At 42.8% G+C, this 139,099-nt stretch overlaps 1 protein-coding gene across 1 annotated transcript; it reads right to left on the minus strand.

The window, feature by feature from the left end:
- Positions 1-52,004: 52,004 nt before the first annotated feature.
- Positions 52,005-100,377, minus strand: SAMD5 (sterile alpha motif domain containing 5). Its single transcript, XM_066373040.1, has 3 exons — positions 99,580-100,377; positions 53,615-54,980; positions 52,005-53,188 (listed from the first exon to the last, which is right to left on the minus strand). Exons 1-2 carry the CDS (start codon positions 100,042-100,044, stop codon positions 54,918-54,920), a joined length of 528 nt encoding a protein of 175 aa, XP_066229137.1. The 5' UTR covers positions 100,045-100,377; the 3' UTR covers positions 52,005-53,188; positions 53,615-54,917.
- Positions 100,378-139,099: the final 38,722 nt, after the last annotated feature.

A 139,099-nucleotide genomic window follows, 5' to 3' on the forward strand; every position in this document is an offset into this window, starting at 1 on the left:
CTGAGGTCATCAGCCTGCTGGCCAGGCCTCCATTTTTAGATTCACTGTAAGCTTACCTTGGTTTCTAGAGACTTTTTTTCCCCTTTGAGTTCAGAATTTTAAAAGGTTGGAATGTAAAATAAATGTACTCAGGAAATAAATACAATAAAAAACAAATGTATATGACCTCAGTTAAATTTCAGCCTAATTGAAACATATTAACTGGCATCTACCATTGACCAATTCTTCATTTCTCTAATGTGTTCAATCTTAAATTTAATGGTCCTTTGAGAGCTTAGGTTTTCATACACATTGGCATAATGCGGTCTGAGTTATGAGCAAAAGCTTATTTTTCCACAATATACTGTGTTTTTAGGAAGATTTGTTGCAAGTATCGTCTGAGTTATACTATTTTCTTCAATGAAAATGTTCGAACGGGAAAATAAATCGTGGAAATAGCAAAGGAATATCAGATTACTACATGTACATTAGTCCTTCCTCCACTGGGGAAGGAAGCAGGGCCAGCATCTCTTACACTGCGAGTGTGGGATTTACGACAGTTCAAAAGCACAGCCTATGTCCTAAACATGGATATATCATTTTTGTGTCAAGATCCTTTGGTATTAGAATAGCGATTGTAACATGAAGGTACTTGGCCATATGTGGCTAATTATTTATTAAGAATACTTGGTATGTGTGAGGAGTTACGGGAATAGCCAAGTTAGCAATACAAGTGGGAGGCATGTTCTGGGCAGTCTGGGTTGCTCACAATCACCCTGTTGCTGGCCCTGTCCCCTCCCCTCACTGCCACACAGTTGCTGAGCTTGTAACTGTATCTCATAGTCTGGCTGATTAAACCAGGCTAGCCTGCCCAAAAATGTGAGACTGGGACCAAGTGACTATTTATTTTGGCCTCCTGAACTAAAGGTACTGTTGGGTGGTCATCTCCCTGCTACAGTGGCCTGACAAGCAGAGACAGCCCGTCTGAACCAGGGGCCAGAGACAGGAAAGTATTCCTGGTGCCCTTAACAGTCCTGGACTCCACCCCTTCCTGAGTCCCGGAGACAGAACACATGTCGGAAGAAGACCTAACCTTATACAAAACTCCTCCTCTTCTCTCACCGCCTACCTTGAATTCTTACTCATCATTGTAGCAGTTAAGATATGTTTGGCTGCAAGCAACAAAGTACTAACAATTCAGACAAGAATGACCTCATTTAGAAAAAAGTCAGAAAATGCATGCTTCCATGCCTGGTCCCAAGTGCGACGGTATCAGAACTCTAGATTGGTTTTCTCCTAGATTCCGCATGGTCCAAAGATGCTTCCACTGCTCCAGGCACCGTGTTTGTAGGGAATGGCATTCAAAGAAGGGAGGAAAAAGGGTCGAGGGACCTGCTCCTCAGCTGCTGTGTTTTATCAGAGAGGCCCCAGCCCACTTCTCCTTTCATTTAGCTCACTGCCCTGACCTGGGTCATATATACTCTGAGATCATGCACTACAAGGAAGTCCATGTCCTTGACTGGCCCAGGCCGATCGAAGGTTATTCGTTGGGTATAGGAATAACTTTGTGTCTGCAAGAAAGAAGGGAACGAGAAGTAGGAAGTGGCTGTTGTGTGGCAATATGAGGTGTCTGCAACCATAAACATCACCCAATGAGCAAGTGCAAGGCCCTGGCATTACCCAGACATCTCCCTTCACTTGCCCCCACCTCCACCCTTGATTGACACACTGCCTTTTATCCAATTGGAAGTCAAGTTCCATTGACTGTTCAAAATACCTCCTGCATCTATCCAACCTCATGATCTCAGTCACTATTTTGTTTCATGTTTTCTTACATAGAAAAAAGTTTCAAAACCTTCAAAACTTCCCTCAAGGACTTCTCATTTGTAGCCACTCTACCCCTTTTAACTTAAGAAGTAAATATAAGTAGCTATATATGAAACTTCATTCGAATTATATCACTCCACTATGCATAAAGCTTCACCTACTACCTGCACTTCAAAATAAAGTTCAAGCTCATTAGCCTGGAGTGTAAGGCCCTGTGTGATGACTCTTCAACCCATCTTTTATTTGCCTTATGGCTTATTGCTCTCTTTCTCTCTCTACACACACACACACACACACACACACACACACACACACACACACACACACGCATGCACACATACACACGCATACGCACTCAATCATATCCACAAACACAGGAGTATTGATGGCTCTTCTATCTAACATTGTCTTCCTTGGAATGCTCCTAAAAACAATCCCAAAGCCCAAATCTAATGCCTTCTTAAGAAAATGTTCTTACCGTCCTCAGGGCAGGACATACATGGGAAATGACACGTGCGGCCCGGAGGAAAGCTCAGCAGGCTGCTAACCTGCGAGCCAGCCAGTCCTCCTGCGGGTTGAGTGCTGGCGGAGGGGGAGATTGTGCGTGTTGGGGGGAGATTGTGCGTGTTGGGGGGAGATGGCGGTTTAGCTCACCTGAAGCCTATTTCTAGCACACCTAGGGATGGGCTCACCTGCTTTAGGAAACACAGCCTCCTTCAGGAAGGCTCTCGGGTCCTGCTGCAAGTGTTCTCTTGCTCTGTAATTTACCCAAGGGCTCTTAGAGTATCAAATACTTCTGCCTCCAAGCAGACTTAGTTGCACCTGTGTCTTCCCTCCCCCGCCACTATGAAATCCTTGCTGGTGGACAGTAAATACTTTACCTTTAATTGGTTCACAGAAAAGAAAAGGAGTAAATGTGCAAATCAAATACCGTGAACTGCAGTCTTTGTTCTGAGAGCAGCGCTCGGGACAGAAGTGATCCAGGTCAGCTGGCCAAGGGCCCCACGGGGGTAAGGCTGAGGCTGGATCTCGCGAGACCGTCGCCGAGGACGGCGGGCGAATGGGAAGAGGCACAGAAGAGAGGAGCGGGTTCTCTCTGCAGCACGGAGCTCCCTGCTGGTTCAGGGTGGAGGGACGCCAGCGAAAAGGAGGTGAGATCTACAGGGTGGCCTGCAGCGGAGGGAGAGCAGAGTCGTCCAGCAAGGGTTCCAAGTCCAAACCACCAACATTCAACTGATTTCGATGAGTTACACTATACTTCAGATAGAATCCATAACAACTCAGATGTTAATAAGGAGTCACTAGGCCAGCAACCAGGAAAGCACTTGGAAGCTCCCACCGTCTTCTAGGACGCCTCCAGCTTCAAAGCACGCTTGCAGGTCCGTCCTGTTTCCAAGCCAGCAGCCCAGTGTCTGTTCCACGTTTGCACTGGTCCCACCTCCCTGCAAGGCTCAGAATCAGCCCCTAGGTCCCCATCATTTGGTCTAAAGTGCCACCAGATGTCCCTCCACTGGACTCGCCCAGCACCAAGCCATTTCTCCAACTTCAGCCTTAAAATAGAGGTCAGTCGTTTTCTCTGGCCTTGTCCTCCCTCCCAGTAGGACCCCGTGCTCCATGCTCTACCTTATTGATCTGTGTGTTCTGATCACCCAGCCTAGTCAGTGCACTCAGCAAATGTTAAGGAACTCATCTAACCTCTGCCTCAGTTTTATCAGTTTCCTCACCTATAAAACAGAGATGATAGGGCTACTGTGAGGGTTAAAAAAGTTAAAACATAAGAAGTAGAATGTTCTGGCCTATTCTAAGCATTCCATAAAATTTAACCATTATTATTAGGCACTCAATGAATATTTATTGAATAAAGAATTGAATGAATGTGGATATAATGACAAAATCAATATGAAAAAGAATCAAATGACTCACTGGCCCCAGTCAGTTTTGTTTTTTAAACACTTTCACATTCAACCGATGTCAAGAGACTTGTGCAGTAGTCGTGGGGTATAGGTATTACCATTGCACAAGGCAAATACCTGTCACAGAGCTAGAAGGCCACCAAAGTGGGTACTGTATGCAAGGCACCGGCCAAAGTCCCTTTCTCTTAGCCCTGTGCTCTTTCCTAGAATCCAGGCCAGTGTGACAAGTTGTCGGTGCGACACAATGGAGAGAGTGACCCCCATATGCTAATGTGACCCGGCACTTGTTCACAGTGTCTGCCAGAGCAATTTCAATTAGCTCCCAGGACAGACACCGCTGTGGAGCTGAGGCAGCAAAGCCATTTAAAGCACGATGGAGCAATTTAATTTCATAAAGCCATCCCTGCCGCTCAGACTCAGGAGTACTTGCGAAGATGGAAATGACATCATTATGTTCTACGTTGAGTTTATAAATTACAAACCAATTCCAAAGGCCAATGAATCAGAAAAGTTGCTTTGGCAGTCACTGGGGGCCGGGTGGCAGGGGGGCCCCGGGGGCAGCTCACGACCTGCACGAGAGAGCCTGCTCTTACTGGAGTCACTCAGTGTTTCTCACGTGCTCGCCAAGGCGTGCCATCAGCTTCTGTCAGTGTTCTTCTGAGTTCATAACCCGGAGCAAATTTCCTACTCAAGAGGAGAGCATCTTCTCATACCAGATGTAAGGTGTAAGACTCATCAAGAGGGAGACTATCTCCAAAACCCCTCATAGGACACACGGACATCCATACAAAGAGAAGAACCTCAACATGGTAGATAGAGCCCAATGATTCAAAATCACAGATGAGAAGCTCTTATGCCATCATCTCAACCTGCTCTGTCCAACTAGAATGTATTAACATTGAAAAGAGGGGACATTTTATCTAAACCAAACATCACTGCCTCTCTTTTTACTAATTTATATTCTGAAATTACCATATAGGCAAGCAAATAGAACTATAAAAGCTGCAATATGAGTGTAGGCACTGCGGTCTCCCAATGGAGGGATCATAGCGGCACAGAATCCCCGTGAACAGAGGGAGGGAGGGAGGGAAGCATTTATTGAGCAGGTATTATGTGCCAGACCCTATGCCTTCAGTTTGTCGTAGCATCCATTCCTCACAAGGCTACACGTCAGGGCACACACTAGTAGCTCAGCTTTTACAGATGAAGACATTGAGTCTCAGAAAGGTTAAGGCAAAGGTCCAGGGTCACACAGCCTTCCAGCTTGTACATTCTGACCTTAACCCCCACCTGCGACCAACTCTCATTCCTGGGCTCCACTGAAGGGTTTTCTCTTAGCAACATAACAGCCAAGCTGAAACTCACGACTTCTCACCCAGAGCAGCAGTTATGGTGAAGAAACTGTTTTTGGTGCATTGCAAATGGTGGTTAACATAATTTAGTTATTAAAAAGAGACTCATACACACAATTTTGGTTCACAAAATATATGAATCATTTCAGCCAACATTCTCATATCACTCTGTTAGGGAGAGATGTTTATACTGATACACACAACAGGCATTTTTCAAAGAGCTAAACATTGATTAACATTTGAATTTCACTGGTATAGTATGCATGCCAAATTCTGCAGCTATCTCTGGAGGGCTTTTATAAACAAATCCATAGTCATGAGTGAAGTAATGGGCACTTTTTCCCTCAAAGAAATAAAATCGTCATTTTTCTCAATTTTATTAATTTTCAGTGTAAATAAAAATGAGTGATTTCCCCAAGATACAGAAAATAGGTGCCCAAAAGGCACAGGGGAAACATTATTGGTGATCTATTTTTCAGTTTATAAGTATTTACAAGTACACATTTATTGAATCTAATCTTAAAATAAGAACTATAATGTGTTCATATGATGTTAATATAGACTTATTTTACATTTCAACAAGCTTTTAAAAATCAGAAATATAAACTGTACAATCAAGGTTCTTGTCTAATAGGCTTTCTTTGGCTATGTTGATATTTTAAATGTACTATTCTACAGAATTACTTTCTTCTGCTTAGCTTTTTTTAAAAAAATTACAGTATATTTCATTTATGGTAAAATCCAAAAATCTTAAGTGTGTATCCTGATGAATTTTTCCACGGTATACTCCTAGTTACTCACTATACAAATCAACAGGTAGGAAACTTACAACACCCCAGAAAGTTCTTGTGTGTCCTTTCCCAGGCAAGCATATCCTGTCACCCCAAGACCTCACTTTTCAGTTTTTAAAACCATCAGTTAGTGTTGCCTCTGCTTCATCTTCATAGCAATGGGGTCACAGGAACATTTCTTTTGTGTCTGGCTTTTCTACTCAGCATAGCATTTCTGAGATTCTTCCACGTGGTTGTCTATGTCAGTAGTTCACTCGTTTTTATCAGCTGATCTTCTTACTACTGGTTGTCTAAGTCCCAATGCCACTTTCTTTGCCTAACAAATGCTGCTGCTCTCGCTGAGCTCACCCAGTGCCATCTCCTCCAACAAGCTTTTCTTACCTCCCCAAATAAAATTAGCACCTCCTTTTCTATTCATTCATTCTTTTCTTTTTTTAAAAAATGTGTTTCATCTGCTTCATGTGTTATGACGCCGCTGTTCTACAGAGCGATCATCAGGAGAAGGACAGAAGGCAAGCCCAAGAGTCACTTCGTGTTGAAAGTATGAATGTCAGAGGTGGCAGTGGAGGACAGATAAACGTGTAACTTCAGCAAAGCTCTAATCCCAGCATGGCCCTTCCCCCCTTCCTCCTCTGCCACTTCCTTTTCCTTTGGTATCTCCATCTTTCCCTTCTCTTCTGCTTCTGCCTCCTCTTCTGCCACATTCCCTCCATCTCCCCCTTACTTTTTCTTAATCTCATTCTTTTTCTTCCCCCTTTCTGTTCATATTTTATTTTCTCATGATAATTAATTCATGTTCCCAGAAGGCTCATTATCCCTCTGCTCAGACAACAGGTGAAGTGTGCAGTGGCCCCTGTACATGGTATCAGGAGGTGACAATGAGTGTGCTGATAGAAAAGAAGTGTGAGAGGCTAGGTAAATGCCCAAAGGCTACAAAAGCCAGAGAGGTGTTGATAAGTTTGACAGTGGGTAACTCTCATCCCCCCAGCATATGGGGCTCTAAGAAGGCATCTCAGAGGTCCAGGAGGCTCAGTAAGGAAGGAAAGCCAGAGATTCACAGGACAAGGACCCACTGACCAGACACCTCTCTCCTGCACTGCACAGCCACTTAGGACATGCAAGAAAGTGGAGAGCTGGTCAGGGGACAAGTGCCTCTCTAAGGTATAATCATAATGAATCTGCAATAAAAGTTCAGACTTCAAATGCAATGACTTCTGAAAAAAGACAACAGAGTTAGAGTTAGAGGACTGAGTCCTACCCCTGGCTCAGCCATAGAGCAGGCATAAAAGGAAGAAAGGAATTAAGATTATGAGATAACTTAGTATATATTGTAATGAGACAATGGCCCAGAGAAGAAGGAGGACTCATCCACAATCACACAGCCTTCTCCGCTCCTCAGCACTTTACTGAGGCCAAGTCTAGCATTGTTCCTCCTCCATTTCTCATTAAAAGAGGTTCAGAATTTAAGAGGCAAAGAAATTCAGAGAAAGCATACCAGATAATAAGGGTTGGAATAGAAAACTAATTAAAGAGTTTAGAAAAGTACTTTGAGGCCAGATTACTTAGGATTTCCATGCCAACTAATAAAGTGTAAACTTGATTCTTGAGAAGCAGTCATGAAATTAAGGATGCTCTTAATCAGAGAAAATACATGGCCATTATAACCTAATTATAACTAACCATCAAGCAGTGGTACATATTGTGGCTGATTGGATGCTGTGTTTGGGCCAGCTAGGTCTCAGAATGGTACTGAACCCACAGCCCCGTTGTAAGTGACCACACAGATACCATGTGACCTCCACATAGTGATCAGATTCATGTCTGAGTGAGATTCCTTCCATGGATCTTTATAATCAGACTGTATTGCTCCAGGTGACTTCAGGGAGTCTCTGATCCTCCTAACTACAGAATTTAACCAGCAGAAAAGCCAGGGACTATCTGGCTCAATTCCAAATCTTTATAGGAGTCCAAGGCACCTTTCCTGTCTCACACTACGGAAACTGCTTTAGAGGTCCCGGAGCTGTCCCTCACTCCCCCTTGCTTATTTCTGACCAGGTTCCCAGTCTTCCATCAATTTCCAGTCTCTTCTCTCAGATCCTTCTCTTGCACTTTCTAGCTGAGAGTGGGTGTCTAGAAACTCCAGGGCCCGGCTTCTTAACTTCTTATAAAGAACTCTGGTTCTTATTGACCCCCATGGGTTCTTTCTGCATCAAACTCTCCACGGCCACCCCTCTGGGCCCAACCCCAAATCCTGATCCAAACCTCTGCGACAGTGAAGAACACACAGGCCAAACCCTCCCCAGAATGACTAATTCTAGAACTAGGGTCAACCTCATAAGACTGGTTGCTCGGGACTTTCTCTCAGAGGGCGAGAGGGTCTGACTAAACAGACAAGGAGGTGATCTGAATTTCAAAGATAGGTCCAACAGGTGTCTTACCCACAGCAAACTATGGAAATGATACAAATTTCAATTCCACGCTTGAACACAATTTTGTAGGAACTATATTGCATAACAGATGGCGGTGGGGAGGGATAGTTAGAGAACCACATCCCCGGGGCACTGCTCACACAAGACATCGCCCGACACGACAATCACTCTCAGGAGCGCCATTATTGCATCAAAGCCTGTCATGTCTTGAATAAAGTCCCTGTTTAAAGGGAACATGTTTTTTCCCTGCCTATTTGTACTTCACTGGGGTCAACCAGCTGGAAATACTAAAAGTGGTAACAGACTAAATACTTCCGATAAATTACCCATTTCCTTGCCTTCACTGTGCGTGTTGTCAGCCAGCCCAAATATCCTTCGTTTATAAATGTGCATTAAAACCTGACCACACGCAAGGTAAGATGTCTATCTAACCGGAGGCGTGTGCCCCGCATGGAAAGTAGCTCATAAGTGAGAGAATGACGCCCCTCGTTCCCGGAGCACAGCACACAGATCAGGAGGGATCGGCCCGCTTTGCTGGAGGCTGTTTATCCGGCTGCCAAAACAAAAGCCACAGAAGCCACAATGCATTGTATTAACTCTAACTGGACAGTTAAGAAATTAAATCCAGGTGCGTCGAAGGAAAAGAAATGCTTTATATGATGCAACTTTTTTCTCTCGTCTCCTACGTTTTCCTCCCTTTAGCTATCCAGTAGGAATGGGAAGTGACACAGTGTAGGGAGAACAGTAGTTTGCTAGGGCTGCCAAACAAAGTAGCACAAACAGAGGCTTAAACACCGTCAACCTATTGTCTCCGAGTTCTGGAGGCTGAAAGAGCAAGATCAGGGTGTTGGCAGGGTTGGTTCCCCTGCAGGCTGTGAGGAAAGAAGTCTATCCCAGGCTTCCCTCCTCGGCTTATATATATTAATAGACGGCTGTCTTCACGTCCGCACGGTGGCGTTCTCCCTGCATGCGTATCTGTCTTCAAATTTCTCCTTTTTATCAGGACACCGGACATCTTGGATTAGGGCCCACACTAATGACCTCACTTTAAAAGGACACCTCTGTGAAGAGCCTATTTTCAAACGAGGCCACACTCACAGGTGCTGCGGGTTAGGACTTCAGCCTGTGAATTTTTAGGAGGAGGTACAGTTAAACCCATAGCAGGGCGGTTACAAAAGAATTGCTTCTGAAGGTAATGCTGACCCATCTGATAGAGGAAAACACTCATCTTCTAAAAAGGAATAGCTTTCTGTTTTCAAAAAGAAACTTCAAAATTCCATCAGAGTTAACACAAACATTCTAAAAACTAAAATGCAGTAGAAACATGCATTCTTCACGCACACGCACACGCACATGCACACGCACACGCACACACGGAGTGTTGTGAGCGGAAGACTCAGTGTGGGCCGCCAGGCTTGCCTTATCTCACGGCTACATGTTACTTTGTTTAGGAAGTCCAAGGCACTATTAAAACTTCAACATTTGCCAAAACAGAGAAATTGAGTAGAAATACAAGAAAAACAAAGAGACGATCATGTTACAGCATGTCAAAATCACAAAGGGCCACCAAAGTCACCTGGCCCCATGTTCTGGGCATTTCTTACATCCTCTCCACAGCACTCAACTCCAAAGGGTCATCCAGTCCGTGCTGGTCAGCAAACTCACCTCAGCCCTTTCCATGGCTGAAAGGTAGAAAGTTCTTTTCATTGAACAGAATGGATGTTAATTCTCTCTATGGGAACAAGCAGAACCTGTCTAATGCATTCTCATCAAATATTTACTGTAGACACACCATGTGACAGCAGAACCCTAGACCTACTAAGCTATTCTCTACGATAAACATTCTTCTGCAAAAAGCCCTCAAAGGAAACAGTTTTCTTTCCTTTGCCATTTTGGTTTCTCTGCTCAAAAGAGCAGGTTTCCTCCTTTTAAAGAAGTCTGCCCAGAACCAGATACAATCCTCATGGTTAATTTTTTCTTTTATCTTTTGGATTCAACTTGTCACTTCATCTTGGATTATTGTATGATGAACTTATAACACTCTGCAATTTAATTACTGTAAATTCTGTTGAACTTCAGGAAACATAAAGAGGTAACAGGTAGATCTGTGAGGAATTTCCAGTAGGTTATTTAATGGGTGAACATATCTGAAAGCATCACTCTTTCCATCCTATTTTTTTATACGTTGCTTTATTTTATTTATTTATTTTTTTATTATTATTTGTATTTTTCTGAAGTGCGAAGCAGGGTGGCAGAGAGACAGACACCCACATGCGCCTGACCAGGATCCACCCATAATACCCACGAGGGGGCGATGCTCTGCCCATGTGGGGCATTGTTCCATTGTGGCCAGAGCCATTCTAGCGCCTGAGGTGGAGGCCATGAAGCCAACCTCAATGTCCAAACCAACTTTGCTCCAATGGAGCCTTGGCTGTGGGAGGGGAAGAGAGAGACAGAGAAGAAGGGGAGGGGGAAGGGTGGAGAAGCAGATGGGCGCTTCTGCTGTGTGCCCTGGCCGGGAATCAAACCCGGGACTTCTATACACTGGGCTGACACTCTACCGCTGAGCCAACTGGCCAGAGCCTGCTTTCTTTTTCAAACACTGGAAAATATTTATATTTATTTTAAGTATCTTCCATGATTCTTTGGCTTACAGAATAAGATTCAAACCACAAAGATTACTTACAGATTCTTCACCATCCATTCCTGCCAATAGAGTTTATAAAATAAAAATGCTACTAAACACAGCCACATGAGCATGATATTAACCTAGTATTGCAAGTGACACACAGAGACTGTCAGAGAAATGGTAGATGTGGAAATACCACCAGATCATGTTTTAGTGGTCAAGACTCTGATTAGCCCACACAAGATAAGAATCTATGGATTCTTTAGAAGTTCTGAAAAATATTCCAAGTCTCCTACAATCTTTTTTTTTCTATTTAAAAAAATAATTCTCTATGCTCCTGTTAGCCAATAAGGTATATCTCAGAGTTTCCTAACATCAGCATACGTGGACAGGAGGCGTCTAGTAGACCCACATGGAAGCTATCCTTAAGGCAATTACTAACTAGGGCAATGGTAGTCAACCTGGTCCCTACCACCCACTAGTGGGCATTCCAGCTTTCATGGTGGGCGGTAGCGAGGCAACCAAAGTATAAATAAAAGAATAGATTTAACTATAGTCAGTTGTTTTATAAAGATTTATTCTGCCAAACTTAGAGCGAAAATCTGACATAAAGTACTTGGTAAGTAGTTATTATTATGTGCTTTAACTTGCTGTAACTCTGCTTTATAAACTTTATAAAGTAAAGTTACTTCCCTACTTTATAAATCACCATTACTGTGGAACTGGTGGACGCTTAGAAAATGTTACTACTAACAGAGATACACAGAAGTGGGCGGTACGTAGAAAAAGGTGGACTACCCCTGAACTAGGGGAATTCATTCGATGAATTTGCCAGCCTTGGTTCACAAATGCCGTGCTGCTGAAGCTTAGTTAAGCTGACGTGTCAGAGGATCAAAAGAATTCTTCCAAAGAAGTTGAACAAAGGATCCTGGGTACTTCAAGGCAAGAGGAGCCGAAACTAGTCCCCTTCTTGAAAACCAGGATTGAAATAGGATCCCCATCTAATATTGCTGGCGCATGTTTGTGTGTTTCAAAACTCCCCAAGTCTGCCAACTGTTTCCCTTCCTTTTGAGATGATTTTGTAATTACATAGCACTTAACCTAACAGGGAAACTGTCTCCTGGCTCAGGGGTCTGTGGTAGGGGACAAGGGCATACTTTCCTCACAATATCACACCAACTACCCAATGCACTGACTCTCTTTTTATACGCTATCCATTCGGAACTGCCAGGCCTTTGCAGTAGGGAAAATTAAGGATAGTGTTACAAATGAGATTTTTCACTGATCAAAGCACTAACTCAAGCCATAAATGCGAGACGCTGATATTTAAGCATCATTTAATAAAAAGCCAGTTAGTACACATTAAGTCAAAAGCAATCCTGTCAGTCTGGCATACTCACTTTGGTGGTTTGGTTAAATCTAAAATTGTTCCAGTCATCCGTCTTCATGTTAGAAACAAAACACTGTTTTCTCATAATATTAAGCCTCTATACCAGACTAAAAACCAAAGTTACTAAATTCAAAGCTGTGTATTTTTAATCCAACCACTATGGACCATTAAAGTCTAAAAATATATGTGTGTGGCCTCATATGCTAACATAGAATGTCTTTTAGAAAAATTATTAGAGAATAGTATCAGCTAGAGCTAGAGACTAAATCCCTCCTGTGTAGCCTTCACTTCTTAAATAAAGATGAGAAAATCTAAACCTCCATCACCCAGCAAGGTAGTTTCCTTATCAAATGGGTTTGCCACATTCAGAAATATGCTAAATGTCAATATATCCAAAATCTTTGTACAAGAGCTTAGTGGACAGATATCGGTCAGTACATGGGGAAACCTGAATGCCAGACCTGGCTTTACACATCACTAGTTGTGCGACACAGGAAGTCCCGTGCCTTCACTGGGCACCGAAAGGGCCGAGGACCAGACAGCAGTGAAGACACCAGACCCAGGGAGGGGAGGAGGTATGAGGAGCAACTGCTAAGAGAAAGGGTTCCACCTGGTCACTCCCCCAACTCATTCTCAGTTGAGTAGAGAAAGTTTGAAATAGGTTTCTGTAGGTCTTTTTTCTTTTTTAAAACTGTAATAAGAGCATTTAACATGAGAGCTACCCTTTTAGAAAATTGTTACGTGTGCAAAACTTTGTTAACTAGGGTCCAACGCCGTAGAGCAGACGTCTGGGGCTTCCTTCTCCTGCCGTTTCCGCCGCCCTCCACCTCCGGCAAACGCCATTCTATTCTCTGCTCTATGAGTTTGACTTCAGAGTTGGGGTAGATAAGTGAAAGCATGCAGTCCTTGTCCCCCTCTGACTGGCTTATTTTACTTAGCGTAATGTCCTCCAAGTTCATCCATATAGTCACTTACTGTAGGGTTTCCTTCTTAAAGGCTGAATGCCACCCCATTGTGTACACAAACCGTGTTCTGTTTATCTATTCAACCACAATGGACATATAAGTCGCTTTAGGCAACTATAAAGAATGCTGCAATGAATAGAGGAGTGGAAAGATGACTTGGAGATATTGATTTTCGATTCCTGTAGTTTAAAGTAAGAACTGCCTTCTGAGAATGCCTGACTCACATTAAAAAAAAAAAAAAAAAAAAAGACAGAGGAAAAAATTAGAAATCTAATGAACAGTATCTCTGTTAGTCAATATAAAACAAGATTAATATATATGTGTGTGCATGTGTATATATATCATATATATGTCTATACACACAAAAATTATTGTATAGAGCACTAAAAATATTATACTTACCTGGGTAATATATCATTATACCTAAATTATGCTGGCAAGAGACTCTGTTTTATTAATATATGAGATTTTCTCCTCCCTAAAACTCAATTTCATGTCTGTTTCAATATCTAGAAATAACTTCAGTTAACATATCTGATGTAATCCCCCAGGAAGAACTATAAGATCAATTTTTTTTTTTTTTTAAGGAATGAGAACCTTGAACTTGAAAGCTTATCTTTTCAATTTCATCTTACCTTTACATGGATTTGAAGTCATAGCATGGAAATGTGTTTCATACTAAGAAACTGTACTTCCACTACATCCATTCTCATTGATGATTATCAGCTTCAAATCACGTCGCTCCTCTTCCATGAACTCCGTGACGTGTGTGCTCTGAGTCTCCCATCGACCCCCACACTGTGTGGTTTCCCTATCCTGAGACTGAAGATTTCTTGCCAAGTTTAATTACCAAATAATTCTCCTTATTGCGGAACTTGTCTTCTCTTACTAGCTGAGAATGCTTTGTGGCTATGTTTGTTTCGGCAAGGACACTTTCCAACATAGTAAGGGCCTGCTTCGGAAATATGACCTAACATACCACAGTTATACTTTGCTTTTCAAAAGTTTACTTTCGGACACTTTACTTTTACAAAAGATCGACATGAGCACCTGTCTTTGGTAACCAAAAGGAATCCTAAGAGGATTTTCGCTTTTACAGAACAAAGCAAAAAGTGACAATAGCAGCCAACATGTTTTGCAGTAGTAGCCGTTATAAGAGGCACCCCCAGCAGTGAGACTGGCGGCTCCATGCTCCTACCCTCGACTCGCACGCAGGACGTCAGCATCAAGCCCCGGAGCTTTAAACTTGTCTGCAAGCCTCTATGTTTATCTTGATTCATTTTGTGTGCCCATTAGCCAGATGTATCCTAAGATAAATGTTTCTTCACTTTGTGCCATTTCAGCTTACAAAGGGCTTCATAGGAACACTCTACTTGACAGTCAGGGAAGCCTGTATATACATATGCAATTAAAAAATATATTGGTTTGGCCCTGGCTGGTGGCTCAGTGGATAGAGCATTGGCCCAGCATATGAACGTCCAGGGTTGGAGTCCCAGTCAGGGCACATAGGAAAAGTGACCATCTGCTTCTCCCTTGTTCCGTCTTCCTTTTCTCTCTCTCTTTCCCTCCAAAGCCAGTAGCTCAATTGGTTCGAGTGTGGCTCCAGGTGCTGAGAATAGCTTTGTTGGAGCACATCAGCTTCGGGCACTAAAAATACCTTGGTACTCAAGCGTCATCCCCAGACAGGATTGCCAGGTATAGATCCTGGTCAAAGTGCATGCAGAAGTCTACCTCACTATCTCCCCTCCTCTCACCTAAAAATTATGTGTGTGTGTGTTATTATTATATGAAAACTGCAGAATTAATGGCAGTGACTTTGCACTGTCATCCTTCCGGTCCAGAAGTTCTGTTCTAAAGTAAGATGTTAAGTCAAATATGATGCACTTTTACAGCAGGGAAAAAATAAATGATGTCGTTTGTAGCCTGTTCAATCTCAAACAGGAATAAAAGGTATTTTATAAGTGAGAGATTTTACCAGTTTCTAGGCTGCTATGTTGCTCTCAATCTATGCTAAGACATTTAAAAAATGAAAAATACATCCATGTCCTTTTAAAGGAAGTCAGCACAAATGAAATAAAATGAGTTGCTGCAATTTGGCGTGAGCAAATTCAGGCAGCTGCTGCCGTGCTAACGAGATTGGACGTTATCTCCAGCTCTGCTGAGTCTGAAGCCCCTTCCTTTAGGATAATTGAGTGCTAATTCAAGTGAAGGAGCCAATGGACCAAGATAGTGTTCATAAAATATGAAGACTTCCTCCTGGCAGCTGCTTCTTTATGAAAATTCTGAAATGCATAATTGCGTTCACAGTGAAGTTAGCTGTGTCTAATCTATCGGTCGACCAACAACATACCACGATTAATCCTTTCGTGCCATAGGAGACAAGAATAACAGTAATATCATTCAAAAAGAAGGCTTTAATTAAATTATCTTTTTTTCCCGTATTTTATGTCCCCCAGCAAGTTTTCAGATTCATGGACAGAATTGAGGACAATTATCTAAGGCAGTGGTTCTCAACCTTTCTAATGCCGTGACCCCGCAATACAGTTCCTCATGTTGTGGTGACCCCAAACCAAAAAATAATTTTGGTGGCTACTTTATAACTAATTTTGCTACAGTTATGATTCGGAATGTATTCTCATTGCTTTAGGCGACCCCTGTGTTTTGGTCGTTCGACCCCCGCCGGGGTCGCGACCCACAGGTTGAGAACCGCTGATCTAAGGGTATGCTTGTGTTCATAAAATGTGAACAGGTGTCTATTTGTAATGTACTGGAAAGGGTGTGTCTACTGAAGTTCTAAGTCTCTGAAACAATATTCATGAGCATGTCTACAGTGCTTTTGTTAAAAAAATAATAAATCACAAGTCACAGTTAAATACGTTCTTACATGAGTTAGAGAAGTTCTGGATAGAAAAGTAACCTGATTTTCCAAACATCTCAATAAAATTGTTGTAGGCAGACTGGCTGAAAAATTCCAACCTGTGGTGTTCAGTGCCTGTACTATGGTCTGTAAATTTATATGGCAGAAACCTGACGTATTTTGTGATTTATTTTTGGATGTTCCTTTCCTAATGAAGTGCTGTCAACTTGCAAGCTAGACCACATTGGTCCAAATAAGAGATGGACCACTCAAGGAGTCCTGTGGGAAGGAGCCCGTCAACTCGGGCTCCTGTCTGGGTCAGCTTGGGCTTTCCACATAAAACCTATGGAAAGTTCATCAATCTGCTGGTCTTTCACATTATGTTTGTTACACAGTTAAAACAATCTTTGTGGTCCAGTCTCAATCACAGCAAGGAAAGCTCACATCTATTTTTTAAAATTCTACTCTCATGGATAGCTTATTCTGAGTCTTAGCAATCAATTCCTACTGCTTGGTGTGCTAGTCAAACACACGGTCACGAACAGACTGCTATGATGGTGTTTGATGTCCTCAAGGAATTCTGATCTGAAGTAGCCTCACCCCACCTCTGCCCTCATCCACTAGAATTCATCATTTGTTCTCACACTTCCTGCTTCCTCCCAGTCTCTCAAAGGTGTCCTATTACCATCCGACAGAACACAGAGACCCTGTGATCAAGTCTTGACAAGCTTCATCTCATTAGTGCCTTTTTTAATCATCAAGAATGACAAGCCATGATAAATTATGTCAAAACATGTGATTCTAAATGAGGAGAGAGAAAGTGGAGGAAATTCGTGTACTCCAACAGATATGTTTATTCATCTAGTTTTGAAATTAAAGAGAAAGAAAGACAAACCTAGGGGTAGAGAGCACTTTTGAGTTGGGGGGAGGGGAGTAGAGACGGCAGAGGAGAAAATCAAAATGAAACTCCCCCAAAAGAAGGAAACAGGAAGCTAGTCATTTCTCAATTTTGTTTAATTACCTCTTCTATCTATCAAGGAATAATTTGTCTACAACCAAGATGACAGGAAGAAGGAGGGGGTAGAGTTTAGAGAGGGGAAGGGGAAAGAAAAGGAAGAGAGGAGAGGGAGGAGGGGGGAGGGGAGGGGAGGGAAGGGGAGGAGAGGAGGGAGGGGAGGAGAGGGAAGAAAAGGGGCAGGGGAGAGGAGAAGGAGAAAGAAAAGGGGGAGGGAGGGGAGGGGCGGGGGAGGAGGAAAGGAGAAGAGAAGGGAGAGAAGGGGAGGGGAGGGGGGATGGGAAGAGATGAGAGCGGAGGGGAAGGGGAGAGGGGGGTAGGGAAGGGGGAGGGGAGGGGACAGGAGGAGAGGAGGAGGAGAGAGGAGGGAGGGGGTGAAAGGGGAGGGGAGGAGAGAGGAGGGGAGGGGATGAAAGGGGAGAGGAGGAGAGAGGAGGGGAGGGGATGAAAGGGGAGGGGGAGAGGAGGGGGTAGGGAAGGAGGGAGAGGGGAGGGGACAGGAGGGGAGGAGGAGGAGAGAGGAGGGGAGGGGATGAAAGGGGAGAGGAGGAGAGAGGAGGGGAGGGGATGAAAGGGGAGGGGGAGAGGAGGGGGTAGGGAGAGGGGAGCCGACAGGAGGGGAGGAGGAGGAGAAAGGAGGGGAGGGGATGAAAGGGGAGGGGAAGAGAGAGGAGGGGAGAGAAGGGAAGGAGGAGGAGGGGAGGGGAGAGGAGGGGAGGGGAGTTGGCATCTCGGCATCTCACATTATAGGCTCTTGGCTAGTTCCTGTGCAGGAACACGCTGGCTCCCAGTTCAACCTCCTGAGGCAGGGCTGGAGTGAAAGCAGAGACAGCTGAAAGATCAGGGATCAGGGAGGTCCACTTCAAACTCATTACCATCCCCTGCTAAAGGGAGCGTCCAAGAGCAGCCACGCCCAGCAGGCTGTTTCATTGTAAGGGGGCCTCTCGGAGACCCAGAGCCTGAAATGTGCAGCACTGGTTCTGACCACACCGTGAAGCGCGGGGAAGACCCTCGTCCCGCTGCCTGCACTCTGGGCTCTAAGCGGCACTCCCTCCTGAACAAGAGGGCGCCAGTGGAACACAAGTAGAGTGGGATGGACAAACGGGGCACTCTTTTGGCTCCTGGTCTGAGGATTCCCTGAGCCCCAGCCACACTTGGAGTTCAGTGTCTGCTGATGCCTGGCAGGTCAGGCCAGTCCAGTAAAAGACATATCAACTAGGCCTTTAGATGAAAGAGATGGCCCAGGACCAATTTGATGTATGTAATAGGATCTGCAGTTTTACCGAGAGCCAGGCAAAGATGAACTCATTTTTACAAAGCTCTTGCAACAGGAAACTAACTGAAATATGAACTGACAACAGGTCTGGTTCTCATTGGTTTTCATTCTAGCCCAAAAAAGGAACTAGCAGAGTTGAACACTGAGCCATCAGAGATGTCCGTGGAAAAGTGTTTGGACTGGTTCTGCCCCCACCCAAAGTATCTCACTAGTCAAAAAATCAGGTGTAACCTGGAAAAAGAGAAAAATAAAATAAAATAGTGCATTTCCCCTCTAATTGACAAATTCTATAGCTATGTTAGATTAGAATTCATGCTTTACCTAAACAATTGAAACTGAGGTGACAGATTAATTGCCATTTTTATAATTTCAGAAACCTCATTTCATTTCAAATTTCAAACTTTTTGGCAGGCAAACCTATCTGGAACATAGGCCAGCGTGGTCAGTTTCCTCCGTCTTAGGAAACAACCCTGTCTTGCTCCTCATTGCTCCTCACTCACTGTCTTCTTCCCTTCAGAGCCTCAGTTCTCTCAAGAAATCTATTCTCTTCGCAGCGTACAGCAACTTGGCATTCAACCATGCCATGAAAGCTGCCAATCTTAGCCCTGCCCAACCCAAGGGCTACTTTGAACCATTTGTCACATGGCCCACCTGCTCCTTGTGACTCCTCCCCTGTGTTCTGTGACAGGGCTCACTGTGGCCAAAGTCCCTCGCCTGCTTCTCCTCTTTCTCCACTAAGCACACCTCCTCCTGATTGACAGGCCTCCCTCTGCTCTCTCTTTAAACGTCTGCCCCCCCCCACCCCACAGGCCCATCCCCAGCCCTGTGTTTGCAGTTTGCACACAAGCATGCTGGTGAGCTCAAATGGATCCAACAGCCTCAGCCATGGCCCAGGGCTCTTTCTTCCCTCTGGCTCCCTTCCTCACCTTTATGCAACTGGGACACACTTTCAAGACATACGGTATTAGTTTTCACAGAAGAAATGCACAGTAACAGCCCACAGATGGATGGATGGATGGAGGCCTGCGTATGTCTGCTGTACAGAAGGGGATTCTTCACTCTGTTGGGGAATCAAAGGGCTGAGTTCTGGAAGAGAAGCCTGGGTTACGTTCAATCTTTCAAGGTGTTGCTAGGTCATAAGGTCACTCTATTCTTAGATTTTTGGGAAACCTCCATACTGTTTTCTGTGATGGCTGTACCAGTTCACAGTCCCACCAGCAGCGAATGAGGGTTCTTTTTTGTCCACAAACTCTCCAACACTGGTTATTCCTCGTCTTTTTGACAATAGCCATTCTAACAGCTGTGAAGTAGTATCATAGAATTGTATGCTTGAAACTTGTATAATTTTATTAACCAACATCACTCCGATAAATTTAATAAAAATAAAAACATAAAAAACAAAAGTAAGTATCAAAAATAAAAAAAAATGCAAGAAAGGACATTTTTATCTTAAAAAATAAGAAAGAATGATTTTTCACAATTGACTGAATAAAAAATGTGGCAAAGATAGGGACAGAAAGATAAATAGGGTTTTATCCTATACATATTAAATGTATGAATAGTTATAAGTATATAAGTAATTAAAAATGTAAACCTAGATATATATTTAACAAAATATTATAACAACAAAGAAAACTATGTTGTTTTCTACTATATTATATTGCTCCACAAAAAATGGAGGTAACCATTCCTTCCCACTTTTAAGAGGAATATCCTGCAGGGTTTGCCACCTCAAGGGCTGTGCTGCAGGGAGGGGAGGGGCACCGGACTCCTGGCACCCTCCAGCAAGGGCACTGTGGCGGCAGGACGGAGGCAGCGAGTGGCAGAAGCCACAGCTAAGTATAAGATAGAACTTGGTTCTGTCTCAAGAGTATCTAGGTGATGTGAGAACAGAGCAGGTCAGCCATGCCTGGACAGAGAAGTCACATCTTAACCCACCAGACAAGACTTCCTGGGGATTCCCCGATACCATCATGAAGGGACTGTTTGGGACTCCTGGGCTCCCACGAGTTTGAAGTGAGACTCGCGGGAAAACAGTCTGCCACACAAAGTTTTGCCTTGGAAGACAGTGGCTCTTGGAAGAGGTCTTGAAATTTATATGACTAGAAATAGTGGTATAATTTTCTTGCTTTACTGAAATAAATAAATCATGTTTTAGAACGTGATGACTCTTCTCTTTTTGGCTGCAGTGTTTAATTCGGTAAATACACTTTCCAGGATGGTCAGAGGAAATACGTCTGAAAAGCTATTAAGATTTTATCTGATGTTATCAATTCATGACACAGAAGTATGTCACATACGTGAGTGAGAAGGATAACCTGAAATAATTACAAATAGATTTTTGCTCACCGCAAACTCAAGCTCTCTTAATAAACAGCCTCCTTTGACTGTAAAGTTGAATAAGTGAACAGGATTAATTCATGGTCTGAACATACATCCCAGCGGTGCTCAAGGGATGGTATCGCAACAGACATCTAGAGAAGCCACTGATTAATTAATAGATTAATTAATCAGACAGCTATACTCTTAGGAGAGAATTTAATTGTTTGGATTAATAACCCTACTAATTAATCCTAAAAATCAACAACTTTACAGTTGAGGAAATGCTGATTTTTCTAAAGACCCATCTGTATGATAAATATCCTTCCCAAATATTCCCTGGCTCACTAGACAATGGCATTCCAGGATGCTCTGTGCCATCAAGAATCCAGGTGAGTCTTCAGCTGGGTCCCCACTCATACCCCCTCACCGCCATCAATGTGACCCATCCCCATGAGTCCTTACAGAATGAAGGGGAAAGTCCTCAGATGGTGTTTATATGAAGTTAGAAGAACACAACACCAAAATGTAATAAGCCATTTCCTTGAAATAAGGCTCTGAATCAATGTAAAGAAAGACCACTACCAGCTGGTATGATTGGTCCACAAGACATTTTTCAAAAGAAAGTAAAAGCAGACCCTTCTTCCATATGATCAATCCAATAGGTACAGCAGAAACGTATAAATATCAGTAAATGGTCATGTGTGTATTATAAAATAAATAAGAAAAATGATAACTTTTAAAAATGTTATTTTAGCCCTGGCCGGTTGGCTCAGTGGTAGAGCGTCGGCCTAGCGTGCGGAGGACCCGGGTTCGATTCCCAGCCAGGGCACACAGGAGAAGCGCCCATTTGCTTCTCCACCCCTCCGCTGCGCTTTCCTCTCTGTCTCTCTCTTCCCCTCCCGCAGCCAAGGCTCCATTGGAGCAAAGATGGCCCGGGCGCTGGGCATGGCTCTGTGGCCTCTGCCTCAGGCGCTAGAGTGGCTCTGGTCGCAATATGGCGACACCCAGGATGGGCAGAGCATCGCCCCCCTGGTGGGCAGAGCGCCGCCCCATGGTGGGCGTGCCGGGTGGATCCCGGTCGGGCGCATGCGGGAGTCTGTCTGACTGTCTCTCCCTGTTTCCAGCTTCAGAAAAAAAAAAAAAAAAATGTTATTTTATAAAATGCAAGTGGTTATAGTTCATCTAAAAATGTTATAAATCATTCTTATAACATTAAGGAGTTTTAGGTAATAGCTCATTAATAATTGGGGAAAGCATGTTTGGTAACTGATTATTATTATTTTTTTATTAAGTAACTGATTATTCACATAGGATTTTTAAATGACATTCTTAGAGCAAATGATAATACCTCCCGTCTGGAAAATGTATGTGAAAATGGACATTGGTTTCCAAGAGTCTATTGTACATACAAACAAAGTAAAGCTTTGCCAGAGTAGTAGCTATGGCCATGCCAAATAAAAGTAAGTTTAATAAATATGCAACCATCAATATACTTATCAAATTTTAAAAATTACATTAAGTTAAAAACTTGATAATATTTTATATGAAAGTTTACAATACTGGATGTACTGAGATAAAGATAAGAGTAATGGGCCCGTAAACCCTAACAAAGAGAAAAGGTTCATGAGGATAAAAGCAGTTTTAAAATAATCTGATTTTCTACATAATTTCTAGTCACTTTTATACAGCCATGAGTATCTCACTTCTCTGGGCACCTGGAAAACATAGAAGGAATTGCAGCTAAACACACAATGGAAACAGGATATATCCCAAATACATATATTACTTCAGTATCCCTGGCCAGCAAAATCTACACTGCTGTAGGTCTATACCACGTTCCTCTGTGTCTTAATAAAATAAGAAGAAGAATACTGAGCTGTTCATACAGAAGTTATTATCATCACATTTCCAGATAAGAAAACTAAGGCATGAGGCATCAATGTCTTGCTTACAAACTAAAATTTAGTAGTGCACCCACTACTAAAGATGGGATGGGAAGTGGGAACATTTTTATCCTCAGAGACAGAATAGCAAGGGGATAGAGGCTGCACTGGTGACCTGAATTAGACTCTAGACCAGGGACAGTCAACCTTTTTATACCTACCACCCACTTTTGTATCTCTGTTAGTAGTAAAATTTTCTAACCACCCACCAGTTCCACAGTAATGGTGATTTATAAAGTAGGGAAGTAACTTTACTTTATAAAATTTATAAAGCAGAGTTACAGCAAGTTAAAGCATATAATAATAATTACAACTTACCAAGTACTTTATGTCGGATTTTCGCTAAGTTTGGCAGAATAAATCTTTATAAAACAACTTACTATAGTTAAATCTTATCTTTTTATTTATACTTTGGTTGCTCTGCTACCGCCCACCATGAAAGCTGGAACGCCCACAAGTGGGCGGTAGGGACCAGGTTGACTATCACTTCTATAGACTGCTGGCTCACTCTTGGGAGAGTCATTCTAAGCCGCAAACTATTAAGTAGCAGGAGGTGAAATACTACCTAACTGAGCGTTGATGTGAGGGTTAAGTTCCATATTGAATATAAAGCTTTTTGCACTGTGTTAACAATATGCTTATAGCTGTCATTATTATGAAAAATAGATCTCACAGTCTCTGTTAATATGCCAAATACATTGGGAATTTTATGGTGGGCTGTTTGAAGGAGAGTGAATCTCCAAGCTAGATTAACTCTAAAGATGACATACTAGACTGTGGTCTTAACAGGCATAACAAGTTCTAAGGCAGTTTATGAAAAGTATTCCACTGTGCAAAACTAATAGCTTCACCAAGCTTTTCTTCTGTGGTTTTAGGCAAGTACAATTCATTCTGTTTCGCAGTTGGGGTTGGAGAAGGGATATGCTAAGTGAGTAAGGGTTCTGGTAAACAGAACTGTCACACTTTGAGATTCACACACATCACCAAATTCTAAGAAAAGCATTGACAAATACTTCACAAAAATGACCCTGAAGTTACTACAGTTTTCCTAGGAGGCTCCAGAAGGTACTTCAACCTCTTGAATCACCTGAACACCATCAGGCTGGATCCCAATTTTCCTCATGTGGCTGAAGATCAGAGACAAGCCATTTAGTGACAATTTCTGATGAACTGATTGCTAGTGAGGAGCGATTACAGTTTCGTCCAGAGATACAGCTGTAGTTTGGATGGCCTCTGAATTCCCCCCTGCTCCACCCTCCTGCCTACTACCTTCCTCCTTTCACTATTGGAAAGCATCGGCCATTACCATAACTCCATGAAGTCTGCTTAATTATATACCTTAAGGTAGAAACAGCTGATCACCAATACCTGTCTTTGTAACAAAGTGGATTAGATGAAACTTTACCATAACTCTATGAAGTCTGTTTAATTATATACCTTAAAGTAGAAGCAGCTGATACCAATACCTGTCTTTGTAACAAAATGGGTTAGACGAAACATTATTATAACACTATGAAATCTGTTTAATTATATACCTTAAAGTAGAAACAGCTGATACCAATACCTGTCTTTGTAACAAAATGGATTAGATGAAATATTATTATAACACTATGAAATCTGTTTAATTATATACCTTAAAGTAGAAACAGCTGATTACCAATACCTGTCTTTGTAACAAAATGGATTAGATGAAAATTTGTAAAATAAACTCAGTCTCAATGATCTCTTGCTGCTCAGAACAGGATATCATTAATTAAAATCAATGGCATTACCCATAACAATCTTTATAATCTCATTGCACCTTCAATCTGCTCTGCCACCAAACCCTTTTTTACAAGAGTTGTTAACGAAAAGGGAAAGAAGACTATTACATTTCCCTCTTCCTTCTCCTACCTAACCTCTGACCTGGTCTTAACAAGCAAAGAAATGAGCGAAAGATGAGCAAGGGAGGGGGAGATCAAAGTGCTCAGAGATAATGCACAAAAGAACTAGTTAAGGCTAGGAAACCACGCACTGGGGGTTGCCCTGTACTCTTTGGCTTCTCTTGCTGTTTGCTTTACTTTCCTCGGGAGGCGTCTGCAAAAAGTCTGCATGGGCCTCTTACAGTGAATATGTCCTCTAAGTCTTTGGACCTGGAGCAGGAAAGGAGGTGCACGAGATGGTTATGGAGAGCACAGTGGAGTCAAGCATTGATGCCCGATTTTGCCATTTTAATTCTTTTGAAATCGGTGTTCAAGTCATGTCAGTGTCTGTGGAAAACCTTCAGTGACAGGCAGTCTGAACAGTGCTACATTTGGCCAACTGCAGATGCCTGGCACCCAACGCCTCTATACAAAGCTGGGGTGTTAGCTACAAACATATAAACCATAAAGAACTCACCAGGTTTACTGACTAAACATTTTAAGGAACTAATATAGGCTCCATTAAATTGATAACTGTGTGTATAGGAGGCCTGTCTTGGTCCCGCAATCTTAAGTAGGTTCACCGCCTTCCTCCTTAGTCACCCTGTCCTTTTGGTTCAATACGTTGATCGTACATTTATTTCCATATTTACTTGTATGTTGCCTGCCTCTCCACTAAGCTGTAGGCTCTGTTAGGACATGGAGCCCGGTCTGTTCTGTTTCCTTCTCTAGATCCAGGTAGTGTCCTAGTGCATGATAGTAGGCTCTCAATGTTCAATAAAATGAATGAATGAATGAATGGGAAAATGCATGGGTTCTGGGTTCTGGTCTCAGACACCAGCTTCTGATGTCACTTGCCAATGTCACTCTCATCTACCACAAGTTCTTTGCCTGTCACATGAACACAAACACAAAACACCACATGCCCTTAATTACCTGTGTAATGTCCCAGGACTCTGTTACATATTTCTTAAAAAACCAACCCTCTAGACTAAATGATGCTGAAAGCCTCATCTGGCTTCAGGAATCTATGATTCCAATTCTGCTTGAAGGATGTTCAAGACTTCAACCTTTGACAGATGTTACAGATCTTGAATGCAGCAGGAGAAAAACAAAATAACAGCTGTTACAGCCACCTATGAATGCCTCCTGGATGCCAGGTGCCAGACTGGGCACCTTACATATGTTCTCTCAGTCCTCAAAAAGCTCTCACTATGGAGATCATTATCCCTGTTTTACAAATGAGCCCTCTGGTATACGGACAAGTTAAGCATGAGTGAGAGAAGAGGAAAGACAGACATCAACGAGACCCAAAGTGTTTGGGGACCAGGGGGAGTGGTGATGGCCTTGGTAGGTTGAGCAGGGAAAGAGTGAGAAAGAAGTCTAAATGTGGATGGGAAATGATCAGAGCTTTAAATATCTAGACTTCCTTTTTAAATCATCAGGGACCAATCTTCTGTCTTGGGATGCTGATCTTAACTTGCCTCCTCTTTGGGGAGCCTTCCCTGAATACCTGTGACCACATCAGGTGCCCCCTCATTCCCAGGGCAGCCTGGCACCGACCCTACCCTATTATAATGGCTTCTTCGTTTGCATGGTGGGAGGAAAGCACTGTCCCTTTAAATAGGAACAAAATGAAGCCACCTGAGGAAGAGAACACTCCATTTCATCCAAGGTAAGTCTTTGTTTAGGACACAGCTAATATCTTGAAAATAAAAAGTGAGGCACTCCAGAGCCTAAAGAGAGAGCAGGACTCCACTACTCTCCAGCACTAACTCTGAGTTGCCTTCCTCAGGGTCCCTACGCTGCCTCCCCCCAGGCTGGGAGAAACTGGTGAGACATCTGGAGGCAGAGGAGCCGCTTGCTGGGGCCACATGCCCAGAGCCCTTCACAGAGAGGGTGCCGGGATTCTGAGCTTCAAGTTCCTGGAGCATGTGCTGTCCTGGGGGGGCCTATAAATGGGGGCGTTGCATTCTTGTCACAGCTTGTCGTTTTCCAAAAACATCACAGTGATCCTTATGTCCTTGTTCTAAGCAAAGTAAGTCAAATTAGTGAAAATCTCTAATCTACTTAGTAGAAATCCCTGTTTCAGTGGAAAACTGAGCAACACATTCCCCAGATATATGACTGAATTGAATTTGTGCTAGAATGCTGATTGCTATACTGCAAGCTGTAAAACGGAAGCTGGTCACAGAGATTGTGTCTAAAACTTTGCATTGAAGTGTCACTCTGTGAGGTCAAGTCCACTTCTTATCACTGAAGTTTGTTCTCAGTAAAGAAGAACTGGAAAGAAAAAAAGAAGACTGTGAAATTAAATGGGAACTGAGCCCTCCGATGCGGTGTGACCCCCTTCAATTCAGCAAACGCTGATCTTTGATGAGGGCGGGGCCCACGGCAGGCACGTGACAAACACAAAAACGGCAGGGTCTTTATTCCGGTAGGAGCTGATATTCCACTGGAGTCACACCGTCCTTGAGGAATGTTAAAGAAATAAAATGTCCCCAGTTCATATGTGGAAATAGCTATGGGCCATTTAAGAGATAAATGCAATCTCTCTCTCTCTCCTGGAAAAACCTAACAGAATATTTAGGGCCATTAAACCATCACGATTCTGGCTCTGACTTCAAATAGACAGGATAAATAAACCCTCCCTTCTCTGCATTTTTAATTTAGCGAAGCCTTTCCATACACCCTCTAAGAGCGAGTGAATCTCATTCACATTTGCATCTTATTTGAAATGTGCTGGCATTTTGCTTGATTTTTTAACTGCAGTTTGGCAACCCCTGAACTGTCTGTTCGCAGATATAGAGCAAGCTCTGCGCTGAGTCTCTAATTCTGGGCCCATACGCACATACATATGTATGCACACATTAAAAATATCTGTAATAAATATATTCTAGGCAGGGATGGAGTCAGAGACATGCCCGGTCAGTATCCAGGAGCATTACTCGCTATCTCATTGACTGAGTGCTACGTTTTAGGCACTGCATGTATATCACATTTAATTCTCAGGGCACTGATAATTGCTAACATCCGTTGAGCACTTTTCATGTGCCTCACATTATTTTGAGAGTTTTTATACTATATGTCAATTTGTTTAATGCTTATATAGCCTTAGGTTGTGACAGACAGGAATTCATACCCAGGAAGCTGGGCACCAAAGTCTAGACTTGTAACTGCTGCACTACACTGCCTTTCTAAGAAGTGCTGTTGCTACCACAGGCACAGATGAGGACCCTGGGGCTTGAAGAGACAGCTAGCTGGCCCAAGGACACACAGTCCTCAACTGGCCAAGCTGGGCTCACACCCAGGTCACCTGGCGCCAGCTCCCAGTCTTTTGTGTCTCATGGTAGAAGGGCCACACTAGATTTGTCTCCATGGCATATAGGAGAAAGAAAAGCTTGGTCTTTGAGAAGCAGAGGTGGAGAAAAGTGGGAAATGTTCAAAGTATAAGAATCATATTATCAAAGTCCTTATAGATTGACCATATAAGTGAAATGGGCACTGTTCATACTAATGCCAGGACAACAGGAACAAAACAGGAGGTCTGATCACCCAATAGGGCTCTGACAGAATCATGCCTGGGTTTCCATGAAATGAGTAAAAAGATATACAGTGGTACCTTGGCACCCGAGTTTAATTCGTTTCATGGCCGAGCTTGTGACTCAATTTGCTCGTGTGTCAAATTGAATTTCCCCACTTAAATTAATGAGAATGCAATTAATCTGTTCCAGTCCCCAAAAACCACATGAGTTTTTGTTTTATATGCTTTTAAATAAGAAAATGTGCTTTATAAACAACAAATATGTATATATATAAATATTATATATATATATACATAATAGAGAATGTAGAAAAATAAGCTGGTTTAGGAAATGTTATTTACCTTCAAAGTCAGGGAAGATGCTGGCGGAGGGGGAGGAGACTGGCGGAGGAGGTCTTCATTTCCTGCACTATCGCTTAACATAACTTACTCTCTACACACTTAACGCTACATTTAACTGCAAAATTGACCTTACACACTACGTATGATACTGTATGTACATTTTATCAATTTACTTACTACACACAATACTACATTTATTACAAAATTTAACTTACACACTACATATGATATGTAACTTTATCGCTAAACTTAATTGCTATTTTTTTTTTTTGTATTTTTCTGAAGCTGGAAATGGGGAGAGACAGTCAGATAGACTCCCGCATGCGCCCGACCGGGATCCACCCGGCACGCCCACCAGGGGGTGACGCTCTGCCCACCAGGGGGCGATGCTTTGCCCCTCCGGGGCGTCGCTCTGTTGCGACCAGAGCCACTCTAGTGCCTGGGGCAGAGGCCAAGGAGCCATCCCCAGCGCCCGGGCCATCTTTGCTCCAATGGAGCCTCGCTGCAGGAGGGGAAGAGAAAGACAGAGAGGAAGGAGAGGGGGAGGGGTGGAGAAGCAGATGGGTGCTTCTCCTGTGTGCCCTGGCCAGGAATCGAACCCAGGACTTCTGCATGCCAGGCCGACGCTCTACCACTGAGCCAACCGGCCAGGGCCAATTGCTATTTTTTTACTTTGCTTAATCATCATCATTTTCTTCACTGACTGCTGGCTTTTTCGCCACACTCTCCACGCTTTCACTAAGAGGCCGTTTCAACAATAACCTTTTCATGGAAGTTTGTTTCTTCCTTCCTTTCAGAACATTTCGATAATGTATAAAGCAAGTGTCATTACACAGCTCCAATGCACGACCTGTTGCAACTTCTTCTGGGTGGCTCTCTAGTGGAGGGTGGTGGAAGCTCATGATTCAGATATCTGCTCATGACTTAAAGCAAACAATCCTGCGAGTGACTGCTCGTCTCTCAAATTGCTCGTGATTTACAGTGCTCGTGTGTCAAGGTACCACTATATAAGGGGAAAAATCCCACATGCCACATTCTGTAAATTGTGATTAACCAATACAAGTAACAGGAATATATTATCTTGATAAGCAAACTAGAGACCTTCCAAAATTTATTTCAAAATCATATCACAGAATAAGACAACACAACACTTTATTCAGGGAACGAAATGATTGCCTGAAACCAGTCAATGTTATCAATATTGTATAGTCACCTAAAATATTTGAAAACAAATTAGATACATATCTATTTTTCAAGCTCCTACCAAGAATTATTAATTAGTATATGATTTCTCATAATAGATGAGGGAGAGTTAAAGCAACTTGATTCTGGTCTTTGCTCTTCATCTTCCATTTCCTCATATTACTGCTTGTTTCAGCCTAACTTCTTTGCTTCTGTGTATAAACCCTAAATGGGCAAGCATCTCCCATTGTAAGAAGTCTATAGAAATAGGTTTAAACTTAAAGCATGGAAACACCAGATGCACAGTTCATTTTAAAAAATGCAAAGCTTCAAACGTTGAAAGTTTCCAGGGTACAGAACATCCTTCAGGGAAATCAATCCTCAGAGTTCAGCCCTATATGTTACTATAAAGTTAGAGGTCAAACAGAGGAGGAGGGCTGAGTTCTAGGAAATAAGTAATTACGCTGGCAGATGGGGAAGGCAATCTATGTCTGACAGTGGAAGGAAGAACCCAGAAGAGGAAACATCCTCCTAAGTTTTGAATGTTACAGTAGAAATAGCAGATTCTGTATGGTGAATTCAGTGACCTTCAGGAGTATCCCTGCTGGTCTGTTAATATATTCATTACCACGTGAGTGTCGACCACCTCCTACGTGAATTTATTCTATAAAAGTTTAGATGCATTATACTGCATGATATTTTCTCAGAACAACATGTCTTCAAAAGTCATTACAAAATATTTTTAGCAAGGATTAGAGTTGTTGCAGGAGCTGAGAACACAGCGGTGGAAGAGACATGGGCCTTACCTTCCTGAAGCTCACAGTCTAGCAGGGAAGACAAGCATTAAACAAGAAAATGCACAAATAGCTACATCCTCTAAAACTCCACAACCAACTCTACTACGAGAATAACATTCATTTTATTAGCTTAACGTTCCAGTCAACTTTGCAGGAAAGTAGTTATTCTTCGAAGTTTAAAATAACATATAAACCTACAGATGAAGAGCCATAGTATTTGTGTTAACATGATTCATGTACTATTAATTGTTTAGTAGTTCCCACCATTTTGAAATTTTTTCTTACAACCTATAAGGGAAGGAGAAAGACAAAGAACAAGAAAATTGGAAGAATGCTAACATACTTCTTCATTTTGGCTTTTATTTAATTAATTGGCCTTTATTTTATTTTTTGCTGCTGTAGGTTTGTTTCTCTATCTTTATATCATTTACCTATTTATTTTATGATAATATAAATTTATAATAGCAAATACCTTTACCCCCATTATTATCAGAGCATTTTTTAAAAATCTAGGCAATGCAAACTTACGTAAAGAAAGACTATGGTAACATTGATGAGCGTAGATGTGGAGCTCAGGCAGAAATAGATTAGCCTCTCCATCCCTCAACCATCTTTACAGTCATAGAGCTATTTAACATCAATATTGACAAAGGTATTTCTCCTCTACTTGGTTTCCCTTGTGAATGACATGAGCATTTTTATTAAATATTTATCTAAGAGTGAAATTTCATAAGAGCTGACAATTTTGAATGTATGCACAAAAGAGTTTTCCCTCACCCTTGTAAAGTAGACAAAATATTTCTGTGTCCAACGCTCTCTGAGTACACGCGTCCTGACAAATTGGTTTGTGATGAGACGAGACTAGGCAGTCTGCCCGTAATTGAAGACATTTTGCCAACAAGTCAGAGGCTGCCAAAAGGAGCGGCGACGGTGCTCAGAATACATGCGTGCAAGCCCTGTGCAAATAGTGAGGCTCTCTGCCCTTTCCAAGGTGAGGATTCAAGCCCAGATGACTGGCAGCTACCTTAATTAATCATGGCGCCATGTGATGGCCATCCTTAAGGATGACTGTCATCCGAGCTCCAAGCTAATACTCACTTCCCACCCCATTCTTCGATGTGACCCACTTAATTTTGTCATGATCACATTGTTCAGAATTGAGACATCAAGAACATTTTATTTAAATTACCCTTATCTTTTTTTTGCAGTCCTTCAACAGGATTTGTGTCAACACTGAATTTTTCCTTTTTCACTAGCTCTTTTCAGCATTCATGGTGTGATTATATGTGTGTGTGTGTGTGCGTGCGTGCGTGTTCAAAGGCAGCATTAGGGTTTAAGAATATCAAAGTTCTCAAGGGAAACAAAAGAAAAAATAAACAAATAGGACAACATCAAACTCAAGTTTTTGCACAACAAAGGAAACCATGAACAAAATGAAAAGACAGCCCACTGAATGGGAAAACATATTCACCAATGACACATCTGTAAGGGGTTAATATTCAAACTTTATAAAGAACTTATACAACTCAATACCAAGAAAATGAACAGTCCAATTAAAAAATGGACAAAAGACCTGAACTGACACTGCTCCAATGAGGACATACAGGTGGCCAAAAGACATATGAAAAGATGCTTAATGTTGGCCCTGGCCGGTTGGCTCAGCGGTAGAGCGTCAGCCTGGCGTGCGGGGGACCCCGGTTCGATTCCTGGCCAGGGCACATAGGAGAAGCGCCCATTTGCTTCTCCACCCCCCCTTTCCTCTCTGTCTCTCTTTTTCCCTCCCGCAGCCAAGGCTCCATTGGAGCAAAGATGGCCCGGGTGCTGGGGATGGCTCCTTGGCCTCTGCCCCAGGAGTTAGAGTGGCTCTAGTCGCCGCAGAGCGACGCCCCGGAGGGGCAGAGCATCGTCCCCTGGTGGGCAGAGCGTCACCCCTGGTGGGCGTGCCGGGTGGATCCCGGTCAAGCGCATGCAGGAGTCTGTCTGTCTCTCCCCGTTTCCAGCTTCAGAAAAATACAAAAAAAAAAAAAAGATGCTTAATGTCACTAATCATCAGAGAAATGCAAAAAAAAAATAAAAAATGAGATATCACCTCACACCTGCCAGAATGGCTATCACCAATAAATCAACAAACAGCTAGTATTGGAAAGGAAGGAGAGAAAGGAAACGCTCGCACACTGTTGGTGGGAATGCAGACTGGTGCAGTCATTGTGGAAAGCAGTACGGCGTTTCCTCATAAATTAAAAATGGAACTGCCTTATGATTCAGTGGTTCCACTTCTGGGATTCTATCCAAAGAAACCCCAAACACTAATGTGAAAGAATATGTGCACATCTATGTTCACTGTAGCATTATTTATAATAGCCAAGATTTGGAAGTAGCCCAAATGCCCACCAGTAGATGAGTGGATAAAAGAGCTATGGCACATTTAAACAATGAAATACTACTCAGCCATAAAAAAGAAGGAAATCTTACCTTTCATGATGGCATGAATAGACTTAGTGAGTATTATGCTAAATGAAACAAGCCAGTCAAAGACAGACACATACCATATTATTTTACTCACATGTGGACTCGAATTAACAAAACAAACTAACAAACAAAAGTTTAGAAACAGACTTACAGATACAGAGAACAGACTGACATCTCTCAGAGGAGGGGTGCTGGGGGCTAGGTGGAAAAGGATTAAGCAAATAAAAAAGAAAGAAACAGACACAGATGACAGACAGTACATGATGACCAGAGGGAAAGAGGGTGGGGGAGGTAGAAGGAGGGAACGGGAGAATAAATCAGGATGGAAGGAGACTTGACTTCGGGTGGTGAACACGCTATGCAATATACAGATAATGTCTTATAGAGTTTTGCACTGGAAACCTATATAATTTTTTTTGGAAACCTATATAATTTTATGAATCAATGTCACCCCAATAAGTTCAACAAAATTTTTTTTTTAAAACGAAAAAGTTCTGTAGAAATTCATAAAGACCAAAAAAAAGAATTTTTTCAATGACAAAGAAATGGCATGTTCTTCATACTCTATTAGGGGCTTGTTTCTCCTGCAAAAAGGGAGAAAATTGCTACTCTTTTGGAACACTTTGTCAGGCCATTAAGAAGCACTTTCTTACGCTATGTAGTAATTTATTAAAGGGATTCCTAGTGGTCTGCGGGACTTAATGCACCTACTAAGCAGGAGCCCTTTATTGCCTTCTCATTAATAGTTCTCGCCCATTACATAAAATTCATACAAGGCAGTAGTGAACCCATCACAGCTCTTAGAGCAAAATCTATTTCTCTTTGGTGAGATTGGTTACTGACTTTGAGGGTATGACTCAGCACCCACTGGAAAAGGGTTCATGCTATAACTCCATCAGCCTCATCCTTTCTGGTCTCTAACCCCTGTGATAATATTTACAGCGGCATTTGGAGCTATCTTGGTAGCTTTTCATTTTGAACCTGTCAGTATTTAAACATCCTCCACTGGTCCTCCATCTAGTTATCATGACACAACATTCTCCAGATTCTTATGTCACAATCCATGGTTCTTAACCATTTGTCTACGCCAATACCCCTCCCCTAAATAACAGTGGCTAACTCAAGTGGCTGGGGCATTGGAGGTTGGGGGCACATACCAAGCAAATGCAGATGAATGAAATTTTTAGAAATCCCACAAGTATTGCAAATCCTTTAAACACAACCATACACTTATACAGCCTTGATATATTAAGAGCCATTGATTTGTTATATCTATTGTTACCATCAGCTACTTTGGTGAAGTCAACAGCGATTTCCTCTCCTGCTCCTTCTTTCCTTTTCTGTCACATTTTCTAATAAAGGTTTTATAGCTGATAACCTATCTGCCAGAGATAGCACAGAAGTTTCGTTCCGCTAGGCACTCACACAGCTAATCTCATTAGTGACCTGAAACACTCCAAAGGAAAATGTGTGTCTTCACTTATTTATTCCAAGAAGATATATTACACTAACAAATTATGTAGATAATTGTAATGCACATGGTAATTCATCAGTGCTAAGACTCTGTGTAGAATCAAGGCAACAAATGCCAGCCAAAGACATGCTTCCACATTGCTGGGCACGGTCCTCCTTAGCCAGCAATCAGCCTCATTCTCCAGAAGCAAGGAGAAGGAGTGTGGGCCAGGAACTGGCCAGGGCAGTGCCTGTGGGGCCAGAGCAGCCTCTCCTGGATCAGGCCTCTGGAAAAGCAGGTGGTGGAGAAGGGCTCGGGGCAGCTTCAGTTTAAGGGACCACTGTCCAGGACTAGTGCCACGGTCTTGGCATCTTAGGACAAGAAACATGAGCAGTCAACAGTTAAAGATCCAGTGGGTCAAATTACATAGTTTAAAGAATTCTGTATCAATATAATATAATCTAAAGGCAAATGACAGTTCTTAGAGAAACAAAAGGAAGTCCTCAGTTAAGAATGTCTGCACGAACCTGACCAGATGGTGGCGCAGTGGATAGAACGTCAGCCTGGGATGCTGAGGACCCAAGTTCAAATCAATAAGGTCACCGGCTTGAGCGCAGGCTCAACAGCTTAAGCGAGGGGGGGGTGGGGGGTGGGGGGGGTGTCACTGGCTTTGAGTGTGGGATCATAGACATAACCCCGTGGTTGCTGGCTTGAACCTAAAGGTCACTGGCTTGAGCAAGGGGTCACTGGCTCAGCTGGAGAACCCCCCTGCTCCCCATCAAGGCACATATGAGAAAGCAATGAACAACAAAGGTGTCGCAACAAAGAATTGATGTTTCTCATCTCTCTCCCTCCCTCTCTGTCTGTCCCTATCTGTCCCTCTCTGTGTCTCTCTCACTTAAAAAAAAAAAAAAAAGAATTTCTGAATGATGTCTGTGAACCCTCCATAAAAGTGGGTTGAAACACTTAAGGGAGGTTTTGGTGGGTTGTGTTTTAGTAGTCAAGGAAGAAAGACATCCTCAGTACTAATATTCATTAATGAAAGAAAAATAACAAATATGCCTATAATCACAACAATCAGAAGACAATTATTAATACATGGCCACTTGATTTCCCACCCATATGTATGACTATATACATTTTTACTATATTTATTTATTCCTTGAAATATTTTAGAGACTTTTTTCAACTTGGCAGAATAATTGATCATTTATTTATTTATATTATATATAGAGAAATGAAATAAGATACAAGAGACTTATTTATCTTTCAATTGTAAAAAGAAATTATTTTCTAATAAATTTCTTTCATGTAAATTGCCAAAATTTTGTGCATTTTTCTTAATTCCACTCTTTTTACATAATCATCAGTAGTTCATTCTAGAGCAAAGGAATCCTTCCATAAATTTCTCCCACTCTTCTTTCTACCACTCGATGGTGCAGATGGCAATAGGTTATGAACTAGTTTATGAGCAGTTTTTCATTTCGGTATAGGGCTGATGGGTCTTGCATAAAAATTACCCGTAACCTTCCGGATCTATCTTTCAAGTCATTATGCATATGATTTAATGTGCTGGCCCTGGCGTATTAGAGTCGGCTAAATATACGGGTTGTGTGTGTCAGCTCTTTCTCATAAATAATAGTGTTGTACTTTCTCGTTCAAAACAATTGGCTGCCACAATGACAACTGATTGTAGGAAAAACAAAGAGGGTTTCTTGTGATGGATCCTTAATAGGTTTTAAATAATAAAAATTAGAATGTGGGAAGCACAAACCCATAGCAATTACATTTCCCTTGTTTAGGGTGTAATTCGAATCCTCACATTAATTCCATGCTTGCGTGCTTAAATTTCAGTTCATTGAGCCTTACTGATTAGACCAGAGACATCAAGTAGTATTTCTTTCAATATCTAGCTAACTGTGGTATTGGATTTAGCAACTATTCCCTGCACAGCCCTGTTGAGGCATCTGGAGAAACAGCTGCTCAGATTCATATTGGAGAAATATTCACGTAATGAAATGTTTATGTTTTAAACTAGATAATGGTTTTTTATACATCCTGTTTTTATTTAATGAATGGGTATGTGACTTTAAGAAACCATTAAGTATTTTAATGTGCAGTCATATTTTCATTTCGCATAACAAGATTTTCTCAGAGGCTGATGCCACCCAGTTTCCAATGCACCCCATACGCCCGAAGCAACTGTGTACCCAGGCACCTGCCAAGTCCGTGGTTCAGCTGCACGGCCGCAGCAGGCAGGCAGCGACAGACCCCGTTTCTCACACACAGGTGCTGCTAGCACCAGGCCTCTGGACACAGCACCGATCCAGTCCGCAGCCTTGCTCCCAGATTAGGGCTCTGCACCCTAGACGTTCGAGATGCATTTTCATTGAGCTTTTAAAATTAAAATCATACACTTGCAATACCATCTGCAGAGAGGAAAAGCCAGACCAGTTACTGCGCTCACTTGCGGCTTCTGGTTCAGCCAAGAGGGAATAAATACCTGAAGCTCCTCTTCCTTCCGCAGCTTCACAGTGGCTTACTGCCGACAAGTCCTGCACTGCACAGGGGACCGGTCACTCTCCCAAAGCCCTGCACCGACCTTAGAAGCACTGCTGGGTTGGCTGGCGACTCTTTTATGGGCATATTTATATTAGCTTAGTGCATATGTAAAGGTCACTTTAGAATCTCAAACATAAACTAACTTTGGCCAACCCAGCACTCAGACAGGGTCTCTCAACTGTCACCTACTGAACCTGTTAACTTACCTGCGGCCACGCCCTTCCTTTCCTTAAAGGAAAAGTCATCCCTCCTTCTTTCTGCCTAAGGTGATGTCTCTCCCTCCACCTGTTCTTGGGCCCCAACCATTCCCCCTTCTCAGGAGCTCCCCGTCTGGATGGTCTATCTATCTGCTCATTCCTTTTCCCACATCATATCTTCAACCATTCTCTCTGGCCCTTCAACTTGATCCAACTCTAACCTACCTTCAAAAGAAAACAAAGAAAGACCCCCAAAACTTCTCCACCCATCTCTCACCCGCTCCAGCGATAGCAGATCCAGCTCCCCCGCCCCTGGCAGCCAAACGTCTTCCGGGAAGTGGACACACTTGCTGTCCCGGGTCCTCCCCGCCCTGCCTTCAAAGCCGTGGGCTCTGTCCGTGCGGCGGTCTCTGCTTCCCATGCCATAGTTGATCGAATGAAGTATTTCAGTCCTTACCTGACCTTGACCTTCCCTGAGCACATGACTCTGGTTAAATGTTCTGTTTCTTGGAACTGTCTCTCCTTTCGTTTTCGGTAAATATCTTCTTCTTGTTGTTGTTTTTCCTCCTGTCTGTTCAAAGCTCCTATCCCTCATCCATCACATAAATAAATACTGAGGCACGGCTATGTTCTGTCTCTTGTCTTTTCCTCTTTCCATTCTACGGACTGTGTCCGGGCTGTCTTTTCCATTCCTGTGACGTTACTTAGCTCATGCCAACGAGTCCCAAACGTTTCTCTCTCGAACACACGACCCTGCAGCGGCGCACATGCAGATCTAATTTCTGACTGCACGTCTCACGGCAGAGACCTCAAACTCAGCGAGACGGTGCTCCTCGCCTCCCTTGCCCTGCTGCTAACGGAGTCCTTCCCTTGGGCACCATTTCCTTGGGCACCATTTATGAGCGCGTGCCACCAGGCGTGGAGTCGTCTGTCATACGTGTCCCCTCCCTCCCGTCCACCCCTCATCCGTTAACAAGCAGGGCCGGGGAAGGGGAATCCTGCCACTTTTCAGGGTATACTTCTGTCTGAACAGAGCTTCCGCTTCCCTTTTGCAGTTTTTACCCTGGAGCTGCCTGTTTGGACAGAAGCAAAAGAAAGTATCCATTCTTTGCCTTGGCGAGAGAATGGCAAGGGGTAGATGAAAATAAAAAGCCACAGCGGCGCTTGGCTCCGAGGCAGCATCTGTCCCCACCCGCTGCTGTGGCTGGAAGGCCACGTGAGGACAGTGCGACGGCCCTGCCACTTCTGCATCCTGGATTTAGATGAGAATTTTAACAAACTGGCTGCAAAAAAAAAAAAAAAAAAAAAAAAAAAAAAGCCTAGAAAAATTGAATGTAAGAATTTGGCCAGAGATGTAATTGTCCAGGAAAGAGAATAAAAGATTGGACATTTTTCATGAACATCTAGACCTTATTGCCTGATATAGCTACCCAGGACTACTAAAGTTTAAATTAAATAAAAGTAAAAGCTGCATTCCTCAACAGCAGTAGCCTTATCCGGGACGCCCAGCAGTCACAGCCAGCCAGCGGCTACTGTACCGCAAGGTACAGACTAGACCATCGCTGTTGTCACAGAACGTGCTGCTTGACGGGCCGGTCTAGACGAGTGTCATTAAAGAAGTGAGGGCGGTGACTAAAACAAAGGGAGGTCGGAGATTGGAGAGGGAAAGGCCAGCGGTGGATCTGCAGTGAAGAGAAAGATCAGCGGTGGACCTGCAGTGAAGAGAAAGACCAGCGGTGGATCTGCAGCGAAGGGAAAGACCAGCGGTGGATCTGCAGTGAAGAGAAAGGCCAGCGGTGGATCTGCAGTGAAGGGAAAGACCAGCGGTGGATCTGCAGTGAAGAGAAAGACCAGCGGTGGATCTGCAGTGAAGGGAAAGGCCAGCGGTGGACCTGCAGTGAAGGGAAAGGCCAGCGGTGGACCTGCAGTGAAGGGAAAGACCAGCGGTGGATCTGCAGTGAAGGGAAAGGCCAGCGGTGGACCTGAAGTGAAGGGAAAGACCAGCGGTGGATCTGCAGCGAAGGGAAAGACCAGCGGTGGATCTGCAGTGAAGAGAAAGACCAGCGGTGGATCTGCAGTGAAGGGAAAGACCAGCGGTGGATCTGCAGTGAAGGGAAAGACCAGCGGTGGATCTGCAGTCAAGGGAAAGACCAGCGGTGGATCTGCAGTGAAGGGAAAGACCAGCGGTGGATCTGCAGCGAAGGGAAAGACCAGCGGTGGATCTGCAGTCAAGGGAAAGACCAGCGGTGGATCTGCAGTGAAGGGAAAGACCAGCGGTGGACCTGCAGTGAAGAGAGCTGCCCCTTCAGTCTTTGTGGTACAAACAGGCGGGGCGGGGGGCTGGCAGAGGATTCAGGGGACACTCGGGGAAGGGCCGCCCATGAATTCATGGGATGATGACAGGCAGAGGACCTTGAATGACACTAGCCTTAGTATTAACAGTGCCTGTTTTTTTCTCAGATGACATCACTTCTCTCTGCAAAGACCTGAGCAGGATGGTCTGTGCTGGGAGCAGGATGGTCTGTGCTGGGAGCAGGATGGTCTGTGCTGGGGTCCAGACACGCAGAAGAGCTGGCGTTGGCCTTCAGTGTCCCAATAACCTGCTGACAAGGTGAGTTAAAGTGGCAGTTTGGCCTGACCTGTGGTGGCGCAGTGGATAAAGCATCGACCTGGAATGCTGAGGTTGCTGGTTTAAAGGTACAAAACCCCAGGTTTGCCTTGTCAAGGCACAGATGGGAGTTGACGCTGCCTGCTCCTCCCCCTGTTCTCTGTCTCTTTCCTCTCTCTCTCTCTCTCTCCTCTCTCTTTCTAATAAAAAAAAAATGAATTTAAAGTGGCAGTTTGTGCGTGATTTGTACTTTTAGGCACTCAGCTTTTCCTGTCATAACCAGATTATTGTAGCTTTGCATTCTGACATGGTTTTTGAGTGAAAGAGACAGTAGAAGCCAGCACTAAGTGACTCACACTCACATTTCCTTCGAAGCACAACCTCCATGGTGGGAGGATTTATGTCTAGTTTTTCCTTAGTGCCTCGAACAGTGGTGTGAGTAACAATTCAATACAGACTGGTCACATGAAAATGTGTCAGGCACGCAAATATCTTGAGAAATAAACATTTGAAATAGCCAGCTTATAAAATAAAATATGCCACACAAGACTACTTGAGTTTAAATTAATTGGTATGACATTTAAGGATCGCAAGCCTGCTTCCAAGGTATGACCTACGTATCTTTCCTCTCAGTCACTTACTTACCCCAGACTCCAGAGCCCACGGACAACACCCTTTCTTCTACAAAATACCACTCACTTTCAACCTGTTAGACCTTTGCTCATCTGGAATCCGTCCCTCCTTCCCTCCGTTCCCAACCTCCCGCCAATAACCAAAACCCTACCCATCTTTTAAGACTGTTCATCTGAATTAGACACATTTTTTCTTTAGTTCCCCACCATGTACTAGGAAAGTCATTTGGCATTAGTGCCATTTTGTTTTGATAAGAGTTTGCGTCCTCTGCACATCCACCACCTCCTACACATGGTAAATCCTTTGTTCATCCCTCCTGTGTACACACCCTGCAGGGGACACTGCTCAATAAATTCTTCTTAAACTGGATCACTTAGAAATTCATCGGACCTTGATTCATCACACACTCTTAGTAGCATAGCTGTCAAATATAAGGTGAATTATGATAACTGCTAACATTTATTGGGCAGTTACTACATGCGTGGCAATGCACAAATAGTTCATATAATCCTGACATAGGTCACCTGCCCAAGGCCAGATGGATATAAGTGGCAGAAAGGAATTCAAACCCAGGTCGAACTTTTCTTTCCATTGATGCGTGTGTTTTCTTTTCTTTGTACTGTGTTCTATAATCTGTAATAAGCATGCATTGGTTTATTTTTTTCACTTCACAGATACTACTCTTGAGGTTATATATAAAATATGAATAATTAATAACTACAAGTAACTTTCAACCTCTGCCTTATTTTCCTTTGGATTTTAGCTCCAAATTTTCTGAAAGCATTTAAACTACAAAATGGGGACCAAACCCTATTATACAGGGTGGGGCAGAAGTAGGTTTACTTATGTGAGTATGCAAAACAGGTCTTTTTCTTGTATGATTATTTATTATTGTATTATTATTTTCTATACAAACAACTGTAAATCTACTTTTGCCCCAACCTGTAACTTATCATTCTCTATGTCTACTATTACCAATTTTACCAACAACGGAAAAATTAGGCTTAGGTTGTTTCTTTAACAAGATAATGTATCAGAATTACTTTTGAGTTGTGTCAAGAATGAACTCATCTTTTACTGTAAGGACATACTATCCTCACATAGTGTTTTACAACTGATGTGAATTAAGAGGTCCCTTAGCATCTCCAAGGCAAACAGTGGGGAGCGTCGCACAGGGCAGCTGGCCCTCCTGCCTAAGGTACTCTTCTTAGGGGAGGTGGGCAGGGAAGGGGGCATCGTAGTTTAGCTGCCCAATATTATTTACTACTGATGAAGCCAAGTAAATTATATATAAATAGACCCAACACATTCTACTAACACCACAGCTAAGCAGCAGAGTAACAAATGAAACCTTAGGCAACTATTAATTCGAGTTGAAAGATCCAAAGGGAATATTTAAAAAAAAAAATTGTACAAAGCCAAGGGACAATGAACGTCTTCCAATGTGCAATAAACTAAGTTCTTTGTCCTTTTTTATTCTCTGAGCTACATCACTCCACGAGGCATGCTTTGTAAATGTTTCAACTCCACTCCATTGCGTGACACAGTCAGGGGCTTTGCCTGTTCCCTCACACCGCATCTAACGAAGCTGTTATTTTAATAGACTGAACTTCTGCCACGGTTGTGCGCGATGCCAGAATATAACCCTCATCGGGTTACTCTTTCCAATTATTGGTTAAGATTACACTATGGTTTGTGTTATAAAGACATTAAGTACTAGATATAGATTTACATATATATTCAGTTGCTACATGCTTTTTTTTAAAAAACAAAACACTTATTCATCAAAATTAAATACAGCCCGGCTGTTTTCCTTACTGGCTATTTTTATATTAATTGTGTCCCTGGGGATTTTAAATGTAGGTATAGACTTAATTTTTCATTCGAAAATCACTCTTTTGTCAGTTTTTCCCTCACACCTCAAAAATCCAGGAAATGTGCCAGGATTTTCAGAACACATGTTTACTCATTCTTCAAATGTACTTGGAAGAAGATTAAAGCATAAAAAAATAAAAGCAGATGAACAAGACTTTTGGGATAAAAGAGATATATTCAATTCATTTTGTTGTCAGTTCCAAGAAAGGGAGAGAGAAAAAGAAAGGAAGGAATGAAGGAGGGAGGAAGGGAGAGAAGAAGAGAAAGGTAGGAGGAAGGATCGGAGGAAGAAAGGCTCGATAATGGAGGGCAACGATTTTAATGTTTCTCAAAACTGCATCGCACGTGTTTTCACGTCAAGCTCATGAGGTCAGGATGGAGCACAACACATGGAGAACCAGAGTCGATTCCGAATGGCAGCTAGTGGAGCACTGCCACCGTCTGACATGTGCTGATGTGACAGCCGTTCCTGGTGGCACACCCCCAGCGGTGTCAGCCCACGACAGTTCCGCAAACAGACCATGGAAGGGTCACTCGAAGAGAAAACGCGCCACTGTCTGAAACCCTTTTGCGAACAACGTCAGGTAAGATCAAGAGAACGCTGGCATCGACGGGAGCAGAACAGTGTGGGTGAAACCGGGAGCTGATGGAGGGGCTGTCAGACACACGATGTTAGCAACGCTGCTGGTAGCAGACGCCGGCCAGGATGGTGGTGGCTCCGAAGGACCCGCGTCGAGAAACGATTCAGAAAATGTCTGTCGCAAAAAAAGTTGGAGGGTTGCCTCGTGTTTCTTCGTTTCCTTTTCATGTCTATGCAGATCTATGAGCATCTATGTATATAAACCGTGAACATCTATGTATAAAGAAACTTAAGATACCTCTGTCAATAAGTGGAAAATAAAAACCGTAATTAAAAAGCAGTGTTGTGGCCCTAGCCGGTTGGCTCAGTGGTAGAGCATCGGCCTGGCATGCAGGAGTCCCAGGTTCGATTCCCGGCCAGGGCACACAGGAGAAGCGCCCATCTGCTTCTCCACCCCTCCCCCTCTCCTTCCTCTCTGTCTCTCTCTTCCCCTCCCGCAGCTGAGGCTCCATTGAAGCAAAGTTGGCCCAGGCACTGAGGATGGCTCCATGGCCTCTGCCTCAGGCGCTAGAATGGCTCTGGTTGCAACAGAGCGACGCCCCAGATGGGCAGAGCATCGCCCCCCTGGTGGGCGTGCCGGGTGGATCCCGGTTGGCGCATGCAGGAGTCTGTCTGACTGCCTCCCTGTTTCCAGCTTCAGAAAAATACAAAAAAAAAAAAACCAAAACCAACAAACAAACAAAAAGCAGTGTTGTGCAATAGTCGGACGGCCACATCTGGAGTCCTGCCCTGGAGGGCAGCTGAGACGAAGGAACGCCACGGTGCGACTCCTTTCCTGCCCAGTCTCCTGGCCTCTCGAGCAGCCCTCTTTTATGATAAACCCTACTCTTGTCAATCAGTTTCTCAAGCTTCTAAAGTTATGGTCCTGTTATTTGGTCCTGTGTTAAATTTGCCCCCCAGAAAATATAAAGTTTAAGAAGACAGACTTAAAAGACACATGGTTGAGACTCAACTTCCAGCTTGCCTGGTTGCTAGCGGTGTGGCCTGGGGTAAATGACCAGAATCCTGTCTTTACCTCTGTGTCCTCACCTGTCGCATGGGAATAAGGATCACCTCTACCTCACAGGGCTGTTGTGAAGATGAAATGAGGACACACACATACAGCACTTTGGATGGTCCTGGACACGTGTTGCATCCTTTTTAATGTTGTTCTATAATCAATTCTAAAGTGTAAGCTTTTTCCTTAACATACATTAAAAATAATTTTAGTTCAAGAGTCACTTCAGGTCCCAGCCCTACCTGCCAACCCTGCCCAGCTGATAGGTAGTAAGAACCGTTCTTCTGGCACGAGACTTCCTCTACCGTAATCTTACATGTTATTTTGTTCAATTCCCACAAGACCGCTTCGAGGGGTGTTATTAACGCCACTTTCTAGGTGGCAAAACAGACTGGAGGAATTTAGGAACCTGCCTAAAGTTCCTCAGCCAGGTGTGGGGAGCTGGTTTTCATCCAGGTGTTTGTTACTCCAAAACCTACACATTCTTCCCTCCCTCCCACATAATTCACGCATACCAGGGAATGAAAGAAAGACAAGTCACGTCATCACTGCATAGCAGCAAGTTTGAAAGTTTTTTCACAGGTCAAACAATTACAATTCGCAGCAGCTCTGTGGGATTCAAACCCAGGTCTGAACAACCCTGGACTATTTTTTTTTTTTTTGGGGGGGGGGGGTAGAATATAGAAGTAAATTTTAGAGTAGAAGCAATTACTTCCAGGGACAAAATCATGGGTCACACATTTATATTAAATGTATCTAAAAGCAAGGGTGTTTTAAATGCAATCTAAAAGGGAAGTTAATGTTTCCATAGGGCAGGTTATCAAAATATCTTTGCACCTTTCCAGGCGGTGGCGCAGTGAATAGAGCGTCAGGGATGCAGAGGACCCAAGTTCGAAACCCCGAGGTTGCCAGCTTGAGCACAGACTCATCTGGTTTGAGCAAAGCTCACCAGCTTTAGCCCAAGATCGTTGGCTTGAGCAAGGAGTCACTCCATCTGCTGTAGCCCCCCGGTCAAGGGACATATGAGAAAGCAATCTATGAACAACTAAAGTGCCACAAGGAAGAATTGATGCTTCTCCTCTCTCTCCCGTCCAGTCTGTCTGTCCCAATCTGTTCCTCTCTGTTTCTCTCTGTCTCTGTCTCACACACACACACACACACACACACACACACACACACACACACACACACATCTTTGTATTTGTCTAGCAGCACCCCATGTGCTAGCATGTATGTGGTAAGTACACTAACATGGTTTGATTAGTTTCAATTGCAGAAATAGATCAATGTTTTCTTAGCTTTATCACAGGAATAGATGATATCCGTTTTACAAATCAGAGTAGGAAAATATAACCAAAATAAAATTGAAATTCAAATGGTGTGTTTTGCATATTTTCATGTGCCTTCACAAATTTCAATGTTTACTGTATTTCTGCAAAAGAAAAACTAAATGAGGATGTTAATTTATCTTAGAAATTATTTACATCTATGGTTCTATTAAAAAAACAACAACAGATAAGTAAGAGGACCTAAATAACAAGAAAAGCACAACCCAAGGTAAACTTCTGATAAAGAAACACTTGGTTTCCTGGTCTTGAGGTGAAAGGCATGGCTGCTCCTTCAAACATAAAGGTCACAGCGTTCCTGCAAGTTCCCTGAAACCAGGAAATAACCCGGTAGAAAGAACTCATGCAACCTCAGCGCTTCGTTTCCTCAGGTGTGTAAGACAATCCATTCAGCCCTTCACTTATGCAACAAGATGAGGTGCGGCAAAAGTAGGTTTATGTTGTTTGTATGGAAAACAGTGCAATAATGTATAAATAATCATGTAAGCATAAACGCTGTGTTTCACGGACTCACAACTGTAAACCTGTTGCTGCCCTGTATTACTTGCACTTACAAAGCACAAATACACCAGGAACCCTGGAAGACAGTGGGGGGCAACAGTGGTGGGGGCCAACCAGGTGGACTCACAGCTTCTGGCAGGGCACAGGAAAAAGCCAGACCATGTCACTGACTTTCTTTTAAACAATGTGACATTAGTCAGATCCTATCTGTTTCCCAAAACCTTCACAGGACACTGTTATAGATGACAGAGTGAAGGCTAATCAGGATAATCAAGCCTGGATTCAGGGCTTCTGAATAAGAAGTCAGGATTTAGAAAAAATCAAATGCATATTCTTCCCTCAAAATGGCTATTTTTGAAAATGCTGTCTTGTAAATTAATTTCTAAAATACAGTTAAAATTAAGTTGACTGAGTACAATGGATATAAAAGAATACACACTGAATGTATACAATTCACAATTGGTGCTCCTTATTCAACCAAGTAACAGATGAGATTGCACAGACATCCTGTTAAAGATACACGGATCTATTTTACAGTAGAGGAAGCTGGCCAAAAAGGTGTCCATAATTACACTAATGCACTCTGTCCTCAGGGTAACTCTAGGAGGTGGAAAAGAGTAATTTTTTTCATTTAAATTTGTTCAAGATTCCTCTTTTAAATTAAAAAAAAAAAACAAATCCTCAGTAGGGAAGCATATGGCCTGGAAGGAGTCTAACAGGTATTCGTTTTCCAGGTTCAGAGGGAAGACTTGAAAAGAGGCCTCCGCAGCAATGCTATTTTAGCCTCCTATTCTTTATCTAACCAACAGTCCTTCTTAGTTGGGATCTCTACTGCATCCAGGTATTTCATCATTTTGAAAAAATGTATTTTAGTGCTGCCCACCAATCTCATTGACATCTCCCAATATGCTTGATAGATCAAGGAAGGCTTAAAAGATTGTTTTTGTTCAAGTATAGTTGGTATACAATATACTGTATCAATTTTAGGTGTACAATATAACAATTTGACATCTATATAGCATACAATTTGATTAACACATTAAGTCTAATAATCACCTGTCAACGTGCAAAGTTGTAACAATGTTATTGACTATATTCACCTTTACCACCCACTGCCTCACTCCCCTCCCCACTCTGGAAACAATGAGTTTAATCTGTTTCTTGGAGTCTTTTTTTTGTTTTGTTTGTTCATTATTTTTTTCTCTTCGATTTTACATATAAATTAAGCCAATTTGGTATTTGTCTTTCTCGGTCTTATTTTATTTGGCATAATACCCTCTAGGCCCATCCATGTTGCTGTAAATAGCAAGACTTCACTTTTTGACTGTTGGGTAATATTCCATTGTGTATATGTACTACATCTTCTTCATCCCTCTATCAGTGGACACTGAGTTGCTTCCATATCTTGGCTATGATAAATAGTGCTGTAATGAGCATAGGAATGCATATAACTTTTCAAATTAGTGTTTTCATTTTCTTTGGATAAATGTCCAGAAGTGGAATTAATGGGTATTGTGGTAGTTCTATTTTTAGTTTTTTGAGACATCTCCATAATGTTTTTCTATAGTATCTGTACCACTTTGCAGCTCTACCAGCAGTGCACGAAGGTTTCCTTCACATCCTCCTCAACACTTACTTCTGTCTGACCAGGCGGTGGTGCAGTGGACAGAGCGTCAGACTGGGATGGGGAAGACCCAGGTTCGAGACCCTGAGGTTGCCAGCTTGAGCGCGGGCTCATCTGGCTTGAGCAAAAAGCTCACCAGCTTGGACCCAAGGTCACTGGCTCAAGCAAGAGGTTACTCGGTCTGCTGAAGGCCCATGGTCAAGGCACATATGAGAGAGCAATCAATGAACAACTAAGGTGTCGCAATGAAAAACTGATGATTGATGCTTCTCATCTCCCTCCGTTCCTGTCTGTCTATCCCTCTCTCTGACTCTGTCCCTGTAAAACAAACAAACAAACAAACAAAAAAACCCCAAACAAACACTTACTTCTATAACAGGCATTCTGACTGGTGTGAGGTGGTAGCTCATTGTGGTTTTGATTTGCATTTCCCTGATGATGAATAATGTTGAGCATCTTTGCATATGTCTATTGACCATGATTTCTTTAGAGAAGTGTCACTTCTTGTCCTCTGCCCAAGATCTGAAGCCTATGATTTTCAAGCTGAAAGATTAGGTTTTCAGCTCCTCCAGAACCCTGGGGATGCTTGGAGCTTTAGTTTATGAACGAAAGTGTTCTAACAGTACATCTTGAAAACCACGGATCTAAGTTGAAATTAAGGTCAGTCTAGAACGAAGGATGCTTTTTGAAGATGCCACAGATGCCTTTAGGTATACTTTCTAGGATCTGATATCAGACAGAAAGATGAAAGGATCTGGGAAAGTCTCAGTTGTCTGCCACCAACCTCATGTCATCATGAGAATGTTACAAACTCTTGACTCCTTGGTGTCCTAACTACACAATTTCTGAATCAGATTAGCTTATCCGAAGGTCCCTTTTCATTTCCAAAATTCAAATTTTTACAGATTTCCTTCGAATATTTACCCTATTTCTCTTTGCTTTCGATTGACTTTCCTCTCCTTTTGTATTCAGTGCAAATAAAAACACCCATTCACAATCACTACAGCAGACCACAATGCCATTTGTACATAACTGAAAAGACTACTAAAAAACTTCTCTAAATTAATGTTTTGGGTCTGCTCATCACATGCTAGTTCTTTTGCTAAGCATTTATGACAGTTATTCCATTTGCTGAAGGCCCTGATGCCAGAAAGTGGGAAGACTGGGACTGAATGCAATAGACTCTAGACTAGATCTAATGATGCCTGTGATACTACTTATCTGTAGCTGAATCACAACAATCTTCAAGTGGAGTCAATGGCTGTGGAAACCACAGCGGGACCACATGTGGAGAAACTCCACATAGGACTCGGCCTGACACTTCCCACCGCCCCACCTCCCACTGTGGTGAGCCACGATTACTGGCACAGAGTCGCATGCTGTCACCTCAGGAGTAGTTTTTTAGGCGAAGGTGGGCTGGAAGGATCAGGGAAAAAGCCACAACATATACATATGTAACAATCACATAAAAGCATCTGAGTGCATGCATGTCATGATTTATTTGAATTGTGCCTGGAGGGCGGGAAACCTTGTTTCTTCCTTTCTTTCAAGTCAGAAGTCTGATTTCCCATGTGAGCAATAACGCTGCGGTACTGTAAACATTTATATACAGTCAATTTAAGCAACGCACATACTCTATGCCATTCGTTGAAACGTAAATGATTACAAGAGGCCAAGGCGGAACCACTGAGAAAGCCATAGCATTTATTGAAGAACGAACACATGTTTGCAAATCACAGGGCTGCGGGGGCGTACACTCCGTGGTACATAATGCTGTCGCAATGAGATGTTTCATTGTGTCTCTCATAAGATCCCTTTGTAAAACAGTATCTGAAGGGGGGGGGGGAGTGTCCATTGCAATTATATTTTCAAAACCAAACCTGCAACTTTAACTTAGGATGACTCTTTGCTTGGCTACTTAGATGTCCACGTGCTGATTATTCAGGGCCATGCGCAGATCTCTGCATGAGCGGGAAGGTTCGACGAGGAATGGCTTACATTGTCAGGCCCAGGCAATAGGGTGACCGCTACAATGAACAACAGAATTTCTGATATTTACACCAATCAGCCTCCCTCCATGCCCTCAACATGTGGAATCCAGCATTTCATTTTTAGAATAAGGAAAATGTGTCAAACAAAGGTTTGCTTGTGGTACACAATACGTCTGGAAAAGACACTTGTCATCTTAAATAATATTTAAAAGTCTATTTCCTTCTGTTCCAATGGAAGACATGTTGGTCAAATTGTCAAAAATAAATAAATAAATAAATAGCCACCCAGCTCTAACTGCAATTTAACCTCCCATTTTCCTCTAAAAGTTATCTTTTAACAACAATAAGAAATAAAATTTCATTTTCAGGAATTTAAACAATTTTTAAAAGAAAACATCTATTTTGATTAGTTAAAAAAAGTTATGTTGTTCATTTTTCTATAATTACTATTCTTTTTTTTTTCTTTTGCCTTTTTAAGAAAATACCTAAAATGGTCATCATTAGGTAGAAAGTTACTTGATTCTTTCTCCTTAGAGATTTATAAAGCTGAATGGGATTTTTTAATCAAAGAATCTGGATAGTGATAAACCTCTGATGTGGGAATTTCTAACTGATGATCGCTGAGGCTGCTATGAGAGTAAAATTAAAAATTCTTTTTTGTTTGTTTGTTTGTTTGTTTTAATTAAGTGAGAGGCCAGGAAGCAGAGACGGACTCCCACATGCACCCCTACCGGCCATAATCCACCCGACAAGCCCCCTACTGGGCGACACTTAGCCCATCTGGGGCTGCTGCTCCATTGCTCAGCAACTGAGCTATTTTAACTCCTGAGGCGAGCCATGGAGCATTCTTCAGTGCCTGTGGCCAATTCACTCAAACAGAGCTATGGCTGTGGGAAGCCAAGTGAGAGAAAGACAGAAGGGGGGAGGGGGAGGAGTGGAGAAGAAAGTCGCTTCTCCTGTGTGCCCTGGCTGGGTATTGAACCTGGGACTTCCACATGCTGGGCCAATGTTCTACCACTGAGTCAACCAGCTAGAGCCAAAATTAGAAATTCTAAAAGAAAAATAAATCCTAGCTGATTTGCTCTCCTCTGCACAATCTATTGCGTATCATTTAATGCAGCATCTATTATAGCTTTATTCCAAGCACAGGTTGTCAGTTAGACTTTTCTAAGAACTCCCTGTCACCTGGCCCTTGGTCTGAATGGAGAACTGGCACTTTAAGGTTAGGCCGAAGAGCATTTCTTGCATATATCTCTAGATATTACATTCTACTCTTTATTCCTTATGTACTTTGAAATTCAGAACTCTTCCACCTGCTTAAACCTGCTGTTTTGACACCCAATTATGTATTACATGTACAGAGTTCTATAAATCAAATATTCTGTCCAAAACTTTCATTTTCTTTAACCTCCCTTCTTGTTATTCCTCAACACCCAGGCAAGGGACCTATTCCCTGCACTCAGACTCTTCACAGAGGACAATCTCAGTTTTCTGGCAGGTGCTTCTCAGTCACCAGCACATCTGGCCTCTCTTCACACAGAAGAGTTTGCTGGTGCACAATCATCTGCTTCACATCATGGCTGAATTTACCCAAGAAGCAGTTATGGGGGAATGCCCGGTTTGCACTCACTCCTGAGTTGTCAATCAAGGCATTAAATCACAGGAAAATGTGCATATGCCACTCACCAATTTGCACACCAAACTTATAAATCTAAAGCTGTTATAAAAATAGGAAAATTAGAGAAATACTTCCCTATGTGCCTATGAGACTCTTTCCCAGACTTGACAAGTGCTGGCCTTAGGAATCCGCTCGTTCTTTCAATCAGTAAACATTTACCCAACTCCTACAGTGAGCGGCCTCTGCAACTTTCCCTTTTTTCCTCCCTAAAGCAAAGCAAAGGGGCCTGATTCAGCAGGTGTAAGGCAGCAATAAGGACATGTCAATTTATGCGTGGTCTTCTTGTCAGTTTTAAGGTAATCTCTTGCATAGAAGAACAAATAAAGAAGGTAACTGACAGCAAAGAGGGAAAAGGAGAGAGGTGCTCAGCACCTACTACATGCCAGGCACTGGACCAAGACCTCTGTGGGTGTAAGGAGCGGGACTCTCAATCCCTTTAAGATCTAGAGGAGGCATTTATTTTTCCCATTTGCTGCACAAACATAAGAAGCTGTGACATGTTTAACGGTTGTTCAAGATCATTGCTTATGCTACGCTACAGCTTATATTCTTACATTCACCACAGATTTAAAAAAAGGTATCAAGGCCCTGGCCGGTTGGCTCAGCGGTAGAGCGTCAGCCTGGCATGCGGGGGACCCGGGTTCGATTCCCGGCCGGGGCACATAGGAGAAGCACCCATTTGCTTCTCCACCCCCCCCCCTTCCTCTCTGTCTCTCTCTTCCCCTCCCGCAGCCGAGGCTCCATTGGAGCAAAGATGGCCCGGGCGCTGGGGATGGCTCCTTGGCCTCTGCCCCAGGCACTAGAGTGGCTCTGGTCTCGGCAGAGCGACGCCCGGAGGGGCAGAGCATCGCCCCCTGGTGGGCGTGCCGGGTGGATCCCGGTCAGGCGCATGCGGGAGTCTGTCTGACTGTCTCTCCCTGTTTCCAGCTTCAGAAAAATGAAAGAAAAAAAAAAAAAAAAGGTATCAACCAGATCTGAGGAACTCCAAGGTACACACTCAATCCTATGACTGTTCTCGTTGGTCACAGCACCACGACGCCGCGCCCTCCTCCGGCCCAGCCTGCTTGGGCACAGCCCCTCCGTGCGGCTGTCGGGTCCTCAGGCGGTTATGCATTCCCCTTGCCAAGAAATAGTATTTTCTTGTAAATAAAATCTTTATTTCCTCACCCCCACAAACTTTAAAATTTTGCTGGAATCCTCCAAATTCCTCAATAGTATGAAGTAAAATCAGCATTTAATCTCTGTTGTTGTTCTATGGAAAAAAAAAAAAACTGAAGACAACCTCTGGTTATGATCATGTATTTGCCCCTCATCTACTTTCTTGACATTAAAAACTTGAGAATGTCATGAATGTTCGAGAAAAGGAAAAAGAAACAACATTGTGAGAAAAAAAAAAAGACTCCTTTTAGGAGTAATTATCACCAGACACAATGCAGGCCAAGACTGCTCCTTTCTCCAAAACTTTGACTCTTCCCTCACCTTGATTTAATGCAAATGGATGAATGAAATACACTCTGCTTATTTTAAAGTTTTCATCCTCAAGCTTTAGGTAAGAGGTCTTTAAAGTCCATTGGCTATTTCACCGTTCTAAATTGTGACTCTTAATTTAGGTAGAAGATCGTTATTTTCAAATTCCAATAGCAGACACACAGAGAAGACTTAAATTGGGCACGATAATTGAGGTTAGACATTACACAAATAGAAAATAAAACTTGGTTGCATTACATTGCATTATAATGCCCACAGTGAAAAAATAGGTTTTTCAGACACTGGGTTCGCTTCTAGCAACAGTTCAACAAGTGCATGTAAATGTACATCTGTGAAATAAATCTGCCACAGATGCTGCACCTGGAAATGAGGTCTCTAACAGGAAGTCATTTATTATAATAAATTATATCTGTAATCTACACAGACCCTCCCCCACATACTCCTTAAAATATATATATATAGCTTGTTAATTTTAAAGACTCCAGTTCACTTGAAAAAAATGATTAAAGGTTGATTGGAGTATAATCCTTATGAAACTGCAAGCTATGTCTAGTTTAAAGGACAGCTTGTACATGCTTTTAGAGCTTAATTTCCTTGAACTTGTATATAAGAACAAGACTGAGTTTATGCAGTATCTAAATGAATCTCTAGAAGTCGCTAACCCTTATAAACCTTAGGTTTTTGGCCCTGGCCGGTTGGCTCAGCGGTAGAGCGTCGGCCTAGCGTGCGGAGGACCCGGGTTCGATTCCCGGCCAGGGCACATAGGAGAAGCGCCCATTTGCTTCTCCACCCCTCCGCCGCGCTTTCCTCTCTGTCTCTCTCTTCCCCTCCCGCAGCCAAGGCTCCATTGGAGCAAAGATGGCCCGGGCGCTGGGCATGGCTCTGTGGCCTCTGCCTCAGGCGCTAGAGTGGCTCTGGTCGCAATATGGCGACGCCCAGGATGGGCAGAGCATCACCCCCTGGTGGGCAGAGCACCGCCCCTGGTGGGCGTGCCGGGTGGATCCCGGTCGGGCGCATGCGGGAGTCTGTCTGACTGTCTCTCCCCGTTTCCAGCTTTAGAAAAATGAAAAAAAAAAAAAAAAAAAAAAAAAAAAAAACCTTAGGTTTTTAAAGGGCATTGTGATAAAATTGCCCTGCGAGACGGTACCTGTCTATCCCTTCCCAGGGACCGGTATGCACCAGGAAGGAAGGATGTAGATTTCTTTCCCTTTGAGGGTTTCCAGCTATTGAGCATCACAACGCTGCTGAAACCTTACATCTCTATGTACCTCTCAGCACAGGGGAGACTGCAATTCAGTTCCACTCAGCTACTCTCAGAAGCTGCCTGACTCAAAAGAGCTTGATGCTTATCTGTATCTTTTTTGTTGATCTCCTTTTAACTCAAGTTTTGGTCCTATCAACATGGTTGCATTTTCTCAGCAGGAAATAAGACTGCCGATATCCAAAGGCAAGAAAAATAGGAATGGGGAGGGGAGACTCCAGAGTTATCTTAATTACCTACTAACACCTCATTCTTCTCTCCCGTTTTGGCTGTGGTTCAACAGGATTCTTAGAGCTCACTGCCCCCACAGACCTGAAGTCAGACACCTGGGGAGCGAGGGGGGGTGGGACATCACGCTGGCCAGGGCAGGGTCCACCGAGTGAAGAAATTCGTCATGAAGGTCTGTAGCTGGCCCTTGCTCCGTGTGTGTCAGAGAGGGACAGTCTAGTGAACTTCAGCCAGATTAAATTCAGCCAGAGAAAAGTTAGAAAAACTTGCCTTCCTTTGGTGATATTCCTTAACTTGTCAGCCAGCTTTATAAATGTACCTATATATAACATGACTATATAAAGCACCTTCTGAACACAAGAATTCCTTCACCAAACTATTCTACAATAGAATTATATAAAATATCCCAATCTATGAAAACATGGTCCTATATAAAGTGGAAAAAAAAGTGTGTTAAAATACAAAATTAAAGCTACTATTCTCATGTTAAAGATTAAGTCAAAAGTGATGTAATTACTAGCTAATGCAAGAAACCTACATTTTTGTCTGGTATTACATTTAAAATTAGTTAAACCCCCAAAACCTTAGCCAACCTCATTTATTTTTATCAAGAAGTCAGAATAGAGAGAAAAAAAACCCAAATATGCATAAGACTGTCTCTCGCAATGATGTGTCCTTTAAAAACGAACTCAATACTTCTTAATGTGTGATATTTCACTGCCTCATTTCTAGCTATTATAAGTTAGTTACCCAGTGTACTGATTATTCCAGAATTTTTCCAAGCAAAAAGTTAAGCTGATGAGTATTTCCAGGGTCACCATCCATTTCCCTTTTTGAAAGAAGGTTCTAAATATGCCCTTTTCCAGTCTTCAGGCACCTCATCAGTCCTCCACGAGTTCTCAAAAATGATATCTAGCGGTTCTGTGATGACTTCGGCCAATTCATTAAGTACTCTAGGATGCCAGCCATTGGGACCTGTGGATTTGAACATACGGGGGTTACTGAAGTTCTCCTTTACCCATTCTTCCCCTAGTTCAGCATGGATTCCTGCTTCTATTTTTAAGTCATAGTTGCCCCTTTCTGGTTCCCACCTGGGCTTCTGAAAACCAGCTTTCCGCTCTGCTTTTTATCTACCAATTTTCTCTTTGAAGCTAATAAACAAAAAATAGATTTTATTCTTCTCAAGCCTATTCTCAAGTTTCGTTTTAAAGAGGTCTGCTACTTCTTTTGTTCTAAAGAGCTCTGTTTCTTTTTCCTTTCATGTTTCTTGTAAGACAAGATAGTGACACAAAATTAAATACATGTGTATTTTGTAACAGTTCGCCTGCCTAAACCATATCCCTCAATACTATATTTGAGCATCCCTATGGATAGAGTAACAGTCAACACACCGTGGAACATTCTAAAGGCTACAGAGCTCATGTTCAGAGCATGCATCTGTACTAAACTTGTATCTGCAAGTGCTAATTCAAAACGCACCTTCCGAAATAAAACCCATCATCATCTTGGGTATGCAGAATCATTTACTTTTTCACGTACACATTTAGAAAGCATGGTTGTACAAGAGCTGGAAAGAGATTAATAAGACTTTCTTACAAAGCAGTAACCTAGTGGAATTCATTTGTTGTTGTGTGGTCACTCCGCGTCAGTGTTCTGGGATTGATATTAAACTAATGATCTCCAACCTCTAATAGGTGTTGACAGTTTTAACCCCTTCATTGACACAATGATTCCTCTGAAATTGAAAGACAGCAACAGATGACCGTTTCCTGCCCATCTGTCACGGCTAAACCCTGTGCCAAGACTTTCTGGACAGATTGAAAATGGACAAAGGAGAGGAAGGAAGAAGAGGGCGAGGAAGAGAGGACACCCGAGTCTTTCCCTGGCTTTGCGATAGGACAGGCAAACTGTGCCGGTAGGATCCAACTGTCTATTTGCTAGGTTTATGTTTCCAGTTGGAAAAGCTTTTGGAAAAGATGAAATCAATTTTGCTTTCTTTAGTTTTGTTCCTCTAGTTTGTATCTCTCCTACCTGCCTCCCGGTTTTATGCCTTACAAAAATAATTCATCTCACAGGCATCATTAAAAAGACTCTTCTAAAAACAATTGTACACATTTCTCTAGAGTACAACAATTTGTTTGAGCACATGCCACTTTCACCCCTGCTCAGATAGCCACCTGCTGACAGCAATATGTTAACAAATATGTCATTGTTAATTAGTTGGGTAATGTCATCCAGCAATTGCATCTATGTGGAAAGAAAGTATCACTATCCACACTGAGAAAGTTTCTTTCTCCAGAGAATCCAGCTACTTTCAGGCCATTGTTTTCCTGTAATACTACATAATAACTTATTATTAATAAATATATTCAAATAGTCACTCAAAGGAACCATATCCAAGCCAATATCTCTGTGAAAATCACCTCCTGTTATGAACATTGAAAAAGCAACGTTCAATCTTTCTTGACAAAATTCAGTTTTTTGGTGGGGAGTGAGAGGAAGTTCACCTTAATATAAAGTAGGCAAGACTTTGGTTTTTAGCACTTTAACAAGAGAATAAATAAAATGATATTACACCAAAATCTATAATTGCTATATAGTACAAGATAACTCGCTATTTCTATCAGAGAAACCAGAAAGCCTTAGTTATAGCATTTGTGGTTACTAAGGGGAAGGACAGGGTCAAAGAAGGAGGAGGCAGCATCTTGAGGACATTCTTATTAAACCCAAAGACTCAGATGTCACCACACTAGATATAGCTCTGCCTGAAGCCAGGCTGACGGCCTCGCCTACCGTGAAAGGTCATTTCACTCCAGGAACCTATGAAAATAAAGAAAAGGTGCTTGGACAAGGTTATCATGCAGCAAGTGCAGACACCCTCCACACTCATCTTATCCTAAGACTAGCACCACGGAGTCATTCACAGATCCCGCCCCCAGCTCACAGCCTCCGAAACCTCTGGCGTCTCTGGTTCAACGAAAACCAAATCACATTCATTAAACAAGCCCAGCCTTGCACGTCGCTGTTTTTCATTCTTTGGGGGAGAGGGTGGGAGGCAGACAAACAGGATTTCCGCAGCTGGGTCATGGAGAGTTTCAAGATGTGAGAGCAGTGGCAGAGAACAGTAATTAGCCAAGCACATGTTGCTTCATGATCATAGGAAACACCGGTAATTTCCCTGTTACGGAAGCTCCCACACACACACACGCTCTGGCGGCTGACATGCAATGTGACATCCCTGCTCCTGTCCCTGCTCCTGCTGGGTCCCGTTTCTATTCGAGTGGGATAGAAATGAACAGATTTTTTAAAATTCTGACCAAATTGAAGGAGAGAACTGCTGAAAACAAGTCTCCTGGGCAAATAGGCAGGGCCAGGCCAGTCTCGTTTAACAAGCCGCGCCCCCAGCATGCGCTCGTCATATTTCTTCCCGCCTAAACGATCTGGCATATTAAAAAGGCTTTTTCTTCATGCCATCAAGAAAAAGAATCACCTGTTTTTATGCGCGTATAGTTTTTGGATGTAGTTACGCGGCTGACTTAAAAATCATACAAAGGAACAGCCTCGAATCTGGTCCTGTCTCAGATTTCATGACCGCCAACCTCTGGCACAATAAGCACCATGTAGTATTTTTTGGTTCCATTAATGCTCCTGAAGTTTGGCTTTCTTTTAATAGACAAAGCTTCTAAGAAACGAATGCCAGCACTTTGTAATGGGACCTTCCTATTTCTCAGAAACACTACTGAAAGGTTCTGGTTGAGCTCACTTCCTTACCCACCTTTGAGGCCGCGCTCAGTCACAGAGTTCCTGTGTGAGGGCCTGAACTGTGTGCCTTTCTCGACTATTAGAGTGGAAGGGTGGGGGAAAGCCTCTCATATCATAGATATCTAGCGATTCTCATAGCCTATGTTAGAATTCTAATCTGAGAAACAGGGAGGGCAGAAAATGCTCTACTGCTCACAAAAATTAGGGGATATTTTATTGCTTCATTTCCGTTCTGAAATATCCCCTAACTCTTGTGAGCAGTATATTTAGTTAATAAACTATCATCTTATGGCTAAACATTAAGATTTATGAGATTACATGCCCCCCATGTATTATTTTGATTTTTAACTGACTTCAAGTCTGTTCTTCTTTTTACTTTGATTTCCCCCTAATCAAAAGCAATAAGGATTTTATGCATCCTGACCATTTAGAAGTTATTTCTTTATTGTGATATTATTCTAAGAATGTACTCAGTTGCAGATGTGGAACCAATGGAAAGTTATTCTTCACATTTGGTTGCTGAGATAAAAAATTAAATAAAACTCGTGACTATTTATTAACACTCTATGTAATATCTTCATAATTGGGGGATACCTGTCTCATTGGGAAAAATTAATTAGGAATGACAATAGAAATGTTGCCTCTTTTCCTCTTGGATGGCAGAGGGGCACAAAGCTGAACTTTTGGGTGTTTGGTGACAGGACACAGATGTTTCCACCTCATAGCTTTCTCAAACTAAGCTTACCAACATTTGGCCATGTCACAGTGCCTGTCATTATGGGACCAAGGAAGGCAGAGAATCTGCTTAGGGGGGGGGGGGGGGTTTCTACACAGCCTCATTTTAACTGTAAACTTCTCCCAGGGCAGAAACCACACTTTACACTTCTTTACATCTCCTGTGGAAACATTATATATAACGTCACCCACTACCAATGCTGGCTGATTAAATTGTCCATACCTTAATTTTTACATATAATTTCTTAGTAAACTAAGTTCCTGTTGGGACATTTTATTCTAGCAAGTCAGATAGGACTATAAAATCCCTTTGCTTATACAATGGAGAAAAAAAATTATCACTATACTCATATGTGTCTTAATGGTCACCTTTAATGAAGTTCCTCAAAAGGCCGCTGAGGGGCTTTCCCTGGCTGCTACACTGGGAGGTGGCTTCTCAGGCCCCAGCAGGCTGCAGGATGCTACAGGTTAGACAGCTGGCGGCTCATGGGTCCCTTTCTCTGCCAAATGACTCCTACAGGGTAGACTCTTTAGGAACTCTATAGACTAGAAAAATGTCTGACCTCCTCCAGAATAATCAACATATCTTTTTTACCTTAAACACAAATAACCAAATGCTATATACATACCGTGGACTGCCATCCTGCTTTCATTCATGGTATGTCCTCGGTAAATACTAATTTACTAACAAGATCTTGAAATAAACAAGGAGGGTCGTAATATGGCATCTTTTCACTAGCTCCTCATACCCCACATGGTTCTCATCTTCACTCGAGACTTATCTGCAGGTTTTCAGCAAATGCAAAGCATACCAGAGAGGCTGGACATTTTTTTACCTGCTTATTATTCAGAAAACCCCCAGAAGCAAATTCAGGGGTTTCAAGATAAAAGTGCCTTTGTTTATGCTATCCTCAGGGCATTAACCGATTTTTATAATTCCTTCCGACTGAATAACTATGGAAATCCCAATTTCTTAAAAGCATTTTGTTATACTCATCACTGAATACTCTGAATACACAAATCCCCGCACTGGTGGCGAGGTCGTGGAGCCCAGGGTTTTCTCAGAGGCCCAGGGCCTGCTCACTGCCTGCAGTTTCAGCCATGTCTTATCTCTACTGGGAAGAGATCATCAGGATTGAACTGATTGTTCTTTCAATAATTTTATAATAATTAACAGCTTGTCATAACATGAAGCGGGGGCTAGGTCACTGCTCTTCCCAGATGCATTCAAGTCCAGTTAAGGAGATACCGTGGTACCTGGAGGAGCCAGTGCCTTCAAACAAAGAGGGAGATTGGGCATATTTATAGATGGAATGGAAGGATTCGATGGAAACTACACATAAGAAAATAAAGGGGTAATAATGGACCGTAATTATTACTTGGGCCAAGAGCAGTCACCACGAGGGGAGGGGGGGATTACTCTTAAAGGGAAGAGGGGTAATTCATCATCTGAAATAGAAGCAGAGAAGAGCAGACAGGCTTCATCTTAAGGTGAAGGGGAGAATGAGGGAGGGTCTGGCTCAGTAAGGACTGAGCCACGGCTATTTAAAGAAGGGGTGGCGAGAGGCATGGGCTGGGGCTGGTGGAAGGAGTCTGAAATAGCCACCAAGGGAAGTGACATGAAGTCAGCCTGACAGCTGCAGAAAGGGCTGGTTCGGCTGTAATGGACTGCATGCAACCACAGTGATACAGGTTTTTAGAGTTTCCTCAGAGTCTTCAAACACCACCCCAGATAGTGATCAACACACGGGCCTAGAAATGCACAACACAAAGCTGGAACCCAGATAAAGATAAATGCTGGAGCATGCTGAACACCAGCGTTCTGTCTTCCAGTGCAGCTCTCTAAAATATACTGGACAAAAATGTCCTATCTCAGCGGTCAGCGAACCGCGGCTCACGAGCCACATGCGGCTCTTTGGCCCCTTGAGTGTGGCTCTTCCACAAAATACCACATGTGGGTGCAAAGGCCAGTTTAGGAGTACCCTAATTAAGTTAATAACAATGTACCTACCTGTATAGTTTAAGTTTAAAAAATTTGGTTCTCAAAAGAAATTTCAATTGTTGTCCTGTTGATATTTGGCTCTGTTGACTAATGAGTTTGCCGATCACTGTCCTATATTAACTATGTCTGTTCAGGCTGCTATAACAGAATCCCACAGACTGGGTGGATTATAAACAACAGAAATTTATTCCTCATGGTTCTGGAGGCTGGGAGGTCCAAGATCAAGGCATCCACAAACTCAGTGCCTGGAGAGGGCCCTCTTCCTGGTTCACGGTACCATCTTCTTGCTGTGTCTTCACAGGGCAGAAGGAAGCTCTTTGGGGTCACTTTGCTAAGGGCACTAATCACATTCATGAGGGCTCCACCCTCATGACCTAATCACCTCCCAAAGGCACCACCTCCAAATACCATCACATTGAGGATCAGGTTTTTACATAGGAAGTTAGGGAGGACACCGACATTTAGTCTATAGCAATGTCTGGCTCTAAACAGGCTCATTGGCTGCTCTTTTATGGGTTCTTTTCTCTCTATCCTCCTAGTCTCTCTCTCAGCTACCTACTCTCAGTAAAATCATCCATTATTCGGTACTAATTGTCTCTGAAATCACCGTAACTACTGACTCTTACCACAATTACCACCAATAAACTTGTCGTTAACAGTACATTTATAGCACATATTGTGACTGTCATTATCTGCCTGACCTGGCAAGGGACCTGTATATTTATAATAATCCCTTCACTTCTCATAAGCCTACATGATGGCTACAGTGGACCCAGTTTTATAGGTGGGAAATCTGAGACTTTCAAGTGTGGATAACCTGGAAAGGCCAGAGAGCTATCTATATCTGGTAGAGTGGTTCTGTCCAACATCAAAGTCCAACCTTGTAAAAGAATGTCTGTACTCTCAATCATTTTTTATTGGGAACATATAGTAGTTGAATAGTGTTCCCCAAATGTGACCTTGGAACCTGACCAGGTGGTGACACAGTGAATAGAGTGTCAGCCTGGGATACTGAGGACTCCGGTTCGAAATCCTGAGGTCGCTGGCTTGAGCATGGGATCATAGACACGACTCCATGGTCTCTGACTTGAGCCCAAAGTTCAGTGGCTTGAATCCAAGCCACTGAATCCAAGTCACTGGTTTGAGCAAGGGGTCACTGGCTCAGCTGGAGCCCCCCAGACAAGGCACATATGAGAAATAAATCAATGAACAACTAAGGAGCTGCAACTATGAGTTGATGCCTCTTATCTCTCTCCCTTCCTGTCCGCTATATCCCCACTCACAAAAAAAAAAAAAAAAAATGTGGCCTTGGAAATATGGTTTTTGCAGATGGTTTGAGTTCTGTGGATGAAATCATCCTGGATTTAGGGCAGGCCTTACTGAACTCCTATCACTGGTATCCTTCTAAGAAGAGGAGAGGACCCAGAGAGACACCCATTGGAAAGGTGATCAAAGAACAGTGATGCAGCCACAGCCAAGTAATGCCAGGAGCCCCCAGAAGTTAGAACAGGCCAGGAAGCCTTCTCCCCTAGAGACTCCAGAGGGGCATGGCCCCTCTTCTGAACTCCCATACCACGAGAGAATACATTTCTGTTGTTTTAAGCCACTCATTTTGTGATACCTTGTTACAGCAGCCCTCGAAACTACGAAACTACGACAGAACCCTTTTACATAAATGTGACATTTCTCAAATGCTCTTAGAAATATTTTTCATCACTTTACTGGTTTTGGCAGCACGTGCACTTGCGATTTTGAGTAAAAGGTATTTTGTTTTCATTCAGAATATTAAATGTTATGCATAACGCTTACTTATAGTACTATATTTAATGTAATTCATACTATGTGAGGAAAATTTGACTACTATCTATTAAATAAATGATGCAAACTGTTTAATTATGTAAGAAAATATGGTTCATAAAAATACATTAAAAACTGTCCACTAAGCTTATACATGGACTCCATGTATATTAAAATGCAGACTGATATTTACTTACATCATCAAAAATAGAAAATCAGCATTTGGAATGATTATTTTCCTTTTGCTTAATATCTACTGGTTTATTCATTACTTAATTGAATATTTATTATTTGTTTTACATTGTAAGACAAGAGAGAAGGTTTCAGTGCTATTTACAAATAACATACTATACGTGTGGATACATTTTTATTTGCAATGTTAGAATTGAATATATTGTAATTGCCAGTATTTTCCTATTTTGATATCATTTACTGAAGAATGAGAAAAAGTTTAATAGGCAATGTAAACATTTTTGAGCTCTATGAGGGTTTTATTTTAAAGAGGAAAATATTTAAATAATTTTTATTGAGCTATTTAAAGAGATATATTTATTTTATTTTTTTTTAATTTTTATTTATTTTTTATTTATTCATTTTAGAGTGGAGAGGGAGAGACAGAGAGAGAGAGAGAGATAGGAGAGACAGAGAGAAGGGGGGGGAGGAGCTGGAAGCATCAACTCCCATATGTGCCTTGACCAGGCAAGCCCAGGGTTTCGAACCAGCGACCTCAGCATTTCCAGGTCGACGCTTTATCCACTGCGCCACCACAGGTCAGGCCTAAAGAGATATATTTAAACAGTCACAATTCCCAACCTGGACAACTCTTTTGATTCTTCTGACAGTTTTGACACCTCCAGCTGGCAAATATTCAACTATTCTACATTAGCAGTTCTCAGACTTTTGGTTCCAGGAGCCATTAGTATTTTTTAAAAACTTTGAGGATTCCAAAGAATTTTTGTTTATGTGGGTTATAACTACTGATAGTTACCATATTTGTAACTGAAACTAAGAAATGTTTAAAATATTTAATTCATTTAAAAATATAAAATAGTAAAAAAAATAAAAATAAAAATATAAAAATAATAAATGCCTACATGTTAACATAAATAACATATTTTTATAAAAAATAAATATATTCCCTTCCCAAAATATTAAGAAGCATGGCTTTGCTTTGCAATTTTGTATATCTCTTTACAGGCAGACAGTTGGACTCTCCATCTTCCTCATTTGATCTGCGGCAATATGATTTTTAGTTGAATTACATGGAAAAAAATATGGCCTCATATAGATGTATCATTTAAAAAAGGAAAAGTGTTTAAATCACTTTTTAAGAGATGCAATAGTAGATATTATTTTTGAAACTATACCCAAAATTGACAACATATAGTTGTTGTTTTTTTAAATATTTTATTGAATTTACAGGTGTGACATTGGTTAATAAAATTATACAGGTTTCAGGTGTACAATTCTATCCAATAGCATCGGTACATTGCACTGTGTGTTCACCACCCCAAGTCAAGTCTCCCTCCATCACCATCTGTCCCCCTCTACCACCTCCATCTCTCCCCATCCTTCTTTCCCTCCTGCCATCTCACACCGTTGTCTGTGTCTATAAGTTTTTTCTTTGCTTAATCCCTTCACCCTTTTCACCCAGCCCCCAACCCCTATCCCCTCTGACAGCTGTCAATTTGTTCTCCATTTCTATTTTGTTCATTAGTTTATTTTGCTCATTAGATTCCACATATAAGTGAATCATATGGTACATGTATTTCTCTGATTGGCTTCTTTCACTTAGCATAATAATCTCCAGGTCCATTCATGCTTCATTTTTTTATAGCTGAGTAGTAAGTAGTCTTTTGTGTAAATGTACCAGACTACAAGTTTGGTAGTTAGTTTCTTAGAAGCCAGTTGCAATGTGAAGCATGAAAACATACCACTGAACTTTTTATACTCTATCTACTACATAAAAGATAGTCTATATTCTACTCTTAGTGGATCTCTTCCCATATGGGATTTGGTAATATCATGCATTGGTCATTTGGGAAATATTGGGTTCCCGAGTTATGCAGATCTTCCTGATGTTAACACATATTATTCAACATTAAAAAAGTACTGTTTGTTAACATCACCACCCATCTAATCCAAAAAGTCTTTGAATATCACTTAGTAACTGTTGAACTCACTGTGGCAGATACAAATTTTTGAAATATGTAATTTTTACTTGAATATTCTAATTTCATTCTTAAACAAATAGAGTCAACTCTTTTTCTTGATATATTAGGTCCACTTTATTCATCTCTGAGAAATTATCTGCCAAATACCCAAGTCTAACTAACCATGGCCTGTTCTTCAGTTTTTCTTTCAAGTGAAAATGACGTTCCATGAATAAAGCTGCTAGTTTAGCTAGCAACTCAACTCGAACAACAGCCTAAGTGGTTTGCAAGGAGACAAGGTTCACACACACTGCCATTTGTCACAAAAGTCTTTATGAGTACAGTAGTTCCTTTTTATTACACAGTATATATTTTTAGAAAAAAAAAAAAACATGTATCCGAAGTTGAACTTTAGTAAACTTACTAATTTCTTCTGCTTCTTCAAAGATATTTTAAGGATAATGGCTCTTTTTTTGGCATGTGTACAGATGAAGAATACAATAGGCACTAATATAGTTTGGTACCAATGCCCTGATTGGCACTAATGTGCCAGCACTTTTACCCACTGTTGCTTTTGTATACCCAGTACAAATGTCCACATGGTGAAAAGGGAAATAATGCCATAGTATTGCTATAAAAAAATTATTACCTCAGATACCCTAAAAGGATCTCAGAGACCCCCAACGGTCTGAGGACCACACTCTGAGAAGCCCTGCTCCACACCACTTCTGGATGGACGGTCAAGGTAGGTGTCACAAAATCAGCATGAGCAAACCAACTCATTAGTCTGCAATATAAGTTCACCTTCTGAAATGGGAGCTCCTTCCTGACAATCACTCTGCATTGACCCTCCTGGCCCCCCACCTGGCTCTGCCCCATGGAACTAGAAAGTCTGGAGCAGGGGTCAGGAACCTAGGGCTCACAAGCCAGATGTGGCTCTTTTGAAGGCTGCATCTGGCTCGCAGACAAATCTTTAATAAAAAATAATAATAATGTTAAAAATATAAAACATTCTCATGTATTACAATCCATTCATTTCCTACCACTCATGTTCATGGTTGTGGGTGGCTGGAGCCAATCACAGCTGTCCTCCAGGACAACACCAAATTTTTATTGGATAATGCTTAACGTACACAGGTCATTATATGGCTCTCCCGGAATTACATTTTAAAATATGTGGCGTTCATGGCTCTCTCAGCCAAAAAGGTTCCCAACCCCTAGTCTAGAGGCTTCCTGCCAAGAGGTGAGTTTCTTTTCCTTACCCGTCTGGTGAGAGGATTTATAAAGACAGCTGAGCTGGCCAGGAAATGTAGCCTACAGCATCAACATAACCCTGGGTTTCCTGGTATCTGGTCCGAGCTCCCCAAACACTGAACCATGACCTCCACTGGGCCTTGCCCTCACCTGCCATAATCTTTTTCAGCCAATCCTTGGAAAGCACATTTGCATGTTTCCTGGCAGCCAGAGCGTAGGACCAGCCAGGTGCCTGTGCTGGTTCCTATCATTCCGCCTATCCTCTGGTTTTAGTAGGAGAAGGAGAGACCCTTTCAAAAGTCTCATGAAAGTGACGTGCTCTGATACCATCATTCTGCATCTCAAGGACCATCAGCTAATTTCTTTAAAGTCACAGAACCTATAAAGTCATCGGAATAATCCTCAAAATGCTGGTCTTGTCCAAACAAACTCTGAGGACATGTAAATGGGTTACCTGAAGCAGTAAAACAGGTAAATAGGACTAAGTTCCAGCATACACTGGAGGTCTTTGCCACACCTACTTGCTGTTATGCAGTGACAGTTCTAGAAGGTTTGGGAGCTAAAGCCCAGATCAAGGGGCATTGCAGTTACAATCAAGGTAGCTTAATGTCATTGTGCCCAGAGTAAGCCCAGGGTAGGGGTGTGTGTGTGTGTGTGTGTGTGTGTGTGTGTGTGTGTGTAATGTTAATAATTGGGGTAGAGGACACATGGGGTATATACACTACCTTAATCCAAACCAGCCTATCCCCCAGGGAGTCCTCAGCAGTCACCGAAGCAATCCCTTCCTGCCAGGAAAGAAGTCCCTTGGCGTGAGCAGAGCAGAGATGCCTGCTCAGGCTGGAATGAAAGTCCAGTTTCCTTCTTCCTGGATGGGTAGCCGTGGGCACATCACAGAACCACTCTGTGCTTCAGTTTCCCATCTACAAAATGGGAACAACAATGTACCTCCACCTCACGGGGCTGCTATAAGGATTAAACCAGCTAAAATTTGTAAAACTGTCTAGAACAGTACCTGACACGGTGTATGTCTATGCATGTGTGTGTGTCTGGATTATTTTCTCTAACACTTTTCTTCTGAAAGGCATGGAGTTCTACTTCACGGTGCAATCATAGAAGGATATAAAGCGATCCCTAAAGAGGCACAGATACTTAGTCACATTTTCAGAATAAAACATAACAAATGTGCAGCAGCATTATGAAGTTAGTCATCCACAAATGTTATTAGAATAAATCATGAATAATGTGTATGCTTTAAGCCAGGGGTCTCCAAACTACGGCCCTCGGGCCACATCGGCCCCCTGAGGCCATTTATCCGGCCCCTGCTGCACTTCCGGAAGGGGCACCTCTTTCATTGGTGGTCAGTGAGAGGAACATAGTTCCCATTGAAATACTGGTCAGTTTGTTGATTGAAATTTACTTGTTCTTTATTTTAAATATTGTATTTGTTTCCGTTCTTTTTTTTTTTTTTTACTTTAAAATAAGATATGTGCAGTGTGCATAGGGATTTGTTCATAGGTTTTTTTTATAGTCCGGCCCTCCAACAGTCTGAGGGACAGTGAACTGGCCCCCTGTGTAAAAAGTTTGGGGACCCCTGCTTTAAGCACTGTCTAGCCATTAACTTTAAAAACTTCACTTCGCTTTGTGAAGTCTATCCTCTGAACATAACTTCCACAGTAGTCCTCCTCTGCCTGTTCAAGCACAATGACGTTCTTAATGGTTTAAGGACACAGACCCCCCCCCCCACACACACACACAGGGCATGTGCATATGTGTGCGCACAGACACACATTTTAAAGAGGCACTTCACTAGTCTAATTTTCTTGCTTTCTTACTGCCCTTGGATTGAGAGAAATTATTGCTTTAAATGTGATCAAGAATTTAAGAACGTCTCCAAGTAAATTTATCCAAAACATATTATTTATGTAGAAATCCACTCACAATGATTGTTACCCAAATAATTCCCAGGTCTCTTGTATTAATTCCTCAAGGGTCTGTGTTTCTGGGATTAGGAGACACTTTCCCAGAGGAAGAGAATCATTAGAAGCTAAAATAGCATTCTTGAAGCGATTCAAATACCTTAAAACAAAAATTGGTTCACCCAGTGGAAGTGAGGTCCCAGAATCCCAACTTCAAGAGAGCACTGAGTGGTGGTGGCCACATTCTCGCACTGGTTAGTGTGCACCAGGCCAGAAGACTTTACAGCAGTATTTCAGGAAGCGAAAGGCCAACATTTTTCTTTTGTCTTAAATCAGAAGAGCTGGCTTTCCTCTCCACACCATCTCCCACAGTCGAGCCTTACAACTTTTCATTGTTTTCTCCTTTGGGAATCGACCCACTGCAGTAAAGACGTCAAAGAGGGATGCAGATAATCCATGTATTTTCTGCAGGAACCACGCCTGGTTCCAGAGATAATGGGAAGGACCCAAACTTCCTGGAACAAACTCAGATCCATGGAAACATCCCCCAGCAAAAACACAGAAGCTCAGTGGATTGGGTCTTTTTCAAAAAAATTCAAAACCAGAAATAACCGTCGTCCCTTCTGTTGATGGGAGTGTCCCCTCTAGTGCACAGAATGCAATTTCAAGAGCTGACTTTGTCCTCTTAGATAAAATAGAATTTAAAATAGATATATGCATCGGCTGAAATCACATTTAGAAACAAGTTATTCAATTCTTGCCTTCAGTTCTTCTCATTTCCTTTGAGAACAAATGTAGAATAACCTTTCACATTGCTGCATTTTACTATCACTTTAGAGGAGTTGTTTTTATTTTAGGACATAATGTGTAAAGTCACGCTATTTAACACTACATTATATTCACAGATTATGCAAGTTAAATAAAGACAGCTTGCTGATTTCTTAATATAGATTCAGCTAAGATTAGTTATGCATCTGCCATCTTAACATTCAGGTTGGGGGAGGTGGGGGGGAGAAGTCCTAGTTAAAAATCACACTTGCATTGTAAGTGCTTAGAATTTCATAGTTCATTTAAGAGCATCAAATCAAGAATTTAATTATGTCAGAAAAGAACGATATCTTCTTAACAGACAAGATTACCGTACATTCCTTTAGATTCCTTTCCTTGTGTGTCCCCCCTCTTCCCCTCCCATAGTGGATCATTTTCCTTCACGTCTATGGACTTGTTTTCTGACCTATGAAATAAGGGGTTTGGTTAGATGGTTTAAGATACCCTCCAGTTCTGTCATGGTGTGATTTTAAGATTTCCACGGAATGAACTGATGAGGAGGCAAAGAAGAAATAGAGCCAAGATGCCGTGATAAGTTAAGCAATTCAGCTCCTAAACAAGGCATTTTCCATGATGCTAGACAGATGCCTCACACGGCACAGGCAGTGGACTGGCAGCTCAGAGCTGAAAGGCAAGAAACCATAGGACTACAGGTCTACCAAACCTCAGCTGCGTTGAAACACACAAACATTTGCTTAACAGCAAGCTATTCAACAAATCACAAAATCTTAAAAACATGAACTCCTCCCAACCAACAACAGTGTGTGTGTTACGGCTTCAAGACGGACTGAAACTCATGACAGAGTAATCTGTGTGTGTGGGAGGGGGTAGGTCTTATTTTTGAATCAGCTAATCTAACAATAACCTCCAGGCTGAGAGGCAAAGTGTTTATGCTTGCAAGTTTCTATAAATGTACCATGTAATTCCTTATGCTGCTGAATTACATAAATAATTCTCTCTGATGGTGGATGACACTCTGACTGGATCAATTAAATGAGGGTGTGTCTGGTGACGAGTCACGTTCCTCCACCAGAGCCTGAGACAAAGATTTATGTGCAGGCAGTCTATTTGGTAATGTGACGCCAGAGGGTAGAAGTAAGGGCCGCAGCGTAAAATAAAGGAGGGAAAACCGACATGAAGATGTTTATGGAGTTGGCCTCTTGGTGATGTGTTGTTCAAATCTTCAGGACTTTACAAGGAGCCTTAAGAAAGGCATGTCAGCCCTCCGCGTATAAAAGAAAGAGGGGAACATTTGGGCTTCAGCATCTATCGCTCATTTCTCAGGATTTGCCTCATGGGTGACAGTCTCCCCACACTATCTGTTTACACATGTGTGAGTGCCTTGTCAGCTCTCATAGGAGTACATGACGAAATCAGAGGAGCACAGGGACAGAAAGCAAGAGGCGGGGCTAAGCTAATGATGCAGCTAGTTGAAGCTTCTGCAAAATTGCTCGCTTAGCACTTAGATGATTTAAACTGGTGCACACAGATCTCAGGCATGTGTATCAGTCAGGATGGGCCACTTATGCAGTAGTAACAAATGACCCCACAATTTCAACGCCTTACAGCAATAACAAACGTTTTATTTTTCTTTTGTGCTACAAATCCAAAATGGGTCTACTATGGTTCTGAGCCATTTTCTTCACTCCAGGCCCAACAGTAAATGAAACAATGTCTGTCAGGAACATTGCCAGTCATTGTGACCTCAGGGAAATGATTACGTTTGTGAACCATACACGGTTTTGTAGAGATTCTTCCAGGAAGAGATTCACATCACTATATTCACCTTTCATTGGCCAAAGCATGCCATATGCCTATTTTAGTTCAAAAGGTACGGATGTAGCCTGACCGGGCGGTGGTGTAGTGGATAGAGCGTCGAACTGGGATGCGGAAGACCCAGGTTTGAGACCCTGAGGTCGCCAGCTTGAGCCCAGCTCATCTGGTTTGGGCAAAAGCTCACCAGCTTGAGCCCAAGGTCACTGGCTCAAGCAAGGGGTTACTCGGTCTGCTGAAGGCCCACGGTCAAGGCACATATGAGAAAGCAATCAATGAACAACTAAGATCTCGCAATGCGCAACGAAAAACTAATGATTGATGCTTCTCATCTCTCCATTCCTGTCTGTCTGTCCCTGTCTATCCCTCTCTCTGATTCTCTCTCTGTCTCTGGGGGAAAAAAAAAAGTACAGGTGTAGAATCCTGTAGGGAGGGGCGATAAGGAAGGGTGACTTAGAGTCCATTGATACAATCTATCACACTGTGCCTTCATTTTCATGGGAGAAAAACCAAGAGCTGCTTTTTAAGTATTTTCTGTATATAATGAAGCCTTTGAAAGAAAATTCATTCTCTCTCCTCACCAACCCCAGCCACCACTCTCTTCACCTATCCGCATCTGATTCTTGTTGTTAAAAAAAAAAATCATCTTGGCCCTGGCCGGTTGGCTCAGCGGTAGAGCGACGGCCTAGCGGGCGGAGGACCCGGGTTCGATTCCCGGCCAGGGCACACAGGAGAAGCGCCCATTTGCTTCTCCACCCCTCCGCCGCGCTTTCCTCTCTGTCTCTCTCTTCCCCTCCCGCAGCCAAGGCTCCATTGGAGCAAAGATGGCCCGGGCGCTGGGGATGGCTCCTCGGCCTCTGCCCCAGGCGCTAGAGTGGCTCTGGTCGCAATATGGCGACGCCCAGGATGGGCAGAGCATCGCCCCCTGGTGGGCAGAGCGCCGCCCCATGGTGGGCGTGCCGGGTGGATCCCGGTCGGGCGCATGCGGGAGTCTGTCTGACTGTCTCTCCCTGTTTCCAGCTTCAGAAAAATGAAAAAAAAAAAAAAAAAAAAAAAAAATCTTTCCTTATAAATATGTATCTGGGCCAAAATACAGGCCCCACTAAACAAAAACTTCCTTTCTAATCTATGCTGGACAGAAATACATAGAGGAGACAGAAATCTAAGAATGACCCAATCCCTTTCCTTTGAATATAAGTAGAACTTGTGGCTCAACCAAAGGAAAGAAAAAAAAAGAAGAAGAAAGAAAATTCGTAGAAATAGACAACAGTACGGTAATTACCGGAGGGAAAAGGGGGTGCGTGGAGGGAGGAGGAGGTACAGAGAGGACAAAGGGTGACGGAAGGAGACTTGACTTGGGGAGGTGAACACACAATACAGTATACAGATGATGGATTATAGAATTGTACACCTGAAACCTATGTGATTTTACTAATCAGTATCATCCCAATAGATATAATAAAAATAAATAAAATACTAATAACATAAGATAGATGTCATGTTCATGATCACATGACAAAAAGCAGATTTTTGGGGGTTGGCCTGGTCTAATCCTAGTCCTTTAAAAGTACAGTGTGTCTCAGGCTAGAAGACAGAAAGTCGGAGAGACTGGGAGCGTGAGAGGGACGTGACCCACCGCTGCCGGTTGGAAGACAGAGGGGTTACATGAGAAGGAACTCGGTCAGCTTCCAGGTGTAGGCAGTGGCCCACGGCTAACAGCCAACAAAGAAACAGGGACCTCAGACCTACAGCTCTCAGGAACTGGATTCTCCCCAAACCTAAATGAACTTGGAAGCAGAGTCTACCCTCAGATTCTCCAGATCCAAAACCAAGCTGACTGGTATCCTGACTTGGGCCCTATAAGACCCGGAGCAGAAATTCCAGTCCAGCATTCCCAGAATAGCGACCTACTGAACTAGAAGATAATAAACGGGTGTGATTTTTCGCCATTACGTTCACAGTCATTTGTCATGCAGCAACAGAATACAAATACAACATGTAACCAGATTTATCAGTTGAAGTATTCTACTGTTAAACAGCTAAAATAATGACTCTTTCCAACTTTCAGAACAGGTGACATTAATTCTAATGAAAGGGAAGGACTTCCCAGGGAGGGACAGAGGAGGAGGGTCAGTGTCAGAAAGGCAGGGCCCACAGAGGCACCGAGTGACAGGAAACATGCAGCACTTACTCCGCCCAGCAGTGGTGTTGCGCCTGCGCTGGGCCACCAACCACTCTAAACAAAGGAAAGAGGCAGAGGGACTAAGATAAACTAAGAGGTGCCAAGTCACAAGTGAGAGGCATTGGGGTCCAACCAACTGATTTTCTTCCCAATTTTTAGTATGGGGGCCATGGAGACGAGAGATCATGAAATTGTTTAAAAGATGCCCTGCCTCTATGGCGTTTTCCCCGTTGTGAATTCCCATGACTGTACGCCACGAGTCCCAATGCACCTGTGTAGTGCGGCAGAGGAAGCACGGCATGCCCACCTACCAGCCTCCCACTTCCTCTGCCCGGGCGCCCACTTCCTGCTCAGGCTCCCCTACAAATAGAATGGGGTGATTTGATCAAGTTCTGTCAATGGAATATAAGGAGAAATAACAGGAGTCACTTCCAGGCCACACTCCTAAAAAATATACTGAGCCTGTCTTCAGTTCTCTTGTCCCTGAAGGGGCCATGTGTTGAGGTGAAAGACCCCAGGATGCTGGGAGCCTGGGTCTCTCATTGGATGGCAGAAAGCCTCCACCGACATGCACTGGACTTTGCAGGAACCAGAAATAAATACATTATTTCTACATTGAGGGGTTGAGATTGTGGTGTAGAGGGAATGACTTTTTTTTTTTTATTATAGCGTAGTTTAATAATATTATCTTATCCTGAATAATATACATATATTTTCTCATTTGATTTGATTTAACAGGTTTAGGCAGAATTTCTTCATCTGTGACTCTTCTTGATTTAGTATATCATCCAAGCATTACACAAGGACATTAACACAGGAATTTGAATATCAAATTTAATTACTGTTACAAGAAATTCACATTCTTACATGTCTGATATTTACATTGGATTTCTGCCTGACATAAAACTATAATGAGAAGCATATAAATCCTAAAATATATACACACATATATCATATATACATATGCATATACATACACATACAAACACACATATATACATGTAAATTTACACATACATGCATAATTATTAATAATTGGAATAATATCAAACTCCTTCCTGCAATGTCAATTTAAACTGTGCCTATCATTAACTCCATTCCTCACGCTAAGACCCCCCCCCCCCATTCCCAGATCAGGAGAAGGGTCTACCACCCTGATCCCTTCAGCTTAATTTAAGCAATGTCAACCTAGAACAAGGACAAATGTAAAATGAAAACTAGCATTTGTTTAACAGCTAGAAGGAGTCACCATGAGAAGTAAAATCATTTTTCTGAATATTCAGAAATGACATTAACTATTTATACACCCGGCTGTCTAATCCAAGCACCATTTTTCTATTTGTCTGAAATGAATTTCCAAAGACCTAAGAAGAGACAAAGGCTAATATGTATCCTTTAATGGACAAGATTATAATTAACCTAACGTCTGTTTCAAATTTACTATTATCTATTAAAGAATAAATTATTTTACAGCCCTCTAATGTAGCTCTTATGCCTTCAATCACTGACCATAACCAATAAGCAGCTTCATAGCAAGAATATCCTAAACAGAGCCACAGAACGCAATTTCACTAAGTGTAAATCATCATCGCTTCTAACGCAAAGGCTAAAGCAAATCTCTGTAATTACTGGGTGTATTTTGAATCACTTTTATTATTACTGCATTGGCCCCATTAAAAAAATACAAAACACTGTACTGCATGGAATATAAAACTGGAATTATGATACCCTACAAAGTCTAATTGAAATCTATAAATTTCCTACCACTATTCAGAATTATTTTGTTGCCAAAGAATTTCAGCTATTCAGAATTACCTTTGAAAGCATTTGTTTTGTCTAGAGCCATGAAGTAAGAATGTTTTACACTGCCAACTTTGGGGAGTGGATGCTGGAGCGAAATTATGTGGATGGTTTCTTATTCATTCAGGATGTTAATATTTCTAAAGTAAACCATACTATGCAAAAAAAAAAAAAAATGGAATGGAAAAATCAAATTGAATATGTCATCCGCAAAGGCTATGAAATAGTTCATCTCTTTTCCAATTTTGGTCACACCCAGCCTCACCCAGACGACTACAGATCCTGCAACATCAGCTTTAAATCTCCTTACCAAAAATGACAAAGGTATGCCATTAAACTTACAAAAGGGGGACAATGACAACTTTCTTACCTGTGAGCTTATGAGAAATGAACACAGGATGGACGAGCCCCCAAGCCATTCTAAGGAATGGCGATACTATGACCCTAACTTTCTGTGTACATTTAATGGTGGATGACTTCCTAGCTGCCTCTTAAAAAATCCCCGTAATTTCTGGAGCTCACATGAGTGTATGTATGTAGATACAGTATTCACAGTTTACAGTCATCCTATCAAAACCAAAGTTTCTATGTACTGACTCTGGCTAATCTGCCTGATGTCCACAATACAGGTTACAGCACAGCAAAACCAACCATTTTCTGGTTATAAGGTTGTGTCACCATAAGGAGTCTTTTATAAATTCCATACATTATGAATTTCTATTCAACATATACTGGCACCTTAAGGGTGTCAGTCCCTTGAGTATCTTCATGATTGTAAACATTCCTTTTTTATTATCTTTAAAAAGAGAAGGTCTTGCTCACCTCTGAATAGTCTTGCTCACTCTACACATCCACTTGCATTTTATTGATATTTTCTCCTGGAAGACCTCCCCTTCTCCTCCTCCCAACTTGCCTCTGGACATGACTCAAATGCCATTCTTTAGGTGATAAATTCCCAATCACCCCAGCCTGAAGAATTCATTCTCCTTATTTTAAACTCTTAGTTCACTGGAAAATCCATCCCTATTTTCCAACTTGGCTGCCTTAAGCAATCATTTAACTTACGTCTTTAACAGTTCAACAATTTGTCCTTTCTTTGTTATCTACTCCAAGTTCATCAAGAGATACCATATCTTAGTGTTGGAAGTGTTAAAAAGAATTGACCTCATTCTAACTACTTAACACTGGCATAATTTTAGAACTAGGTATCCTTTTCTCACGTTATTCGGACCTAAATATTGTATATTTTGATCACTATATCCAATTTGGCTCCAAGCAAATCAAGCACACAAGCACCAACACAAAGACTCAGTGATTTTTAAACAATGAAAATTTTCATACTTCTACATAAATTCAGTTAAGTTATTATATAATTCTGACTTTGTTCTCATTAGAACTTCCTCCAGCAATGGAATCATATCTGCCATGATGCTCTTACGTGAAATTGTCAAAATGTTCATGTGTGTTTAAGCAAATCAATATAGGCCAAGGCCAAAATGGCACATCCTTCAACAGAGAAAAAAGAATTTTGCAGCTAGAAAGAATGGGACTTCAAATCTTAATTTTGTAATTCTATGACCTTGGGACATTGATACAGTGGTTAAAAAAAAACAAACAGGTATGAAGACATGGGGTTTGAACGACACCAGATCAGTAATTCTCAAACCGTGATCCTCCGAGTCACCCTCCTCTAGCAGAAAGAGGGGTAAAGGTGGGAGTGAAGGCCCCTGTTCCCTGCCCCAACCACTCACTCACAAAAGCTACTTTTGACTCTGTTTTTGGCTTTGAGATTTCTTATGAGATTTTGTCTCAAAAAAAGTTCTACAAGAAAATTAAAAAAAAAATACTGAAAATCCCCGTCCTTTCCCCTCAGACCGGACACATATCTACAAACACTCTCATTTAACAGGGCAGAAAACTCAGGCTGGGGAGGCAAAGGGGTCAGCTCCCTCAGGGCCCAAACCTGAAGTACTCCCCTTCCAGTCACTCACTCCCTTCTACTCACGGCAGGCCATCTCCACACTGCGGCCGGAGGGGCCTGCCCTTCTAGCCCCATGTCACAGTCCAGGCCAAGAACTTGTCCTGGGGATTGTGACAGTTCATGTCATGTGTCTAGTTGGCTCTGCTGTGGTATTTGTTCAAATGCAGCCTGGAAGTTGTAGTTGTTGTGAGGTATCTTTTCGATGTGATTAACACTGAAACCAGTAGACTTTGGGTAAAGTAGATTACCATGCACAATGGGGGTGGGCCTCACCCAATCAGTTGAAGGCCTTAAGAGAAAAAGACTGAAGCTCCCCCCCTCCCCCAAGGAATCAGGAAGTCACAGCTTTAAACATAACTGCAACATCACCTCTTTCCTGGGTTTCTAGCTGGCCAGCCTCCCTGCAGATACACGACTTGACAACCCTCACAACTGTGTCAACCAACTTCTTAAAATCAGCCAATCAATCAGTTAATCAATGTCTCCCTCTTCCTCACTCTCTCACTCACTCTACTTTTCCTCTCTCAATCTCTCTCCCCACGCACACGCTCACATGCCCTTTGGTTCTGTTTCTCTGATATAGGGCTCTTCATTCTGGTAGACTTGCCGTGACTGTCTCCTGCCACCCCTGATGTCCTAGCCAATCCGCAGTCTGCCTTGCCAGTCTCCGCCTGAGAGCTTGCCTGATCTCTCAAATGCTCTAGTTGCTGGATCAAAGGCAGGTCTGCCTTGAAGTGGAAACCTCACAGTGTCTTACTCAGTTTTCTCAAGCCTTTTACCTAATTGTGTATTCTAGTCCTTAGGAAGGATCTCAATGGATTAGTCTAAGCCCCTCCCTTGGAGTATGATCTTGCCAATAGCGATGCTGTCAGACTCCTCCCCCACCCAATGCCTGACCACTCCTGGGGCCTCGTTGCATTGCGCATACATGTACCATGGGATGTACAATACATCTGTTCTTCAAATCTCAGCCCAGAAGAACCCGAGTTAACATTTACTACCAAAAGCCATAGACATTATTATAATAGTAAGATCTCAGTGGGGCCCTGCTAAACACTTAATAACCGGCTCTTCTGGGGAAAAATGTATGCACACACACATTCATAAACTTATTATAAATTTTACTGCCCTAAAGGATGTGTAGCACACCATTTACAAAGGGATAATAACATCCCATACTGTAAATTCCACTTATCCAATTGACTCTCACAGAATGCTCCTGTTAGCATGGGCTAAATTCTTATATTAGAAGCCAACCTATACGACCTATAATAATGAGTATAGTTCCGACATGAATGCTGGTTGATGTGTTTACATACATTAATGAATAAGATGCAAGCGTGGGCAGGCGTCCTTTTAGTGAGCATTCCATTCTGTGAGGTGTTTGCTGGGAGCTGTGGCCTTGGGACCAAACAGCTGAATAGCACATGGGCCTGCTGCCATCACATCTTGTGGAACTGAGCAGACTTAAAACAGCAACTACCTTGCTAATAATACGAGATTATAATTAAATACTGCAATCTCAGGCAGAAACTGCTTTGCCAAATTCGCTCCTACAAGTCACATAATCATTACTATTACGATCTTAGTGCCGAGCTCCTGCATGGGCCGCACTTGACTCTCGTAAACAAGATTAAAGCGGCTTTCTAATATGTCAGGGCAAAAATTAGTTGAGCATTTTAGAGCTTAAAGAACCTCTTTATTCCCTAAAAAATTTTAAAACAGAGAAACTATGATTTTTAAATCCTAGTAAGTTTAAATGTTCTGGGATAGCTGAAATATATATTCTGGTTTTGATATATAGATTTCTCAAGCCAGGAACAATCTACAGGAGGAAAAAAAGGCATGTGTTTTATAAACAGGACACTCTTGAACAGTGCTAGAGTCAAAGACAGTTTACAATTTTAAATAAGGCTAATTGTAGAGAAACGTCGGTCAAGTTCAGACACGGGTTAAGTTGGATACGTGTACCACGATTTTGTAGTTCTTAGAATAACAGAGTAAGACATTAAACAGCAGAAATCGCAGAGGAAGCTGGTTATGCGAAAGACCCAGAGCTCAGAACCCAGAACGAGCCTCTCCCCCAATGCTGGGAACACTGGCCTGGCCCCAAGTCTCACTCACTCTTCAGCTCCAGCCCGAGCCACTCCCCGCCCCACTCCCTGCCTTCCAGGTGGTGATTCTTAGCGTTTACAACAAATCCTTTGTCTGCCAGGTTTGCACCTCACTGGTTGCTCTGCTTAATAAATCAATGACATAATCCTCAACAATAACCACAAAGATTTTAACAGCAAAACGAAACAATAACAAAGCCACAAGCCAGTGGCTGCTGCGGAGGCAGGAGCTGAAGCTGGATGGCAGGTCTCCAAGATGCCCGCTACAGGAAGGGGTGGGTGGCTCAGAGGGCACTGCGGGCTGCTTCCCTTCGTCCTCCTCCACAGAGAGGAAATGCGAATTGACATGCCCATCACTTAGGAGAAGCTGCCTGCGCCTGCCTCCTGCCCAGGCACCCGGGCCCTGCTCCAAGGTAAACGCCAACAAGTACGACGTCCGTGTGCGCGCGCATCCCTGTGTGCGCGCATCCCCATGCGGTTCCTGTCCAGGTCGCCTCTGTGCGTAGTTCAAAAATCTAAAGGTTAATTCTTGCTAAAGAGAGAGCTCAATAGTAGACAACAACTATTTCCTTTCCTGTGGCAAAAACTCCTAATATGTTTGTTTGATGGTTGTCTGTCTTTCTTTTGAAGCAGAATCTAAATGTCAGAAAAATATCTTCCCATGTAGGCTAAAGACTAGTCCACCTTAAAGAAAAGACCCCCCCCTCCCCAAAAAAATAATGCTGAAGAATCCCAACGGTATATGACATTTCTAAATGTCCTCTCAACCCATCTCTAAAACTAATAAACCTTTTTTTATTAACTTTACTCCTTTTCACACGCAATATGAATCGTAAGTATATATCTCAGATACCCATTTGCACTGTACAAACGGGGCAAGCCCTGGAGGAATGACTTCATGAGAAGACTCAAAAGAGTGTTACATTACAAAGTATAAGTCCCCAATCTATTTTTGTTGGATATTTCAAACCGTTCGAGATGAGTCTAGTGCTAGCAAAATAAATGATAGGAAGAGTATTCATCGGCACTGACTGCGTTTACGCCAAGGGCGAGATGAAGGAGGCAGCAGGTACAAAAGGTTCAGTAAGATTACTGGTGTGTGTATTCATCAGTTCCTGAGTACCACCCTTCCTGTATGCAAAACTCCTGGACAGCTTCCTATGACGTGACCTACAATGAAGCAATAATGACGACTGATGTTTCTGTGTCTCTTAACAACACAAAGAAATAACTTATTTGTGTGCATACTTCATAAGTAAGACGCTTAAAGCTTCTAGTCCAAACAGCATCAAACCTTCAGTTCCCACAGCATAAATCCACCTACATTATATTTATAATAAATGGGTGCTCGTCAAATTATTGGAATAAGGCCAAGAAAAGTTACTGTTCAATAATACTATCACACAGGAATAATAAGTCCACTTTATTCTATAAGGTTACACAATTGCAAAAACTAGTATTTTGCTAACAGTTCTATTGCTAACATGCCTGTGAATAGATCCATCATCTTCATCTTTAATAATAGCTAACATTGCATACATATTAGATTCGTTAACTTATTGTGTGCTTACTATATATCAAGGACTATGCCTGATGCGTCTTTTTCTCATTTAATCCTAGGACAATCTTATGAGCTAGGAAACATTATCATCTTCCACTTATAGATAAGGAAAGCGTGGCAGAGAAAGGTTAAGCCACCTGCTCGATGTCCCACAGATCAAAAGTGACGGAGCCCGCTGCATCTGACTTGAGAGCCTGGTATCCCATTAACTGTACTGCTTGGCACTTGTGTAGTGCGTTGTTCCCTAGTAAATGTCAAACGATGCTATGGATTTATGGTCACAGTTTCCAAACTGACAACGACTGTAGTACGGACTGCTCCTGGATTTGCTAGAGGACTGAGATCTTCAGAAAGGGTCACTTTCACTAGGCAACAGCCTAGTTTTATCAGCTTCTGAGCAATTAGCTACCCTAAGTCTTAGAGGAGATTACATTTTCTCTCCTTATCCCAATAACTGCCAATCTTTGCCTGGATGTAAGTGTTTGGCCAGGTGTCCTGCCCATCCCCGGCCTTTTTGACAGCTTTTGTGCCCTATGCCAGAAGTGCTGGGACACTGGTGGATTCTGTGCCTGTCTCCCAGGGGTACTGATCACGCCTGCACCACTGAGGGGCGCTCTGATTTCCTGCCCCATTCCCAATTCTCCCCATGAGTAATCTGGTAGAGGACTGTGGTGAAGAATAGCAAGTAGATACAGATGTTCTTTATGTCTAGGGTTCCAGGGAATTTGAACTTATGCTAGCCCATATTAGCTTTTAAAGAATTCACAAAAATTTTAGTTGTTTTCCTTATATCTTCTTTGATGGCTACTAACCGTTCTGCTTGGGCTCTGCCAAAGACAGAACAACGATGTGTCCTAAATGCCTTCTCTCCTTGACATTTAGATTACCTGACTGTCTCTAGACGTCAAGTCTCTGACGGAATGAATGAGAGGTAGGACATTATAGGTTATCCATCTTTTTCCTCGTGGTTAAAGGAGAACCAATATTTTTTCATGGCTTTCTACACCCTAAGTGAAATAAAAATTGTAGAGTTTAATATTATTTAAAACAAGCTGTTGACCCTATAGGACATTACAGTATAACCAGGCTTTCTCATTATTTTGAAACTCCCTTTTCTTCCAACAAGATTAAGCCTCATATTCAGTAAGTGAGTGTATTTGACACTCAGATGATCTGAAGGTATCCTAGACAAAGTCCAACTCAAACACACATGATATTGACATTCAGATGTAAAACATGGGCTCAGCCTTACTGGAACTATCCAATATGTCAACTAATTCTTCAGAACAGGCTAATTGCCCTTCACAATTAAGGTCTAGAAGACAGCCTATTTCTCTAATTTTATCATCACTACTTGCTGAATTTCAAATATTTACTCTTAATTTTAATAGCAAAAAAGGCCATTCAAATGCATGAATCTAAGTAATGGGGATAATTATTACAAATGATTAAATAGATTTTTTTAAGCAAAGACATATATGCAAAAAAAAAACTTTAAAAGTGATTTATTGGGAAACTATGCTTATCACAATAGTGGAGATACATACATGATCAAGTGCTTTTATTGTTGTTGTATTTTTTTAAAGATTTTATTATTGATTTCAGAGAGAGAAAAGAGAGAGAGAGAATAGAAGGGTAGGGAGGAGCAGGAAGCATCCAACTCATAGCAGTTGCTTCTCCTATGTGCCTAGACCGGCCAGGCAAGCCCAGGGTTTCAAACTGGCAACCTCAGCATTCCAGGTCGACACTTTATCCACTGCACCACCACAGGTCAGGCATGATCAAGCTATTAATGACTCATTTCTCCATAGTAATGCACATTTCTAAGAAAACCAGCCTTACCCCTTGGTAATCACATTTTTGTTTGTTTTCCATTTGATTGTTTGGGATTTGGGTCTAAAAACAGGACTATCCACTAGCTAGCTAACTTGTCTACCAAAATGACTTTCTTGTTTTCTTTTTTATTTATTTATTTATTTATTTTTTTTGTGACAGCAACAGAGAGAGGGACAGATAGGGACAGACAGACTGGAAGGGAGAGAGATGAGAAGCATCAGTTCTTCAGTGAGGCACCTTAGTTTCTCATTGATTGCTTTCTTATATGTACCTTGACCGAGGGGCCACAGCAGACCAAGTGACCCCTTGCTCAAGCCAGCGACCCTGGACTCAAACTGGCGAGCCTTGCTCAAACCAGATGAACTCACGCTCAACCCGGTGACCCCGGGGCTTTGACCCTGGGTCCTCCACATTCCAGCCCGACGCTCCATTCATTGTGCCACCACCTGGTCAGGCCCAAAATGACTTTCAACTGTTTCCAAATCCTACCTTAAACACCATATGCCATTATGTGTATTCAAAAGCTGTGCTAGAAGCTACAAAAGCAACTCAAATTAACTTCAAGAACTACTTCAAATAAGAAAAGAATCATTCAATTAAGTGCTTGGTTCCCATATTATTCTCCGCATTGTCTAAAAGAAGGAAAGACTTGGATCTTAAGAACTTAGAAACTAAAGTACCAAGGTATGAATTTAGCAAGGACATTTAATATGGCAAAAACTCCTGAAAAGGGAAGCCAAGGAAAACCAGTATTTCTTTTGCACCCTATGTAACACAGTAGTGATCATATATATTTAATGATTGCTAATCACTTCATCCCTAGATGCTCAAGATTAACCGGATCATTTCTCACCAACCTGGTGTGATTTCATTTATATATAACTTTTTAGTCTCCTTTTTGTCAATCAGTATTTGTAATTAATATGTGCTAAAAGAATGAAGAAATTCTTCTTGTCTTAAATAAAATATAAAACATGGATTCATTCTACCATAATATCTTTGAAATTTATCCTAATCAGTATGTTATTCATTTAAAAGAAAACAGTAAAAATCTTTAGGACTTATCCACTCTGTACCCCACAACTATGTCACCAACAGTAGGACAGACAAATCCCTTTCAGCCATGTTTTTAGGCAGAATTGTGTAGTGATCAGGACCATGGACTCTGGGTCAGCACACCTGGTTTCCAAGTGAGATCTGCTAACTGTGTGACTTTGTACAAGTTACTCAAGTTTCTTAAGCTCCATTCCCCTCATCTATCGAACAAGAATGGCAAACATAACATCTCATCCAGAGGGCTGTTCTGAGGATTGAATGAAATAATGTGGTAAAGCACTCAGCAATTAATATATTCAGTTACCACTATGACTATTCAGCACATTCTAAAGCTGTTTTCTTATGCACTCTCTGAAGAGGCCTCCATCAGCAGGGAGCTTATTCTGACTTGTGCACGTCTGACTTAAAAAGAGTAAGTCGCAGTAGCAATGAAAAATAGTATTTTAGCTTTCAAAACTCTATCAGGAGAGTGAGGGAGGTAGCTCAAGAGTGAAGAGAAGTCCCCTCCAGCTGTGGAGGAAAACCAAGCAGTTGTCAGTAATCAGTACTTGGTTGAATTGAGATTAAGTCTTCTTTTCCTAACTGATGCAATTAAAGCACAAGGAAAGGGTTTCAGAGCACAGCTTGACCTTACTGTTCGAAGGTCCAGCTTTTTCAATATGCCTGCTTTCGAAAGAACACTATCACTCTGGCCCTCTCCCTGCAAATCACTTTGAAGATACATATTATTTAGCATGTGACTCTGCAAACAGCAATGCTGAGGGCGATAAACAATACCACACTTCCTGCCATAGAACAGAACTGACACGACTCAGCAGTTCAAGCACCTTACTGTCACTGTGTTTTAATAAACAATCAGGAAAAGATCAGAAGATTCAATCCACACCCATTTTCAAGGAAACTATATCAATGTAAAGGATCATTTTAACAGAGTACGCTGGCCAAAATGGCTGTGCCAAGAAAACGACAATAAAATCTCTGATTTAAAATGACAGCAATAAAACTCAAAGTCAGTGTCACCAACCCAACTCCTATTCTCCCTCACCTCTCTATAACGAAGTAGCTCTCAAAAGAGTAATTACTTTGTATACCCTCTGGCTCAACTCTAATCCATAATGGATACAATGTGATATCCTGAATTTTTTCCTACTGTACAAGCCTATGCAAGCCAGAGGTAACCTGGGTTGGTGTGCTCCCCCAGAGCAACTGATTCCATCCTTTCTTTAGATGCCTCATAAAGGACAGTGACTAGAATGTAAGACCTCGGCTAAGAGACATGGACTAGAGTGTGGTGGTTACCAGGGGTGGGGGGAGGGGGGACAGGGGGAGGGTTGGGGGGAGGGGGAGGGGCACAGAGAACTAGATGGAGGGTGGCGAAGGACAATCTGACTTTGGGCGAGGGGTATGCAACATAGTTTAATGACAAGATAACCTGGACATGTTTTCTTTGAATATATGTACCCTGATTTATTAATGTCATCCCATTACCATTAATAAAAATTTATTTAAATGATAAAAAAAAAAAAAAAGAATGTAAGACCTCGGAAGCAATTGACAACTTACCAAATTAACATTTTTTTTCTCTCACATTTAGGTAGAATTACTTTTCACCTTAGCCAGATCCCGAAGGAAGCAGGTCCCCAAATTGTTCAGTATTTTGTTTTTTTTTTCCTAACGTAAACTATTTTCTCTTCATAAAGATTACCTATGGCTTTATTACTTCCCGGTTATGAAAATATTGCTGCTACTTAGAGCATTCTGACTTTTGTCAATCAAGAGCTTCCCAGAGGAGTGCTTCATAATCCGGCAATGTTCCATTCTTGTTGATACATGGTTACTTTAAAGTGGCTATATCTTTACTGCATGATTGATGGTTAGCTTGGGGAGAGCTCTGGGAAACTCCATTTCTGCAAACTCAGCTGAATTCAGCACCAGCTGTGGGATTTTCTCTAGAAACGTACCCTTACTTCACCCCATCTTTAATCCTTGCTTCAACGACCTTTTAAAAAAATCATTCTATTTGAGCTGTTCGCAAATGTTTAAGAGTAATTTAAAGATTTGTTATAATTATATTTCAACAGAGTTTTCCCGTTTCGCCTTTGTTACACATCGGGCTGTTGTTTCTATGCAAAGCCAAACATTCACATTAAGATGACCGTCATTTCAATTTCTCTCATAAGGGGTTAGAATTTAACCTGGTACCTGGCAAGAAGCCCCCATCTGTATTTTCCACTAAAAGGCCTGGGGTCAGGGTAGGAAGGGAGCGGACAAGTTGATGGGGCATGGGTGGTAGGGGCAGTGAGTAGAAGGAGGGGAAGGTACTGTCACCACAGTAAGATCAATAAGGACTCAAGAGAACTCCTCGTCCCCTTCCAAGTCTCTGCCCTCTGGTGCAGGAACAAAAGGTCTGCACCAACCAGAAAACGAACTCTTAACCAAAACCTGTTGTAGCTATTGCCATTTCAGCAGCAAGGGTGCAATGTCAGTCCCCACATCTCAGGGCTGCCCTGCCTCTTGTGTTTGTGGTGACAAGAGAGTGCACCTTCCAAAAAGCCATCCGCAGGAATTCACTGTAATACACAGGCTGGGCCAAAGTTGGTAAATTACCAGCCATCATTACTTAAGAGATAAATCATAAGTAAGGACACAGAATAATAATAAGAAGAAGACATATAATACAAATAGTAATATAATCATTAATGAATAAACAGTACAAGAATAAACCCTGTTTCATATACTCCCAACTGTAAACCTACTTTTGCCAAACCCTATATCATATCATATCATGACAATAATTGTCAAAGTCGTTCCCAAACAGAAGGTAAATGTCAAACATTATTTATGAAAGAAAGGATATGGCATGTAAGAGAATGTCATGACAATCTGGGGGTAAGATGTCAAAATTCCTCCTCGCACTTCAAAAGCCCCCATTTCATTACTTACTTCACCTCAACTACGTAAGGATGGTTTACTAGTAGGAAACCTGTTAATGTAACACATAACATTAGGCTCAGTAAGAAAAAGACTCTTAGTTACTTTTAGTTGCTAAAAAGACATTTACTAGCATCAAAAATCCATTCCCAATAAAAATGGATACAAGTTAGAAAAACAAAGATGCTTTTTAAACATCAAGAATATATGAACCTGACAGCCAATAGCAGAATAGCAAACTACTTGCAGTGTTTCCATTTATATCTGGAATAAGACAAGAAGACGTAATTATCATTATTGTTTAATACCATTCTATAAAATTCCAGACAAATAAGACTAGAGCACAAAAATAAAAGCTAAAATTCCTGTAAAGTAAGTGATAAAATTAAGTAATGTGAATGATTATGTCTGTCATTACAGCTTTGCCCTCCATCATGTGCCAAAATCAATTTCAAATGGACAAGAGAGTTAAATGTAGAAATAAAAACAAAAAAGAATTGGAGATAGATAAGTAAATATCAACTGATCTTTGGACTAGAGAAAGGATTGATAAGGATAAAAGTAGTCACAAAATTAGAGGTCAACAATACATCTTTGTATTAAGATCATTTTTATTTTTATTTATTTATTTATTTATTTATTTATTTTATTCATTTTTAGAGAGGAGAGAGAGACAGAGAGAGAGAAGGGGGAGGAGCTGGAAGCATCAATTCCCATATGTGCCTTGACCAGGCAAGCCCAGGGTTTCGAACCAGCGACCTCAGCATTTTCAGGTCAACGCTTTATCCACTGCGCCACTACAGGTCAGGCTTAAGATCATTTTTAAATGATATCTGCTGACAGAGGAATAGCCTTCCCTTACCCACATGCAGTATAAGAGTCGGTTTATGCATATGGACAAGACAGGAGCTATGGGAACTGTATACAGACCTGTTAAATTCCTGATTGATCAGCTTCTCTGTTCTCCAAATTTTCTTAATTCAGCGTGCTTACTTTTCAATCAGAGATATTTTCAAATTTTTATAAGACACATAATGCTTTATTTTTTTTAATTCATTTTTAGAGAGGAGAGAGACAGAGAGGAGAGAGAGACAGAGAGAGAGAAGGGGGGAGGAGCTGGAAGCATCAACTCCCATATGTGCCTTGACCAGGCAAGCCTAGGGTTTCGAACCGGCGACCTCAGCATTTCCAGGTCGACGCTTTATCCACTGCGCCACCACAGGTCAGGCCCATAATGCTTTATTAACTCAATAAGAAGACCTTGAATCTACAAAGTCCTTTCAGAATTTACAAACCAATTTTATAAACATGATCCCATTTAATTCATACTACAACATTGTGTGATAGATACTGGCTCCGTTTTGCAGAAGAAATAACTTCTCTTAAACTAACATGATCATATTTTTTTTATGTCTTCCAACGATAGGACAAAGGGAAGGATTCACCCCAGTTATAGGTAGCACAGGGGTCTTTAAGACCAAAATAAAACTTTAAATCCTGAGCCTGCCTGACAGATAAGGCCTAACAATGTCAGTAACAAAATACTCCTCCCTGGAAACAGTCTTCGGCTGGCCTACATTCTAGTGGCCACCACTGCTGTTGAGTGTAGATGATTTATGTATTTGCATCATATTAGTATCTTTTTATTACTGGTCCTTTCATAAGCATCGAGTTTTACATGGAAACTAAGTCAGAGAACTCCTCAATATGTATATTGTGGAACCAACCCACAGCTTTGGTGATAACAGTCCTTTTCTAGATCAAGTTTGTAAAAGCGGTCACGTGTCTCCCGTGGTACTCTACATCCTAACGTTTAACAAGCGATGTGAAATGAGCAGTGACGGCACCATGATTTCACAAAACAACGAGGCAAGCCTCGACTTTCTTCAATTCTACTATTCTCATGTGATCACTTGGTGGGAGTTTTTATTTGTGTTGAAAATTCAAGTCAGTGAAACAAGTACAAAGTGAAAGATGAAATCTTTCAGTTTAAGTACAAATTCTATTGTATAGATGAGCTCTTTTTACTAAATTTACGTACTTTAAAATTGAAACATATCTTCATTTTAATTGTTAATTGCTTGAAAATTAAAGAGGATATCAAGAAAACAAGTATTGTGCATTATTCTCGGACTATTGAAATAATTTTGTCAAGTACAGATACAGGTGGGCTGTTAAAAATAAGATGCACTCTTGGGGTCCATTATAATAGACACACTTCTAAGTTTATTATAAAGTTATGGTATGTTCTAGGGAAACACCTTATAATTTGAAAAAATCTGCTCATCATGATTTTGGTAAATATATAAATTATTTTCCGTATTTTTCTGACATGTCCCAAATGAACTTGGTCTTTTTAAAATAAATTTACAATTTTATGGAAACATAATAGCCAGGTTTTTAGAGCTCATTAGACTATTTATTTCAATTAGAAGCAGTAATAAAAACTTAAACTATGAGATGTCACTTAGTCTCTACATAAGAGAGATTGTATGCTTAATGCCTTTTGGCACGATCCACAGTTACCCTTAATCGCTTTTATATTGACCGGAAACACGGACTCCCTTCCTTCTCCTCCCAGGCCTCCCCAAGTACAAATCAGTGGTTGAGCTGAAACCGCATTTTTCCCATAAAACTGAGAAAACAGCTGTTAAAAGCCTTTCAACTCAAGTGCTAGTAGTAGTAATAATAAGCCTTGGTTATAGGCAAGGACTTGATGCTGTTTCTAGCCCTACACCAGCCGTGACCTTGAGAAGCTATGACTCTCACAGTTCCTGGTGTGCTTGCTTTCTTTGCTCTTCCAAATACCTTAAGGCACCCCTTATTTATTTCAGGGACCAGCCTGGTCGAGTCCATGTCATCTGAGTTACCTTACTTCCAAAAAGTTCATTTTGGAACATAGTTCTGGTCAACCAGGATCTGGCATTTATATCATCTAAAAAATATGGCATTTTTAATCAAAACTTCTCTCTTATTTCTTTCTTATTTTTTATGGTGCACCTTACACAACTATCTAATAGCTAAGGACATCCTTAATACTGCTACCTCTGTTTTTAGCTTTTTTTTTATTTTTTTGCACTCAAAGTGAGGAAGAAAGAATGATCATGACTCTGACTTCGGTAAAACATGAGCAAGCAGTGTCGGGAAGAGCACTCTCTAAGAGGCCTCACTAAAAAGCTGTAAGGACACCAGAAGACCCCCCGGGCATCCAGATTAACCCATCGAATGCTGCAGCTTACCAATATCTGGGCACAATTTATCCCATTCATTGTCTCCAGGGCCACAGGCACCTTTACACTGTTTATTTGGAGAGTCCATGACTAACGCCTTGGCCTTTGCAAAAACAGAGCACACTGCCTATTGTTTTGAAAAACCTTGTTGAGCAATGTCCATATTTGTGACATGGATACACACTGAGAGCATATTTTTAAGGGCTCGAAAGTAGGAAAATGATTACAAATATCATAAAATCTAAAACCAGTTTACAAGTCATAGCAAGAAAAAAAGTACTCATTTTGTTGTCAGATTCTGTTTTCCGCTTCACACGTCATTCAATGTCATTACTGTCAGTTATTTGATTGGATTTCTAGTTACATTAGCTAGTCACCAAACCAGGTCCACCGTAGAGGAAGGAAGGGCTTGCCGCCCCTGAGGATGCTCTATGGCAGGGGTCGGGAACCTATAGCTCACGAGCCAGATGTGGCTCTTTTGATGGCTGCATCTGGCTCGCAGACACACCTTTAATAAAAAATAATAATAACATTAAAAATATAAAACATTCTCATGTATTACAATCCATTCATTTCCTACCACTCATGTTCACGGTTGCAGGTGGCTGGAGCCAATCACAGCTGTCCTCCGAGACACCACCAAATTCTTATTAGATAATGCCTAACATACACGGGTCGTTGTATGGCTCTCATGGAATTACATTTTAAAATATGTGGCGTTCATGGCTCTCTCAGCCAAAAAGGTTCCCGACCCCTGCTCTACGGGCTGTTCTGCAGGGGCCAGAGTCTCAGAGCTGCTTGAGTCACTGCAACACTGCCATTGGCCCAGTGACTGTGCTTAAGACTACCACCCTACTTGGAATATTTCGGTTCTGAAGCATTCATATATTTTAAAAATCATTTTCATTATTAGGGTGTCCTCAGGCACACGGCAAACCATTTGTACTAAAAATCTACCACTGATTAATTGCCAAACACCTTTATTATCAGAAATGAGACCTGGGACAACCGACTTTTCTGTATATAGAGGATACATGACCAGAGGCTGACGTGTTCGAGCAAAGCTAGGGACAGGGAAACAGGAGCCAAGAGAGGGGGGCACTCACCCGCGGCCAGGCAAATCGGTGGCCAAGGCTTTTTCCTCGACACCTGTCAATATCCACAGGAAGCAATTCACTTTCGGCTGGCGAGGTGGCAGTACACCTTCACTGTCCTACCTCAAGGGCCTATCAACCCTCCAGCCTGATGTCATAACTGAGTTCACAGGGATCTTGGTCGTCTCTGCCTTCTACAAGACACCACACTGGTCCATTACAGTGACAACATGATGCTGCTTGGACCTGCTGAGCAAGAAGTAGCAACCTCTCTAAACTTCCTGGTAAGACATCTACATGTAGGAAGGTGGGAAATTCATCAACAATTCGGGGGCTTTCCACTTCGGTGAAATACCCAGGGGTCCTGCGGCACACAGAGCTATCCTTTCTGAAATGAGGATTAAGTTGTTGCATCTGGCCCTTCCTACATCCACAAAAGAGGACAAGGCCGCATGGGCCTCTCCGGGCGTTGGAGGCAGCACCGCCCTCGGCTGGGTGTGTACTGCAGGGCATGTCGCGAGAGACCTGCAAAGCTGCTGCTGTTGAGCTGGGCCCAGGACAAGGGAAGGCGCTGCTGCAGGTCCGGCTACATTCCGGCTGCTCTGTCTCGGGCCGCAGGATCTGGCAGAGCCCTGGGATCCCTGCCTCAAACTGAGAGCAGCAGACAGAGGCTGTCTGGTGGCCCCTCCAGGCAAATCCCAGTGCCACCCCTGAGCATGCTGGCACAGGACCCGCACAAACACCTTAACTTTGGACTTGCAGCCTCCAGAACGGAGAGAGAAGAAGAAGCATCACCTTTCAGACACCCAGGGTGAGTACTCTGTTATGGCGGCCCCAGGAAACCGATAAACTCTTTGGCCTCATGAGTTCACAAAGAACTAGCTCATCGAATCAACATCAGAACCTTCTGAAGGAGTCGCTGGTGTGGCCTGCTTTCTACAGAGGGGCCGAAGGTGACCAGACACGGAGCAAAGCCGGGACTTGAACTCCGCCGCTTGGCTTGACCTGTGCTCTTAACCCCTGCCGCCCAGTGTCCGCAAAGGGGCCTCGTAGGAATGCACAGTACTCTCCCACCTGGATGAACGCGCGGCTGCCGCAGCTCACGAGATCCGTGTGGCTTAGCTGGAGAGCTTGGTCATCTCAGCTCTCACACTCTGAGGGCAGGGATGACATGTCTGCAGAGCAGGTGACTGCCCAGGTCAGGGTTTGAGCGCTGCCTACAATGCCCACCAACACCAGATACATCATGAAAAGTGGTTTCTTTGTTAAAGGAGGCCAGGCTCCTAGGAGGGCCCAGACTGGGCCACCCCTCAGAAGAGCACCCTTTGGAATTCTGCGCCTGGCGCCCCACCCGCCCCAGGGTAGCCCGGCCCTAGGGCAGAGGTCTCCTTCTAAAGGTCCTGTAGGAGCCATTGAGTCATTTAGCATCTGTGTTCCCAGTTCTCCTCTGATAATTCTTAATGAACACATTTTGATCTTAAATCACATCACCGATAATCTTTACTCAAGTTTTGACTGAAGTTGATCTTTTTTTTTTTCCTTGTTTTTTTTTTTTTTTTTTTCATTTCTGAAGCTGGAAACGGGGAGAGACAGTCAGACAGACTCCCGCATGCGCCCGACCGGGATCCACCCGGCACGCCCACCAGGGGCGATGCTCTGCCCACCAGGGGGCGATGCTCTGCCCATCCTGGGCGTCGCCATATTGCGACCAGAGCCACTGTAGCGCCTGAGGCAGAGGCCAAGGAGCCATCCCCAGCGCCCGGGCCATCTTTGCTCCAATGGAGCCTTGGCTGCGGGAGGGGAAGAGAGAGACAGAGAGGAAAGCGCGGCGGAGGGGTGGAGAAGCAAATGGGCGCTTCTCCTGTGTGCCCTGGCCGGGAATCGAACCCGGGTCCTCCGCACGCTAGGCCGACGCTCCACCGCCGAGCCAACCGGCCAGGGCCTGAAGTTGATCTTTTAACATTTGAAATAAACATAATTGCAAAATTCCCCAATCCTTGGCATCTGTAGAAATAATATTAGGTTTGTATGTGGTACAACGAATACGAGTCGGACGCTGGGTTAGGTAGACCCTCCACGGACACGTCCATTAACCTGTGAGCAGGGACCATGTCCGTCTGACTCACTGCTGGGAACCTAGCGCTGGGCTTTTGGAGGTCATCAAAAGGACACGGCTGCCAGCTGACCCAAGAGCTGGACCCAAGAAAAGGCTCCTTTCCCCATCCCCGTCCCTTGTCCTTAGAATGTACACTTCACCCATGGTTCCCTCACAGGGAGCCACTGCAGGGATGCAGGCTAGAGGGGGCGATGTGCTACTGAGCCCATCGGACTGTGCATGTGACCGAGCCCTGTAAAGGCTGCTATATAAACTTTAAGATTCTGGTGGGCAGGGGTCCGCCCAAGACAAGCTCGGTATGTGAGTTCCCTTGCCTGTTAAACCTGCCACCTGCCAGTCTGGGTGGTCTGCCTCTTTCTTTGCCCTTTCCTTGCCCACCATGTACAGGGGCCAGTTTCCAGTTTCATTCAGGGAACTGCCAAGGGTGTGACCCAACACAGACACGTGGCACACTGCCGGTCTCTGTTAAGCAGACGGACAGATAGACGGGTAGATGGATGAATGGCTATCTGGCCGACGGTCCACATGTATGGGAACACCGCGGACAGCGGACCACAAGGGGCACGAAGAAAGTGCTGAGGCCATGGTCACCCAGCCCCTACCCACCCCTGCCCTTCTTCCTACCGTGTTCCCGTCAGGGACCGAACCCGGAGAAGCCTGGCAGGACCTTCACTGGCCCAGGCTGAGGGCACCTGAGGATGTGGCTCTGAGCTGGGGACACTGGACTTTGTCAGCTTCCAGTCTGTCCCTGACAACTTCATGAAGTCGGAGGAACTCTTGGGAGGGAGAAGTATTTATTATCACTTGGGCTTCTGCCAGGATTCGAGACAAAACTCTGAAGGACACAGCCAATCCTTGCCAACCTCTCTCTTTCCCTTTTACATACTTCCTCTGTATCCTCCTCCCTGGCCCCGGGCACAGAAGCTGTCTGCCACCTCCGTCTCTCCAAATTCCTTCACCCTGAGCCATCTCTTCCAAATAGCCATTAATAGCCATATTCCCCTGAGAATCTTACCACTTAATTAAATATGAATGGAGTTTAACACATTTACAACATTATTAAATAAAGTTGTACTAACTCAAACAGGTTTTTTTTTGTTTTGTTTTTTTTCTTTATTTTTCTGAAGTAAGAAGTAAGGAGGCAAACAGACAGACTCCTACACGCACCTGACTGGGATCCACCTGGCATTCCCACCAGGGGGCGATGCTCTGCCCATCTGGGCCACTGCTCCTTTGCAACACAAGCCGAGCAATTCTAGCACCTGAGGAGGAGGCCATGGAGCCATCCTCAGCGCCCAGGCCAACTTGGCTCCAATGGAGCCTTGGCTGCAAGAAGGTAAGAGAGAGAGAGAGAGGAAGGAGAGGGGGAAGGGTGAAGAAGCAGATAGGTGCTTCTCCTGTGTGCCCTGGCTGGGAACTAAACCCAGGACATCCATACACCAGGCCGACGCTCTACCACTGAGCCAACCGGTCAGGGCTAACTCAAACAGTTTTAATTGGTTCTGTGTGCAAAGGAGATATTTTTTAGGTGAAGAAGTAGAGAATTCTACCCCTCTATCCATTCTTCACCCCAGTATCTGCCTTCTAACTTTCCACTCCTGCTAGAAAACAGAATGCCTTCCCCCGCACCATCCCCACCTCCTCACAATGACGGCCAAACCTCATGGGACTCAAGGACATGGTACTCACAGCCTGTGTCCTGCAGCACAGGTTTTGAATGATGAGGGTACCTTTATGTATAGCCATGCATATCCTATAACACTATTTTACCCTGTTTGTATTTAGGCATAGCTATTAATGCCACGTCATTATACTTATTACGTATTTGTATATATCAGCACAACCTCCTAACCCATAAACCTCTAGTCCCTCCATCTTCCCCACCACCTCTGTCAGAGGTCAGTAAAATGGGCTCTTTGATGTCTCCCACTCAAAGTTCCCAAGCTCCACGCCCATTCTTCCTCTTCTCCCCTCCACCACGTCGGGGCCACTCCTCTCCCACGGCAGGTGAGTCCGCCTTTCCGTTCAGTGCTCCGGGCACAGTCCCCTCACAACTGCTCCAGGACCCCGACCTTCAGGCTCTGTCCTTTCTCTCATCTCCTCGCTGGCTCTGGTTTCCACCACCAACACATAGACATGCTCCAGTTTCTCTTATCCTTAAAACAAATCCATAAACCTCTTCCCTCGAGCCAAAGCCTCCTTTCTTCCTCTAGCTGTAGCCTCAGTTCTATGTTCTCAGTCCAGTTTTGTGAAAAAGTTGTCTGGTGCATCCAGGAAAAGAAATATTAGCCAGTGCTAAAAAGAAATGAGCTATTCAATTGTGTATGAAAAGAAAACTAAAAATAAAAAAATAAAAGAAATGAGCTATCAAGCATGGAAAGACATGAAAGTAACTTAAATGCATAGTTCTGAGTGAAAGAAGCCAGTCTGAAAAGGCTACATGCTGTACGAGCCCCGACAGAGGACCTGCTGAAAAAGGTAACGCTACAGAGAGGGTAACATCTTCATCGTGGGGGGGGGGGGCAACGGAGGGAGGCGTGGCCAGAGCAAAGAGGGAGTTTAGGGCAGAGGGAGTGCTCTGTGGGATCCCACAACCGGAGGTACATGTTATTATCCATTTTTCCAAATCCACAGAATGCACAACCCCCCGAGGTCCCCTAATGTAAGCTCTGGGCTTCATAGGGGAGTATAATTTATCAGTATAGGCTGACCCATTGTCACAAATGCACCACTCTGACAGGAATGGTGGAGGCAGTGCACGTGTAGGGCAGAGGGTACATGGGGCATCTCTGTGCCTTCCTCTCAAGTCGCTGTGAACCTTAAACTGCTCTAAACAAAGAGTCTTACACACACCAGAAAAGGCTGTGTTCCCTGTTCCCCCTTCCTCCCATTGGCTCCATCACTGAACTCCACCATTCAGAGTCCCCAGCAGCAGGGCATCTACTCCTCAGGGCTACACTTGGGCTCTTGTCCGACTTGACCACAATGGCTCTCCTGACCGACCCTCCTCCTTGCACCTCGCTGCTCCCCCCACCCGCCCCCGTGCAGAACACCACGTGCTGCCGACCTCTACCTCCCTGCTGCCCCTTCCCTCCCTCAGTTCTTCCTCTGCTCCTCTCCTACGTCCTGCTGCTCCCCAGCGTCCTGTCCTGGTCTTCCCTCTTCTCTCTCCACAGCTCCTTCACATTCATAGCTACAGTGTACCTCTGACTCCCAAATCTAGATCTTTTGTCCCAGAATCCCTCCTCTGCCCCACTGTCAAATTTTCAACTGCCAAGTAGACCACTATGTCCATATACTCCACTGGCACATAGTCCATGTCTAAACCTGAAAGCAACATCTTTCTCCCCAAACACGCTCTTCTCCTGAGTGCCCTGTCTCAGGAAATGGCATTCCAATCCGGAACCAGAAATCTGCATGTGATCCCTCCCCTTCACCCTGGCATCTATACAGTCATCAAGATCTATTAATTCCACCACTCAGTTACCTCCACTGTTCTTCCCCCAATGTCACTGTGCAAACCTCTCCGTCTGACACTGCAGAAACCTCCCAATTGTTTACCCTGCCTCTGGCCAGGATCCATCGATAGCTCCCACTTGAGATACACTCCAAACTCCTAAATATGACCTCAAGGCCACCCAGGACCAGCCACTGCCTGTCTCATGGTCTTCTGCCACTTCCTCCCAGCACTCTGTGCTCCAGACAAGCTAAGTTCCCTTAAATTCCTGTTGTACACCAGACTTCCTCCCTTTCTGGCCTTTGCACACACACTGTCTCCTCTGCCTAGAACACACAGCCCCCTAGGACCCTACTCTCATTCAGGCTAAACCCTCCCAACCTTCTGTTCTCAGATTAAATACCAGTTCTGGAAAGCCTGCCCTGACCTCACCTCCCTGCAAACTAGGCTGGATGCACCTGTCCATGGTAGCATGTGCTCTCCATCAAAGCAATCATAACACAGAATCATAATCCTTCATTCACTTTATGTCTTCCCTGCCAGACTCCAAGTTTCTTGAAGGCAGCGCTTCTGCAACCAGCCAGCCACAGCAACCTGGAGCAGGGCAGAAGGCTTCGGCAGAGAGCAGCCTGGTAATGCAATGATGTATGAACACTTGACGTAAGCCCTACCTTGCGAAACCACTTGATCCTCATCTCACTAAGGTAGAAGTCACAGCAGTGAAAGAAGCTAAATGCGAGGCAGGAGAGGGACTGGAGCCCAGGTGCTCGCTCCAAGCTACAGCCCTTCTTTGTAAAGCAAAGAGAAACTTACTTTTTATTTATTTATTTATTTATTTATTTATTCATTTTAGAGAGGGGGGAGAGAGAGAGAGAGAGAAGGAGCAGGAAGCTTCAACTCCCACATGTGCCTTGACCAGAAAGTGCAGGGTTTTGAACCGGCAACCTCAGCGTTCCAGGTCGACGCTTTATCCACTGCGCCACCTCCGGTCACCCGAGAAACTTGCTTTTAATTTACCTTTTAACTCTCTTTAGAGGGAAGAATGGCAATTGAGATAAGATTTAATAACACAACACTATAGCACAGTACCCAGGAACATTAAGTGTTACTGTAGCAAACCCTAAATCCTCCAGTCCTCCCAGGAACTCTTGGGAAAAATCTCTCAACTTTCTTCCCTCTGCAAGATTCACTATCCCTGCCTTGATCACCCTTCGTGTAGTCCACATTCAAGCCATATAATATTCTCATCAGAGTACACACACACACACACACATCACAGGGATTGACAATCCACATGACTATAAAGGGAATACAGGAAAATTAAGGCCACTCTAATGAGCAGAATTCCAAATGCATAGAATAAATACTGCACATTCTGACAATGACAGAGCCAAGGAATCTGGAGCAATTATAACACAGATCACATTTTAAAGAACCCTAGCGCTGTGTGCAAATATGTAAGCTGCATCAGAGAACAACTTCTGAAGTAATTGAAAATGCACAAATTAAGAAAAAACACCCATAGAGCACACTCGGAATGGCCAGTATGATCTGACTGCCACACACGTGTATGCTCAGTATGGGATACACTAAGCATATTTTAGTTACAATTTCAGTGTTTGTTTTCCATGGAACGAATATGTGAACATGACATAATAATTTTTTTATGATCAAATTTGTCAGCTCCATTTTTTTTGGTCCCCATTAAATTTGTACAGAAAGTGAATGGGGGCCTATCTTTATTATCAGGCGTTATTATTATGGGACTTATATAGAAGTTGACTGAAACAATTACTTACGTGGAAAGTAAATGGTATCAACATGCAAGGTGAAATTTTCTCCTATAAACTGTGCTCGCTCAAATGCATTAACATATCACTGATCTAGGCAGGAGTCCACAGCCCAAAGCCTATGCTCAGACATTGAAGACAGCCTCCCACTAGGGAATCTTCCTCAGCTTCTAAGTTTGATATCTAGGCTTGTCTTGTTAAGTATCAGAACCTCAGTGAGCCTGACCTGTGGTGGTGCAGTGGGATAAAGTGACCTGAGGTCACCGGTTCAAAACCCTGGGCTTGCCTGGTCAAGGCACATACTTCCTGCTCCTCCCCCTTCTCTCTCTCTCTCTCTCCTCTCTGAAAAAAAAAAAAAAAAATTGAATAAAGAACCTCAATGAGTGACCTCCAGTCCCCCGCTCTCAGCTCCAGCCAGGCCCTCACCCCTCACGAGGTCCTCTGCCTTCTCCGCCCCAATACACAGCTTTCTGCCTGGAAGATAAGCAAGCCCTAATGGCAGCCCTTGCTCTCTGCCTCCCCTTCTGGCCAGCACTTGAACTTACCATGTGCCCGCTACTCAGATTCTCTTAAGTCTACCTCACATCCTGAGATATAAGTCACAAATCCTGCCCTGGAACTCCTTGGCCCTGCTGACTCCAGAAATGAGCTGTTACACTGAAGGTCCAGTCCCTCTATCCACACTTAGAACTCTAACTTGATCAGTCTGGCAAAGTTATGCTCTCCTCTCCATTCCCGTTTTGGACAGACATCAGTAACACAGAGTAACTGGAACATGTGTTTAATCTGAGGCGACCTGTCCTCCAAACCTGTCCTCTTTGTACAGTTTTTTAAAAAAAAAAAAAAAAACTAATGCACTCAAGCAGGTTATCTGAACTGCCTATCTGTCTTGCAAAATAACATATGGATAGTATTAAACCCTTTATTCCAGTCCACCCTAGATACTATTATCTTTTTACAGAGTTTTTGCTTGAAATTCCTTAAACGCAGACATTACTATACAGCATGAGGCCAAGACACGCCCATGTTTGGATAACCAGCCTTTCCCTTGAAGGGGGGCTGTTGAAGATCCCCTCCAGCTGTAGCATCATCTCCATGGTTACCATCGTTTCCCCCAGGGCTTCTCTACGCCTTGATTTTCCAGCTGAGCTGCCCTTTTCCGGGGTCACTCCCGGAGGGTCCCCTGTGCTTCCTCCTCTCCCTCCCTCTCCAGTCAGGCCCCCGTGCCTAGAGGGCTGGAGAAACCCACAGGAACAGATTCCGCTGGAGCAGAACTCTTGTGTGAAAGAAGACTTTCTGTGACTTCATTATTCAACACCCACGTCCATCTTTCAGCCTTTCTCACGGAGCAGCTGCTGTAACTTCTGGCTCCTTCCCTGAGGCTCCCTGCCCAGGGAATCCCTCACTTCCTGGTGCTGTGACCTCCTCTGACAAATGCAAAACCACTCACACTTTCGACAAGTCACAGCTGTACCTACCTCACCTCTTCAGGATCAATACTAAACCAAACAGGGGACTCAGCCAAGAAGACCCTGGCAGCACACGCTCAGTGGGCCCATCCTGTCTGGAGCCTTCAGCGCCTATGACCCCCTACGCTTCAGTTGAAGGAACTTATCTCAAATGGACTGTCCCTGTGTTCCGTTCACTTTCCCGTCACAATGTTGCAGTTACTGGTTCACTTTTCACATGTGCAGCAGGGCTGGGACTTGACTTTACAGAACTGAGAACAACAGAGCGTGATCTCCCACTCTTTAAAGAGAAAGAGTTCGTCAATTTGCCTTGGGAGCTCCTCAGAAAGGGTGAGGAAAAGAACGAGAAAAGGGAGGGTGGAGATAACGTGGATATTACCCCTTCTCCTGGTCCCGTCAGACCCGAGCTCCGCCACCGAGGGCATCAGGAATTGCCCTTTGCTGCCGCCGGAGAAGCGCCCGCAGCCGAGTCCCTGACAGGTGAGCCCCGCAGACCACACAGAGAGACTTGGTCACAGTTTACTATTCACATCTGGACCCAGTTCTTGTCTTACCAACCGCTAGTGACACCAGGAAGGAAGGAATAAAGAACGAGCATAGAAGAGAAGCCCAAACACCCACCGCTTCCTAGGCTCCCCACAGTCACCTGGGACGGGCTGCCCAGCCCGGGCCGAGCGGCCGGGCCGAGTCCCCTCCCACCGCGCGCCCAGCGCGCCACCCCGGCGGCGGCCCCTTACCTTGCGGGAGTACGGGGGCTTGCTCAGGTGGATGCTGTCGCGGACGAGCTTATCCCTGATCATGATCTTCAGCTTCAGCTTGGGGTAGCTCACCAGCTCCCTGCTCTGGGGGGCGGTCGCCTGGCTGCGGGGGTCCCCGCGGGCGCTCTGGCCCGGGCCGCCGCACGGCTCCCTCCGGCGGCCGGTGGAGAGGGAGAGCGCGGGCCGCGCGGGTGGCGCGGGCGGCGGCTGCGGCTCCAGCGTGAAGTAGAGGCCGGCGGCGGCGGCGTCCTGCTCCCGCAGCCGGCGGACGGCCTCCAGGACGCGGCGGCGGTGCGCGGGCGCCAGCACCCCGATGGCGTCCAGGTCCGGGTCCCCGATCTGCTTGCACACCTCCAGGTCATCGTAGCCGTTATCCACGAAGGACTCCGCGTACTGCGGCAGCTGCAGCGCTTTCAGCCACTCGTAAACTATGTTGGTGCACATGGTGGGACGAGCACCCTCCCGCGAACACCGTCCCGGAGCCCGGGCGGTACGGACGGCACCAGTTCTGGGAACTTTTAATCCTCTCCTCCAACCCGGGAAAGGGAAATGGCAGTAAAGTTTTCCTTTTAAAAGGAAGGATTTTGCCAGAAACAGGAAAGCCGTCAGAATAATCCTGAGGACGGAGAAGCGTCAAAGCGGCGAAGTGGATTCCCCGAGCAGCCGGGAGCTCGCAGGCACTGGCGGCTGGGCGAGCCGCTCCGCGCCGCCCCTGGATGCGCCGCCGCCGCCACCGCCGCCGCGGGGAGGGGCGCGCGGCGGACGCGGGAGGGGGCGGAGGCGGGCGGGGCCGGGCACACCCCTCCAACCCGCGCGGGGTCAGCGGCGCGCGGCGCAGCCCCGGACTTTCCCCTGCCCGGGCCGCCGTCCCGGGGCTGCGCAGCGCATCTGGGTTTCTGGCCGCCGCCGTGGGCGTCTGAACGCACGACCCGCGCTGGGTAGGAGGCTCCTCCGCGCAGACCCGCGGCGGTCCCGGAGCGCCTGGTCTTCCCGAGGACGTGTCACTGTTGTCCTCCCAGGGAGGAGCGGGTGTCTTCTAAACTCCCGGGCTCTAGAGGCTGCTTGGATTGCTTTTCATGTTTCTTTTTAATCCGATTCTCTAGCCCGTGGAAATCTCTGCGCTCACTTCTCCCCGAGCCTCTCTGACTCCAGCCTGCGCGCCCGCGGGCTGCCCAAGGGCAAGTCCTGCCTGCCTCACCTGGCTGGACGACGCTGTGAAGTTCCCTTCTCCTTTCCCAGTCCGCGGTGGTTCCCTCTTGCTCGGAGCCCGCAGGCCGGAGCCCCGAGGTCTGCCTGCTTCCGCGGACCGCCGCTCAGTGCCCGGAGTCACGGCGCTTTGCCCCGCGGGTGGGCGCGACGCGGAGACCGCCCGCGTCCAGCCGGCGCTGCGTGCGGCCCCTCCTCGCTGCTGCTGGGCACACAGGACGGCGGGAGGGACTGATGTTTCCTCCTGGCTCTCCCCGCCTAGGCCCCGGGATCTGCGAAAGTTTGGAATGGGCTGTACTTGCCCCTCGGTTGGCATTCCGCACGGCTCCCCACCATACTTCCTGCCCGGTCTTCTTACCCTCGTCTCCGCTGTGCTGTCTCTCCGGTCCCCCCACCCTGGATCCTGCCCGAGCGCTCCGGTGACTGTCCCCAGGGACACTTCGAAGCGTTTAGTCGTTGAGTCTGGGGAGCAGATCTCTCTCCTCCTGCCCCTAGGGCGCGTGGACGTGGCTACCTCACCACCCAGCTCGCGCTACAGGGGGCGCGCGGACATCTCCGCCCGCGGCACTTTCTCTCTAGGGAATAACAAAATCAACCGAGTTTTCCCCTCGTGTCCAGTATCTGAGCAAGCGCCCGGGGGTGGGGACAGAAGCGGCAGGTGGAACAGACTCAGTAAGAACCTCGCTTAAATTTCCCTGAGTATCTGACCGCTTCTTCTTGAGGCTGAGAGAATGTCGGTGCAGGTAACGGTTGGGCAGGTTCAGTGACTCCTCCCGTTTCGCGGAAGGGCAGTTCAGATTCGCAACTGAGCTATTGCAGGACCTGAACTGGACTTTTCCTGAAGGAGCCCGCGTGGGGGGCGAGCCAGCAGCCAGCCAGCCCTGAGCTTGAAGGTGGACAGATGATGATTTCAGTCTTTTCCAGACCTGCGCATTTGGCCTTCGGCTGTGGGAGTCCCTCTTTCCTTAAATCAGAGTAGCCTAACCCCTTTGGGGACTCAGACCCCTTCAAGAACAGACAACAGCTCTTGTTCTTTTGCCCAGGACACCACCAGATATAGGCGCGCCAAAAATATTCCCTACAGTTCCGGCGGCCGGGAGGGGGGCGGGGCTGCCTGGGTTCCCAAGCCCCAGGACCCGAGGATCCCAAATTAAGAACAGCTGGCGAAGGAACCGGGACGGGAAGGGAGGGGGACGAGGGCAAAGAGCTGTAGGACAACGCGTACCCTCCCTACTCTTCCCTTCCCTAGTCGCCCAGGACACCCCTTGGGGAACCGGAGGCGGGATCGCCAGTCCTATAGGTGTTTCTCCCCGGCGCCAGGTGGCTGGAGGCACCCAGCCCTCTCCGCTCAGCGCAGCTCGCAGCCTCTCTCTGGCCAAAGCAGACTCACAGCGCCCCCTCGCGATCGTAGGGGGGAATTTGAAAAGGCGTTGTCCAGGTACCCCGAAACTATTCAGCCCACGGGAAGCGAGCTTCAAGGCATTACATTAGTCCCCCCGCCCCCTAGACACCTTTTTAAATACGAATACTTACATCACGTTGACCTTTATACCCGATCGCTCTTTCATAGGAACCTTTTATTTTTAGGAGGAAAATAATCCTGCAGTTTGAAATATGCTGCTGAAAACAAAAGTCATAGCAGATTATTTATTTGGAATTTACTATATGTTAGACGTCCATACATCTCTCTCTCTCTCTCTCTCTCTCTCTCTCTCTCTCTGTAGTATTATTACCCAGTATCTTACAGAATAAGAAATTGAGGCACCAAAACACTAATTTGCCCCCCAAGATGTCACTGTTCACGGTGGAGCAAAGGTTAGAACTCTGGAGAAATAAATGCACTGCTTGTTGGCAGCTACCGAAGGCCCAGTCTCCAGTGCTTGCTGTGGAGCATGCCAGAGCAAGTGGCCTGGTTTTAAGAAGGGACCCATTTATTTATTTATTTATTTATTTAACTAGGAAACTTAAAACTCCAGGTTTTATTATTGTGTTATTTTCTCTCCCAGGTTGTGGGAAAAGCCCGACGAAGCTACTTGGCAGTTCTTCACTTGCTTCTATACAGGCTTTTGCCCTCTGGAGCTTAGACAGTCACCTTGTCTCATTAATCCTCAGGGAAGGCAGCAAGCATTTGTATTTCCATTTTATAATTAGGCGAACTGGTTTGGGAGAAGATGAATGACTTGCCCAAGGTCATACAGTAAATCAAGGCAGAGAAGAAAACTAACCTGCCATGTGCAAGTGTCTCTCCAACAGGAAGCACTGGTTCTCTTTTATTTATGTGCAGTGTCACTATCCAGCCGGGAAATAAAGCATCCTGGTGCTCTCTCCGAAGCCTTTTATAAATTCATCAGGTGTTAATCAGTCATAAATAAAACCTGGTCACCGCAACATCCAGAGAAAGCCTGCTGTCGGGAGCCCACGAGTGTGGACAGTAAGGATACTTTCCCAGATAGCCCTTTGCCTTCTCTGTCTCCTACACGTGTTCAGACCCTCAGGCTTCCATCTCTGTGCCGCTTGCCTTCACAAAATGGATTTCGTTCTAGGGGCTACCACATTCAATCTCAAATGCTGAACTTTTGTAGCCTGAGTGTGTCACTATCCATGGCTAAAGTCCAACGTAAAACTGGCAAGAACAGTTGGCTAATTTTAAGATTTAGAACTAGTGTTTTAGAACTAGAGGACCATTGGAGATCATCTCCAGCATTGCCTCGTGTGGAAGAAGTCAAGGCTCAGAAAGTTCAAGTGATTCACCTAAGGTCACACAGTCAATTCGTGACAGAACCGGCATGGGAACCCAGACCAGCTTTCTCCCGTGTTTTTCGCAACGCTCTGCATTACCTCACTGTTGCTGTAAGTGCCCGGCTGCTGTCAGAGGCATGCATTTACTCATCACATGTTTATTAAGTAGGCACTTGAATGCCAGGCACTGAAGCAAACAGAGTTTTTCTCCATTAATTGGAACTGGAGAAATCTCAGCATTTTAAATACATAGAGAACAAACTGCTCGCTTTATATGTTAGTTCATGAATTAGGAAGATTACAAAGGTGATGTTTTCATCTATCTCTAATTAATTATCCAAATTCCACAAACCATAACACTAGGCAAAACTTATAATTAGACTATATTTTACATCGAGACAAAAGTGTACTTTATAAAAAAAACAAGTTGCTATTATACTCGTAGACACAAATTAATTTACTCAGTACACATTGTCAAGTACCTAGAAGATTATTTTCGAGTGGCATTGCTTTATTAAAGTTGTTTCTTTTTATAAAAATTTGCAAAACATTTATCCTGCTGATTATTTTTTAATATGTTTGGGACCAGATTTTTTTTTTTTCCAGAGGGGACTTCTTACCTAATGAAAATTAATGGGAAAATGAGTTGTGGAGAAAGATTCTTTTCAGACACCACTTTGGAACTATTTTGTAATGGTAATAACTCTGGGGAAATGCCTGTTGCTACTTTCAGTGTAATAAATTAACGATAATGATATTCAGGTTTTAAATTCTAAATGTAAAAAAAAAACCCAAAAAAACAGTTTTTATACTTTGCTCAGACTCTGCAACTTGATTTAAGAAGATGGAGTGGAGTGAAAGATCATTTGTTCGGGAATTTTCTTGGTGTCACGTCAGGTCTCACACCATTTTGTTTCAAAGATAAATGTTCACACGTAGGGTGTATTAAAATTAAATTCCATTAGCATCTATTAAACATCAGTCTCCAGGGTGCCTAGCCTTGTAAAAGTCAAAGAAATATCGTATTCATCTTAAAATGCAGACCCTGCTTTGCTTCTGTTTAAACCGCGAGGTGAAACAGCATCTCCAAGGAACATATGCCACTGGGAGAAATGAGAATAATGGACTTGAGTGATGGAACAGGCAGTCTGTTCCCCGGTGACCGGGCGTGAGGCGTTGGGTTGGCAATTTAATTGGGGGGCAGGTTGAGTGGGGGCATCTGTTAATACGTCTGAGCTGTATACATTATACTGTGTGTGACAACTGGCATATGAAAGAAGGAGAAACTGGGAACAGTATGGAGCAGCAGCAGGATGCCAATAGATTATTCATTGCTATTCTAACAGGCCTTTCTTTAAGGAGGAGAAGTTAAAAAAAAAATTGTGCAAAAAGTTGGAGACCTGGAGGTCGCTAAAAGAAAGAGAGTCAAGAAAGAGTCTAGTAGTGATAGAAAATAAAAGGAGATGCATTTTTTAAAGAAATTGTTATCCTTTTAACTCTGGTAACCCTTAAACATTCTATATTTTAAAATGCACTCACAGAATGGAGATAAGGATTAGTGCAGTGTTTCCTAATGGGGAAAAAAAAAGGTAAGTGGAGTATTTTGTTAAATAACAAACAATAAGCAGCTCTTAGGAGTAGCATTAAAAAAATTTAAATCATTAAAATTAACTTAATACCTAAAAGTCAGATTATATAACCTTATTACAAGTAAAGTAATATTGACAAAAGCTATTTCAGACAAATGTAAGTTATTTGCATTACCATAACCATAAAATCACTCAATTTATGACCAAGTGTCCAAGTTGAATAATAAATATTAGTTGTTCTCATCTAACAGTTTATTTCCATTCAGGTTGTAGCACAAATTATTCCTGAGATCTCTTGGGCTCTTGATAGGATGAAAGTTGTTTCTTTTGAGTTAAGGTAAATTTATGTGTTTGTTAAATTTTTTTGCTCCTTCTTATTTGGTTTAAATTTGCTATTGAAATATTTCTAACTCTTGAACCCTTAACTGATAAGAAACCTGCGCGCAATTAGAGCTCTTAGGAAAGCCCGATCTTCTCGATCTTTGAAGAGAGGCAAGTGGAGTGCATCACAGTTTTGAAACTATCTCTGTTGAGGTCACTTATGATATATGTATGGATATGACATCCATGGAATGTCAACACAAGACCTGAGTGGAGCATCAGATCCTTAGACCAACAAAGCCCTGTTCCTAGAAGTGTGGTTGACAAACCCAGGAATAATAAATGTTTTAAATAAATCTTTAAAACTTATCAGTTTTAGCAAAGGCAAATAAATGTTAGGCTCTTTATTGGGGCTGTTCAGCTGACTGCCTGAGTGAGCCCAGACACGGGCAACTTGGACCATGGCCATGGTCTCGGACCATGCTCCCCCTCAGTGTGTCCTGGCCTCAGAGGACTTGCTGGTCAGGGGCAAGGACAAGAGGTCTTCAGGACCTGCCCCCCCACAATGTAAATGATACACTCTTTATACTGTATACTAGGCTAAATCCCAAAGGAATTAGCAATTTAAAGATTTAGGTGAAACAATATGCATATAAAAAGAAAACACACACCTATTTCTCTGTAAACCTGTGAGTAAGGAAGACAGTCTTAAGTTTGATTCAATTTCCAGAAGCAATAGGAAAAATGATCTGATCCCTTTGATCACATAAATATAAAAAACCTTTATGTGGCAAAAAAATAAAATAAAAATTACAAAACTAACTGCCTTTAGCACAGGAAAAAAAGTAAATGACACCCTGTGGGAACATTTTAGAATTTATATGACAATCAAGGGTTGGTAGGGCTAATACCAAAAAAAAAAACAACCAAAAAAAAAAATCTAAATATATAATAGAGAAGGAAACAGGCAAAAACTCTATAGAAAAATGGGCCAACATTCCCAGTAAAAATGCAAATGAGTGTTAAATTTAAAACATTCCCTACATTCCTCAAAATAAAGAAATGCACATTCAGACTATACCGAGAGACCATTTTTTTCCTATCAGATTAGCAAACCTCCAGAAGTTGAGCGACAAACTATTGGCAGTGAGGACGTCGAGCATCATACATTCTCATAGACTGAGAGTAAAAATGCAAAGTGATACTAACTCTGTGTTGCTGAGAGTCAGTCAAAAAAATGAAGAGAATTGTGAACCTGGTGCTGAATAGTTGAAAAGACAAATAGGGGGTAAATCCCTACCCCCACTCGCAGCATTCCAGATGTGGTACCGTTAGGAAGTAGCTATCAGCTTCCGTAAAGGAAGTAAAGGGAGAGAGGCTGGGATTACTAGGATAGAGAAACTTGGAAGAAGAGCCTTGCCTTCTGACAGAGGCAAGCCGTTTCTGTCTGTTCGGTTAGGAGAAAAGGACGCCGGGATGTTGGGATCAGGCCTCTGAGGAAGGGGTCGAGGTTTCTCAGGAGTTCTAAGGAGACGCCTCAGAACATAGCTTTCTGAGGGGGGTGGCTGACCAGCTGGGGTTGTTACCTCAGCAAGAGGGTTCTAGGAGAGTAGAAAATTAGAAACTGTAATTTACCCTTACTGGAAAAAACCTGTTGCACGGTGATCCTGACAGGAAGAAGGAACGAAGCAGCAAGCAGCAAGCACCTCCTTCTTTATCCTGTGTTGCAGTCAACCTCCAGCTCGTTTGGGCCAAAACTCACCAGGGAGACAGCTGGTAAAGCAGAAATGTGATGCGCTGAGTCCCAGCGCCAGCACCTTAAAGTGGAGGAGAAACTGAGGGGTGGAGAGATGAGAACACGAATTACTGAATAACCAGCACAACCCTGGTGGAGGGGATTTGACAAGATCCAGCAAGTTTAATCTCCAGTTGCCCTTTGATTTAACTTCTGGGAATTTATTCCAAAGATACATCTGGCCAAGTTTTTTTTTTTAATTTAAGTATGCAGAAGGATATTCAAAAGGATATTCATTAGAGCATTCTTTGTAATACCTACATATTGTAACCAGCCCAAATATCCATTAATAAGGGACTGATGGAATATGCTATGACTAATCAATTACAATGGCATATTTGGCTACTGTTAAAAGAAATGAAGACTATCTCTACACACTGGCATGGAGTGATCTCCAGGATATACCGCTACCTGAAGGAAAAAAAAAAAAAGCGAGATGGGAAAAGTACTTCGAGTGTGTTACTCTCTACTTAAGGAGGAAGAGGGGTGACTGCACACAACCACAGGAACAAATAGAAAACTGTTTTCAGTAACGAGACTGTTGTTTTTCATATTTGAATGATTATGCAGAGATTATGTGAATAGTGTGGTATAAATCAAATGAATTGGTTTCATTGAGATATAAAATTTTGGCAGAATTGCAAGGAGATCAAGTTGTAAAATCAATGAGATTTAAAAACAAAACTCTGTTGTCCTAAACTTTAGTTTGAAATGTCAATATGAACTTTATTATGTATTTTATCTTTAAAATAACACACACACACATTTTCTTAGCTGTGTCTACAAAAAGATTTAAAAACAAGAAATCAATAAATGACCCAAAAGTATTAAGACCTCTAGCACCCAAATTGTGTTCTCTGATATTATTTTCCCCTACATAGTCCCATAAAGAAACGCCTGATTCTAGATGTGATGAAGGAAATGCAATTAGTCAAAAAAATTTTGTCCTACAAGAAGGCAAGGTATCTTTCAAAGACTGCTAGACATTCCAAAAAAACTCATGACCTGATCGGAACAAGCTCCCACCAGACAAAAATAGAATAATTTAATCATTATTAATAAGGATCATAATTTAATGAATTGATCAAATATGTTTAAACACATAAGTGCTATGATATTTTAATAAAACCCTAATTGGTGAGCTTTACAGAATGTTGGGGAACCACTTTATTTTTTTTATTTTATTTTGTATTTTTCCAAAGTGAGAAGCAGGGGGGAGGCAGACAGACTCCCTCATGCGCCTGACCGGGATCCACCGGCATGCCCACCAGGGGTGATGCTCAGCCCCTTTGGGACGTTGCTCCACTGCAATCGGAGCCATTCTAGCACCTGAAGTAGAGGTCATGGAGCCATCCTCAGCACCTGGGCCAACTTTGCTCCAATGGAGCCTTGGTTGCAGGAGGGGAAGAGAGAGATAGAGAGAAAGGAGACAGGGAAGGATGAAGAAGCAGAAGGGTGCTTCTCCTGTGTGCCCTGACTGGGAATCGAACCAGGGACTTCCACACCCGGGCCGATGCTCTACCGCTGAGCCAACCAGCCAGGGCTCGACTTATTTTTTTTTTAATGGTACGTAAAGGGAATGAATCAAGTACTCTTTCTGCTTTTCCTATATAGTTCAATCCTCAGGAAACAAAATCATTGATGAGTAGACATTTCTTTATAGAAGCATCCCAGCTAAGAAATCAGAATATCACTAACAACTTCTAAGTCAGCAATGGATCTACCAGTAGATAGATCTCAAAGTAAGATTCCCTGAGACTCTTTTATGGGTACTGCAAGTCCAATACTATTTTCATGGCAATACTAAGATGTTATTGGCCTTTTTCATTGTGTTAACATTCACACTGATGGTACAAAATCAGTGGTGGGCCAAACTGCTGGTGGTTCAGCACCAAGCAAGGCAGTGGCCCCAGCTGCACCATTAGTAGTCATTCCATTGTCTACCACCACATGCTGCAAGGAAAAAAGCAGGCCATTATTACCTAAGAGTGTCCCAATGAAGCAGTAAAAATGATTAATTTCATTAAATTTTTTTTATTTATTCATTTTAGAAAGGAGAGGGAGAGACAGAGAGAGAGAGGAGAGACAGAGAGAGAGAGAAGGGGGGAGGAGCTGGAAGCATCAACTCCCATATGTGCCTTAACCAGGCAAGCCTAGGGTTTCGAACCAGCGACCTCAGCATTTCCAGGTTGACGCTTTATCCACTATGCCACCACAGGTCAGGCAATTTCATTAAATCTTGTTTGAGTGCTTTAAAAAAATTCTGTATGATAAAATGGGAATATGTATAAAGTCCTTATGCTGAACACTGACCTCTGATGACCCTCTCCTTGAAAACAGTGGTGATTGAGTTGTCAGCTAAATGAGCCACTTTTCACGGGACACAATTTTTCCCTTAAGGAACTACTGGCAAAAATTATGGTTATTCTGGTTTTTGTATTTCGCAGGTATCTTCTTGAAAATAAATGAAGTAAACCTGAAACTTCAAGTAAACCACTGATAATATTTGTTGTGTTTAAAATTAAGGTTTTCAAATAAAAATCAGAATTTTGGAAAATTTGAACTTGCCACCACGAACTTGACAGTTTCCTAATTCTTATAGGCTTTTAAAAAAATAACATATATTACCTGACTAGGTGGTGGCATGTTGGATAGAGTGTCAACCTAGGATACTGAGGACCCAGGTTGGAAACCCTGAGGTTGCCAGCTTGAGCATGGGCTTACCAGTTTGAGTGGGTGGTCGCTGGCCTGGGCGTGGAATCATGGACATCATCCTGTGGTCGCTGGCTTGAGCCCAAAGGTTGCTGGCTTGAAGCCCAAGGTTGCTGGCTTGAGCCCAAGGTCACTAGCTTAAGCAAGGGGTCACTGGCTTGTCTGGAGCTCCTGGTGAAGGCACATATGAGAAAGCAATTAATGAACAACTAAGGTGCCTCAATGAAGAATTGATGCTTCTCATTTCTCTCCCTTCCTATCTGTCCCTGTTCTGTCTGTCTGCCTGTCTCTCTCTCAAAAAAATAAATAACAAATTATTATTAATGTGTTTTTTGATGTTGAATAATGAAATTGTGTACATTTGAAAGATCTACATATATCAGTGACTCAATATTTTCCAAATAATATCACAAAATCATGCAGTGATCTATTACAACAGCAAAATAATCCAGTGGAATTTAATGTAGCAGAATAGAAAAAGTTCATTGACATAGTTTCAGATTTCACACAGCAACTAACATTTAAGAAACTACCACATGTCCAGTTTTGATATAGTATCAAGTAAGATTATCTACAACAATCTGAAAAGGGTATTAAAATAATCCTTACAACTCCTACTAGACATGATATTGGATTTCTTGATGCACTTCAGCTAAAGCAACAGATTGAATACATACAGCAGCAGAAAGAAGAAGCCTGTTATCTTATGGTCTATTAAAACAGACATCAAAAAGATTTTTGATAATGTAAAACAGTACTTCCCTTCTTATGAATTTTTTATTTAAAAAGTAGTTATTTCCCATAAAACATGTTATTTATGTCAACATGTAAAAGTTTGTCATTGTTATTTTGAACACATAAATATTTTAACATTGTCACAGTTTTGTTTTGTTTTGTTTTGTGTATTTTTCTGAAGCTGGAAACGGGGAGAGACAGTCAGACAGACTCCCGCATGTGCCCGACCGGGATCCACCTGGCACGCCCACCAGGGGCGACGCTCTGCCCACCAGAGGGCAAAGCTCTGCCCCTCCGGGGTGTCTCTCTGCCGCGACCACAGCCACTCTAGTGCCTGGGGCAGAGGCCAAGGAGCCATCCCCAGCTCCCGGGCCATCTTTGCTCCAATGGAGCCTTGGCTGCGGGAGGGGAAGAGAGAGACAGAGAGGAAGGAGGGGGGGGGTGGAGAAGCAAATGGGCGCTTCTCCTATGTGCCCTGGCCGGGAATCGAACCGGGGTCCCCCGCACGCCAGGCCGACGCTCTACCGCTGAGCCAACCGGCCAGGGCAACATTGTCACAGTTTTAATATCTAATATAATAAGTATCAATAGAGAAAATCCACACAACAAAAGCTCTGTAGGATCCTCAATTTTTAAGAGTGTAATACCTTTGTAAGATAAAAAGTTTGATAACTGCTGATCAAATTAATATCAGTGAGTGACAACATCACAAAAAAGAGAGAAATTCAGACATTATTACTTGCTATTGAAAGTAAACACTATCTATAAAGTAGTTTTGCCAAAAATCTGCTTTGATCAAATCTACTTCCAGCCTGAATCTGATCAAAGCCCTACTACCAATTTATAGGCAATTTTAACAAACACGTGGGAGATGCAATCAGCAAAATCCAGACCGAGGAAGGAAGGTTAAGCAGAGAAAAATGGCCTGGTTTCTTGAGCAAAAACAGTAAAGGGTGGCAAGAGACATAAAAGGCAGATCAACCAATTTTAAAATATAGATCTTTCCTGGAACCTGATTCAAGCAAACATCATTAAATACTGTTATAAGAAAATGAGGAAAGGATGAACAGTGACTAGATATGTGTTGATACTACAAAATTATCGCTAGTTTTTAGGCAGGATAATGGCATTGCAGTTATGAGGGTTTTCCTTTTTTTGTTTTTTTGTTTTTTTAGGTGAAGATAGTGACGCAGATTCCCACATGCACCCCAACCGAGATGCATCCAGAATCCCCATCTGGGGCCAACAGAGTGCTGAGCTATTTTCAGCACCTGAAGCTGATGTGCACCCAGGGCCTTTTTCAAACCAATCAAGCCACTGGCTATAGGGAGGGAAGAGGGAGAAAAGAGAAAGGGGTAGGAGTAGCAGCAGACGGATGCTTCCCCTGTGTGCCATGACTGGGAATCAAACCCGGGACGTTCATACACCGGGCCAACACTCTATCTGCTGAGCCATCAGCCAGGTCTGGGTTTTCCATTTTTAATGCTGATATTCTACATTTTAGAGATGAAATTTTTACAGATGAAATAATATAATGCCTGATATTTGCTTCACAATATTCTGTGAAGTTAAGAGGTGGTAATGCATGAAACAAGACGAGCCATGAATTAAATGTTAAAGCTGAGTGATATTAAACTGGGTTTATTATACTATTCTCTTTAATATTTTATATGTTTGCAAATATCCACTGTAACAAATTAACAAACATGTAGGTGATGCAAACATCACATTGTTCTGTGGCATGACTTGCAACCCTGTAGACCAGTGGTAGTCAACCTGGTCCCTACCACCTACTAGTGGGCATTCCAGCTTTCATGGCGGGTGGTAGCAGAGCAACCAAAGTATAAATAAAAAGATCTGTTTAACTATAGTGAGTTGTTTTATAAAGATTTATTCTGCCAAAGTTAGCGAAAATGCGACATAAAGTACTTGGTAAGTAATTATTATTATATGCTTTAACTTGCTGTAACTCTGCTTTATAAATTTTATAAAGTAAAGTTACTTCCCTACTTTATAAGCCATTACTGTGGAACTGGTGGGTGATTAGAAAATTTTACTACTAACAGAGAAACAAAAGTGGGCGGTAGGTAGAAAAAGGTTGACTACCCCTGCTGTAGACGAACACAAGATGGCCTGTTGTCATTAAAACAGAGCACTCAGGGCCCTGGCCAGTTGGCTCTGTGGTAGAGCATTGGCCTGGTGTGCAGGAGTCCCAGGTTCGATTCCCGGCCAGGGCACAAAGGAGAAGCGCCCATCTGCTTCTCCACCCCTCCCCCTCTCCTTCCTCTCTGTCTCTCTCTTCCCCTCCTGCAGCCCAGGCTCCGCTGGAGCAAAGTTGGCCCAGGCACTGAGGATGGCTCTATGGCCTCTGCCTCAGGCGCTAGAATGGCTCTGATTGTGGCAGAGCGACGCCCTAGATGGGCAGAGCATCACCCCCTGGTGGGCATGCCAGGTGGATCCCGGTCGGGCGCATGCGGGAGTCTGTCTGACTGCCTCCCCGTTTCCAACTTCAGAAAAATACAAACAAACAAACAAAAAAAACAGAGCACTCAGGTCTCATGGAATGAGAATGACAATGGCAGGGATTAGAGATATTATGTAGAGGTCACAGAGGCTCTAACTGGAACTGTGAATGGAGCTTTATATCAAAGAACATGATCAGTGTCCCATGCACAGTAGGGCAGAACTAGAAATGAAAAATTGGAAAATACTTTATGTTATTGATTTTTTTTTTTTGTCTTTTAATATTTATTGAGTGCCTGCTATGTTTCAGGCCCTGTTCAAAGCATGGAGATACAGCCTGACTAGGCTGTGGCGCAGTGGATGGAGTGTTGGACTGGGATGCGGAGGACCCAGGTTCGAGACCCCAAGGTCGCCAGCTTGAGCGCGGGCTCATCTGGTTTGAGCAAAGCTCACCAGCTTGGACCCAAGGTCGCTGGCTCAAACTCGGGGTTACTCGGTCTGCTGAAGGCCCGCGGTCAAGGCATATATGAGAAAGCAATCAATGAACAACTAAGGTGTCAACGAAAATCTAATGATTGATGCTTCTCATCTCTCCATTCCTGTCTGTCCCTATCTCTCTCTCTCTGACTCTCTCTCTCTGACTTAAATAAGTAACTTATTTTAGCAGAAGACAAAAAATGTGAAGGAAAAGAAAGTAATGAAAAATCATCATGAAATATTTGGGAGAAGGAGTGAGAAGAGGGAACAGCAAATGCACAGGTGCTGAGGCAGCAGCCACGGGGCACGTCTGGGGAGAAGCAAGCAGGCCTGAGCGCTGGAGCAAAGTGGGAAGGGCGGCGGCGGCTGGAATTAGGGAGAGAGGCGGGACCAGCTCACCATCAGGACAGTGGAGCTGGTTCCAAATGCCACAGGAAGCCACGAAGGGTTCTCAGCAGGAAACAGGAGCTGATTCACGATTTAGCAGGACTATGCTGGCTGCTCCATGGAGCGGAGACCAGGAACGGAGAGGAGAAGCGGTGAGGCCTCTTAGGAAACTACTTCCGTGGGCCTTGCAAGGCCTTGGAGAGGAACCGAGCCTGACTCCTACATTCTTGGCTTGAGCAACTGGGTGAACTGGTTGCCACGTTCTGAAGCGGAGAAGACCGGAAAAGAGGGAGTGGGGAGAGAGGATGGAGAGAAAGCAGGGGCCTTCATTTGCACAAATCAAGTTCCATGTGCCTAGCAGATGTCTTAAGAGGGCTTGTCAAGATGGGTGTGCGGCTAGGAAAGAGCACCATGGCAGAAATAGAAACGGGGCCGTTTCCGTATAGAGTTGGTGTTGAAGGTCATAGGGTAACTTGAGATTAAAGAAGGCCAAGAATGAGAACTCAGGGCGCCCCAGCCTGGAGAACCTGGAAGGGCCTCTGAGAAGCCCAGGAGGAAACGAGAAGGAGCAGGCAGTGAGTAGGGGTCCGGAGACTGAGGCTAAATCTCTTTCAAGAAATGAATGAGCAACTGTGTCCATTGCTGCTGAGGGGTCCAGGGAGATGAGGACTGGAACTCACTTTGGACTGGGCGGCCGGGAGAGCAGTTTCTGGCCTCCCCAGGGGCAGTGTCAGCGGTGGTGGGCTCAGGAGAGAGTGAGGGGAGGAATCAGAGGTGACAATAGAAGCAGCTTCAGTAAGCAGTAGAGATATGAGGAATCAGAAAAAAGGGGCAAGGGCTAGAGAAGGATGAGTGGTGAAGGAAGGGTGGTTCTAGTGGTGGGAGGAATTACTGCGTGGGGGGCTAGAGCGCGGAAGGATCCAGGAGGAGCGGGGAACAGGTGATGCCGGAACAGAGCCCGTGGGGGGCCTGAGGGGATGGAATCCAGGCACGAGGAGAGGGACTGGTCTTGCTTAGAAACCCAGTGGGTTCCTCTCGTGCGTTACCGGCCAAGTCTGTGGGGCAGTGGACTTGGTGCTGGGAGGATGTGGAAGTTCTATTCTGATGGAAAACCAAAGGCGAGGTCATCTGCTGAGGAAGAGGAGGAGGGCCAGGGAGACAGGAGATGATGCAGAAATGATCGTCGTAGAGAGTGGGAGAGCGAACTGACTAGAGAAATAGGTCAGGGATGCCGGGAGCCCCGGGGTCACATCGGAGGCTGATGGTTGTAAATTTAATAAGCCCGTCAGCAGGGCGGTGTTTTCTCCTTCAGCAGCACGGAGGTGCTCGGGCGCAGGGGCAGAGCTGGCTAAGGGTTTATTTTAACAGAACCATGACTTAGAAAAAAGCCAGAGTAAAACCTAAGAGAGGATTGACATATAAGACATAAAAAACTGAAACAATCTAACAAACGGAGAAGTTGACAGTCTTTCTGTACAGTGATTTTTCAACCTTTTTTTTCCATGGCACAAACACACACTAATTACTAAGGTCAGTGCCCCTGACTAAATACAACCATTTTCATCTCATGGCACAAATAAATTAGTTACTAAAGGAGAAGAGGTCAGAGCCCCTTTTTCTTTAGTAATTAGTTTATGAGTGCGTGAGAAACAAAGGTTGAAAATCATTCTAGCATATACCACAGCAAGAATTGGTCTAGTTGATCAAATAAGCTGATAAAAACTCCTTTGTGTAGGGCTACAAATTTTTAAAGGATTAGTATAAATAAAATATCTACCAAAACCATACTGGTAACTTTCTTGATTCAGAAGACGATGTGATACCTTGGGGTTATAATTAGGAGCACCAATTATTGTACTAGTTAAAAGAGGTACCACTCTTGACATTAGAGAGACGAAGAAAGGGCAACTATACTTGATAAAATTCCAGAGAACCCAAATTACGTGTGAGATCACCTTAATATAACTTCTCACCTTGAAAATGCTGCAGAAAAGGAGGTCCCAGGACTCAAAAGTCTTCCCCCAGAGCCTCAGACGAGTAGTATAGACAGGAAAAGGTGGTTTATAAGTCAGTGTGAACACAGGGAGACACAAATTTTAGGTACAAAGGAAATAAATGCGCACAAAAGCTATGTGAAAGGAAGAGTTTCTTCTTCAAATTTTATTGCACTAATTCTATACTTAGAAATAATGGGAAATGACTTTAGGCATTTTTTTCTCTCCAAAAAATTCTGAAATATTATGCTTTGGGTTGATAGAGGGGAGATGGATATACTTAGAAAAATCACCATGCAATATTTATATAATAGAAAAGCTAATAAAGTAGACTGTTTCAAAAGAAGTCTAAATTTAAGATCTTTGAAAAAACTGTGTTTTCCACAAAGTTCTGTGACACTAGTGGAGATAGTTGTTTAAATTTTTTTGACAAAAATCTTAGGGTGCCCATTAAAACAGAAACTTTATGAGGAAAATACTAGATGATAAATAAGACTAGAGTGATAAATTATGTAACTTTATAGAACTTACGTCCATATATCTTTTAGTTTCTTGTGAAATTTCCAGGTAAGGGTGTATTTCTTTGACACAAATCATGTCAATGATAGTATGTGGCAGAAAGATATAGGGTTGTCCTTTTCTTTAAAATACAGAGCTCCAACTCATTCAAAGGAACATTTTTGTGATATCATGAGCCAAAGGAATTACCTAAAGGTTAAAAAAAAATACTGCCTTACACAGTCCAGAGTAATCTATAAGTGAAATACTTTAACTTGGCTTCTTTTAGTAAAATTCCATTTTTTCCTGTAATAGTATATCACATTCTAAATTTCCCTTTCTTAGAGATATTTCAAGTGTCCTGCAATCAAGCTAAGACCAAAGGAAGTTCAAATTACTCTCCGTAGATAAGTAGAAAAAAAGATCATTCATTTCTGAATATTAATACAGATTACTGAGCTCTTTTGAAGACAGCATTGAAATATAAAATGTCAGACCCCGCAGCCCATGCTTCGTCTCCTCCTGACCCTGCTGCAAGGGACATCGAGCTCTTCTGTCATCCAAACCTCTCCTGGCCTTGGGAACACCACACTGATTTCCTTCCTGCTGCTAAACCTTTCTTACTGAGCCTCGTCCTCTGGGCCTAATTTGGCGGATGACTACCCTTCTCTGATTGCTAAATAAGCCTATTTTCCATACGTCTTTTCAGTGTAACTTTCTTCCCCATGGAATTCACTGATTCACTTACCATGACTCAAAAGCTATAGCTGCGAGTACATGGCCAAACTTTCTCTTTTGCTTTAAACCCAGAGTTCTACATTGTCTGAAGGACAAATGCACAGGAATGTCTCGCTACCAATTAAATTGATCATTCTATTCCATCTACCCCAAACAGTCATCTTTCCTCCCCAGATGGTTCTTTGTCCTCTGTTTTCTGCTTATTCGAGTCAACAACCTTGTGCCTGGAGCCTGTGCCAGGCGTTGTCAAAGGTCCTCTGGACATGAAGGCCATTCATTCCTTGTCCTGGGTCTCCGTTCTGCACAGCAGGAAGCACAGAGGCCTAAACACGATGATAACCGCATAATTAAGTGCTCAAGGGTCCATCAGAGAATGCAGAGCTGGAGGTGCCTAGCCAGTTTCACGCTGGGCAGCTGGGCCTGCAGCCTATAGGCAGTGACGAGCTATCTGACTGGGAGTTTTAGACACTGATGCCAATGCGAAGAGTAGGCTGGAAATGCCAAGTTTAATACATACACAACAGAGTACGAGTGTTTGGTATGTTTATATTGGTATCTAGAGGACTTCATGCATTGCTGGGGGCGGGGGGACAGTGCTACAGACTGGTGTAAAGATTCAGCAATTCCACTCCAGTGGATTTAGGAATATTTAAAAAATTCTCCCAAAGTCTTTAAGTTTGTGCATTGCAATGTTATTAGTGGTGATAGGGCCTTGGAGCAACCTGGTGTTTATCACTGGACAGGTGGGTAGGTAACAATATGGCCGGTCCACAGCATGGCATCATACCCAGCAGTCAGGAGGTATAATGGAGGGAACACAAAACAAGGAACCGGGAACACAGCATTTCAAATGGAAGGTACAGATAAGAATTTCAGAGAGGGTCAGGAGGCGGCGGCATCTGCAGCTTGACATCTCTAACACAGGCTTGGTACAGAAGGCGTGAGGTGGGAGGTGGATGTTTCTATGCTCTTGATTTATCCTCCAACTTGAACAAGATTTGTTCAGGGACTGGGCTTCTTTCTTAAACCTTGGTAGTTCCTTTGGTACTGATTTAAAAGGAAATTATCAGTAGCTACTGACACATAAAATAACGAGGTTATAACCACTGTATGAATGTAGGCTGGGAACACTCCAGGACGGGACAGCGAATCACACGGTGTATAGAAAAAGAAGTGACTGGCTTTGAAGGAAAGCTTGTGGCGTGTTGTTGAAACCGGGCACAAGGTTGTTGACTCGAACAGTGAAACATGCTCACGTGTTTCACTAGGCCACAGAGGTTAGGGTGACAGAAGAGCTCGATGTCCCTTGCAGCAGGGTCAGGAGGAGACGAAGCATGGGCTGCGGGGTCTGACATTTTATATTTCAATGCTGTCTTCAAAAGAGCTCAGTAATCTGTATTAATATTCAGAAATGAATGATCTTTTTTTCTACTTATCTACGGAGAGTAATTTGAACTTCCTTTGGTCTTCACTTGATTGTAGGACACTTGAAATATCTCTAAGAAAGGGCTCAAGATCGTCAGCATCTGCAGCTGAGAATTACTTGCGATGATTCATATGTATCCTCCCACTGCCACCACCAAACCTTGTCATTCCAGACTCTGCTCCAGTCACCCTGTCCTCTTCATGACATTTTCTGTAGTGGATCCTTCATCAGACGACCTACCGCAGAGGACTGGGATCCATGGGGAGGTGATTCACAACATGGCTAAGTATCTGCCTTTCAGTTCTAATGCCTGGTGTAGCATCCTGACTCTCAACCTCTAGAGTTACACGGCCTTGGGCAAGTTACTGACCTTCTCAAAGCCAGAAGATTTCCTCTTTAAAATGACATGATGCCTATAGCACTTACTTCCTAAGGCTTCTGGAAGAAATTGTATTAGATAAATCAGGTCAAGTGCTTAGAATGGTGTTCAACACATAGTAAGAGCTCCACAAATGTTGATGAACAGTATTATTACTATTATTATTATAAAGCTTCTTGAGAGGCAAACTAGACTTTATAGCTTTGCACACATAGCACCAAGCCAAGTTCACTTGATATCAGTTGAAGCTGAAACTTATTTGTGTATATAGGATTTATGCTGATTTTTCTCAAATATAGTTCTGGTGTAGGAACTAATGAGGCCTTAAGAATAAGTTAAACAACAGACTACACGCTTTCTTTCAAAGCCAGTCACTTATTTTTTTATACACCGTGTGATTCACTGTCCCGTCCTGGAGTATTCCCATTCTACACATTCAACAATGGTTATAACCTCGTTATTTTATGTGTCAGTAGCTACTGATAATTTCCTTTTAAATTAGTACCAAAGTAACTACCAAAGTTTAATAAATTTTGGTACAAACAGTTCCATCTATGTGAACATGGACAACTGAGGCAGGGATTGGCAAACGTTTTTCTGTAAAAGGCCAGAGTGTAAATGTCTTATGCTTTGTGTTCTAGATAAATATCTGAAAACACTCCACCAAGCAGAGTAAAATGGATTTCTCCCCTCTAAAAAAATAACTGTCACCATGTACACGCTTGTATTATATTTCACAGAAATGTCTCTTGTGTAAGTGAAGAGGGAACACGTCCACATGTTTTCGTGATCCAAAGTTAGCCTTCTCTCCACAGGCCATAACAGGGCTTACTGAGGACCACCTGGAGGACCAGGGTCTTTCAAGGTCCTTGCACATTTGTTCTTTGTTGCAAAGCCCAAGGCCGTGACCAGTGCCTTTGCCTTATGACAGCGCTAATTTCATTTTATAGTTGACTATGTGGGTTGATGTTCACTACCGGAATACAGCGAAATAGATGGGATAAAAGGAAGAGGTGAGAGGTAAGACTTGACAGAGAATTCTTTTTCTTATTTTCCCCTGAGTGGTGGCGATGAAAGATAATTAGAGGTAGAGCAGTGAGGAATTTGAAGAGGTGAGAGCTATAGAAATAAAGACAACTCTATCCATCTTTAGAAGCATCATCGACAGCCCTCCTTGATAGTTTTTTAAACATGAAAGGCAGTGATTGTCCCTCTGAATTTGACAAGTTCTTTAAGCACCTGCAAGATGAAGTGGTAGAAGAATGTGGATCTCCCGATGTATGTCATATTCTTTGTGGAGCAGGGGAGAGCTGTTTGGTCCTTTGGCAATTCTTAGCTCTACTAGCGGCATTGAAAGGGGAAGGTCAAGTTTAAATTGCAGCAGTTTCTTGACAATAAAATGAAAATAAACGTGGTAAAAATAACACTTCCCTGACAACAACAACAAAATATATATATTTGCAAACTTCTTAAAAGTATAGCAATTTCAGTTCAGCCATGTTCAAAAAGCATCGCCTCACCAGAGACATTTAAATAAAACTGAATAGAAATGTTAACATTCCATTATGAAAAGTTGGAAAGTAACAAGTATATCAAGATTTCACTGGGGAAAAGGGAAATTACTGCAGAGTACAGCAGAAAAAAAAATCATGTTATTGTCTGATAATTTAATAATTCTAATTATCAGGCAAATCTGGACAGGAAGGAATAGCACTGACACGCTGAGATGATTTCTGAAGGGTAAGGTTATGAATAAATTTTAATTTCTGTTTTATACTTTTCTGTATTTTTTTTTCAATTTTTGGCAATTATATTCATAGGTAAACACAAATAGATAACAAATGGATGAATAAATAGTCCTTTCTTAATACTCATATTATCTCAGGGATTACCTTCTCTGGGAAAACTTCCTAATCCTTAGAGACCCCATGCTTCTAAATCTGGAGTGGGGACTACAGTCGAGTCGCCTCCAGGTAGGATGCTGCCCTGCCCCCAGCCAGGAAGCCTCACCCCTCCTATCTCCGTGTGCCACATCCAGGAAAGAGGATAAAAGGGAGCAGATGCCCCCTCCTTTAGACCTAGCAGGGGTTCCAACCACACCAGCCCGGACCACCTGTTCTCCCGCGACCCCACCCCTCACACGCCATAGGAACCCGAGCCCGGGTCCTCTCCCAAAGACCTTAATCATGCAAATAGGAAATGTTTTCACACCCTGTTCAGCTGTGTGCATGGGGGGTGGCATTATCAGTTTTGACACTGGAACCAAAGTTATGGGTGGGGGCCCCTTCTACTTTTTCAGAATAGTCATGACAAGAACACTTCTTGTTCTATATTCCCATAATATCCTACCTTTTCATTTCCTTCACATCATTTTTGGAAGGACAAAAATATTGTTCAGTTTATCAACTTGTTCTTTTGGGGTTCATACTTATGTCTTTTTGAGAATTTTTGCCAGAGGCAGGGTCACAAAGGTCTTCTCCTGTGTTTTCTTCTAGAAGTTTTGTGGTTGTAGCTTTTATACTTGGATCTATGAGCCATTTCAATTTTATTTTATTTTTTTGTATATAGTGAGGTAAAGGTCAAAGCTGACATTTTTTTTCTTATTCTTTTGCCTACCACCCAAAGTCAAATTATCTTCTGTAAAGTTTACAGTTTTACATATGAGCATTCAATTTTTTCCAATACCGTTTATTGAAAAGATTGTCCTTTCCCCATTGAATTGTCATGACATCTTTGTTGAAAATCTATTGGCCATGCATGTGTGGGCCTAATTCTGAACTATCCTATTTCAGTAAGTTTATATATCTACATCTAGACCAACTTCAAACTGTCTTGATTACTGTTGTTTTAGTAACCCTGTCTTCCCCTCCCCGCCCCCCCCCCCCGGTCCACAGACTGGGACATTTATTCATACAATCTACTGTTTACGAAAATTACACTTTGAGAATTGAGGCTGATTCCATAATGATTCCAATGCCTGCAAATTGGGAGCTGTAGAATTGTTTTTCTAATTGAATTTATTGGAGTAACACTGGTTTGTAAAACTGTACAGTTTTCAGATATACAAGTCAAAACATTCTCTTCATACTGCCTTGTGCAGCCATCACCCCGGGCCAAGTCCCTCCCATCCCCATTTCCCTCTCCCTCCCCCTCCCCCTCCCCCTTTCTCTCCCCCTCCCCCTTTCTCTCGGGCTACCACCACACTGTTGTCTGTGCCTTGAAGTCAGATGGTGTAAATCTCTCAATTTTCATTCTTCTTCTTCAAAGTTGATATGGGTATTTTTATCAACTTTGCAATTCCATTTAAATGTTAGAACAAGCTTATTAATTTCTACAAAATAATAATAATAATAATAATAATAATAATAATAAAGCCTTTTGGATTGCATTGAATCTATAAATTAAATGGGGGAAGTGGGCATTTCAACAATTTTGAATTTTTCAATCCATGAACAGGTTATACACATTTAGATTTTCTTTAATATGTATTATCAATGTCTTTGTAATTTTCAATGTGCAGGTCTTACAAATTTTTGTAGAAATTTGTCCTTAAGTATTCCATATTTGTGTTGTTATTGTAAATGTTGTTTTTAAAGTCTAATTTCTAAGTACTCACTGACATTATAAAGAAATTCAATTGATTTCTTTCACATTAATTTTGTAACCTATAACCTTGCTAAACTCATTACTATATTAAGTTTTAGTAGGCTTTTTCTGTATGTTCTCAAGGATTTTTACATAAATGATCATGTTATTTCATAGTTAATCGGAGCTTTACTTTCTCCCCGCCCCCAACCATGTGTTTTTGGTGGTGGTGGTGGTGGTATTACTCTGGGTAGGGCACCCAGTACAATGCTGAACATGTGTGATGAGAACAGATATCCTTCTTTGCTGCCCCATGATGATATATAGTAGCAACTTCCTGATCTTTCTTCCTGCTTTGGAAGTCTACCAGAGACCTAGAACCCTAGAATCCAGAAACTATGTTTAGTTTGTTTGTTTGTTTGATTGATATATTTCTGTTCCGAGGAGTATAGGGTTGTTGTTTTTTTAAGATTTTTAAAAAATTTATTTATTTTAAAGAGAGGAGAGAGAGAGAGAGAGAAAGGTGGGGTGGGGGTGATCAGGAAGCATCGACTCATAGTAGTAGCTTATTGTATATGCCTTGACTGGGCAAGCCTGAGGGGGTTTTTTTGTTGTTGTTGTTGTTGTTTTGCATTTTTCCAAAGCTGGAAACGGGGAGGCAGTCAGACAGACTCCTACATGTGCCCGACAGGGATCCACCCAGTATGCCCACCAGGGGGCAATGCTCTGCCCATCTGGGGCGTTGCTCTGTTGCAACCAGAGCCATTCTAGCGCCTGAGGCAGAGGCCACAGACCCATCCTCAGTGCCCGGGCCATCTTTACTCCAATGAAGCCTTGGCTGTAGGAGGGGAAGAGAGAGACAGAGAGGAAGGAGAGGGGGAGGGGTGGAGAAGCAGATGGGCGCTTCTACTGTGTGCCCTGGCCGGGAATCGAACCCGGGACTCCTGCATGCCAGGCCGACGCTCTACCACTGAGCCAACCGGCCAGGGCCAAGCCTGAGGTTTTGAACCAGCAACCTCAGCATTCTAGGTCGATGCTTTATCCATGGCTTTGGGTCAGGCAGGACAGGTATTTCTGAATTGTATGTTTATTATCCTTTCTGTCCACCACTTCTGATGATCCTGATGATAATACCTTAACCCTAGTTTTTAACACTTTCAAGTGGTCTCAGAATCACCCCCATCTTTCCATCACCTCTTGCCAGGTTGACCGCTGTCACCTCTTAAGTGTTTGCTTTTGCCCTGTTCCCTTGCCCTGTATTCCCACCCAGCGGCCAGAGTGATCCTGTTAAGATGTCATGCCACTGTTCTGCCCAGTAGCCTCCATTTTCACACATCCTTTCTCTCGGAGGAGTAGCCAATGCATTATGCATAGCACTCTATGAGCCCTACGGGTACTAGCACCGCTACAGCTCCAACCACCTCCCCGCTTCTTCACTCCAGTCCGGCGACACCGGTCTCTTTGCTGCTCCTCACTCTCCCCTCCGAGCCCGCCCGCACCCACGCTGCTCCCTGCGCCTGGAATGCTCTTCCGGCAGCAGCTGCAGGGCCCGCTCTCCGCTTCCTCATTCGTGTCTTTTTCTCAAGCGGGCCTTCCCTGACCATCCTATTCAAGTACCAACTAAACAAGCAAATAAATAAATAAAAACTCTCTCTCCCTCACCCAGTTTGCTTCCTTCCCTGCTTTTATTTTTCTTCCCAGAACTTACTATTATCTAACGCAATATTTAAGGTAGGTTCAATGAAAGGAATTCGGGGGGAAAAGGTAGTAGCTGTTTGTGTATGCCTCGTGCCCATTGTCTAAAATGCCGCTTGGCACATAGTAGATATTTAAGGAATATTTTTGGAACGAAGGACACAATGGTGCACAGTGGTAGATGTTCTTAGAAAGATCAGTAGAGACATGCTTGGTGGAAAAATCTACAAGGCACTTCTAGACCTAGCAAACTTGTGTTAAAGAGTTTGCTTAATTTCTGTAAATTATTGGTAAAGAAAATACTTCAATTATATGCGTTAACTGGAGTAACATCTATTATTGGAGTAACATATATATAACTACAATTATATTATTTGCAAACACAGATACCGTAGAATTCAAGGACAGTTATTAGGAGATTTAAAGACATCTAAGTTACCTGGCTCTCTTAGAGTATCCCTCTGCATTATTTTATTTTGTAACACTCTGTGTCTATTTTGTATAGCGGAATGATCTCAAAGAACTTTGCAATAAAATAGTGATCTCAAAGAACTTTGCAATAAAATAAAAACCGATCGCATTTATACGAGCTCTTCCTAGCATTTTTCTAATTTGTTTCTGTCATTCCGTTGTTTAAAGTTCAGTGTGCCACACTGCATGCTCTTCTGCCTAGCACAGGGCCTGTACCCTATAGATAAACCGGAAAAGAATAAGTCACTAATATGTGGGCTCCCGAGCATGGTGGCGTTTAGGTTTTAGCATAAACTTAGAATATTAACAAAGAGAAAATAGCAGATTCAATTATAGATGTAGAAGACCTCAGAGACACCAGGAGGAGGAGAAGACAAAGTCAGAAACATTACAGTTTTAAAATAATGGTGTTAGCATTTCACTGTACAAAGCATTTTGGAGAACTTTATCCTTGGTGCACCTCATTTACAATAAGCCTTGAAATAAGTATTTTTATCACTTTAAGATTTGAAGATCAGGGCTTAGAGAGGCTATGAGTCATTTCTGGTCCCATAAGTATTAAGTGAATGACAAAGGATTATCAACCCCATGTCTCGGAGTTCTAAATTATATGTTCTTTTTACTGCTTTAGGTTAATATACTAATTGATCCTTGATCAAAAATTAAAGCACCTGAAGTAAACTGTTTTTTAAAAACATTCCAAAGGCATGAGGGTAAAAGAATTTTGATGTTTAAATCCACTATTTTAAGGCAAAAATATGTAGTCCAAAATCTAGTGTAAAATTTTAAAGATGAAAAAATAAAATTTGCAGGCCACATTTATTATAAAAAAAAAAATCAAAAGTAACTGTTTACCTTACTGTTAGACCTATATGTAGGACATATGAATACCGCATTATTCGCTCCATAAGACGCACCTGACCATAAGATACACCTAGGGATTTAAGGAGGAAAATAAGAAAAAAATATTCTAAACCAAATGGTGTGTTAAAATATTTAATAAAATACCATATTTTTTGCTCCATAAGACACACGGGCATTTCCCTCTCCACTTTTTTTGGGGGGAGGTGCATTTTATGGAGTGAAAAATACGGTATACAAATCAATCAAATGGATTTGTATATATTTACATTACATATACAATTGTATGAATTATGATCAGATAAAGTGGTTCATCTTAATTTAAGTGTGTAAAGAAAATGTTTAAGAAATACTTCTCTTAATATATAAAATGTAATAGTTTACCAATACCTGTTGGTCCAGCTTATAAGCTCATCATTAGAATCTAGTCAAACAGATGACAAAACTGGTGCCTAGAATACAACTGTGTAATTTGTCCTTGTGTATAATTAATGATATACTCTGTTTTGAAAATTTTAAAATAAGCCCAATAAATCTCAAAAACTTATTTCTGTTAAAAATGGTATCACAAACAACACAATAATTTTAGTTAATGTTCATGATTATCTTTTAGAGTAACTGTTTTATCCCTGAAATATTAAAGAAGCAAGATATACTGGGTGTATAATTTACTATAACGGGAGAGTCTGCTACTTTGTTTTTTATAAGATATTTATTTTCTTGTACTGCAAAAAATTCACAAGGCACTCAATTTATTAATGGAATAATTTTCATATCTTCAAAGCTGTAGCATTATTTTTAAAATTCTAGTTATGTCCAAATTAATAATGTGTTCATTATTTTTCTGAGCACTGATTTCGAATATGGTAGCCAAAAATCAAGCAAATATGTTTATAATGTAAGAAAAAAATCTGAAATATTTCATAAGACTGCTATAAAGAAATAGCACAATAGATTGTAACATTATTAAGACTGCTTAACAACCAACCACATAGAGAGTCTTACTGAACTTATAAGCTCCTTCTTACGTCTTTAATAAAATTATAATTATTTTTGAGTATTCAGGGGGTTCTTTAACCCACAGAACTTCCTGTTCACAGTGGCTGCCAGAAATGCTGACAGGATACACGGAGGCCATTTGGCTCAACTCTTTCTATTTTTATTTCTTTCTGTGCTATCTCTAATTTTTACTTGGTTTGACATTTCTTTTGTTTTTTGACCCTACCCCAGGCGTGGCCAACAGTTTTTGCCCCCGGGTCAGATAAGAAAAAAAACTTTTTTCACGGGCTGGACAAAATATTAAAATTAAAAAATGTTAAATACAAAAATGATTCATTTAAGTAAAAAAAATTTTATTATGTAATTTGTTTATGAATAAATGTGAGTGAAAAAAATTTTAATATACAAAATTATTTTAATAAAAATATATTTTAATAAAAATATAATTACACACCGTATAAATATCCAAACTGTATCACAATCATTCGAAACAATATTTAATTAATAGAATGAGCTTGAAGGGGTTTTATATCGCAAATGAGACAATTATTTCGTTTTACAAACAGCCTGGACACGTTTTCAGTTATCAACTGCAGCTATTGTCTATGCTACAATGCCACTTGATTCAGCACACTTGACCACAAAAATAACGAATTGTTTGACCTTGGGTGCGCACTGGCAAACTCCGCCTAAAGAATGTGGGTTTCACATCGCCGCTAAACGTCAAACAGCTCATATCGAGTACAGACGAGTAAAAAGTTGTAAATCTTTATAATGAAATTTTTTTAAAAAATAAAGAAGTATCACGAATCCATTCGACCAATTATTGGAAGTTAACCCTAGATTAGTCACATGTGGATTCTTTTCCACGTATCACTATCTTCTTAAATATCTCGATTTCCAATAATCAAAGACACTTCTGCTTCTGAGTAGCTGAGATTTTAAAGTAGCAGAGCATATTAAACATTTAATCGCAGGCTGCATAAACTCATTACGCTGGCCGGATCTGGCCCGTGGGCTGTATGTTGGTTATGCCTGACCTAACCATTACTTCACTTTCTGCATCTCAACTTCTTTCTCTAATTAAAATATTTGTAGAAGACATATTCTTTGCATTGTTTAATGCCCTTTCTTTCTCTCTTTTTCTTTCTTTCTTTCTTTCTTTCTTTCTTTCTTTCTTTCTTTCTTTCTTTCTTTCTTTCTTTCTTTCTTTCGACAGAGACAGATTGGGACAGACAGACTAAAAGGGAAAGAGATGAGAAGCATCAATTCTTTGTTGTGGCACCTTAGTTGTTCAGTGATTGCTTTCTCATATGTGCCTTGACCAGGGGAGGGGGGCTACAGCAGAGCAAGTAACACCTTGCTCAAGCCAGCGACCTTGGGCTCAAGCCAGCAACCTTGGGCTTCAAGCTAGTGACCTTTAGGCTCAAGCCAGAGACCATGGGGTCATTGCTTATAATCCCATGCTCAAGATGGTAACCCAGCACTCAAGCTGGTGAACCTGCGCTCAAGCTGGATGAGCCCACACTCAAGTTGGGTGCCTTAGGGTTTTGAACCTGGGTTCTCTGCATCCCAGTCCGATGCTCTATCCACTGTGCCATTACCTGTTCAGGCAAATGCCATTTATTTCTTTTTCTTATAATTTTATCTCAAGTTCATTCATTTCTTTGTTTCCCCCAGTCATTTGCATATAGCAGTTATTTTTAATTATAGTAACCATGTCACTTAATATTTTCAATCTTCCCAGTTCATATTGTCTCACTGCACCCTTTTTAAGTAGAAGATTCTTTTTCTATTATAAGCCTCAAGTTCTGATGCATAGAAATAGGGTAAGTGTCCTCTTTACTCCTTTTACTTTCTAATGAAAATATACAATCAGCTGACAACTTCCCATACAATAAAATTGACACCTCCGCCTGCTTGACCTTCTATTTCAGTAGAAGTATTCGTGCCCAGATCTCCACCCAGCTGTTCAGAGCAATGGAGCCCCCTTCTCCACTTTCTCCATGACTTTGCAATTTCCCCTTCTCCCTCCTCTATCAATTTCTCCATGTCCACTGGGTTATTCTCCTCCGCACACAAACATCCTTGATAATTCCCTTCTTAAGAACACTCCCTGAACCCCCATGACCCTTTCCAGGTACACCACTATTTCCTGTTATTCTTTACAGCAAAATGACGAATTATCTTTACACATAGTCTCTATTTCGTTATTTCTCCATCGCCCCTCCCAGTCAAACCTCTTTCCTTTCTACTCTCTGGAAAAGTCCCCGGTGACTTTCACGTTTCAAATCCTAATGCTCTTCTCTGTTCTCAGTGCAGTGAACCACTCCCTTTTCAGGCAATACTTCCTTTTCCTGGTCTCTGAATCATCACAGCATCCTGGGAAACACAGCAGGACGCACATCCTGCCTTCTAAATCTGAGCAAAGATGACAGCCCAGGAAGTGCCATGGGCTTCCCCTCAAGTGATCAGGTGGCACAGGAACGGGTCAGAGCCTTCTTATCTCATTCTCATATGTTGAAGGTCACGCCAGCTCTTTAGTAGCTCAGTTAACTGGGGTGGCCCTGCCAGGGGGTCCTCAGTACCCGAGTGCTGGGTGTGGGCACCTTGCAGTCAGGGTAGGAGAAGCAGGTAAGTTACTTTCCTTCCAGAACCCCTCACATTTGTTAATAATAAGCAGGCTCCACCCAAACCACTGTGGGGAAAGAAACTTTCAAACTTTTACTTTTGTTAAGGGACACATTACATGGCAAATGGATCTTTTAAGGCTTTATTTATGGGTGACAACCTCCCAACTGTAGGACAGTGTTGGGCAGATAAAATATATTATGCTCACTTTGTTAAAGATGGCACTGCCCACGTGGAAGCCCGTTGCCCAGGTGATTGCTTGGGATGGGCGTGATTATTTTAATATATGTTCAGGGAGGGCTTTCACACCAAAATGTTTCAAAAGGAAGAGAGATCATGTTGTTCCAGGAGAAGAGTGATTACGTTCTAGGAGAAGCCCATACTGTAGGAGAGCAGAAAAAGGCCACGTGGAGGAGAGGAGAAGCAGTCAAGATGGCGGAGTGCTGAAGGAGAAGCCAGTTTGTACAGAGAGAAGGAGATGGGGAACAGAAGTGAATAAGTCTGGTGAGCTAGAAACCTTTGATTCTAGAAAACTCAGATAAGTCAGTGGCTTTGGGAGCCCTGAATGGAAAGCAAAGTGTTTTCCCACTGTGTGTATTTCTTGCCCGCTGGGTGCAAGCTAGGATTAAAGCAAATGGCCCACAGTTCTTGGCTCCATTGTTTCATAACCTTCTGTCTGAATCCTATGCAAACCTGCACTGGCCAGGCGGCTGTGATGGTGGCCATGGCTACAGGCTTTACAGATAGAATCATAGACTTCCTCCAGGATGTCCATTAAGTATTGAGCATAATTCGGGTCCAACTATTTTTTCTGAACCCAGGTAGTCTTAGACCATCATGTTATACTGTTTATATTAGATGTCATTATCGTACTCACATATTCTTAGAAGCAAACTAATTAAGTGGCTTTGGATTTCAGCAAAGTGAGAACAGTTAAAGAGGCCAGATTCTAATTTGCTTTAAAGGTTGATGAAGTCATAGGCTGGTGGGCAGCAGAGGTAGGGAAGGGGCGCTGTATGGACAGAGAGCGAGGCCTCTTATCCTCCCCACAAATTAGGCTACATCCTTTGTCAGAGAGAAACACTTGTTAACTATGAAATACTCATAATCTGCCTCAATGTAAGTGCCCAAGAGCCGAGGATAATGGGACAAAGGACAATTTAAATCACATTCTGTGAAAAGCAACTGAATCGTGTACTTCTGCGCTGTCTCGGTGCATTTCATTACTTAGGACCACAGGTTTGCTCCTGCAACTTTAAATAGCAGGAGGCAAATGCAATTTGGGGTTATATTGTTCTCTGTGATTCATGGGTTCTCAGCTGCCGATAGACAGAGCGTTTGCTTCCGGAGGATTTTTCCTTTTCAATGCCCGCTGCCGATTTATGGTTTGTTTTATGAAGGGCTTTGAAAAGTGTTGGATCTGTTAAAAATATAGTTATCTCTGAATGTCATCAGAAACTTTAGGAGAATGTTTATAACCCACAACTTTTTAAAAGAAATCCAAACCATATCTTAAAAACAAAGAAGACATCAGTAGTAGTTATGGAATACCTTTCAAAAATACAGCATTGTGATTTCACATCGGGGGTGGGGGACATTGCTATTACAATCTATGTGAAGAAAATAAACTTTTACTTTGACATAGTTTGCGTTACTTGTATAGTATTTTGTAGTGGACTTACACTAGCCATCAATCAGGTGTTCAGGCCACAAAATAAGAAGAACTCCCACTATCTGAGAGGAAATAAATGAGCCACTCAGGTTGGAAGAAAGCTATGAGTAGAAATAGCTCATCCCTGACAATATAAAACAACTCCCTGGATGTGATTAATAACTATCAAAGTTCCTGTTCAGTTAGGAATTATTGCATCTAGGAGTCACGAACATTTACAGCTGAAAGGGTCCATAAAGATAATTTAGTCCAATGCTCATTTTTCACAGATGGAGTTACTAAGCTACAGAGAGAGAAAAATCAAAGACTTACCAAAGGTCCTGCTGCTCGAACCAGAATCAAATTCCACACCTCCTAACTTTAATTGGAGCGAAATTAAAAAGACATTAATGGGTTCCATTGCAGGCAACATTGCAGACTAAATGTTCGGAAGAAAGAAAATTGCAGTATAATTTTGTCTTAAGTATTTTATAATGCATGGTTGAGCTGGCAGGAAAAAGTACAAGTAATAAGGACAAAAATGATAAGAAGGTACAAATTTAGAGTGGCATGCAGGTGCCATTGTGGCATTTGTCCGTGGTGCTTGCCAATCCCTGGGAGCCATAAACTTGGAATTTAAAGGGCCACACACATAAGCTGAAGCTTAAGCAGAGTAGGGGTTTCGAGAGTTGAACCCCACAGAAAGCTGGAGCTTACAAAGGGTGACAATTTCAGTAATGGGTAAAGTAGGATCTCAGTGCCGCCCAAAGAGAGTTAGCAAACATCACTAATTTGACTCTGGGTGGAAAAACAAAACAAAACAAAACAAAACAAAAACAAGTTTTCCCAGAAGATTCCTAACATTCAGGAATTTTAGGAACAGAAAAACTTCCTTCCTGTGTGCTGAAACTCCCCCTGAGAATCAAGTTACAACTAACTGGTCATGTGTTGGCAGTCTCCCCAAGGATTTGGCAGAAGCAATCCACATCATGTTTGCTGACCCTCTCAAACTAAGTCGTAACATTTTCCTTCAATTATTGTTTTAAGGAACTGAGCAAAGGAGGAGAGAAACCTACATGAGAGAGACATAGTGGAGCACAAGTGAGAAAAACATACCTGTGGAGACTTCAGATATTGAAATAATAATCTACAGCAAAGTTCTGTATCTGATGGTTCTGGGTCAGATAGTTTTTTATGTTAACCAAAATATTGAAGCATGAATAACTAAGCCAATATGAAAAAATACAAAAAGGATTTCCAGGAACTAAAAATATAGCACATAACATTAAAATTCAATAAAGTCAATGAGCAAGGCAGAAATGAAATTAGAAAGAAAGGTTCCATTTATAATAATATAGAAAATAAAATACTTAGGAATAAGTTTAATGAAAGAAGCATAAAACTTATATGCTATTAAGTACAGAACATTGGTGATAGAAATTAAAGAAGATCTAAATAATTTCATGTTCTGGTTCAAAAGACTTGTGAAGATGTTCATACTGGCCCTGGCCAGTTGGCTCAGGGGATAGAACATCAGCCCAGCAAGTGGACATCCCGATTTGATCCCTGGTCAGGGCACACATGAGAAGCGACTATCTGCTTCTCTTCCCCTCCCTCTCCTTCTTCTTTACCTCTCCCCTTTCCCTCCCTCACCCCCTCTCACAGTAAGTGACTTGATTGATTTAAGCATCAGCCCTGGCACTGAGGATAGCTCAGTTAATTCAAGCATCTGCCCCACATGGGGGTTGCTGGGTGGATCCATTTGGGGCATATGCAGAAGTCTATCTCCTTTCCTCTCATTTAAAAAATAAATAAATAAAAATAAAAGATATCAATATTTCCCAAATTGACCTACAGATTTGACACAATCAAAATTATGGTTGGTATCTTTGAATGAATTTACAAGATGATCCCATCTATAATTTATACATAAATTCAGGGAACCTAGAATGGGGCAAAAATATATTAAAAACAACAACAACAAAATATTGGAGAGCTCTCATTTCCTGATTCTAAAATTTATTACAAAGCTACAGTAATAAAGACAGTGTGGTACTGGCATAAAGGTAGATGTAGAAATCAATGGAATAAAGTTGAGAGTCCAGAAATAATCTTTCACATTAAAGGTCAGCTGACCTTTGCCAAGGATGCCAAGACCATTCAGAGAAAGAAGAATAGTTTTTGCAACAAACAGTGTCAGAACAACTGGGTATCCGATGCAAAGGAATGAAATAGATATCCTACTGTATACTCAAAATGATTCAGAATTCTCAATATGAGAGCTACAACTAGAAAAGTCTAAGATAAAACCTAGTTATAATGTTGCATGACCTTAGTTAGATCAGGGGTAGTCAACCTTTTTCTACCTACCGCCCACTCTTGTATCTCTGTTAGTAGTAAAATTTTCTAACCGCCCACCAGTCCCACAGTAATGGTGATTTATAAAGTAGGGAAGTAACTTTACTTTATAAAATTTATAAAGCAGAGTTACAGCAAGTTAAAGCATATAATAATAATTACTTACCAAGTACTTTATGTCGCATTTTCGCTAAGTTTGGCAGAATAAATCTTTATAAAACAACTTACTATAGTTAAATCTATCTTTTTATTTATACTTTGGTTGCTCCACTACCGCCCACCATGAAATTTGTAACGCCTACTAGTGGGTAGTAGGGACCAGGTTGACTACCTCTGGTTTAGATCATGAATTCTTACATATGACATTAAAAGTATAAGGAACCAAATGGGAAAAGTAGATACATTAAAGAAGTTAGTAAAAAAATAAACGAGTTTATCACAATTTAAAATTTTTGTGCTTCAAAAAACACCACAAAAATAATAAGACAATCTATTGAGTTTGGAGGAGAAATTGCTCAGGAGTCGTCATGATGATGACATTATTCAAAAAAAAAAGAAGAGACAAAGAGAATTAGAAGGTAATGGATTGTCATTTGAGTCTAATTCAGAGATTAGAAGAAATTCCCATCCTATGAGTCAAAGTGGATGGGCTCATTCAGAGTTTAGGCTTTGTCAAGTATCTGAAGATGAAGTGTTAGGAGGCAATGGTGACATCCTGGGAAGTGGATTGAACACAAACCCCTGGGCACCAGCCTACGCCAGTCTAGCTCTGACATTTCCAGATAAAGTAACAGGTGGCAAGCTGCTACACCTGCCTGAGCTATGTTTGTCTCAGCCTGAAAATGGCATACTGGCAACTCTTATTATGGGTTTGTTGAAAAAAAAAACTAAGCGAGATAACATTTAAAACTCCACTGTAGAATTTGAGGCTCATCAAAGTCAGGACATCATTACTTTCACGAAGTCATTTGCAATTCACCCCAGATAATTTTTTTTTTTTACAGAGACAGAGAAAGAGTCAGAGAGAGGGATAGATAGGGACATAGGGACAGACAGGAACGGAGAGAGATGAGAAGCATCAATCATCATTGCAACACCTTAGTTGTTCATTGATTGCTTTCTTATGTGTGCATTGACCGTGGGCCTTCAGCAGACTGAGTAACCCCTTGCTCAGGGGTCAGGAACCTTTTTGGCTGAGAGAGCCATGAATGCCACATATTTTAAAATGTAATTCCATGAGAGCCATACAACGACCCGTGTACATTATGCATTATCTAATAAAAATGTGGTGTTGTCCCAAAGGACAGCTGTGATTGGCTCCAGCCACCCGCAACCATGAACATGAGTGGTAGGAAATTAATGGATTGTAATGCATGAGAATGTTTTATATTTTTAATGTTACTATTTTTTTTATTAAAGATTTGTCTGTGAGCCAGATGCAACTATCAAAAGAGCCACATCTGGCTCGCAAGCCATAGGTTCCCGACCCCTGCCCTTGCTCAAGCCAGTGACCTTGGGTCCAAGCTGGTGAGCTTTTGCTCAAACCAGATGAGCCTGCGCTCAAGTTGGTGACCTTGGGGTCTCGAACCTGGGTCTTCCGCATCCCAGTCCAATGCTCTATCCACTGTGCCACCACCTGGTCAGGCCACCCCAGATAAAATTATTAGATTAAATTTCCCTATAAATATGGCAAGAAGAGCACTGGAATGTGAATTTGGAAGCTCTGGAACCTATGGGGGTTTTGCTCCACAGAAACCAGAGGTTGGAAGTAGCTAACAATAGAGTAGATAAAATGACTTCCTAAGAAATGGGCTTCTGTTGTTTGAGAAAAAGAACTGAAATTTTCTGTTGGAAGCAACAAAATCACACTTACTATACAACTAAAGAACTGCCAAGAGTTACTGAAAAGCAATCAGAGAAAGCCATGCCTTCAGAATCCACCAAACCAAAGCAGCTAGGGTATAATTTACTGAATGTCACAGAGGGGCCAGCATCTCAGTCACCTTTCTCAGAAAGCTCGAATCTCAGTGCGGAGATGTCCAAGTACTTATTCTGAAGAAGACAATGTCTGCTTGACCTCAGAATGTCTCCATTTCATGAGGCTTCTTATGGCTATGGTTGAATATATTGTCTGACCAGCATTTTTATTATTAATAGAAAAGCTTTTGGTTTACTCTGTCTTATATTATGTTTCCTTAGGGAAGGCTGATTTCATCCCCTGGGATGGACCTAATTGGTTTAAGACCAATCCATCCCCCATCATAGAGTTTAGTTTAGGAATAGTCATGGCTCCATGAGATGTGATGAGCTGTTAGCTAAGACTAGAGAAGTCCATCACTCTCCTGGAGAGGGCCCACTGAAGCCCCTGAGTGCGCTTGTGAGTAGAAATGAGCCCAGCAAGTGCTGCGGTCATCTGGAACCCTCTGGATGACCAATACATGGAGTTAAAGAAAGCCAAAGAAATTACGGAAATACGGAGCTGGAACCACTAGGTTAAGTCAAGTCCTGTAGTATATTCCAACCCTGGATGTCTAATTGTGTGAATCAATAAACTTCATTCTCCATCACGACGGCAAGTCAATCCTTGGTCGTTTCAGAATACAACCTGGGCACAATGGACTTGTCAGTCCCTGGGTCTGTAACAGGGGCTCCTGTGCTCTCTGTCTCTTTTTTTTTTTTTTAATTTTTTTATTAAATTTAATGCAGTGACATTGATAAATCAGGGTACATATGTTGAGAGAAAATATCTCTAGATTATTTTGACATTTGATTGGGCTGTATACCCCTCCCGCAAAATTAAATTGTCTTCTGTCACCTTCTATCTGGTTTTCTTTGTGCCCCTCCCCTCCCCTAACTCCTCTCTCCTTCTTCACCCCATCCCCCCTCCCCCAACCCCCCGCCCCTGTTGCCATCACATTCTTGTTCATGTCTCTGAGTCTCATTTTTATGTCCCTTCTATGTATGGATTCATCTCAGTTTTTTTTCTGATTTTATTTCACTCCGGATAATGTTATCAAGGTCCATCCATGTTATTGTAAATGATCCGATGTCATCATTTCTTATGGCTGAGTAGTATTCCATAGTATATATGTACCAAAGTTTTTTAATCCACTCGTCCTCTGACAGACACTTGGGGAACCCTCCTGCACTGCTGGTGGGAATGCAGACTGGTGCAGCCACTGTGGAAAACAGTATGGAGATTCCTCAAAAAACTGAAAATCGAACTGCCTTTTGACCCAGCTATCCCACTTTTAGGAATATACCCCAAGGACACCATAGAACGGCTCGAAAAGGAGAAATGCACCCGCATGTTTGTGGCAGCATTGTTCACAATAGCGAAGATCTCTGTCTCTTGATTATAACAACACGAGCCTTACTGATACCTCTATGAAGGCACAGCCCACGGTATGCAGCACATATCTGGAACCAACGGCTGTGGTTCCAAACCGCGTTCTAAGCATCAGTGCGGTGTCGTTCCCCTTATAGAGACACTGTGCATACACGGTGGACGTCATCAACAATTCCTTGTGACCTATCCTCATTTGTGGGAAAAGTTGTAATAAATTTTTTAAAAGTCCAGCGAACCACCATCTAACTTAAACATGAGCATTGAATGAGGTATGTTTTTAACTTTAGAAAGTGGGGCTACTTTTTTTAATGACATATCCCCAGAAGTAGGATCTCTGGGTCAAAAGGCAGCTCTATTTTTAATTTTTTTAGGAAAATCCATAATGTGTGTGCAGCTGAGTTGTATATTTGAAACCTGTATCCCAATACATTCAATAAAAAAAAAGAGGCTTTGCCTGACCAGGCGGTGGCACAAGGGATGGAGCATTGGACTGGGATGCGGAGGACCCAAGTTTGAAACCCTGAGGTCGGCAGCTTGAGCGCAGGCTCATCTGGTTTAAGCAAGGCTCACCAGCTTGAGCCCAAGGTCGCTGGCTTGAGCAAGGAGTCACTTGGTCTGCTGTAGCCCCCTGGTCAAGGCACATATGAAAAACCAATCAATGAACAACTAAGGTGCTGCAATGAAGAATTGATGCTCTTCATCTCCCTCCCTTCCTGTCTGTCTGTTTCTCTCTGTCTCTGTCACCAAAAAAAAAAAAAAAAAAAAAAAAAAAAAAAAAGAGGCTTTAACTTTTTATCCTACTTTTTTAATGTTTATTTTGGGTCGACCAATTCTATTAGATGGCTTGATTTTCATTCAAACCAAATGGTAAATAGAGATCACACATGGGGGAAATAAGCTACAGTTTTAATTAACAATTTTCATTTCTACTAATTATACGTCTATCAGTGTCAGTCCAATGTAACCCAGCAATCCCTCCTCGCTAATGATTTCTTAATGATCCGGAACCCCTGAGGCTGTGTCCGGCTGAAGAGCTGCTTCCATTCCTCGGGGCCCCATCTGCTGTGCGCAGGAGGCAGGAGGGTTGGGGCTTCTGGGGCCCATGGGGACAGCGCAGACGGCCCAGGCACCCCCAAAGTGGGGGTCTGAGAGCATAAATAAGTTGAATGTGGTCAGATTTTTGTTTTTGCTTTAGTTGTTTTAGTTCATTTTTGTTTTTACAAAGAACCCATTAGAAACCCTATCCCCAGTCTTCTTATTTTAATGACAAATTGACTGTGTTTGATATTCTTGAATTACCCTTTTCTATCTTCTGGAACTTGACATTTTCAGCTCATGCTATGGAGGAGGTTGAGGCTCACCGTTTGACACCCACCGTAGTAGGGATGGATTTGGGTTAAAAAGCATAAGTGGATGTTAAAAATGGTGGGTTGCAAGTATGATGAGAAGCAGAACACATACATAGAGAGAAGGAAAATGTTTGGGTTCATGGTTCTTCCGAACCCCCCCCCCAAGTTCCTCCCTCAAGATGCTAGCCGGAAAGGTCTAAATGGGAAATCGCAGGTATCTACCTGGTCTCCTCCTCCACACCCTGGCCCTCCTTCCCTCCCTCCCCCCACAGAGCACTTTACAGAGCCCAGGACAGGTCCCAGGCCTGGGAGCTAGCGACCTTGCAGTAAGTCCTAAAGAGCAGAATGAAAGTGCCATTCTAAACTAATTAGTTGGGGACAAACAGAGGAACAAAAGTCAAGTCATTATATAAACACAGGCCATCCAAGGCCTTCTTCAGTCCCAGAAGAATGTTGTCAGATCCCAGATGATTCCGATTTTTCTTTAATTTTTTTAACCTTTCGGTCTGTCTCATCCAGCACGATGTGAAAACGTGGCCTCCTTGTGACTGCTGTTAGCATGCCTCGGTGGCATCAGACCTCACACCTTTATTTTTAGTCTGATTAAAGATTAATTTTCAGGTTCCCAAAGTGGAACTAAGTACAGATCTCTTCCTAAATCATAAATGATGGGCTTTTACAATGAGGCTGACTCACGAGCCATGCACAGCAGCAAAGTGACCTTGAAGGCTCTGTCCCGCCGTCCCTAGGCTGCTGGGTGGAGGGGGAGCGAAGCCTTCTCTGCTCACCGCTCGGGCCAGCGTGACACTCACTGACCGTGGTCACTTAGGAGTATGCCAGGGGCCTCAGGGGCCCAGCGAACTGCGTTTCTTAGTGTCCGGTCTCGGGAGGCCCAGGAATCCCTCCACTGGGTCCCAGACGCAGCCACAATGTGGACCAGGTCCCATCCTGCCCCCTGGGGCTGCCCCAGGGAGGAGCAGGGAGGGGATGGCCATAGGCCCTCCCTTTTCTGTGACTAGTTAGGTATTTTCTGCGAGAGCAGCACCACACCAGACTAACCCATCTCTCCCAAATACCCACCCAACAGGGGA

The sequence above is a fragment of the Saccopteryx leptura genome, chromosome 3 (assembly GCF_036850995.1).
Source record: "Saccopteryx leptura isolate mSacLep1 chromosome 3, mSacLep1_pri_phased_curated, whole genome shotgun sequence".
In the NCBI taxonomy this organism is placed as follows: domain Eukaryota; kingdom Metazoa; phylum Chordata; class Mammalia; order Chiroptera; family Emballonuridae; genus Saccopteryx; species Saccopteryx leptura.

Excerpts from the sequence above, each read along its gene's own strand:
- SAMD5 (XM_066373040.1), bottom strand. The coding sequence starts at position 100,044 with ATGTGCACCAACATAGTTTACGAGTGGCTGAAAGCGCTGCAGCTGCCG. Across the intron at positions 54,981-99,579 it reads AGCCCCCGTACTCCCGCAAG|GTCCCAATGGCTGGCATCCT; the intron begins GTAAGGGGCCGC and ends TCAAATCCACAG.